General features: G+C 39.1%; 1 protein-coding gene and 1 long non-coding RNA gene across 42 annotated transcripts; one reads left to right on the top strand and one right to left on the bottom strand.

Moving 5' to 3' along the window:
• Window positions 1-13884: 13884 nt before the first annotated feature.
• EMSY (EMSY transcriptional repressor, BRCA2 interacting) lies at window positions 13885-107127 on the bottom strand. 41 transcript variants are annotated; one of them, XM_082749590.1, is made up of 22 exons: window positions 106718-107111; window positions 104887-104995; window positions 99468-99567; window positions 97885-97959; window positions 96507-96548; window positions 93097-93272; window positions 91327-91479; window positions 88713-88972; window positions 79656-79932; window positions 68156-68410; window positions 54687-54836; window positions 51796-51966; window positions 45831-45967; window positions 43236-43409; window positions 41144-41342; window positions 35019-35183; window positions 32928-33083; window positions 31753-31794; window positions 29456-29607; window positions 27019-27582; window positions 25537-26037; window positions 13885-21731 (listed from the first exon to the last, which is right to left on the bottom strand). In XM_082749590.1, exons 2-22 carry the CDS (start codon window positions 104954-104956, stop codon window positions 21537-21539), a joined length of 4014 nt encoding a protein of 1337 aa, XP_082605716.1. In that variant the 5' UTR covers window positions 104957-104995; window positions 106718-107111; the 3' UTR covers window positions 13885-21536. The 41 variants fall into 41 exon arrangements, with proteins under 41 accessions (XP_082605716.1, XP_082605727.1, XP_082605755.1 ...); XM_082749601.1 differs by having other exon boundaries at window positions 91327-91476; window positions 106718-106864; XM_082749629.1 differs by lacking the exon at window positions 91327-91479 and having other exon boundaries at window positions 106718-107109.
• A 62-nt stretch (window positions 107128-107189) lies between these two features.
• Window positions 107190-117520, top strand: LOC309873634. The gene is made up of 3 exons (XR_014316441.1): window positions 107190-107538; window positions 117021-117081; window positions 117201-117520. It is a non-coding gene; the product is annotated as an uncharacterized lncRNA (long non-coding RNA).
• Window positions 117521-144179: the final 26659 nt, after the last annotated feature.

Consider the following 144179-nt stretch of genomic DNA (forward strand, 5'->3'; position numbering starts at 1 on the left):
CATCCCTATTCTACAGATGGGGAAACTGAGGCCTGCCAGGTAGTGGCTTTCCTGAGGCTGCCAGCTCTGGCTGCCTTACACTCCCACCCAGGCGACTCTGAAGTGTGCCCCACGACCAGGCCGTCCTCTGCAATGGTTCTTTCAGCTCCTGTCAGTTACCAGGGCCCCTGGCTCGGCTGACAGCCAGCGTGTCTGCTGCTGCTGCTTGGATGCCCACATTCCTGGGCTGTGACGGGGAGCACACCCAGAGCCCCGGCGAGGGGCACTCGGAGGGGTTCCACTTGGCTGCAAGCCCTGGGGCCTGGCTGTCTGGGGAGTGTCGGGACTCGAAGAAGTTTCTCTCCTTCTCACTGACAGGGAGGCCAGGGATGTCTCTAGAGGTCGACATGGCAGGAGCTGGGTAGGGTGCAGGCCCAGCCTGGCCCCAAGGCAAGGCCTACCCCTGTAAATGCAGGGCAGCAGTGTGAGCACAGTCAGTAGCTGATTGGGGAGAAATGTTTGATCATCAAGATGGAAAGACCTCAGGCTAGAAGGCCAGACCTGGCTGGAGTTTGGTTCAGGCTTTGACATCTTCTAGTTGGGTGCCTGGCAGCATGGCGCCCGTCATCTCTGACCCTCAGTTTCCTCACCAGTAAAGTCCTCGACACAGCCTGGTGCTACATGCTAAGCTTGCAGTGTGAGCCTTACAAGCCTAGAGATACTTACGGCTCAGCCTCTGGGGGCATTGCATTTTAAAGATTTTATTTATTTATTTATTTATTTATTTATTTATTTATTTGTCAGAGAGCGCGAGTGAGCGAGCGCACAGGCAGGCAGAGGGGCAACAGAGGCAGAGGGAGAAGTAGGCTCCCGGCTGAGCAAAGAGCCTGATGCGGGACTCGATCCCAGGACGCTGGGATCATGACCTGAGCCTAAGGCAGCCACTTAACCAACTGAGCCACCCAGGTGTCCTGGCATTGCATTTTTAAAAATCCGCTCCCAGGGGCACCTGGGTGGCTCGGTGGGTTGGGCCGCTGCCTTCGGCTCGGGTCGTGGTCCCGGGGTCCTGGGATCGAGCCCCACATCGGGCTCTCTGCTCAGCAGGGAGCCTGCTTCCCTCTCTCTCTCTGCCTGCCTCTCCATCTACTTGTGATTTCTCTCTGTCAAATAAATAAATAAAATCTTTAAAAAAAAAAAAAAATCCGCTCCCAAAGCACCTGGGTGGCTTGGTTAACGAAGCTGTTTTACTAAGCCACGGACTCTTGATTTCCACTCAGGTACTGATCTCAGGGTCAAGAGATAAAGAGAGCTACATCAGGCTTTCTGCTAGGCGTGGAGGGTGCTTAAGAGTCTCTTTCCCTCTCTCCCTCTGCCCCATTCCCCTTCCCCGCCTCTCGAGCTCACTTTCTCTGTTAAAGAAACAAAAACAAAAACGGCGCTCCTAAACAGATAAAGCCTTTAGAATAACCTAAATAATTATATTATTAAGTAATAATAAATAATCTAAAATAAGTCATTCTTGGGCACCTGAGTGGCTCAGTCATTAAGCATCTGCCTTTGGCTCAGTCCATGATCCCAGGGTCCTGGGATCCAGCCCCATGTTGGGCTCCAAGCTCAGTGGGAAGCCTGCTTCTCCCTCTCCCTTCCTGTTTCTGTTCCCTCTCTCACTGTCTCTCTCTGTCAAATAAAGAATTAAAGTCTTTTAAGAAAATAAAATATAATAAAATAAAATAAGTCACTTGTTTCCTCGATTCCTGCAAAGAGAAAATGAATCTAAAGACGGTGCAAGGCTCTCAGGATGCACTCTTCTGCTCATGTCTATCCTCTGCCTGGTTCGACTTATCTCTCCTCAAACGCTGTGAAAACTTCAACCCCAAACTATCCACCTTTCTTCCTCCTCGCTTCCTCCTCCTTCCTCCTCAACTTGGCCTCTTATCCAGCAATAGGGAAAATAAAGTGGGAAACTGCAGGGTCCCTCCCCGGGCTCCCGTTGGCAGGATGGGAAATTACTATTTCTTTGTTATTAATATTTTATTATTTTATTATTTATACTTTATAACAAAGTATAAATATATATTATATATATATAGTTACATGAATATTTGATTTTATAGTTATTCTTTAAACTGTGTGTATATGTTTTGTACACTCTTCTGCATGTGTTTCTAAACCAAAAAATTTGTTATTTGTTATTAGTATTATTTAAAGCTGCGGCAGGCCAAACAAGACTGACACAGGAATATCAAGGGCTGCCCCTAAACCCTGCCCACTGACAAGTCTCTGCCTTTTCCCTCCAGTTCCTTCCCATCCTTGCCCTGGCAGGGGGGTCTTGCAGCACCAGATAGGGTCTTTTACTTTGGGAATGGAAATGGAGCTGGAATGCAGCCAGCAAAGAGCCAGATCAGAGGGCAGCGGGGAGGGCGAAGGACTCGGTGAAAGAAATGAAGCCTGTTTACTAAGAATACAGGAGGGAGGTTTCACTACTGTCCAAGATGTAGTGAGCTGGAGACTGGCTCTCATCCCCTCTTGCGCTCGCTCTCTCTCTCTCACTCTCTCTCTCTCTCACACACACACACGATAAACTACAAATCAGAACTTTTCTTGAACTCATCACAGATCTGAGGTCAGAGGACAACAAAGTACTCGGACTTGTCCGGAGGGACAGGCACCTCCAAGGAGAGATGAAACCAGGGACCAGCTCACCTGAGACAGAGCGAGACATTATACGGCCCCTATACAGGCAGATAAGCAGACAACAGCTATAAGTTTCATAACTGCTCATGGCCAAGTGTTAGCTAGCATGACATAGCTAGCATCAAGCCCCAGACTCAAGGAGGATTTTAACATATTTCGAGGCTCCTTCCCATGGACCTCTACCAGATACTTATAAGAAATACTTCAGGAGGCCTGAAAGACTGTGGAAAGCCACCTCCAGGACTATAACAAAATATGACTGTAACAAAAATCAGAAGAGTGGTTTTCTTTTGAGAAGAGAGGAGGAATGTGAACAAGAAAGGTCACACAGACTTGTGCGGCTACTGGAGAGTAGTTACATGAATATTTGATTTTATAGTTATTCTTTAAACTGTGTGTATATGCTTTGTACACTCTTCTGCATGTGTTTCTAAACCAAAAAATTATTGAAGAGTATAGAAATATCTATTCCTACAGTACTAGCCTCCTTCCAGACACTTTAGCCTGCTAACCTCCAGAAAGCCATCGATCTGTCTCCTTCCAGCCACACCACTCCTAGAGGCAATGTTGGTGTCATTTAGGCACAACCTTCATCCACTTTTGCGAACTTTCATGCCTTGCTTCCTAGTGCCACTATTTTTACCACCAGCGCAGACTTCTGGCAATTCTCTCTGGCCCAGATAGCTCTTATCCTGTCAACAACTGTGTCCCAGCCATTACTCCATGAACACTGGATACAGCAGGTAGTAAGACAAGAAATCTTTTCCTCAATGAGCTCACACTACATTCTAGTACAAGAAACACATACGTCAATAAACAAAAGGTGGTTTCAGGTACCAAGTTCAGCGAAATAGGTAAAATAGAGTAATGTGAAATAAGAAGTAGGCTTTTTCCAGGATAATCTGGGAAGACCTCTCTGAGGTGATACTTGAGATGAAACACAACTGATGAAAAGGAAGCAGGTTTGTTTGAAGAGTTGGGAGAAAAGCCTTCTAGGCTAGCTCTTTAGCCTTCTAAGAGTTGGGGGAAAAGCCAGTAAGTGTAAAGGTCCTGAGACAGGAATCAGCTTGCCATGTCCAGGGGCAGAGAGAAGGACACTGTGGCTAAAACATGGTGAATGAAGAGAACGGAGGAAGATGAGGTTGGAGAGGCGGGCAAGGATCAGTCACACCAGGAATGGGACTGGAGTGTTATGATAAGGGCAATGAGAAGCCAGCAGGTGTTTGTTTGATACTTAACCCAGGAGATATTTACAAAATTTAGAACTACTTTTTAGTAGCAGCTGAATTGAGCTATAATTCGCAAACCACAAAATTCATATGTCAAGTGCAAAACTAAATTATTTTCACAATCTAATATATATTTACAGTTAGGCAGTCACCTCCACAGTCAATTTTACAACATTTGCACCACACCGAAAGACAGGGAAAGAGAGAGGGAGAGAGAGATAAAGAGAGAAATACCCCCATATCCATGAGTAGTCACTCCTTCCCACTCCTATTCCCAAGCCCTAGACAACCACCAATCTACTTTTCTTTTTTTTTTAAGATTTTATTTATTTGACACACAGAGATCACAAGTAGGCAGAGAGGCAGGCAGAGAGAGAGGGGGAAGCAGGCTCCCTTCTGAGCAGAGAGCCTGATGCAGGGCTCGATCCCAGGACCCTGAGATCATGACCTGAGCTAAAGGCAGAGGCCCAACTCACTGAGCCGCCCAGGCGCCCCACCAATCTACTTTCATTATGGATTTGCCTATTGTGGACATTTCATATGAATGAAATTATACATCTTTTGTGACTGGTTTCTTTCATTAGTATAATGTTTTATTTGTTTGTTTGGGATTGGGTTTTTTGGCTTTCTTAGTGTGAAAGTTTTTTCTTTACTTCTTTTCTTCTTTTTATTCCCCTTTACTTACTTCCTGTTTGTTCTATTAACAGGAAAGGAATGTTGAAGACCCTGGGCATAAATGTGAATTTGTCTATTTCTCCTTGCAATTCTATCAGTTTTCTCCAATACAGTTAGAAATTCTGTTATTAGGTGCATATGATTTTAGGATTATGTCCTCTTGATGAATTAACCTCTTTCTCATTAGGAACTGGTGTCCTTTACCTCTGACAATATTCTTTGCTCCGAAATCTACTTTATCTATTAATATAAACAATCCAAATTTTTTGGTATTCTTTCTTTCTGGGCATATATTTTTCAATCCATTTACTTTTAATCTATTTTTTACTTTAATTTTGAGGTGTGTTTCTTGGAGATAACATATAGATGGGTCTTGATTTTATATTTAATATAATGATCTATGCCTTTTACATTTAGTGTGATTATCTGGTTAGGTTTAAATCTATCATCTTGCTATTTGATCTATCACTTCTTGTTCCCATGTACACTCACCCAGATTCCCTTTATGACAACATCCTATATAACCACAGTGTGTTGTCAAAACCATCACCTTCATTTTTAAAACTTATTTTCAGTGGGTTCCAAATTCTAGGTTGATAGTTATTTTCAGTATATTAAAGATGCTGCTCCTTTCTCTTGCCTAGAAAGTGTTTCTTGCAAAAGAAACTATTACGATCTTTATTTTTGCTCCTTTGTATTGTGTCTTTTCACCTCTGGTTCTTTTAGGGTTTTCCCTTTTCTCTCTTTTCACCGGTTTTGAGCAACTGCCTGTGAGGTGTCTTGGTGTACACTGCCATGCTTCCTGTTCTTGGGAGTTCTTTGAGCTTCTTGCATATGTGAGTTTATAGCTTTTATCAAATTTTGGAAAATGCTGGCCATTATTTTCAGAATTTTTTTTTTTTTTTTTGGCTCCTCCGCCTTTTATTTCCCCAGGATACCAAATTATTCATGTTAGACCACCTGAAGTCGTCTCACAGTTAACAGATGCTCTGCTCATTTTTAAAATGTTTCTTCTTGGGGTGCCTTGGGTGGCTCAGTGGGTTAAAGCCTCTGCCTTCAGCTCACGTCATGATCCCAGGGTCCTGGGATCGAGCCCCACATCTGGATCTCTGCTCAGCAAGGAACCTGCTTTCTCCCTCCCTCTCTCTGCCTGCCTTTCTGCCTACTTGTGATCTGTCAAATAAATAAATAAAATCTTTAAATAAAATAAAATGTTTCTTCTGTTTCATTTGTATTATTTCTATTACTGTCATCAAGTACACTTCTGAAATGTCTAATCTGCTGTTAACCCCTTTTACTCTACATACGTATGTATACGATACATATACAGATATTGAAATTTTTCATCGCTAGAAGTTTGATTTGGATTTTTTTATGTCTTCTGCATCTCCATTTAACATTTGAACACATATATGCTGTTAGAACTTTTTAATGTCTTTGTCTGCTTATTTCTACATCTGTGGTGGTCCCGGGTCTGTTTGATTGCTTGGTTTTTCTTATTGTAGGTTGTATTTTCCTGCTTCTTTGCATTTCTGATCATTTTTATTGATGCTAGTAATAGTGAACATTACCTTGTGGAGTGCTGGATAGTTTTGTATTTCTATAAATATTTCATGAATTTTGTCCCGAGATGTGGTTATAGACATTGGAAATAATTTGACCCTTTAGGGTATTTCTTTTAAGATGTGTGAGGTGTAAGATTAGAGCAGCATTTAGTCTAGGGCCTGCTACTCCTCCCTACTGAGGTGAGACTTTTCCGAGTGCTCTACCTGAAGCCTTGGGAAATACAAAGTTTTGCAGATTGGTTGGTCAATATTACTCCCGGCCCTGTGTGAGTGTCCCCTAGTGTTTCCTCTAATCTGTCCAGGTTGTTCTGTCCCTACTCCTGAATAGTTTCTTCACATGCATATAAACATCAGTACTCTGGTGAATGCTCGAGTCCTCTGCAGATCTGAGGAGGGCTCTCTCTGTGATGCTCTCCCTTTTCCAGTACGTTGTCCTGCACATTTGATCTACCTTAGTCTCTCTGGGCTCTTAGTTCAGTATTCCTCAACTCAGGGAGTCCGTCAGGCTCTGCCTGGGTTCTCCTCCCAAGTGCTGGGGCCTGGAAACTCTCTTGTGCGTTTGTTTCCTATCTCTCAAGAATCACTGTCCTTTGAGGCTTGATGTTCGGTGTCTTGAAAACCATTGTTTCATATATTTTGATTGTTGTTGTTTCGAGCAAAAGAGAAAAATCTTGGTTTCTGTTACTCCATATTTCCAGAAATCAGAAGCATGTGGCCTCAAGGGACATACTGAGGCATGTTTGCAGGTTGGAATGATCTAGGAGAGAAAAACATGAAGGGATGATGCCGCAGAGAAAAGGGATAATTGCAGGAGAGAAAACCTTAAGAAACAGGAGGGAAGTAGTTTAGGTCCCTGGTAGAGGATATGTGACCTTATTAAGGAACTGGAATACTTTCTCCATTACCACTATGGGAAAATCAGGCATGTGGGTCCAGATCTAAGTGGATCAGTAGAAAGAGTGGTTGAAAGAAGTATCTTTTTAAAATATATATATTATTTATTTGAGAGAAAGAGAGAGAGAGAACAAGCAGGGGGAGTGGTAGAGGGAGAGGGAGAAGCAGGCAGGCCCGAGCAGGGAGCCCAACGTGGGGCACCATCCCAGGACCCTGGGATCATGACCTGAGCTGAAGGCAGATGCTTAACAGACTGAGCCACCCAGGCATCCCAAAAGAAGTGTCTTAATGGGGTTCCCCCAATAGACCCTGAGATTAGGGTGTCTGTAAGTCACTTAGAAGACGATCCTAGGAAACATTACTGAAGGATTAGAGTAGCCAGGCAAGGAGAGGAAGGCAGCTGATAAAGGCAACATTATTGAGCAAGTTACCACTATAACTTGCTTATATATAGTTACTGGGGCTTAGTGGGGAGAAAGTGTCCCAGAGTTGCCCTGAATTAAGAGGAGAGAGAGTTGGCTTATTTTTACATCCACTCCTACCAATCCTTGGCTGACTGAGCAGCATGAATTTCCCAGTGCTTCAGTGCCTGCATGGCCAGAGAAAGCCCTCAGGCAGAGAGGCCCATTGCTGGCAGAGGGAGCTGGCCAGTCTGTCCTGAAATGGAAAGGCTCAAAGGGGCAAAGAGTGGGGCACTGACAGCATTTCTGCACGTGCTAAGATGGTCGCTGGGATTCCAGCATTTTGAACACAAGAATCAAGGTCATCATGCAAAGATGGAGATTTCAGGGGAGAGGAAATGTGACTCTCGGTCTGGGTGTCCTACCTGAGACTGCATGGGTCCCATGTGCTACAGCTGTTGATAAGCCTTTTAATACTGGCACACGGGGACATGTGCATGCACTGTTTTCCCCACAGCATTCCCACAGTGTGGGATACAGCATACACATGGTGGAGACAGCAAGAAGTAGTGAAAAAAGCACTAAACATGAAGCCATGAGCCCTGGTTCTGCCAATTACTCAGCTGTACAATGTCAAGTTGGTTTCCCAGCTGGTGAAATGGTGCTGACTTACCTCTCAGGACTATTGTGAGAATGTGAAGAGAAACAGGGAACATGAGACCCCTCTATAAACCTTAGAGCACTGTGCACATGGAGGAATTATTAGCACCACAGGCCACGTGGTGCTTCTAAGATGCCCCAAAGAAAGAGCCGCTAGATAAGCTTCCCAATAAAACCCACTAAAGGTCACAAGAAAAGCTCTAGGGGGTCAAATAAAGACTTGATATTAAAAGTGTGGTCTGTGGTCAGCAGCATTGACATTGCCTGAAATCTTGTTTAAAATGCAGACTTCAGATTCCAGGCTAGAACTGAATCCAAATCTACTGAACTAGGAACTACATTTTAACAAGTTCCTCAAGGAGGCTCAACTGCACACTAAGGCAGAGTCACCGGCCCTATCATTGGGGTCAAGCTCTGCTTCTTCCCCTCACTCAGCCCTCAGGTTTCTGGGGCAGATCAGAGACCTCCACCTCAGATTCTGGACGCTAGTATGGGTCTGTTCCAGGGAGAGACCGAGCCCGAGTTACTCCTCCTCTTATTCCTTTAGCGAGGCTCTGTATTCTTGTAGCTGAGATGGAAAATTATAACGATGTTCATGATAACGATTCTGAAGAAACAAAGAATGTGTAGAATCATGTTCAGAAAAGTATGATAATGCATTTCTTAAGTTTACCATCTAAAATGGTTAAAATTGGGCACCTGGGTGGCTCAGTGGGTTAAGCCGCTGCCTTCGGCTCAGGTCGTGATCTCAGGGTCCTGGGATCGAGTCAGGCATTGGGCTCTCCGCTCAGCGGGGAGCCTGTTTCCCCCTCTCTCTCTCTGCCTGCCTCTCTGCCTACTTGTGATCTTTCTCTGTCAAATAAATAAATTTAAAAAAAAAATCTTTAAAAAAAATAAAAAATAAATAAATAAAATGGTTAAAATTAACAACAACAACAATGTCCTGTTGCTTCATTTATTTTAACTGTGGCAATCCGGAAAAGTCGTCAGTACAAAATGACTCATTCCCTGAGGGTTCTGAGTAAGATTCTAAAATCACCACCCATGGTTTTCCTGTACTTTGAAGTGACAGAACAAATGACAACGGAGATGGGCACTGTCCTCTGTGTCCAAAGTGACTGATACACAAACATTTCACAACAATAACATCCTCATCCCAAAACAACCTGCAATAGGGATGTTATTTCTGGATTTGCTTGTGCATTTTAGTTAACAAGCATCTGCGCACCTGTGGGCAGGGCCTCGGGGCCAGTCTGGGAGTTTTCTACACGGCCAGTCAACAGACCCGACGGTGCCTCCTACACACCAGGTACTTTTTCCTATTGCCACGAAGACGATCCAACTCTCAGAGCAAAACTTCCATGGAACAAGAATTAGGAGCCATAAAGGAGATGTAGAACAGTCATAAAGGAGATAGAGATGAGGAGGCAAAGAAAAAGAGTCAGGGGAAGCATGCCAGGTGACCTTGGGGATGCAAAGAGGAGACTGGTCAATAATCAGAGGTCAGTGCGTTGTGTGTGAGGGAACAGCCTGTGCCAGACACAGTGCGAAAGGACTTGTCAGGGTTCTTCTTCAGCAGGACAACAATCTAACGCTAAGGAAGAAAAACTCAAAATAAATAGCTCTTTAAATCCTGTAACCGCCTCCAAGTGACTGCTCTGAGTACACTGCCATCTGGTCACCAGACACCCCATCTTAGAGTGCTCTGCCTACTTCGTTTTACTTCGCTTTACTCCCTTGCCCATGGAGGAAATCCACCCTTCTTCCAGCCCCAGCTCTGGGGCTGCCTTTTTATTGAGGCCTACACCCCAGCCCAAAAGCTGGCCTTTCTTCTTCTCAGCATGGATTGGGTGCCATGGACAGGTAGTAACACAGCAGGGAGCATGAATCAGAAGATAGTTCATTTGGGACAACGTAAAGTATTTGTAGGAAATCCAGTCAGGGATGTCTCAAGGCAGTAGGCTTTGGCCCAGGGAAGAGATAACAATTATAGATAGGAACTGGGAGTCATTAGAAAATGGAGACAGATGTAGCTACCTGCCTACCCACTTCTGCCCCTGCATATCTTCTCTTCTGTTATAATGGATGAACCCAGAACCTCCACAAATCCCAGCTCCTACCACTATTCTAAGAGTATACCAGCGATTTGACTGTCTTCTGCATTACAAACACTTTCTTCTCTCCATTGGATCAACCTCATCAGAAATCCCATTTCCTTAAATTAAAAAACAGCAGACCTCTTGACCCCATTTGCCTTTCCAGCAATTGCTCCGTATCACTGCTCTTTACAGCAACTCATTGAATTATCTGTATTCTCAGTCTGCAATTCCCTCTTCACAACCTCTTCTACTTTTGTCCCCAACTCTACCAAAACTGCATTATCCAAGGTCACTTATGACTTCACATGGCTCACTCCCAGAGTCCTCACCTTTTTTGATTTAGCAGCTTTATCTGTCCCCAAGATGAACACCTTATGTTTCCAAGACTCAATTTCCAGCTTTACTTTCCATCCTTCTGGCCAGTCCTTCTCAGTCTCTTTTTTGGTTCTCCTTCATCTTCCTGACTGCTATGTGCTGGACCACCTAGGGATCAGCCCTTGGGAGCTCGTTTCTTTTCTACCTACCTACTTGACTTCTCCACTTGATGTCTAATAGGTGTCTTGAATTTAATTTATCCCCAACTGAGCCTTTGATATTCTTCAAAATTAGATCCTCCCACAGTCTTTCCTATCAGTAAATGGCTAGTCTACTCTTCCAAATTACTCAGGACAAAACTGTAGTGTTGAGAGTGATGTCAGCAAAATGGCATAGTAGATAGCTCCAAGCTCACAGAAACTGAAACACAAGCAGAAACTACCCAAACCAGTTTTGTCAGAACTCTGGAAAATAGTCAAAAAGTTTTATATAGCAACACCAAATGCTGAATCAAAAAAAAAAAAAAAAAGCAACTTTGAAAGTATAGGGTGCTTAATAAGGGCTGGGGGAGGTGGGAAGGGGAATTATCATATAATGGCTATAGAGTTTCAGTTTGGGATGATGAAAAAGTTCTGGAAAAGAACAGTGGTGATGATTGAACAATATGAATGTACATAATGCCACTGAACTGTATGCTTACAAATGGTTAAGTTTTATCTCATGTATATCTTGCCACCTAAAAAAATGAGACAGAAACAAAACTATAGGAAAACTCTGTGGCATTTCTACTGGCCTTTACCCTAGCCTCTCCCTGGCTCAGCAATGACCTTAAGGATGCCCATGTTGCCAGGGTGAGGCACTGGTCCTTGCTTTTGAAAGGAACACAGGACACTTTATTTGCAAATTACTGTGTACATTTATTCTAACCTGCCTCGGGGCTATTTGAAGGACTGAAGAAAGGCAATCATTTCTGTTTCACCTAACTCAGAACTCGGTCATGCTGGAAATGCAGAATACATTGTTTGAAAACAAGGCCAACAAACAATCTGCAGACTGCTAAGGCAAAAGATTATAGTTGAGGTATGAAAGAACACCTAAGGCCTGGGAGGAAAAGATCAGGAGAGTTCCTTTGAGAAATTAGGATATTCAAAAGCACTTTATAATAAAGAGGAATTTACAAAGCCACATACAGACAGAAATTTACAAAGCCACATCTGCAGACTGCTAAGGCAAAAGATTATAGTTGAGGTATGAAAGAACACCTAAGGCCTGGGAGGAAAAGATCAGGAGAGTTCCTTTGAGAAATGAGGACATTCAAAAGCACTTTAATAATAAAGAGGAATTTACAAAGCCACATACACGCTTAGAAAAGAACTGAGAAGACCTCAAGCTTTCACTTCAGGTTGGTCCCTAGACTCAGTGGAAGTCTGGGTAAGTGCTGAAGAAGGACCACAGCACAAGGCCAATCTGCAAAGACCAAGAGGTGTGTGTATGTGTGTGTTTGCTTAGCTCCCGGGGTTCAAAGAAATCTGTCAAACACTAGTCGAACACATGCTGTGGAACAAAAACTTCAGTGACCACACATGAAAAGAATATAGTGTCGGGTTGGGGTGGGGGAAGATGTCAGTAGACAAATGAACCACTACAGCCTTTAACAATCAAAAAAAAAAGAAAGAAAAACCCAGCAAATCCGGGGGGGGGGGGGGACTTTGATTTCTAGTTACCACACCACAATATTCAAATGTTCGCTTTTCAACAAAAAAAATCACGAAGTATACCCATAAACAGAAAAATATGACCTATTCAAAGGAACAAAATTACTTGACTGACACAGTTCTCACGAAAACCCAGACACTGGACTTATTATACAAAGACTTTAAAATAACTGTCTTAAATGTGTTCAAAGAGCCAAAGATGAAGAACTAAAGGAAATACAGAAAGTGATTTGAGAACAAAATAAGAATTTCAATAAAGAGAAATTATCAACAGAACGAAATGTAAATTCTGGATAGAAATGTATGATTATTGAAATGAAAACTCCATGGAAAACACTATAGAGGTTCCTCAAAAAAATTAAGAGCTACCATGTGATCCAAAAATACCACTTCTGGATATATATTCACAGGAAATGAAATCAGTATCTGTTCACTGCAGCATTGTTCACAATGGCGACAACCTAAGTGTCCATCAGTGAATGAATGAAGTAAATACAGTATGTGTATATATATATATGTATATATACATACATATATTTATGTATGTGTGTGTGTGTGTATACATACACACACAGTGGAATATTGTTCAACCTTAAAAAAGAAAATCCTGTCATTTGCAACAACATGGATGAACATGGAGGACATTGTGCTAAGTGAAATAAGTTAGAAACAGAAGACAAATACTGCATGATCTCACTTATATGTGAAATCTTAAAAAGTCAAACTCACAGAACAGTGTAGAATGGTGGCTGCCAAGGGCTGCAGAAATGGGGAGATGTTGGTAAATGAATTAAAAAAAAAAAACTTTACTAGAGGGGGTTCAACTTCTAGAAAATTTGAGCATGCAGAAGACAGAATGAGTGAACTTGAAGATAGGACAACTGAAATTATCCAGTTACAAAATTATCCAGGAACAGAACGGGGGAAGAAGAAAAATTAAAAGGAGCTATGAGACCTGTGGGATACTATCAAAAGGCTCAATATATGTATTACGGGAGAAAGCGAGAAAGGGGCAGAAAGAATATTTGAAGAAACAATTGAAAATTTACCAAGTTTGATGGAAGACATGAATCTACACATTCAAGAAGTTGAATGAACTCCAAGTAGGATAAACTTACACAGCTACACTAAGACACGTCAGAGTCAAACTGTCAAAAGACAAAAAGAAGATCTGGAAAGAAATAAGAGGGCAGCAACTTGTCAGGTACAAGGTCTCCTCAGTAAGGTAAACAGCCGATTTCTCACCAGAAACCATGAAGCCTAGGAAGGCAGGAAGTGCTGAAAGAAAAAACATAAAACCCGTCAATCAAGAATTCAATATCCAGTAAAACTGTCATTCAAAAATGAGCGAAAAGTTAGACATTCTCAGATAAACAAAAGCTCAGGGAGCTCATTACCACTAGATCTTCCCATAAAGAAATACTAAAAGGAGTCCTTCAAGGGCTTTTGGGTGGCTCAGTCAGTTGAGCATCTGACATTTGATCTCAGCTCAGGTCTTGATCTCAGGATCCCGAGTTCAAGTCCCATGTTTAATAAATAAGTAAAATAAAAGATTGAAACAAAAGGCCACTTGACAGTAAGTTGAAGCCATATGAAGAAATAATGTCCTCCAGTAAAGGTACCTACACGGGAAAATATAAGAGCCAATATTATTGCAGTTTTGTTTTGTAATTCCACTTTTTATTTCCTACATAATTGAAAAGGCAAATGCATAAAAATAATTATAAATCTGTTATTGGACACACAACATATAAAAATGTAATTTGTGATGATAACAACATAAAGGGGGGAATGAAGCTATAGAGGGGCAAAGTTTTGTATGCCACTAAAGTAAAATTGGTATCAATTCAAACTAGGTATAACTTAAGGATATTAAATGTAATCCCCTTTGTAACCACAAAGGAAATATCTAAATAACTAAAAATTTACACAAAGTAAATGAGAAGGAAATAAAAACATCTCAAAACAAAAAAAAATCAATTAAACATAAAAGAAGGCCATGGGAAATAGGGAATTTTAAAAAGTATTAGACATGGCAAACAAATATTAAATGGCATAAGTAAATCCTTCTTTATTCCTAATTACATTGAAAATAAATGGATTAAACTCTCCCATCAACAGCCAAAACTGGCAGATTAGATTAAAAATGATCCAATATGCTGTCCATAAGAGACTGGCTTTCAACGCAGACATAAATAGGCTGTAAGTTAAAGGATAGAAAAATATATTCCATGCAAATGGTAACTAAAAAAGAGATGAGGTGACTATACTAATATCAGACAGAATACACTTTAAGTAAAAACTGTTACAAGACATAAAGAAGAACTATATACTGATAAAGGGGTTGATTCACCAAGAAATAACAATTATAAACATACATGTACTAAACAGAGCTCCAAAATATATGAGCCAAATATTAACAGAACTGAAGGGAGAAACAGCTCACAATAATGGAGACTTCTGGAGACTTCAGTACACCACTTTCAATCATGGACAGAACATCCACAATGGAACAGAGGTAGAAATCAGTAACAGAAGGAAAACTGCACATTTCACAAATATGTGGAAATTAAACAAACTCTTAAACAACCAGTGATTGAAGAAATCATAAGAGGAACTAGAAAATACCTTGAGATGAGTGAAAAAAAAAGCCCCACAACATACCAAAATTTATAGAATGCAGCACAGTGCTCAGAGAGAAATTTACAGCTGTGTATGCCTACATCAAAAAAGGAAAGATCTCAAATCAATAATTTAACATTACACCTTGAGGAACTAGAAAAAGGGGGAAAAACAAAATAAACAAAGCCCAAAGCTAGCTAAAACAAGAAAATAATAAAAAGATTAGAATGGAGATAAATGAAATAGAGAATAGAAAAACAAAAGAATCAAAGAAACCAAAAGTCAGCTCTTGGAAAAGATCATCAAACTTGACAACCCTTTAGGTAACGACAAAGAAAAAAAGAGAGAAGACATAACTCCTTCCATCCCCATTCACTCTGACCCTAACCCTATCTGGTTTTGTTTTTTTTTTTTTTTTGGTTTTTTTTTTGGCTCTTCTTTGAATATGCCAGGCACAGATCTCAGGGCCTTTGTACTTGCTGTCCCCTTCACGTTGAACACTCTTTCTGCAGACATCAGTCCAGCTGACTTCCTCATGTCCTGGAGGTTTTTTCCAATTTACCTTCTCAGTGAGAACTTCCCTGTCTATTTCATTTAAGATTTAACACCAACAGATCCTAGAGTTTCATATTCCTCTTTCCCACTTTGCTTGTTATAATTATCATAAGATACCATTTATTTTTAATTTACACTTATAACCCATTTAGAATGTAAGCTACATAACACAGATTGCTTTATTTTTCAACTATTTTGTTCACTGCTATATCCCTAGTGGCTAGAATAGTATCTGGGTAACAATAACTGCTCAATATTTATTCAGTGATTTAATTAATTAATCCATATATGGTAGAGGTCAAAGTGATAGCATAGATGATAGACCCTGGTGAACACTGCCATGCAAGGAAATAGCAGTTGATCCTGTGGAGAACCAAACAGGATGCTACTGACTTGAATGAGTGAATCTTAAGATTACCAACGATCTCACTAAACTCTTTCTAACAAACTTGAATATTAAGTCTTGATATTCAAGGGCATCAGAGACCAAAAAAAAAAAAAAAAAAAAAATCCAGAAAGCTCAGCATCTCTTACTTAAGCTAAAAGAATTTAGAATGACTCCTTAGAATACTGCATTTCAAGGGCTCTCCCAGAGGCATACTGTAAAAATTGCAACTAATTCACAGTAAAGAACCAATGGTAAGTGCTACATAAACGTGTATTTCTCCCCAAATGCTAGAGGAACTCAGCAGTCGGGTAGGATTAAGTTCCCCTGCAACACATCTGGGCAGTCTTGGTGAAGGATGTGGTTTCTAATCAGGGCTTTGGGAAATGAGTGAGCCTGTCAATTACAGAGCATAAACTGTATGTGTGATGGGGGAGACAGGCAGTAGGTTGGGGTAGTGAAATGGGTTATGAATCTACAGATGTAGATTGCAGCTCTAAGAACCTTGAATGCCAGACATAAGGAGATGAGACTGGCATTAAAAAAAAAAAAAGTTAAATATATTTTTCTGTACTAATGAACTTAACTCCAAGTAGTGTGTACATATATTAATTCATTTTGCCAGGATCAATGCCTTAAAACTTTTCAGTGACTTCTTGTTCTAAGAATAAAACCTCAAACCTTTATCATAACCTGCAAGATCCACATATAGGTCTGTCTCTACTTTCTGCTCCCACGCTTGTTGCCTTCACTTGCTGCGCTGCTGTCACATTAGCCTACTCAAGTTCCCCTCTCCCCAAGCCCTTCCTACCACAGGCCTTTCATAGCTGCTATCCTTCTGCCCCCACCCCCCATCCTTCTTGTCTAGTTAAATCCCTTCCTTCAAATCACTTTAAGAATCCCTTTCTGGGGGCACCCAGGTGGCTCAGTTGGTTAAGCGGCTGCCTTCAGCTCGGGTCATGATTCCAGAGTCCTGGGATCGAGCCCCACATCAGGCTCCCTGCTCAGCAGAGAGCCTGCTTCTCTCTCTCCCCCTCTCCCTGATGCTCTGCTTACTTGTGCTCTCTCTCTAAAAAAAAGGAAAAAAAAAAAAAAAGAATCCCTTTCTGAGTACAACTCCCCAACCTCCATATTTACACACTATCCTAGCACTACTTATTTTCCACCATAGCACTTAGCAATGAATATATTTAGCTGTAATCTTTGATTCATGTATCCTAAAGGAGATAAAGGCTCAAGTTCCAAGAGGGTAGAGGTGTCTTTCCCTGGCTATTATATCCCCAACGTCTGCACATAAGAAGTGTCCAGTAACTATTTGTTGGAAGGAAAAGAAAAAGTCAGGACATTTAAAAATGGGTATTAGGTGACATAGTATAAACCATTCATTCCATCTTGTGCTAACTGAAGCCTCTCGAGCTTGTCCAGCCACATGGCTTGTCAGGATTCAAACTTAGGCTTGCTTTTTTTTTTTTTTTTTTTCTGAAGTGCCCTGTTTTCAGTTACAGTCTGTGTAAGCAAGGAAGAGGTACGAAAGCAGAGCAAAACTTCTCACAAGTACAAATCTGATTCTATGGTGTTTCAATCCTTTTTTCAATATGTAGGTCATAGGCCTCACTTAAAGGCTTATAAAACCTGTAAGAAGAGGCAGCAGACTGCTTTCTCACTCTTCTTGGAAAGGTCTTGCTTACATGGTGCTTTTTCACTCTACTTCCTCTTATCTGGGATTTGTGACAAATCAAAAAACAAACCTGTGTGTGAGCACCTCTGTGTGAAGGCACCCAAGACAGACAAAGAGATTATGTTACAGGCCAACATCAAGTTCCCCTGTCTTTCCAAAGGCCAATTCTGTGTCTGGTGGCACACATAAACTCCCATATAGAAAGTATCAACTTGGGGATCAGCATGATGCCTATTAGCATATAATCTGTGTGTTTTGGTACTTCATTTGTCTCTGAGCCCTCGTTTTCTATTTATAAAGTGGGACTGTTAATAACTATTAGATTTAAAAAATAGAGCACCTCTGTGCCTGGCATTTTTACATGCACTATTTCATGCACTCTTCACGATAACCCCAAGTGGGTCAGAAACTCACACTTTGTATTACAGGAAATGGGACCTGCTCAAGTTCATATGATCCATTAACACAGGAGCCTGGGACTCAAATCCAGACCACTTGGGTACTATTTCCTTTGTACTATGTCTCCCATCCAAGCAGGTCATTGAGAGAACCTCACAAAGAAATGTATTTAAAAACGTTTTCAATTAGCTCTACACAGTTTTAAGAATGTTAAGCAATTTGTTACATTAGAGAGGAAGTCAAACGTGATTAAGGTTTTAAGGGTGATGAATTAATGACTAGAGAACAGGTTACTTTTAAGAGTGGTATTATTGCCTGTACTTCGAAAGCTCTCAATTTAAATAATAGAAAATCATTCAATTTGAAAATGGGCAAAAGACATTTCTCCAAAGATCAGTGAATGGCCAACAAGCAGATAAAAAGATTCTTACCATTAGCCATCAGGAAAATGTCAATCAGAACCATAATGAGGTACCACTGCACACTCTAAAATGGATATAATTTTGAAAAATAATGAAAACAAAAAACAAATATAGCAAGCATTGGTGAAGATGTAGAAAAGGTCAAACTGTCCTATACTGCTGTAAACTGTGCAGTGTGCAGTCACTGTAGACAAGAGTTTGATAGTTTCTCAAATCATTAAACAGTTACTGTAGGACCTAGCAATTACACTCCTAGAAATGTACCAAAGAGAACAGAAAACATGTAAAAACTATACACAAATGTTCACAGCAGCATTATTCATAAAAGCCAAAAGTAGAAACCCTAATGTCCATCAACCAATGAATGGATAAAGAACATGTGGTTTATCCATGTGGTGGAATATTACTGAGCCATAAAAAGGACTGAAGGACTGAAACCTGTTAGAATTTTGAAAATACTATGCCAAATGAAAGAAGCCAGTCACGGAAGACCACATATTGTATGATTCCATTTATATGAAATGTCCAGAATAGGCAAGTCCATAAAGACAGAAAGTAGTTTAGTGGTTGCCTAGAGCTGGAGTGGCAGGGTGAGTTTCAGGGGTAACAGCTAAGGGGTACAGGATTTCTTTTTAGGGTTATGGAAATGTTCTAAAACTGGCTGTAGTGATGGCTGCCCAACTCAGTAAATCCAGTGAAAACCACTGAACTGTACACTTTAAATGGGTGAATTGTATGGCATGTGAATTAATTTCAATAAAGCATTTTTTTAAGTTCCCTAAGTTCAGCATAAACTGCATTCTGCAATACAAACCATTTACAAAGTTTACTTCAAACCAAATGAATTTTTCTTACCACTGCCTGTAACAGTTGTTAGGACTCTAAGAATTCTGTAATATTTGCAGCATAATCTCTGGATATCTTTCACAAGGACTGATTTAAAATTACATTTAATAATGCTAAGACTTTCAGTAAAAGGATACCTGGAGACCCATATACAGCACCACCATCCATTCACTTAAGCAAGAAACCTAAGGAGGAACTTGAGTTTCCTCCTTCCTTTGGCCCTGGCATCCACTCTTCAGCAGGAAGCTCTGTTTGTAAACTCCATAAGGGTAGGATTTTCTGTTTACTGTGGAATCCCTAGTGCTTAGAACAGTACCCAACACGCCGTAGATGTTCAAATAATATTTGTTGAATAAACAAAAGAATTCATGGTCTCCTTGAAAGTAGTATCTTTGAAGGAAAAAAAAAAATTAAATCCCTCACTTGATAATTTGTTAATATATACATACTAATTTTTAAAAGTGTAGCTTATGGAAGTTTTGTCTGCCATTCCAGTTGCTGAAAACATATTAAGGTTAAATTCTCAAAAGGGACACAGGTATGCTATGCTGCCAGAATATGTAGAAGTAGACATAATAACTTTATTCAAGTTTGCTCTTGTTACCTGACCCATGAATATTTAAAAGATATTTTATTTTATAAAAACTTACATCTGTAAGTAATGGACTGACCATAACAGAGGGCTTAACCTTGAATACATGGTTAGGCTTAGGGGCCCACAAACCCCTAAGATTGTATGTAAAATCTAACATGTATATTGGCATGTGTGTCTTTTTGGGGAGAGTTCATAGTGTAATCAGATTTTCAAAGAAGCCTATGACTGGAGAGGTTAAAAAGTTACTTAACTAGAAACAATCACAAAGTCTTTTAAACATGAATTTGTACAATAAAATAAAATCCAACAGCCCCATCTACGGGTAAGTCGTTAACCACTCAGGAGAAATGATGGCGACTACCAGAGGTCAGTGCATCTTATAAATGCTTGTGTTTAAATCTTCAGTGTCACTCTAGTGGGAATTTATTAACTACAGTATCACAGTTTTTTTTCTAGATATAGATGCAAAAATTAGGAGACTGTTGGTGAAATCTACTTACAGTACTTCAGCACCAAAAAATTGGGCAGTTATGCTGAGATATGTATGTACAGTTCAACATTTGTCAGTCTTAAAATGCTTATTTATAGTGAAATCTATATAAAACCGTTAAAAACTTTTCTATTTACATTTTTTAAAAAATGAAAAGAATTGCTTCCTTTGCCACAACTTGTCAAAACTGACCGTTACCCTCCCACCCTCCTACCCCTCACTCTACTTGTGACAGACCGTGATCACAAGACCCAAACATATTGCTTAAACAAACTGTGTCCTAAAAAGGCAGAATGCTTAAAAACATTACATTTAGAACTGCAAATTAATTTTTATACATTTCAAAGGGGTTTAAACAAAAGTACGTAAAAGTTATCTTCAAAGTCTCAGTCCAATATGAATGTGCAATTTCAATGTTAAGATAGCATCATATGGGTTATTTTTCCTGAACATAGCTGAACATTTCCTTTGGGCTAGAAAATGTTTCTTTTCCTCTCCTTCACAATGAAACATTTTCTCTTTTCTTAAAGGAGCAGGAGGGGTGGGAGGTGGAAAAGGCAGGCAAATCCTGGTTTACAGGAAATCTGTCAGAATATGGCCTGCTTTGAAATGTTTACATTTAAATAAATAGAAGGCAAGTGTGCTGCCTAGAGCACAAAGGAACAACAACACAATAAATTAGCATACAAATGATGAGAATGTACAAGCCACCCAAAAAGCACTTCCCACTGGTTAGGGATCTGATTTCCACCATCTAACAAGGATTCTTTAATGCCAGTATTTTTCTAGTTATTTTATAAACTATAAACTGAGCAAATGTAAAATTTTAACCAATTCAACACTTTCAGAGATTTTCAAAAACATACAAGGTTTTTAAAAAACTGTTCCTGACACACCATTTCAAAATACAAACTATTCACATTCTCCTTTTCTGATGGTGTTTTGCTCAGCAGAAACCAGTTGAACATTCACAGGAAAAGTCTCTTTCCACTGCATGACATACTTTACCATCAGCCGTGGTCCAACAGAGAAAGGATATCGGGTCTTTTGTCACTGCAGATGTGCACGTTTTTCTTTTTTTTTAGCTTTCCTTTTTTTCCTTTTTCTTTCTTTTTTTTTTTTTTAAAGTACATTCCCCTGTGAGTTTTATCTTGTTTTAAAATGCTGCTCCTGCAGCAGCTCTTGTTGAAACACTGTGATTTTGGGGTCCATAGCCTAAGCATGGGCAAAGTGCTATCTTTAGACATCAAAAATCAAGGGCTTCCCTGGACACTTGGTAACCAAGTAGGTTTTAAAGTGCACGCCTGTTTTCAAAAATTTAGGACCGTTCAGCAGAACTCTGAGAGGGGCTGGGCTCGGTTCCATCCTCTGTGCTACTGTCTATGTCTTGCTCCATTGCCGTCTCATCGTCATCCAACTGCTGGCTAGTGAAGTTGTTTAGCTCAAGAAGCCCACTGGGCTCTACAACCACGTTGGAACTGGAGTGACAAGGAATAGCATACTGGGGAATGGCCTGGAAGAGAAGACACAAGAGAGAGGCTTTATGGTAAAAAGAAGAAACAGGAGGATTTCCCCAACACTAAGGAAGGAAACAAGGAAACTGACACTGGACAACTACTACACGCCAGGCACTGTGCTAGGTGCTTTCACACATGATACTCTACTAAATCCCCATAACAACACTGTAAGAAAAATGTTACTCCCATTTTACAAATGAGGAAACTAAGAGGGTAAGTGACTTAATCAAGGTCACACAGTTGGTCAAAGTTAAAGTGCCAGGATTCAAGCTCAAGTCTTCTAACAACTTAAAGTGATCTTTTCACTTCCTGACTGTACCTCGTCCAGTGAAGGAGGCTGAAGTCTGTGCCTAAATCAAGAGAGAGACTTGATCATTTGATCATTAAGCAAATTTTAAATGTAAATGCAGTCAGTTTTCAGTCATTATTATCTGCAAGGTATATGATTAATTTGCTGACACCACAATATATTTTAAACCCTTCAGTAACCCTCTGTAACCCTTTGGTAGTTCAAAGGGGAAGTTATTTATTTGGGTGACATACTAATTCTCTTTCCTAAGAGGACAAAACTGTCTTTTAAAATATGAGTAGACAAACACATATTATGGCCATATCGCCTTGTCAGGTTCTTCTTTCTCATCCTTATCAGGTCTATCAGTTCACATAATACCCCTGCTTAAAGTTCTACAACGGTTTCCTATGGTAACTGCTATAAAATCAAACTTTTTGTCATAACTCTAGGCTTATGCCAAGCACACTCATACCTTGGACCTTTGCACTAGGTTCCTCCCCTCTTTCTGGAATACTTTTTCTCTGAATCTCTGCATGGCTGGTTCCATCCTGTCATCTGCATCTTAGCTCAAATGCTTAGAGTAAAACATTTTGAGAAGCTTTTCTTCTATGACCATGAAACCAGATCACTGGGTAGGTCCCACTCCCACCTCTAGTACATTGTTTTTTTTCTTCATTGTATTTATCATTTTTGTTAAATTTTTTTTTTCTCACCCTTAGAATGTAAGCTCCATGAGAATGTAAGCACAGAACTTGACTACTTTTTTTCATTGCTAGATGCTGAGAGATCTGAACAGGGCCTGTCATGCCTTAGTTGCTCAATAAACACCTGCCAAATGAATTAACCTATCTTTAACATTCAAAGTCCCAGGGCAAAACTGAGTATCAGGAAATATACCTGACCAAAACAGTCTTCTACTGCCAGGGTGGGAACTGATGGGGAGAGGGATATAAATATAATGTTAACACTATAAAGAAAATATTGGAAGATGCCAAGGCACTCAATCTAGATTAGTGGAGTCTTCTGTCACTTGTTTTCCCCCATTCTGTTCCATATAGCTGGTCACTGTGAAGAAGTCTGAGGTGGGGTCAGGAGACCTGGATTCTAATTCAATTCTGGCTCAGATGTGCTATGGACCTCTGAACAAGTCACTTCACCTCACTGAGCTTGAATCTCGTGCAGTAAGATATACTCTAAAGATCTCAGGGCTCTAAAACTATAAGTTCCACATATATAGATCCTTCAGAATAGAAGATATATTTGTTTTGTTTACTTCTTTAGCCTGCACCAAGCACAGCACCTAGAACACAGAGGTTAAGTAATACATGTGGTATGAATGAATGAATGAATGAACGAACAAATGAATGAAATACAGTTGTCTACAAAGAACAATGCTTTTCATTCAAAGTATTTATTATTAAACATGTTGAATTCTTATAAAACATTCTTCAAGGAATCAAAGCACTTCTGTAGACTTCTTTCATTCATCCCCACACTATTTTACTGAATCCATAAAATCAATACTTCCAGTCAAAGCTAAGTGTAACTAGAAGATCTGAAAATATCCCAACAATATATTCCTGATGATTATAGTAACAGGAGCTGTTCCTTTGTATCACACACTTAACTAGCTATATTCCATACAGCTTCCCATGAAATCCTCGAAACAACCTTGTGAGCAACTGTTATGATCTTCATTTCACAGGGAATGAAATGGAGGTACAGAGGTGAACTCTGTTGCTCCAAACTACAATGCTGGTAAGAAGGAGTACAGCTGAGACTCAAACCCAGGTGTTTCTGACTCCAAAAGTTTGGTTCCTAACCACCACACTGTCCTTCCCTCTGATGTGGCCACCTAGCACATGGTATATATACACTGAAAGTTAGTTGTATGTTCTGTAGAGAGCCGATTCATTAGATACTATCCTTGATACACAAAGCAATTTTCAGCCCTGTTCATAAAATACAGAAAATAATTTCCAAATAAGCTATCCCAAATTATTTCCAATATAGTTGGCATACCAATTTAAACTCTTAGGAGCCACAATAAATTTTAGTAAAATAGTTAACAGCTACCATTTATTGGGCAATCACCAAGAGCCAGGTACTATGCTAGGTGCTTCATCTAAATTTTGTACAATCTTCCCATTTATCATGTAAGATAGGCACTCCTTATTTCCATTTTTACTGATGAGGAAACTAACGCAGAGTGGGGTAAAAGAGCCCTGCCTAAAGTCACACAATGAGTGGCAAAGCTAGAAACTTGAAGTCTTTTCCCACATTTTCAGGGGGTGGGGTGGGGGGAGCGACACACCAATGACTCCCCCTGTCAAGAATGACTTAATACGCTAACAACTATTTTTATAGAGGAAGAAATCATTTAATAATTCAATGGCCAGTTCTATTTGCCTTTAAGCATTTTCCCCATACTTATTTATATTAATAAATATAATATTGGTCAATTTGTATTCTCTTATAGCCTGGCATCATGGAAAAGGGAAAGTTTACCATAGAAACTTTCAAGCCACACAACAATGAATCTATGGTAAATCCTAGATTATCCACATTGCAATGAATCCAAATTCTCCATTAAATAAAATGTGCTGTGCTGATAACCTTCCAAGCTTTCTTACACTTTCTTACAAGTGTAGCCAAAAAAATGAAAAGTGACAAGAAAACAATCTGAAACCCTGCAAGGAGAAAGGGAAGTAAAACACAACTTCTAAAGGCTAGTCTGGACTCAGTAATTCTTTAGTCTTGATCTATTATGCATGATGACAGATGAGTTTCAAAATGAAGGGAATGTGAAGCACAGAAGATCTACTGCCAATGAATAATTCATTATGTTCACTTGCCTGTACTTACCAAGGCAGGACAGTAAACATAACAAGATTTTTCAACAATTATTGAAATAAAAAGCAAAGCTTTATGGTTAATCCCAAATTAAATTATGTAGAAACATTTTCTTACAACATGTTTCTGCAGACATTGCAGTTAATTAAGGTTTAACTGTCCTAAAAACCATAAACTTAGATCAAGATAAAGAGCTGTGTATTTCCAAGGAAAGGGTCCCTGAAATTGACTTGAAATAAAAGTGCAATCCAGTTATATCCCAGGAGTTTTTGAGCAAAGACCAGGGAGACTGACCCCATCAAGTTGCTGATTTTCTGGGTTGACTTACTGAGTTAACCCTGGCAAGCATGTCTTATATCTACAAGATATAAGACAAGACTGTCAAGACTGTCAAGCTGACATATGGGCTCAGGGCCCTTGACTACCTCTAAGAGGGGGTGTGATAACATCCACCAATTTTCTAGAATTCTCTTCCAGAAAATAAAAATTTATATATTTATAATAGGTATTAAACCCCAATTTTTCAAATGCCATCTCAAAAATAACTGCTATATCTTTTGCCATCTTGGCATGACTCTTCCTGTGATAGCCCCAATCACAGCAAACCCACAACCCCCAAGATGCCCAATACTTCTCATGTTCCTTCCAATTCTTACCTGGATGATAATTTCTGCTGGGCTCTCTTCAGCTTTCTTTTGGCCTACATTCTGAATACGCATGAACTGGCCTGTCGTAGGCACTCCTGGTGCATCGATTTTCCTTGTCGTTAAGGGAGGGCCAACAGCAGATGGACTTGAACAGGACTCTCTACATTTCTGTTGCTGGGGAGTGGAATTCGCCATCCCTGCCACCACCACATGGGTGGATGGTAATGATCCTGCTTCACCAGTGAGCATACCAGTGGCAAGAACCTTCTTTGGGGGATCCACTACCATATGCTCTACATTTGTATCAATCTGAGCTTCCATCAAAGACATTTTCAAAATGTCTGACACTGCTGTCTTCTCAGAGGCCTGAATGGGAGATATGCTTGTAACTGGTGATGTCAGCTTAGGCACAGAACTGCCACCAGTTATCTTTGTAACTGTGGGAGGCTGGCGCCCCTCAAAAGTTATCTTTGTAACAGAGGATCCTTGGGTTATAATTGGCTGCTCCACCTGAAAACAAATTGGGGTTGTGTGTGTTACAGCTACATCTCTTTGAGAAAACCTATCCAACACCCCAGATAATATGGCAAAAGAAACATTCGTGCGGTATACTAGGAAGACATTCTGAATGAAGCTTGGTGTTTTAAAAGAGGGCTGGATGGGAAAGTATATGGTTATTTTTAAGAAACCTAGGGAATGAGGAGGGGTAAAAAGAACCTTTGTCTAGCCAGCCATTAAGGAAAAAAATAAAGGAAAAAAAAAAGTCACAGCAGCCTTGTTTTCCTTTGTGATTTATATCCCCACACGGTATACCTTCAACCCGTTCTCAAATTATTTGCATTTTCTTCAGTTTTTAAAAATAAAAAGTAGGATTTTCAATTTTTTGCTTCAAAATACACCTATACAAATATATTCTCTATATACGTATTTATAATACACACATACACACATATACATCGCTCTAAAGCCACTGGTTTTCCTTAATAGAATTTTTCTTTTGATTATCCAGATAATTCCTCTATAATCTAGAAGATAAAGCTAGAAGGTAAATTTATTAACTAGATGATAATGATGTAAACTACAAAGGAAGATGTTCAATGAAGCTTCTTAAAAGACTGTAGTTTACTTAGCATTACTGCCACAGATATAAGAGTTTACAGGCAAGGAAAAAAAATATTTTATACCTAAAAAATACAAATAATTTAGGGATCTTGCTTCCATGCACTGCTGACCAATGCTGAAGTGATTTCATTAACTGTCTGGAAAATCAAGTTCTGCATGCTATGCTTTTTTTTTTCTTCCTATTATTAATGCATACATTTCTTCCCTAATATCAACCTTCTGATGGGGTAAAGTAATACCAGCATAAATGAGGCTTTTGAGTTTCCTCTTGCCAGGAGAAAGCACTGCTAATCACGACAGGGTCATGATGTTCTTATTTTTTCCGTGAACAGAGAAGTTTAGCTTTGCATGCTACCAATATTCCGTTACCTGGCTTGCCGGCTGTTTCTCTGATGCAGCTGGGAGCGGCATTTGGCTCTGGGGGGTTTGGGGTTGCACGTAGATTTTTGGTTGGTTCGGAGCCTGCTGCAGTTTAGGGAGCTGCTGCGTGGTTTTCACTGCGAGCACCTGTACTACAGTCTGCGGGGGCTGTGCCATTAAGGTAGGAAGCTGCCTGTCTTTGGCCACCATGGGATGCTGTGTGTGCTGTACATCTGGCTTGGGCTGTGCTTGTTCTTGCTGGAGAGGGGTGAGCTTTTGGTGCCTGATGGAAAGCTGGGGCATTTGCGGGAGTTTGTGCTGGAGCTGGTCTGCCTGCAGGTGGATGGTCTGCTTCTGTTTAGTCTGGAAGCACTGCAGAGTTTTCACTTGCAGCTGAGTCTGTTCCAGCTGGGGCTGGCTAAGTTTCTGCTGCTTAGCTGACTGCGACTGAGTCAGAGCAGATCGGTAAAACAGACCTGTCTGAGGGTCTAAAGTGTCCATCTCTTCAACCTCGCCCTCCTCAGTTCCAAGTTCCTCGCTGTGTTTGGTAAAAGCAGTGTGACTGCTTAATGCCTAAGTAAAAAAGGCACAAAGTAAGAATGAAATAAGAAAAACACCTACATTGCTACATTTTCCTCAAACTGAAGAGACTTGGTTATGAGATTCATTCAAAAATTTTCAGAAGGCCCTAAAAAGACCAAGAAACTCAAGTTTTCTAAACCTAAAGGGGGGTCTTTAGATTGAGACTCTTGTAATTTCAACTCTTAGACATTAAGGACTGCAAAAACTGATCTACTCACTTCTTTAAGAGAAGTCCTTGAGAGCCCAGAATGTATAGGTAGGAGGAGTAAGTTTGCCCTGCAAGCACAGACCAACACAGAAAAGGAGAAGTTCTCTGGCTCAGGACACAGCTCTCTTGCCTGGTCATCAGAGATACTGACCCAAGCAAGAAAAGAATGCAGCAACCCAGGAATGAGGTGTCCAGAGAAAAGCCAAGGTTCAGAGAAGCCCACGTTGGCCGTGTGTATGTCCAACCCTGTCCAGAAGGGAAGAGTCACTGTCTGAGGGACATGCCCATCCGGGTCCCCAAAGAGGGCCTCTCTGCTCAGAGTGGAAATGGGTCCTCAGGCTTCACCAAGGCCTGTGTGAATAACCCTCTGCACTAGTCGTCCTCCCCACTTTGGTCATCTGGGTCCATTGGGCAACAGTTTCCCAGAGACTGGGCTGCCAGGAGGGGAAGAGACCAGGGAGGGGATGGAGAGCACTCCTGTCCGTGGAAAGGGAGATTGTTCTGTGTCAGTTATAACAGTGATGGGAGGAAGCATCGATCTTGAGGGACATAGTTAGGGCCAGCCTGTTTGACCTCTCTGGGGGTCTTGAGAAAGCTCAATGTCAGAACCTGCCAGCAACCAGGCTGAGATCGGATACTCAGCTAAACCTCTGGCCACCTGGCTTTCCTCAGTGACACAACATTCACCCCAACCCTATTCTTCCTGCTTCTTTGTCATGCTATTCCTTTATTCTAAACTTTAAAAACTTTGAGATTCATTTGAAACCCTCCTCTATCTCATAATGACCTTACACATACAGGTTTTTAATGCAACAATTTATTGTCATTCAGGTTAGTTTGCTTACAATTAGGATCAACTGCTACCAGTCAAATGATGGTGCTTTATGTGACAACTAAGCAGAAGTCACACTTAAATCTGGCATCTATGATATCACTTTGTATAGAGGCAGGATGCTTTGGGTTTAAACCCTGGCTCTGCTACCCAGAATAAGTTACTTAACTTCTGTAAGCATGAGTTTCCTCATTTGTAAGAGGGATAATACACCTACCTTGCAGGATCATAGTGGGAATTAAACAAATTAATGTATTTTAAAGCTCAAAGCACAGTATCTGACACAAAATCAGCTTATCAACATATTCTTTTTCCCTGTTACCCTTGATACCAGATTTCCTGTTTTGTATTAACTCATTCTCCTCCCCCATTAAGTCTCTTCCTCAATTGGTCACATATAGTAAAAGAAGTGAGATATTTATACGTACTTATAAATAATGTTTCCTATGAGAATTCATTTTAAAACCAAAACACCTAGCAACAAACAGCTAAACAAGCTAACTTCTATTTCATTTAAAAATCTCACCTCAGTGATAAATGCTTTCGTAACGATGTATACAGAGTGACCAATTCTGAAGTCACAGATTCATCTAGATAATCCCACCCTTTTCAAATGTTCCAATTTTACAGAAGATCCATGAATACTGTTTCTTAATTACTTTCCAGTGTTTTAAGACTCTCAATTCATTTTCTCTACTCAGTCCTCACAGAGGAAAGAACTGCTCTTCAATTCAGTTATTTCTTCTCCTATAATCAATGAAACTGAACCTTATTTCAGGAAGGAGGCAGTAACAGAAGGTAAGAAGAGAAAGAAGAGATACAACCTGCTGCATAATGTGGGTGATTGCTCCAGGGGAAGATGCCGGGATGGACTTCACCACCACTGAAGTCTGTGTTGCAGTCTGTGACTGAGCCACATGCTGGAGCAGGGTCCGCTGGGGCTGGGAGGGCTGTTGGGGCTGGGAGCGATGGCTGACTGAAAATAGAGGAGGTGATGATATTTCTCCAGAAATCACCACAGCATCTGTAACCAGTAGTCATTTTAAACAAATGTCTGTGAGATTGCATCACAGAGAGAATGTGTGGTACTGTGAACTAGGAGGCAGAAGACCAGAGTCTGCCCATCTATGAGATGTGTGACTCTGAGAAAGTCACTTATCTTCTCTGAGACTCTGTGTTCTCATCTGTAAAATGGGAATAACAGAGCCATTATAAGGATGAGATGAGAAATGCGGAAGCACCGTGAAAACTATTATCACAAAGGAGGAACAAACCCCGTAAAGTTACAGCCTCTTGTGAGCTGTACTTAATTTCTCCAACAACCTTCACCCCTTTAAGGTAACAAAACAACAATAAATTTCTGCAATCAAATCCAGGCTATTGTCTTTAAGGATATGAAGATAATACTAAATTTACTAAGATAACACTTTAATTTATTGGTCTCAGTTCTTAATGCAATATAAAACCCAGAAGCATTCAATCTTTTACATGAAGTGACACTGCCTTGCAGCCTTATAGTTCCTAAGGATGTAAGAGGCCAAGATGATACTGCAAAAAGAACTGGACCAAGAGTCACACCTGGATTCTGTCCCACTCTGCCACCAACCCCAGCTATGTGAATTTGAACAGGTCATTAAATTCTATTAGTCTCTAAACTTACAGGTTTTATTTTTGTTTTTTTTAAATAGGAAAATAAAAAAATTTCTTCTACCTAGAAGAGGATCAAATGAAGTAACAGATTGAAAATGATCCTTAAATCGTTAAGTCTTAAAAGTAAACATAGGAATAGAAAAAATCACAAATTTTGTTCATCTGACATAAATGGGTGAGAATATAGTGTAACAGGAAAACAACTCCATTTCTTATTCTCTCACTACATAAGTCCAAAGGAATAAGGTAGGCATTTATATCCATGTAACAGATGTAAAACAAGGTCTACACTGATGCCAAACTATCTCTTACCAGTTTCAACTTCAACTTTTTAAACAGTAAAACATCCACCACTTCTTATTCTACAAAGCCTTAAAAATGCTTATGGTTATTGGGAAATGAACTTTTTGAATCAAGAACAGAGTAAAACAAATCTGTAAGATTAGGTAAGGATTTTGAGAATATCAAAATTCTCTGAATAACCCACGATTCTAATGCTCAAATAACTCAAACTGAAAAAAAGTGATATTAGAACTACTACTGAAATCATTTATAATGTGAGTAAGGGGAAAAAATAAATCATACTAGTATTAAAATTAAACAAATTAGGCGCCTGGGTGGCTCAGTGGGTTAAGCCGCTGCCTTCGGCTCAGGTCATGATCTCAGGGTGCTGGGATCGAGTCCCGCATCGGGCTCTCTGCTCAGCAGGGAGCCTGCTTCCCTTCCTCTCTCTCTGCCTGCCTCTCTGCCTACTTGTGATCTCTCTCTGTCAAATAAATAAATAAAATCTTTAAAAAAAAATTAAATTAAACAAATTAAGTTTTTTAACTGACAGAAGCATCATCAGAAATGAGTGACATCTGAAATATAATAATCTCTTATGAAATTATCAGATTAATATGGAACATTTCTGCTGCCCATAATAATCTTCATGATTATAACATTAAGTTTTTTATTAAGAAAGGAAATGGATTTAATAGAAGATCAACTAAAATCATTTAAGAATAATCCTCATTCAAGATCTATAAACCCCTTCATAGTAATTCCCCAGTGTGCAGGAAAGTCAGAGAAAACTAATGCCTATTATAGGATAATACAAGACATCAGGGCCAGGAACCTGGATCTGAAGTCAAAGAAAATGCTTACTGTGGCTGAGGATACGATGGGGAGGAGATTATGGAAGGAAGTCAGAGAGTGAACATATGGAAAACAGCTGAAAGTGACCTTAACTGGGCGATATCAACAGCATAAAACAGTCACTTATTTCTTTAAATAGCTCTTATTTTTTTCAATGTCAAACTGCTCATTTCTGAGAATCTCACTATCCTGCAAAAAGAAAGTCTCCTTTTTACTGAGTGGAGCTTACCTTTCCTCTACCAGATCAGAGTAGAGCGCATCCATTTAAGTGGTTCCCCCCCAAACAATAATCTTTTACCTTCAGTTATACTACAAATGGATGCACACCACTTACCTAGAAGGGGAAAAGCAACCTCTGTCCCCTCATCAGTGCGTTCTGAAAAGGATAAGTAAGGGAAGAAATCATAGGTCTTTTCCTCCATGTACCATCTGATAATCTAGTCTATCCCCAGAGGTTAATACTCATATTCCCAACATACTGCCCTCTACTTTATTTAGCTTTCTGCTAAATATCTCTAAAGAAAGATGCTAGATGGCTTTCCATAGTCTTTAACTGGATTCTCCCTTCTGGCAATTTTAACTCATTAATCTTTTTTAAAAATTAACGTATAATGTATTATTTGTTTCAGGGGTACAGGTCTGTGATTCATCAGACTTACACAAATCAGAGCACTCACCATAACCCATTAATCTTTAAAAATATCTCTTAAAAATGATACCAAAGAATTCCTTTTCCACTTTAGTATTTTTGACATCCTTTAAATATTTTTAACTTTACATTCTCCTTTGATCACTGCTTAAGAAAACTTAAGACAGGTGTTCTTGACATACTGCTTCATAAGTCATTTCTCCCAACCCCTAATTATTCACATTACTATCCTCTGAACTATTTCAAATCTCTAGGTAATGAAGTGTCCAAACCAGAAAGCAGTATTCTAGGAATGGTCTCACCAGAATATGAGAGAAAGAATCTATGATCCTTCCTGCTCCACTTTTCTATCTATGCTATCTAAAAATCTCATTAGTGTTTTATGGCCAGAGCACATTTTAAAGAAATACCTAATTTGCTTTCCACCAGAACTCCTAAGTATTTACATGGATTTCAAGGTCTCTATTTTTTTCTTTATGCTAAAAAAGCATTGGGTTTTATACCTTCTTTCTCCCTTGACCCACATCCCCTCACCCCAAACTAGAAAATTCAGATGCATCAGAATATCTATCCTTATATAAAAGGTATTTTATCCTCTTTACAGCTGTCACCTTATAACCACAGATTTCATTTACGGCCACCTTCAATTCTTTATTATTTGCAGTTTGCAACAACCAATTGCTTTTTTCCCCCTTGTCATTAATGATAGAGTAAGTCCCAAGGACAATGTGAATGTACTCTCAGACCAAATTGGAAAATATCTAGAAATATAAAAACTATATTCTCCCCCAAACAACCATCCCATAAATCCAGAAAGGTAGCTCTCCTACCTTAATACTACTTTTTACAAGGACACCTACCAGTAGTGATGTATTCAGCAACTAGTTCTGACTCTACCACAGCAATGGATGGACTCTCAGGAGAATGTCTCTTTTCCTGGGTCATCTGAATAGGCACTGCCATCTGACTCAAGTCAATAGTGGGTTGTCTTGGTTTAGATTCCAATTTTTCCTTTACTGCATAAAAAAGTCAGGGGAAAAGTTAACTTTTATTACAAACAAGTATCAAAACCAGAGTTGTCCATGGGAATATGAACCAGACCTCTGGGGTGCTATACTGGCAGTGACTAAGGAAATAGTGAATTGAAAAGAAAAAAAGCAGACTGCTATGTATGGTTGTAGAATGCACAACTTGTACAGCCATACCCAGCAGCCTGGCAAGAACTCATATGCATTCAGACTAAAATTCCACCCTACTATGACTAGGCCAAATAATCTGTGTCTCTTATACACAGTTCTCTTAGAACATTTCCTTTACCCTTCTTCAAGGTAGTCCCTGGTTTTCTTGAATTCACCAACCTGAAAACAAAGGGTGAATAAGCAGTATACACCATGATTTGCTCTAGGGCAGACCTACCCAGAATAGCACAATACAATGACCGGTTTAATCTGATCTATTAAAAATTCATGATAATCTTCAAAGAAATTTACTAAGTCTTCAACGACTCTTAAAGAATAAAAATTTTCAGTGTTTCTCTGTTCCTACAAAAATGTTTTATGGAATGGCCTGGAAACAAGAATGGGTTCCATGGGGGCGCCTGGGTGGCTCAGTGGGTTAAGCCGCTGCCTTCAGCTCAGGTCATGATCTCAGAGTCCTGGGATCAAGTCCCGCATCGGGCTCTCTGCTCAGCGGGGAGCCTGCTTCCTCCTCTCTGTCTGTCTGCCTCTCTGCCTGCTTGTGATCTCTGTCAAATAAATAAATAAAAAAAATCTTAAAAAAAAAAAAAAAAAAAAAAAAAGAATGGGTTCCATGAATAAATTTACTTTCTATCTTAACACTTTTTCTATAAAATCTACTCATTCGGTTTCTACCCTTACAAGACATTAATGCAAATGGCTGAGTATGTCAAAGACAAGAAGCTGAAGAAGTACCTAAGGCCAAAAATAACACCAATAGAAAGATTAAACAAAGATACTAAATGCTAGTATTCTTTGGCTAGTGTAAAGTGGGTGTTATGGCAAATAGTTACCAGTAACTAAGTCCACTGAATGATCATTCAGATCATTCCCATGAAGTTTAATGTGACAAAATCAAGCTAATCATTTAAACAAAGAAAGCAAAACAAAACCAAAATAATATCACAGTCACCCCAAAAGTAGAGTAGATACTGAATTAGGAATCAAAAGACATGGAGTCTCGCTCTGCCACTAGCCTACTAGGTAACATGTTTGGATCTCAGTTTATTTACGCATAAAATGAAGGTTGGATGAGATCATTGCTAAGGTCCCTTTAGTAACCTAATAATCTTTGACTTACTGTAACAGGTAAGTCAGTATAACTGATAGAGGTTTTGCCTGGAGTTTATTGAAGATATTTAAATAACCAGAAATACTGATAGGATCTTGTTAAATAAGGATGGCTTTGCATGGAAGCTCAAGTGGTTAAATTATACAATGAACTAGAAAGATAAAACCAATTAGAATGCTAGCAAGGTCTATTAATGGTGTTTTATGTCCACAAAACTGCCCAACCTGTATTGAGGAGGATGGCAGGGGCTCTTCAATCTGCTTCCTACTATTATTCTTACATAGAACTAACAGCTATACTGAATCTACCCTTGTGCTAAGAAATGATAGAAACTACTGACTTCTGGTGACAAGAGGCTACAAGGACTGCCCTTTTAAGCAGGAGACAGAAATGAAAGAGTTCTGCCCTTTTTTTCTCCCTGACTAGCCTATCCTTCAGTATTCCTGGGCAGTATTCTTACTGAACTGAATTAAGTATTCTTACTGAACTGACAAGCAAACAGATTGCAGCAATGACTATAGACCAGTCCAGAGGGGGGAAATGTGCTCAAATAATAACAAAGAAAATATAACAGTGGTAGTATTTTAGCACAACCCATCTCTAGAGAAAACATGCTTCATTCAATCGAGCATGTGAATTCATACCTGTTGTCTGTTGGAGTTCTAATAGAGCTTTGATTGTTGAAGTAGCTGATTGTGATTCACTGGATACATCCTGATAAATTATGGTGGGACTAGTCTCCATTGCAATCTCATGTTCTGACCAATCCTGACGCCGGGAAGCAATTACATGAACTACAGGCTGGGAATCTGTTTTATATTAGTTAAAAAAAAAAAACCCTATAAACAAAGTTTCTCTTAAAAAAAAAAAAAACCAAAATCTTTGTATTTACTGTAAACTTCATGCTTTATCTCCCCAAGAAGACTGTAAGCCCCCAGAGGGCATAATATCTTTCATGTCTGTATTCACTCACTCATTCACTCCTATACACTGATTCAACAAACTAGGCACCTATAAGCAGGAGTCTATATTGGCACTGAGGATATAAAGGAGCTTACAGAATAATCAGAGGATGCTCAAGAAGCACATAATCTGGCTGGAGAGACAGACATGTAAAAAGACAAATTACAATTTAATGTGATAATTGCTATAATATATAGGTATGCATTTGTGTAAGTAGAGGCATGTTTGTGTATAATAAGAGCAAAATACTGTAGGAGTCTTATTTTCCCCAGTACACCTGAAAATGTGTTCTGTATTACAACCTGAGCATCCAGTCAACATTTACTGGATGGCTGAATTGCTGGAAAGAAATCCTGTCCACCAACAATAAGAATGGATAAATGATCTAGGAACAGGATGATTTAATAGGACACATATAACATCTGGAGTTCAATGTCTTAGGTTACAGCCCCAGCTCTAGCAATTCTTCACAAGTTGAGCCTTTAGGTTTTAGTGCCATTATTTCTAAAATGACAATGATAAAATTACCTCTCTGCCTCACAGGAATTCTGAGGATATAATGAAATAATACATGTAAAAGAGCTCCATAAACTACGAAGGACAGTAGAAATGTTATTGTTGTTGTTTCCTAAAAGTTCTTGATTCTGAGACTCTTAGTCAGTTTCAAAATAAATTAGAGCCCTAACTCCAAGGTTTATTATATTTATACAATGAAAGTAGGCATGTGAATACTAAATGCGCATTAAAACAAGCAAAAAATTACTGAGTTTTCCACCTACAGAATAAGCAGGTTGGACTAGACTATTGCTCCTTTGTCAGGATTCCACAGAGGACAAAAATTATTTTGGATCCCACTCCCAAGTTTAAATTACAATGGACGAGAATAAAATAAACACACATATAGCTTTGTATTCTTGGGTAAAATCAAATGACTAGGGCAAACAAGACAAATACATGGAAAGAAAAAGACTGCTTTGATTTGGATTAGTCAGTGAAAGCATTGTAGAAGAATGAAAAGAATTCATGTAGCCCCCCTCCAAAAAAAAGAAACAAGTATAAATTCAATGTAAGTTCACCTTCTTCGAACCTTTTATTTTTGAACACCACAAAGTTGACGAAAAAGGTTGGGGAGGTGAAATGACTCTTAAAAAACAAAACAAACTAAAAAACAGCCTTCCCAAAGAAAAATCAATATATAATAGACATGGAATTTTTAATTACCATTAACAAACTGCATCCCCAGTTACCCAAATACCAGGCAGAATATACGACACACGAGGGGTGTATAATTTCCATTAAACTTCTCCTCAAATTCTAGATAGCTATGGGACACTATCCTTCAATACCAAATGTCATGTGATGCATACTACCCTTACTCGTTTTAAGTAGACAAATAGAACTTACCCTTAAGAAAAGTAATTTTATTAGGAAATAATTCTTTTTATAAAACCAAGTTCTCACATTTACGAAATTCTCACAATGATGTAAGCACCCATTTGGGTAGGTGAGAGGACCCATGGCAAAGAATGTTTGCAACTCAATTCTGTATATTCATTAAATATACAGAATAAAGCAAGGATAACATTTGCAGAGAGATAAGGTAGAAAGAGATTTAAAAAAGAAAACAAATCTCTGCAAGGGAGCACCTATCACCCCAAATAACATTATCCTGTAGGAGCTAGAGATTCTTCACTCTTTCTGCCCATACTCAAAAAGTAGCTGATCATTGCACAGTATCACTGCGGCAACCCCAAGAGCTGTGACAAAGTTTCTCAATGTAGAAACCAATCCTTAAGTGATTTTCCTCTTTACTTTGGCTTTTATTCTTAGACTAGATAAATCTATTGCCTATTAAGTCTGAGAATGAGGTCAGAATGCAATGACAGAGACATCAAGAACATGATCTCACAGCAGCATCATAGACTTCCCCTGTCTTGAGAATGATGGTCTGCTAACCCTCAGGTATCTTTCCCCCCCAGGTCACTTAGCAAATATTTACTGGATGTCTATTACATGTTAGGTACCAGAAATACACACTGTACTGTTATATGCAAGGACAGATCAGGCATCTCTATGAAAGAATGTCTCCTGTAACTTTACCATAAAAGGCCCATATCACATTTTCATGGAAAAGTTCAGACCTCTCAGCTAGCAGGATCTAAAAGTACATTTCACGCTATCAGCAATCCTATACAAAAATCTTCACAGTATCCCAATCCAGGAACTGCAACACCAGAGAGCTCACTACTTTCTAAGATAGCTTCCTCCCATTTCTGCAGTTATGACAATTAGAAAATTTTCTTAAATGGGCAGGGTTTCCTGTGACTTCTACCCAATGGTTCTAGTTTCCACCCATGTAGCCACAAAGGCCAACTCTTTTCCCTCTTGCATGTCACAGTCAAGAAAACTGACAGCTCCCAGTATGCCCAAACCAATCCTCATCTTCTCTTCTCCATAATAAATGTCCTGTTTCCAACAACACTTTCTCAAATAAAATGATTCCCAGATGCCTTACTCATCTAAAACACCCCTTCTAAACTAAACCCAGGGGATGCCTGGGTGGCACAGTTGGTTAAGCGGTTGCCTTCAGCTCAGGTCATGATCCCAGGGTCCTGGGATGTTCCCACATTGGGTTCCTTGCTTAGCAGGAGCCTGCTTCTGTCTCTGCCTCTGCCTGCCACTCTGCTTGCTTGTGCTCTCTCTCTCTGGCAAAAAACAAATGAACAAGCAAACAAACAAACAAAAACACAACACTAAACCCAAAATGTCTATGTCCCTTCTATGATGTAATAAGTATTTTTCCACTGAAGTACTGTCACAAAGCCCTAGTCCTTCGTTGTATTAAACTGCCTAGACAGCATCACTCAAAATGTTTCAGAGAACATTAGTTCCTAAAGATGTTCTGTAAAAGAAGGGTTCTAAGGTCAAAAAAGTTGGGGAGCAGTTTACATTATATACTCTTCTATTCATCTTTCACAATATATATTAACACATAATAGCTCTGGAAAATTTTGCAATAAGTATGTTTTGCTTAACCTGGATTTGCTTAACCTGGATAACCCACCCTCACCATGATCTACCAAGATCATAAAGCTTCTGGAAAAATCATCCTAGAAACCAATTTGTGGCCTCCTTAAAGCAATGTCTTTATACGATGCATTTCTGTATCTGCCTCATACCTTGTTCCATCTTAAATCCCTACCCTTGGTTTTCTCTCCTTGCTCCCTTCCATTTCACTTCACATAATCTTATATTCTACCTAATCCACCTTAAACCTACTGGAAATAAACAAAATTTAAATAAAGAAATCTTTAGGGGGTGCCTGAGTGGCTCAGTGGGTTAAAGCCTCTGCCTTTGGCTCAGGTCATGATCCCGGGGTCCTGGGATTGAGCCCCGCATTGGGCTCTCTGCTCAGTCGGGAAGCCTACTTCCCTTCCTCTCTCTCTCTCTACCTGCCTGTCTGTGATCTCTGTCAAATAACTAAATAAATAAAATCTTAAAAAAAAAATCTTTAATATTTCTCTCTTTTTAATTTAATTCTTCTTGCAAGTTTCTTGAAAGTTTGAAATTACATTAAAAGAAGAAGTTACCAAAGGTGAGGGAGTGGCAAAAACTACAAAAAAATATAAAGGAAAAAATGAACTGCTATGTAGTGTTACATTCCCAACAGGTACAACCCTCATATACTTTGAATGCCAGCATGATCTTAGACTAACCAAAATCTATCCCTTTCTCTTTAAATCACAGCATATAGATCATTAGTCATTGTGAGAATGCACTAAGGAGCTATACAAAGATATGAGTGGGATAAGGATGATAAAAACTGGCTTTATAATCTAGATATATGTACTCCGAATTGTTAACTTTTTCTGTATTACAGAATATTTTAAAAATAATATGTAATGATACATGACAAATAAATAAAAACAGATGAAACAGATGTATAATAAGAGATTGAAAAGCAGAAAACCTTCCACTCAATCACTTCCAAAAATATCCAAACTTCTGTCCCATTCTTAGAATGAACACTTAAGACTGCCTAATGAAATGGCATGTTTGGGAAGTAAAGACTGGCTTACAGCTCCCTTAGGAAAAGACTTGAAATTTCGTAAGATAACCCGAGATTATGGATATAAAAACATCTACTGTTCATGCCCCCCTTTTAGGACCAACTCTTAAGCTAAACATTTTACCTGTCCTCTATAAAAATATTTCTCAAGGGAAAAAAAATGACATGTATTATTCAAGGAACCAGAGATTTAAAAGTAAAAGAGAAAAATACAGCTGATGTGTGGAAGAAAGAATGGAATCTTTAAATAGCAAATCATTATGAAATAAAGATCAAATGAAACAGAAGAGGCATCACTCCATTGTAACTTGTACAAAGACTGATTCATAATCAATACAGAATGATAAACTGAATCTTCTCAGTAAACTGATCCAGAAAATATTACTAACATTGATAATATGCTGAAGAAAACTATCCACTCTCTAAAATGAGTGTCATATTGTTTGTTAAAATCAACAGTTTTATTTATTTTTAATTAAGGAGTTTTCAAAGACCACTTCAAATGCTATGTCCTCATGAAGCTTTCTTATTCTCTCCTCACTGGAGTGTGAATTTTTAGCCTTTGGCATTTTTATTTGTTACTAATGAACTTACTATACTCATACTGAAGTTGTACGTGTATTTTTAAATCTCCTATTCTAGATTTTAACAAGAATTACATTTTACTCAACATTTATAGGGCCTAGCATAATACTTAATACATAGTATAAAAGACATATATATAAATGTCAAATTCTATTAATGGACTAATCAGGAATTTGAATCCTGTAAGCAATCTGAACTTCCCATTAATCTGGAAAGACTCTGCTAAACAATTAGAATAATAAAAGTGCATAAGATGAAGAATTTGCATTAGAAAAGTGAAATGTTCAGAAAGTACTCCAGAAAAAATAATAGGGGGGTAAGGAGAGGGAATGGAGTGAGTGAGGAATGATCAAGGGAAGATAAACAGCTTTGCTTAGTAGATGCATTGGAGCATATAAGCAAGCATAGGCATAAATATACCTACCATCTGACAATAAGGGCGCGGTCAAGGTAACTGACAGACATTAGTACTAGATTTGTAGGTCTCAGAGCTTATGATTAAGAATTTATTTCAAGAGATATCCTAGACAAACTACATAATTAAAACAACAATGAGGATAAAGAGCTTCCCTACTGTAGAGTCTGGCTTCATAGCTCCTTCCTTATAATTAGGACAACCATACAGTATCATGCAAATTGGGATACCTTTGAGAGTGAAAAGGAATGCTATTAATAGTTATGCTGGAACAGATATAAACCAGGACTTGTTCTCTGCAAACTGCAATGTATGGTCACTCTACTTATAGCTCAGTTATGGCCCACCTCTGGCCACCCTGATTCTTTCTCAAGGTTCAACAGTCACCATTCAAAAGATACATTTGCTTTCTTGCCCACTTACTTCTCTTACTACCCAAAAGGAAACAAGAAGAACCACAGCATTATTCAAGTTCAGTTAACACCTACCTGCCAAAATCACCATCTAAACTTTATCAATTATTTGATGAACATAAGCTACACAGGAAAGAATGGTAAAATCTTATCAAAAACAAAACTTCAGCTCACTGATTACATATCAAACAAAGGAAAATAAAATCAAAAGAATCAACAAAGCAAACCATACATGTTTGTTTGAAACCCCTAGATTCAACTATTTTGGAACTGGGACACTATGTCAGAAGCAATTACATAAATCAGAAGTAAAATGGATCTTACCTTGGGAACTTTGGGAGGACTCTGTAGAAGAGGAACTACTATCTGTATAACTCTGTGGGTCTTCTTTTCCCTCTTGAATAGATGAATTACCAGCTTCTGCCACCCTAGATGCTTGCTGTAATGTTTCTGTGACCAGCTGCCTTGTCTGTTCACTAACAACTGTGGCTTGAAATGTCACTGGTTTGGGTTTAATTAGAACCTAGAAGAAAATCAAAAATACACCCAGCTTAAATTTTAGAGCACTATTTAAAATGCCAAACTTCAAGTCATGAAGAATTTTTCCTGACATGGGAAGCTGCATTCTGTATATTTATTATGCTTTGGGCACAACACTGTCCATCAAAGACTAATTCAATCTATGAACAAATCAGAGTCAGGCCACATACAAGATTTTAAGTGGTACATGCCAGACTGCAACAGCCACAATTTTGACAAGAGGCTCTCCCCTGTTTTTTCTTGCCTATGATGACCTCAGAAGTCATTTTACAATCTGTGTGGGCTATATAGTAGAAAGACAGCCACACACTATGGACAGCAGAAGAGAAAGACACAAGGAGCCTGGATTCCCAATGCCACAAGAATAGTCTAGAATTTTCTCCATCTGAACATTTAACATCATAAAATAATTAAAACACTATTATTAACATAATAAAAATAAAACTTTATTTGTATAAGCCACTTTTCTTCAGGTTTCTTTTCATTAACAACCAAATGAAATTCCTAATGGAGACAACTGCACAAAAATGGTGGGGATCTAAGTCATCTTCGAAAGATCCCCAGAACACTATTGACTTAGACAACTGTTATTAGAAGCAATTATGACACATGTGGTAGATCAATTCCTGGCAAAGGTCAAAACCAAAGACATTAAAATAAGTGAAATGGGAGAAAGATTTCAAACTGAACCATTCCACTTCAAAATCTGAACTCTAGGAGCTGACTTCAATTGGGTGCCTAGAATAAAAATGGTTGACTGAGCACATTTAGTTTTTATTTCTCCAATATGTAAGATTCGAAACCTATTTTGACACCACTAATTCACCCATTTCCAAGAATTCAAGAATGAAAACACGGGTTATTCTATGATGCAAATGATGGAGCAAATGAGGATTATTACCAGTTAAAACTTAAAGGCAATTTGGACTTATCTCTAATCACAAAACTTGTTTGTTTAAATGTGTATACTATTTCACTATCATTCTAAGGGAATTGATCCTAAGGGCAAATTACTAAAGTAAAATAAAACCTTTTACAAGAATTCTAGGATAACATTTCTCAACCAAAGTTGACATTACTTCCTTTGCTGTTCTCATAAAGCATTTAAAGTAGGAACTTTATAAAATAAATAGTAGTCTAGCAACATAAGATTAAATCCTTAGCCTCAATTTTCTAGGCAAATTTCCAGGAAAAATTGCCTTATCTTCTATTGCTTGAAAAATGAACAGATCTCTAGCTACTCTATCACTTAGGTTTCAAGTAAAACAAATTTTATAAGTATTTAAAGTGCTTTCAAAAGCCATACCAGCTTATAAAAAATACTTGTTTCTGAGAGATTCCAAATAACTACCACTCTGCCTAAAGCATCTACTTCTCAAATAACAATATATCCCTTCAGCAGATTTTATTCCAAGGGTGTTCATTTCCCCAAACTTTGCTCATGACATGGCACAAATATTTAGATACCCCCCTCCCAAAAAAAAGTACTGAAGAGAGAAACACAGGTTTTGAAAACAGATGATTATGCACATTTGGTCATAACTTAACAATCGGATCTTTTAAAAGATTATATTGATCTTCTCATTCAAATTTCTAGCGTGGAATTTTAGGAATTTGAAATATGCCAGAGCCAAGAAAAACCAATGTATCTTTTTTTTTTTTTTTAAGATTTTATTTATTTATTTGACAGACCGAGATCACAAGTAGGCAGAGAGGCAGGCGTCGGGATGGGGGTGAAGCAGGCTCCCTACTGAGCAGAGAGCCCGATGTGGGGCTCGATCCCAGGACCCTGGGATCATGACCTGAGCCAAAGGCAGAGGCTTTAACCAACTGAGCCACCCAGGGGCCCCAAAAGCCACCATTTCTTATAGCATACCTGTGTTTTCCCTTGCTGCCCATAAACAATTTTTGTCGGGATGATTTTAGCTGCTGGTTGAACTGTGGAACCTATTCCTTTTGGTTGAGTTACAATCATTTTGGTGATGGGTCTTGTAGCAGTGATAATAGCTGGCTTTGCTCCTGTTGGCACCGTCTGAATAGTTTTTTCTCCCTAAATTAAAGTCAGTGAATATATGAGATTTATATGTATTTAAATGACAAAAACTAAAAAAATCCTTTTATTGAAAAATCACACAGCAAGGTTTTACCAGCATGATCAGGAGAGGACTGTAAATTAAAAAGCAAAGTACAATGTTTTCAGGTGACCAAAAATCCTAGACATATTTGAGACAGTCCTAAAAGTCATCTGCCCAACTTTTGGTCCAAAGAAAGCACAACTTATTTCTTGACAAGTGTATTTTAAAAATTATCTCACATAAGAATATTTACTACCATGTCACATTCATAAAATACATACATTAAAATAGTCAGGAAATTATGTAAGAATACATACTAAAATGTTAACAACAGCTATCTCTAAGAGTTGGGATTATAAGTCTCCCCCTTTATTTGCTAATTTACCCAAATTTTATTTTGGGTAAAATAAACATTACCTTTATTTTCTAATTTAGCCAAAATAGACATTAATACAATAAGAAATTATTATGCATTATACCAATAGCTAAATGGATACCTACAAATAAAATAAGCTCCCCAAATACAAAGTTATAAGGACACACAGCAATCTCTATGCAAAAAAGCATGGGCAAGAGATGAAATCAGATATTAACAAATGTTCTGAGGTCATACAGGAAAATACAGAAAACAAACTTAGGTCATTTCCTACGTTTTATTAATATCACTTTAGTCTATTAACTAAAGAGCTTAAGCCCATTAACTTTTCACCATTTTTTCACTTTTGTCTGCTCTATTCTTAAGTACCTTCTGTCATTTATAGAGTCAACACTTGAGTTAAAATTCAAAAATGGTGATTTTACTAAATAATTCATTCTTAAAGTTAAAATCCATAAAACTGAAAAGAAAAATTTTTACCTTATTGGTTTTTAACTTTTAGTCATCATCATCTGAAGGTGTGGCCATCTAAATTTAGCAGCCAGTAAGAACAAAGTACCCAGCTGAGCTGGCAGAAGGTAATTACTCTGAATTTAGAGCTAAATAGGATTATAAAAATCACAAGTTTAACTATTTGCTGTAAGGGAGATAGTTATCTTAGAGAGATATGAAGTGTTTATCACTGCTGTTATTACTTATTTTAATACAAACACACCGTTCACAGCAGCAGCTTTGGAAGGAGCTCTAGTTCATAAGCCAAGAGCCATTAGTTTGCAAGTGGGCATGCCTACCTATCAAATAGCTTAATGGGCCCTGTCCAAGTATAATGACTCATTCAAAGCTTATCAAAACCAACTAGCAGGCTATTTGAAGAGGCTCTTTTGATGTGTGTAGACATGCCCACGTAAACAAGCTGTTGAGTACAAATGCATATACATATGTGTAGTCTTACACTCTGCTCTATTTTACTAGTATTTCCTGAGTCAAACTCCTGCTGTTAGATATACCTAGCAGCTAGGATTCAGACACAACTCTTTGCTGTATATGACCACAGGACTTTGGGTACATGGCATCCCCTCTTACATATCAAATTCTATGAAACTGTAAACCAGACTATAAAAGGGTTCTGAAAATAGGAATTCTAATCCAGGCTTTTTTGGCTTCCGTGTAAACTCAGGCTATGTTTTCCCACATGATGAAAAGATCTAATGCCAACATTATAAAGATTGTGATGCCTACTCAAGATCTACTCGAGATAGATACTCAAAATCTACTAAAATGAAGTACAGCATTTTTTTTTTTCTAGCAAAGTCAGGACATTACCAAGCCTAAATAGTTAAGTACCAAGAATAACAACAGTAAGAAAAAAAACTACTTATTCAGGACTTCCTACGCACAAGGCACTGTTCTAAGCATTTTCAAAACAGCTACCAGTTACTGAACAAACTCAGAGGTAAAGATCATCATCCCCAAATTATAAATGAGGAAATTAAGGATGACAGAAGTTGAGTAAATTTGCCAAGGTCAAACAACTATGATACTAAGAGACAAAGCCCAGGTTTGTCTAACTCCAAACTTCTGCACAACTGCCTTCACAACTACAAATGAAGCAGTTAATTATGAAAGTAAATTCCTATAAATTAATTTTCTTCATTCCAAATATTTCACTTTGCCCAGCGTGGGCCAATACTAGGCTTGTGTCTACTGGCCAGAGGCAGGAATAAAACTGTCCTCTAACAGAGGTCTCCCTGTAGTTAAGCCAGTGAAATCCTCCATCTAGACTAAGCTAAGCATCTAAATCATGGTCATAAGCAATGTAGCTATGAGCAACATGTTTTAGAAATTACTGTGAAAAATGGCATCAGCTGGTGGTATTTTAACAGTTATTACATCACAGTAGTGGTAAATCAAACCATACAGGCCATTGTGGGGTTCTGAAGTCCTTAGGCAAATATTTATATAGCTGGTCTTTAAAATCCTCAGTGGACTCGCTCAGTCTGCAGTACAAGCTCTTACTTACTCCAGCATTTAGCAATGTTGTGACAACGTTTTTGCCTGGGAGGCCTTGAATAGTCGTTCCTTTTCCTGTAGTCTTTTGCACAACAATCACATTAGGCTTGGAAGTCATTGGGATTGTAGTGATTTTGGTAGTCGTTCCTTAGAGAAGGGGGGAGAAAAGGAGGCCTGAGTTAAGGACTAGTGATATTTGGTTATTTCTGTTTATGCAGTATATAATTAATACATATATTAATGTCATTCTCAGATGACACAAAAGTTGTCATGAGGATGAAAATGAAGGCTTGGAAAAGTAAGCAGAAGTTGCCCAGAATGAGAGAATATTAAGAATTAACTTTTACAGCAATCATCTTTTTGGAATTTGAAAACCTGTACACCAAAATCAAAATCTAAAATATCACTATCAGTTTCCCCGTCAATATTCCTCCCCTGACTAGTTAATTGGAACAAATAAAAATCTGCCTTCCACGACAAAAGTTTCCCCAAACCCAGTATTATATTTATTTGACTAGTGTGATGCAAAAACTCTTCAAAAAAGAACATTAAAAAGAGGTAAATACTTAACAAAATCACATAACTTTAGACTGTATAGAAAATTTATGAAAGTAAGCCATTTATGTTTATGTGATTTAAAAAAAACCAAACACTCATAGGCCAAGGCACAAATTAAACACATGCTCTTGTGATCTGTAGCACTCTGAAGAGTATGAGTATGAAACTCCAATTTATATATTTATATGAATGGATCTATATTTTCAACCATTAATATCTATTCAGTAGATCTACATCTACTGATCCAAACATATTACTGTGCTCTCTTCCTTACATCCTTCCACAACCTACTTCTCTTATACCTATCAAATTTGTACCCCATATTCTTCTGATTGTCACAGTTAGAAATCCTGGTGCAAATCTTGCTTTGTGAAAGCCCCTGGAGCTCCAAACTCTATCTTTTTGCATCCCTAATTCCTCAGGGTTTATCACAGACTGTATAGGAATTACTCAGTAACAGTTGTTCAATGAGTATGTGAACAAACTCGATTTGTCATCAACTTATGTCTTCTTTCAAAATGTTATCAATGTCAACAGATCCTCTTCTCTTTTGGCTTCCCATATTTTCTCCCTATTTCAAGTTTCTGTATCATACAAACAGCTCTCATGCTCCTGCTACATCAAACATTCTTTTTATTTTTATTTTTTTTAAAGATTTTATTTATTTGAGAGAGAGAGAGAGCATGAGAGTAGAGAGGTCAGCAGGAGAAGCAGACTCCCCGCCGAGCAAGGACCCGGATGTGGGACTCGATCCCGGGACTCCAGGATCATGACCTGAGCCAAAGGCAGTTGCTTAACCAACTGAGCCACCCAGGCACCCCCCAAACATTCTTTTTAAAAAACCAGTTTGATCATGTCAAGAACCCAATGTAAAACTGGTCAAAAACCTGCCCAGGGCTACAGGTTGACTCAGTTAGTACAGCATACGACTCTTGGCGTTATAAATTTGAGCCCTATTCTGGATAGAGATTACTTTAAAACAAAACAAACTTTCCCAATCCCTATTTTATCTAGATCTAACTTTCCCTCTTAGATTTCACAATCCTACATGACCCGATCCTTAAATCTACCTACTTGATCTTATTTGTTCCTATTCCATAATATACAACACAAACTCTCGTCTAGTAAGTAACTTCTTCACTATGGTTTCCTAGTACCTGTCACATAGAGCCCAAATTCCTCTTAGGTTTCCAGGTTTTGCCAGACTTTAATTTTCAGGACTATCCTATCTATCTATCTCCTTGAGTATGTTATTTTCCACATTGGTCCTCGAGCATATGTTATAATGCTACTTCTATGCCTATGATTTCCTCTGCCCATGAAGACAAGTCATACTTTTCTTTTCTAGGCTTGCATATCATTTATCAAATGACTAAGCACAGAACAGGTACCATTTAAAAACATGATGGATTAATAAGTTCCCAAGAAGAAAAATTAAACAAAATTATATTCTTTTCTACAAGAAAGACAGCATTCATGATGAGAGTTTTAGACATAAGGTTACACTAAAAACAAGAATATTCTAGTCAGTTCTTGGCAATCTTATTGCTTATTACTTTATATATCTTTATAATACACTTGCCATCATCTAATGTCTTGTCTGTCCAAGATAACACCATCAGGTTACATAAAAACACACTTTTATCCAAACACCAGCTTCACAAATGATTTTCCATCTATCTGTAGTTTTTGAATAGTAAGCTGTTAAGAGCCACAAAGACCACACTGCCCATTATTCATATGTATCAACTTCAACTCTTAATTAATCTCAATCCTTCATACATGACTGATTACTATGACTCCTTCAACAATTCAGCCTCACTAAATATTTGGTTTATAAAAATGTTTTTAGAAAGTAAGCATTAAAAATTATCTCGAGGAAATATAAACTAAGCTTTCACCAAAGTACAAGGACCATTTTTTTGAAAAGCTTGCTAAACAAGTACCTTATATTTGTATCTAAGTCACTGTCTAAAACTTTCCATTACAGGGATTTGTCAATTTATTGAACAGTTGTAAATTAAGTTCACCAGCTTAACAAAATGAAGGGTGGGGGGAGAAGGTAGAAAACAGAAGAAAAAGGCATAACGTAAGGAAAAGTACAGTGTCATATTAAAACATAGAATTATCAAGTTATTAAAGTGTGAAATTCCAGTGAGCATGTTTCTTTCAGTTGATAACTATGTTGTATGGATGAAACAAGTGTTATTCATTTTTTTAAAAAAAGATCTTCCTCTAGGGGTGCCTAGGTGGCTCAGTTTGAGCATCAGAATACTGCTTGGTTTCAGAGCATCAGTCTATTGGTTTTGGTTAGATCATGATCTCAGAGTGGTGAGATCAAGCCCCTACTTGAGCCCCGCCTCATAGGGCTCTGCACTCTAGGGGAGTCTGCTGGAGATTCTCTCTCCCTCCCTCTCCTGCTGCTCCTCTGCCCACCTGTACAGGCAACCACTCTCTCTAAAATAATTGAATCTAAAAAAATTAAAATAAAGGTCTACCTCTACACTTTCATTGTAGTCAGTCTACAGTTCTCATGCTACAACAGAGCTTATAAAAGTTCATTTGTTAAAGAGTTCATCTCTGAAGGATGCAACAATCTTCTGTATAAAATAGCCATGGTTCCTTAACCAACCCTCAGCAAAGGTCACCAAAAAACTTACATATCTGATAGGCCTCTCTACATATATACATAGAAGTAAATAGCTGATTCTGAGGAGTTAAATAACTACAAAAATAGTCATGCCTTCCATTTAGTTTATTCTAATGAAAGGAAAAACCTGACCTTTCTAGAAAGCACTTTGGAAGCATGACCTTGCTTTCTAGAGAAAAGGAAGTAAGAACATCACGTAATTGATTTATAATAACCAAAAAAATTGGAAGAAACCTAAAACACTCAATAATGAGAAAATGGCTAAACTATGGTGCATCATATAAGGAAACATTGTGTAGCCCTTAAATGGGGGCAGAGGAGTTCTCAAGATACATTTAAAAGAAAAGGAAAATAAGATTATTCTATGAAAAAAGGGTAAAAGCTGATTATAATAGATTTCAATGTAATTTTAAAAATATACATACATTCACTTATAACCAAAAAAAAAGAACAGAAAATGGAACCAAGAGAAATACATACACTTGAATTTCACCATAGTTCTCTGGATGGTAAAAATCATGTTTTTAATTTTCGTTGTATCTTTCTGTATTTTCCAAATTACCCATGATAAGGGGGAAAGTACCATTTTCCTTCTTAAAGCCTTCTATTCTTACAGCTAGCTGTCTGGGTATCTTTATTTTTTTTAATTTTTTTGGAAGATTTTATTTATTTATTTGAGAGAGACAGTAAGAGAGAGAGCATGAGCAGGGGGGAGAGAGGGAGAGGGAGAAGCAGACTCCCCACTGAGCTGGGAGCCCAAAGTGGGGCTTGATCCCAGGACCCTGAGATTATGACCTGAGCCAAGGGCAGCTGCTTAACCGATTGAGCCACCCAGGCACCCCAGATGTCTGGGTGTCTTTTAAGAAAAGTGTTTCATTTTTGTTTGGGGATAAGGGAGTAGGGTAGGCACAAACTCTAGAATTCAGCATCTAATTATGGATTACCCAAATTCATCCAACTAGGCTTACCAGTTCTATATGAATAGATAACCAGGGTCTGAAAACTGCTAATAAACTAAACTGTGATCCCACTATCACGAAATAACAAAAACATTACAAAATAAGAGAACTGTCTTCATAAGGGATATTGATATGCAATAAGGATCAGCTTAGAGCAGTCAGAAATAAGAGATTCCTTAAAATAAAAGTTTCAGTGAGGTGGGAGTAGGCACAAAATGAGCTCCACACAACAAATAGCACCATTTCAACTTTGTGCCAAGTATATCCTATAGCTAGAAAAGTTTAAGAACTCTTCTCATGTATACCATATGTACTTGAAATAGCAGCTAACCATGAGTTGTTTTATATTTACATACAAAGGTAGATAAAATGTTTACATGTGTAGGATACAGATCTCTGGCTTCCAGAAAAAATATGTTTGCTTACTGTACCGCTCTAACCTGGTACAAAGCAGCTAAATCATAAAGAAGGTCTAACAACAGTGACCTCATGACATCTAGACATTCCTTCAAGCTGTAAAGTTATTATGAATTCATATGTAAGTAAAGAAAAACTATTATAGTGATAAAAAGCTACATACCAATGAAGAATGATCACTTTTTGAAAAATGTTTTAGACTGTGCTCTATACCATTAAGATACTGTCAGGTAATAAATCATAATTTGAGTTTTCACTGTGTTATTTTAAAAAATCCTCTTAAAGCTGGAGTATGATGATTCTTTCCCTACTGGTTTCACCTTCCTCAGTTTGGCAAACATCAGATTTTCTCACTTACACTTAAAAATAGAGCCAATATTAGCAGCTTTAAATACTGTGCTTTATGCCAATATCATGCCCTGCTTTGTTGTTTTTTTTTAATTTCAGTCCTTGAGATATCAGCAACATCATATATTACCAGGTACTTCAATCCCTTCACAGAACAACTCACCAGGGGCATAAAAAATATGGCTAGTCCACAAAAATGGTAGACAGTTGAAGTTCACAGGGCTTGCTTGATGAGAGATTATTTACATAATTTTAATTAAAAACTAATGAAGAAAATAGATGCTATGTTAACATTCCACTTCAGAGTCCATAGTCCAATACTGCAGGAATTAATGAGCTGATAAAAACCAGGTAAAGTCCCAGAATACCAGTAAAGTATTAGCTTTCACTATCTGAGTAAAATATTTCTTAAAAGTAAACAATCAATATAATGGTGAAAAGAAAATAAAAAGATATTCAAATAATCTTTATTTTTAACAAGCTAAAGTGACATTAGTAAATGAAATTATGAGATATAGTCCTTCAAACATGTTTAGATGAATAGCCATTAAGTGGGGGCAGAGTTCTCAAGACATTTAAAAGAATAGGAAAATAAGATTATTCTATGAAAAAAGGGTCTTCCTCTATCTAGCTTGTGTGGTCTTGGATAGGTCAATCTCATCTCTCTAAACTTCAATCTCTAAACTTAAATCTGTCTGTACCTGTCAACTGGGGGTGATGCCAACTATTTGGATTTATCAGTTCTGAAAGGACTGACAAATGGGAGAATACTTAGTAAAAGAAAAATCTCCATACAAATGTAAATCAAAGTATTTCCATTCTGATGAAAAACAACTAAATGTTCTATTTTAAAATCAAAAACTTAATGTGTGAAAACTCAATACTAGAAATAAAAAACTAGATTAAAATCACTAAACATCAGGACTAAAAATAAAGCTCCAGAATAGTAAGCAGAAAACAGATCAAAAAGAATCCTTCAACAGTGAAAAGCTTTTTCCTCTTACAAGTTACCTATAGATTTAACATATTTCAGATATACCTACCAGAAACTATATTACTGCTAATTATCTTGCCCCCCAAGGTGGCTAATGACTTGGGTACAACTGTAATGATGCTACCACTGGTAGTTTTCACGTAAGTTGCAGCTCCAGGGGTTGCAGCCATCCGACCTATGGACGGGCTCACTGTCGGCCGGGTATAGGTTGCCTGTGTGCCTATAAAAAGGGAAAAGCCGAAGAAAAACTTGTCATTACTTATAGAAGAATGACAATTTATACAGTTTAGCTATAATTCAATGTAATCTATATTGCTTTAACTTGAAAATGGAATTTCAAGGTGTCAAGACATTAAGTAACAATTTATAGCCAGTTTTCAATGCACATAGCAAGAACTAAGGCCAAGTCAATTTGAATTAATTTTACACATAAAATTTTGTGATGTGTTGCATCAAATTACTAACCTCAAGAAAAAGTACAAGTAGCTATGTTCCTTTCTTCCACTACCCTTCTTCCACTAGTTCTATGCCAAAAGAAACAAGTTTAATCATATTCCCTGCCAGAGCATTTTAGATATTTCTGTTATAGACTTTAAGGTTTCTGCATCTATTTTATGCTGTCTCAGTGCCAAACCCAATGTCAGCACTCAGCAAATAAGGCAGTATTGTTTGCTTAAAATTTTATAAACTTTTACTATTTTGTACTCTGCTACTCTCTAAATATATTTCCATCTTTTAAAGAATTATTCCATCATTTTACTAGAGATTAAAGTTGAAGCTGCCAAGAGTTGCCAGAAATATTTCTTCTAGCCAAAAAAGTTCACTATTTACATATTTCCTCAACTCTAACTGACCTGTTAGAGTATTTTTCTTCATGTCTCTCAAAGGATTTGGCACTCTTGCCCACTACCCTAAGGACTTCTTTCTTTTCCCAAACAGGAATTAAAAACTAATCAGATGAGCCTGTCATAGTTTCCTAAAAGTCCAGTAACTCAGAAATACTATTCTTGCACTAAGAACTATTAGTCTGGGGGCACCTGGGTGGCTCAGTGGGTTAAAGCCTCTGCCTTCAGCTCAGGTCATGATCCCAGGGTCCTGGGGTCAAGCCCTGCATCAGGCTCTCTGCTCAGCAGGGAGTCTGCTTCCCCCTCTGGCTCTCTGCCTATTTGTGATCTCTGTCAAATAAATAAATAAAATCTTAAAAAAAAAAAAAAAGAACTATTAGTCTGGGGAAGAATGAATATACCTTCTTTGATAGGAAAGCATTTTTTCATGCTTTCTCATGGTCATCGTAATAACCGTTTTCAATGGTTATCCTGCAAAAATGCTTTTAGCAAGATATTTAAAAATTTTTTAATACAATCACAACTCAAACAAAGAACATTAGGTTGAATTAATTTAAACTGGTTACAAACATACATATGAATCCCCCTCAAAAAAATCTAGTGCAAAGTAAACATGCTACAAACATAACGTGAATCAGCTGAATTTTAACAAAACATTTTCCACTTAAGCTTTTGTTTTAAAAATAGAAACACCATGTCTAACATAGATACAAAGGCACAGACACATTATTATTTTTACTACCTTTCGCTAAGGTAAAGAATCATATATAGATAACACTATTATCTTTGTACCAAATGGAAAAAAGTTTGGGGCAGGGGGCGAGGAGGGTGGAATATGATAAATTTAATGCAAGAATACCATGTTTTTAAGCACAGGCTTTGAAGAGACAGAAAGTAGAATGCTGGCTGGCAGGGACTAGGGGAAGGTGGTAATGGAGAGTTACTGTTTAATGTGTAGAGTTTCAGTTTGGGAAGATGAAAAAGTTCTGAAGCCTAATGGTGATTGATAGGTATAAAATAATATGAACGACACTGAATGTCAATGAACTACACCCTTAAAATGGTAAATTTCATGTTCTATTTTTGTCACAATTTAAAAGAAAAAAAGGGAGTCAAACAGATTGGGGTTCAAATACCAGATCTTGCTTTTATTGGCTGCATGACTTTGGGCAAGGTGCTTTACATCAGTCTCTGTTTTGCCGCTAAAAGTGGAGATATCAGCCTAAGGGAGATTAAGTGTATGTCTGCATAGAACTTTACATACTGGCCAATAAATGATAGCTTTATAAACTTGAGATGGGTATCATTTTACATTATTTAGATTCTATCATCTACGTACTGGCCCTTCTCAAAAAAATCTGGTAAGAGTTACACAAATTTAAAATAATAGTAATAGCTAATTCTTATGTTAATTAATAATAACAGCTATTACTCTGCTGGGGACTTTACATACCTGATTTCCTCTAATACTTACAATAACCTTATGGTACAGGTATTGTTAGCCCATTTAATAGACAAGAGAAAAGACTTAGAGGGATTAGTAAACTGCTCAAGGATACAAAGGGTGGTACTATTTAAAATGTTCTACACTGTCACTTCCTTGGACATAGCCTGGGTGCTCTCATATCTGGGCAAAAAGGCATCTTGTGCTTCTCTCAGTCAGAGTAATGCTTACTACACCACAATGTAATATAGACTTTCAACCTCCTAAGATTACAATCTTTCTGGGCTGAGAGAGTATGTTTTCAGTCCCTCAACAAATCCTGAATAAACACCTACTTTCAGACCAGCTCAACATATATATGGTGAATAAAACAAAGACTGTCCCTTTTCATGGAGCTTATGGTATAACAAGGTGAACTACAGTAAATCAACAAATAATCAAAGAAATGAGAAACTGTAGTATGTGCTATAAAGTAAAAAAACAGAAGACCATGACAATAATAAAAGAAAGCTAATTTTAGTTGGAGGGAAAGCCTCTTAAAGAACTGTCTGATTTATCCCTACATTCCCAGTGTCAAGCACTATGTTGATACAAAGAAACTAGTCAATGAAAAAATGATGAATGAATGGACTGACGCTCAAGAAAACTTACCAGTGGGAGTGGTTACCAGTTTAGTTGTCATAATTGCACCATTACTGCTAACCACCATAATAGGGGAATTGCTACTGGTGGGCAGAGTTGCTGTCACTGGTTTGGGTAAGATTTTACTTGGTTGAACTTGTTGTGTGATAATTTTAACACCTTTAAAAGAAGAAAGAGAAATCTCAACACAGATTATTTTGAAAAACATGTTCCTTATACCAACCCAAGAGGGCAGTAGTTACACGTATTTACTCAGTCTTGCCTAAACAGGAAGTTTTTTTTTTCCAAAATGATGACACTCAATTTTTATTCCTTAAATTCCTATCTTTCCTAACTTCTCTCATTCAAGAATATAATTAAGATATTACAGAAACTATTAACAATTTCTTTAAAAAATTTTTTGTATATGATCATGTCAAATAAGAGTTTTCAAACCAAATTAGTGTAATAATGTGGATTTTTTTACATTTTTCACAATTTTTATTTAAGTGTTTTGTTACACTGACTCTCCAAATGTAAAATATCCATTTAAAAGAAAGCTCTCCAAAAAAGTAAAATAAAAAATAAAACGAATCCCTCATGCTAACTACAAATTTAAGTACTAATTGTTAATTGAGGAAGGAAAATTTGGTAACCCTTTTCACCCCACTAACTTCATTGAAAAAATCCATGGGATGGAGTATATTGTCATAGACAACTAAAAATTATATTAATTTTTGGATAGTGATTTAGATTGAGACATTAGGAAGTAAATACATCTATTTATTTAACAACCTTAAATAATTTTAAATTTCTGTAGGCCAACTAAGAAGTTAAAACTATGATCATCACCTAGGCATAACTGGGCAAATTATTTTCTCTATAGCTCAATTTTCTCATCCATAAAATAAAGATACTATGAGTATAGACATTCTTGGATTGTTATAAAGATTAAATAAATCAAAATTGTAAAGTGCCTAATACACAGCAAGAATTCAATAAAGCACTATTATTGTAGAAATAAAGAAATCCTGATTATAATAAATCATAACCAAATTGTAGAGAAAAAATTTTTTTCCAGTATTACCTCATTAGTGAATTATAATAATGCTTAAGACATATAAAAATAACTACATCTACCCCCCCAATAACCATAGTCAGAAAAAACTTAATGGAATCATAAGAGATTACTTTACTCAGTCCTATGTAAATAGATTGAAAATTTAGATCAAACAGATAATTATTTAGAAAAATATTAGTTATCAAAACGGACTTCAGAAAAGACAGGGATCTAAATAGACAAATTTCTTTAAAATAAATTTTAAGGAACTCCTCCCCCTTCACCAATAAATAGCAGGCCCAGATAGTTTCACAGAACAATTCCACAGCTTTGTAAAAAAAAGATAATTACAATGTATTTAAAACCATTCCTCTTTAAAGTTCCCATCATCAGGAAAAAAAAAAATTTGTTAATGTGCAGTGATAAATGTTAACTAAACTTGTTGGGGTGAGTATTTAATAATACATATATATATATCAATCAAATCATTATGTTATACACTGAAAACTAATAGTGCTATATGCCAATTATATCTCAATTAAAAACAAAAACCATTCAGAGATCAATTTCTGACAAGAGAGCATGAGGAGCTCTGCTAATCTGCTAACCCAATGGAACTAGTAAAATGATACCAATGAGAAGCTCAGGGAATAGTCCCAAGGACAAATGAGGAAAAATTTATTCAAGAATATGCAGAAAAATTCAGTAAGAAAGGAGAGATCTGGGAGCCTGGGTGGCTCAGTGGTTAAGCCTCTGCCTTTGGCTCAGGTCATGATCCCAGGGTTCTGGGATGGAGTCCTCATCAGGCTCTCTGCTCAGCAGGAAGCCTGCTTCCTTCCTCTCTCTCTGCCTGCCTCTCTGCCTACTTGTGATCTCTGACTGTCAAATAAATAAATAAAATCTTTAAAAAAAAAAAAAAAAAGGAAAGAAAGAAAGAAAGGAGAGATCTGTGGTATTTAAACTAAGACCTGTCCCTCCCTACCCACTACGAATGAGGCAAACTCCTCTCCAGACTGCTGTAGTCAAGAACACAAGGTTTCCGCTTATTGAGCTCCTTGTTGGAGGGTTTACTTCTGAGGAGCCCCAAGACTTCAGTTTACCTCATCCTGCCCCCAGGTAGGTACTGCTAAGCCCCAGGCAAGTGATGTCAAGAAGTGAGCATTCCCTTCTTTGGCCAAGCCCCCAACTTATGGAACAAAGGCTAGACTTTGGGCACAACGCTACTGAGAAACTGGAATCCTAATCACCACTGCCCTGGCTTGTGAGGTGGTGGCTCTAGAGAAGCAAGCCAAGAGGGTATATCAGGTTGCTGCCCACACTCCAACCCTTGCCTTCACTGAATGCTCAAGCCTCTAGAGCAGCAGTGTCATTCAGAGAAGAGCTCCAGAGCTGCCTGAGAGTAGAAATAGATAGTAAAACAGATAGTCTGTAATCTCTTCCCAAAGGAACTGACTTCATTTGTAATACCACATGAAGAAGTTCAACCTCTCAAGAACAGCTAAGGATGTGGCAACTGGAAGAAAATTTATGGATTTAAGAAAAAAACATTCGAGGCACCTGGGTGGCTCAGTTGGCTAAGCATCTGCCTTTCATGCAGATCATAATCTCAGGGCCCTGGAATTGAGGCCCAAGTAGGGCTCCCTGCTGAGAGGGGAATCTACTTGTCCCTCTTCCTTTGCCCTTCACCCTGCTCATGTCCTCTCTCATTCTGCTCTCTCTCTCAAATAAATAAAATCTTAAAAAAAAAAAACACCACCAACATTCAAGACAATAGGCCAGATAGCTTGCAGGAGAGAACTGAGGTATAATGAAGCTGGAAGGAACCTTCTTGTGGTAGGAACAAATACACCTCTGAAACTATTCCTTCAAAGAAGCCACAATTTAAACTAGTTCGTAAAGCAACTTAAGACTCCAAGACACTTTTGAAAACAATAGAGCAGTTAATGTAGTTTGACAGCTGGGTGTGGTCAGAGAACGAGCAGGAGAGAATCACTGTCATCTCAGAACAACTGTGGGCATACCGAGAGCTGTGATTCCCTGAGCAACACCATCAGAAGATTACTTCACTAAAATAAGTGACCTAATTACTAAACAACATTTAATGAAGTAAATAACAACAACAAAATTACAGATTGAGAAGGTACAAGACCAGTGTCAACCTACAATATATAATGTCTATAGCTACAATGTCTAATATCTAAAATATCAAGGGGTTGTTGGCTGGCTTAGTTTGGTAGAACATGTGACAATCTCAGGCTAAGTTCAAGGCCCATGTTGGACAAGGAATCTACTTTTTTAAAAAATAATTAAGTAAAATAAATTCAATTAGCAATATAAATATCTAGAATGTTAAGTTCCAACAAACTACAAGGAGATGTATAAAGAAACAGGAAAATATGACTCATACACTGGGGGGAAAAAGCAGGCAACAGAAATTCCCTATGAGAGCATCATATGTCAGATTTAACAACAAAAGACTTGAAAGTAGCCGTTGTAAACATGTTCACAGAAGTATAGGAAAGCATGATTATAGAAAAGTAAAAGAGGGTATGACAACAAAGTTGCATCAAACAGAGAATATTAATAAAACAGAAGAAATTAGAAAAAAAGAACCAAAGGGAAAATTTGGGATTAAAAAGTATATAATAACGGAAATAAAAAATTCACTAGAGGGGCTTAAGAGTACATCTGAACTGGCAGGAAAAAAATTAAAAATCAAATGTGGGGCGCCTGGTGGCTCAGTTGGTTAAGTGACTGCCTTCAGTTCAGGTCATGATCCTGGACTCCCTGGATCCCTGCTTGGCAGGGAGTCTGCTTCTCCCTCTGACTCTCCCCCTTCTCACGCGCACTCCCTCTCTCTATCTCTCCCTCTCTCTCTCATTCTCTCCAACAAAGAAAAAATATTAAAAAAATAAAAAAGAGCAAATGTGAAAAGAGCAACTGAGATTATGAAAGCTGAAAAATGTCAAAGAAAAAAGAATGAAGAAAAATGAACAGAACCTCAGAGAAATGTAGAACACCAAAAAGTGCTCAAACCTATAGTAAGAGAACTACCAAAAGAAAAGAACAGCAAGAAAAGAGAAGAAATATTCAAAGAAATAGCAGAAAATGTCCTAAATTTATTGAAAAGCAGTAACTTAAACATCCAGGAAGCTCTTCAAACACCAAACAGAATAAACACAGAGAGATCTACAAACAGACACATCATACTAAAAATGGTGAAAGTCAAAAACAACAGAAAAATCTTGAAAGTAATGAAAAAAAAAGCATCACTTATAAAGGAACCGCATTAAGGTTAATAACTGACCTCTCAGCAGTTATTAAGAAATAACTATTCCAAGTATTCAAAGAAACTGCCAATGCAGAATCCAATATCCAGCAAAGCTATCTTTCAGAAATATAGGGAAGATGAAGGCTTTACCAGGTAAATGAAAATGGAGTTTGTTGCTAGTAACAATGTGTTGCCTTACAAAAGACATTAAAAGAAGTTCTATGAAAAGAAGGAACAAGGAACAAAACAATGATGCGCACTCTTAAAAGTTATACTCAACATTTTACTAGAGACTCTTGTCAGGGAAATTAGGCAAAATAACAACAACAACAACAATAAACCCCCCCCCCTCCAAAAAACAAAAAAACAAAAAACAAGGCATCCAGACTATAACAGCAGAAATCATCTCCATTTGTAGATCACATGATCTTTTACGAGGAAATCCTAAGAAATTCACCTAAAACTATTAGAACTAAAAATGACTTCAGCAAAGGTACAGGGTATCAAACAACACAAAAATCAGTTTTATTTGTATAAATCAGCAATGAACAATCCAAAATATGAAATTAACAATTTCATTCATGGTAGCTTCAAAAAAATACTTAGGAATAAATTCAACAAAACAAGTGTAAAACTTATACTCTAGGCACCACACAACATTGTTGATATAAATTAAAGAAGATCTAAATAAATGGGAAAACATCTCATGTTCATGGGTCAAAAAACATTATTAAGATGGTAATACTCCTAAACTGACCCACAGATGCAATGCAATCCCTATCAGAATCTCAGCTGACTTCTTTACAGAAACTAATAAGCTGATTCCAAAATACATATGGAATTTCAAGGAACCCAAACAGTCAAAACAATCTTTAAAAATAGAACAAGATAATAGCAATTACATTTCCTGGTTTCAAAACATACTACAAATCAATGGTAACCAAAACAATGTGGCACTGGCATATGGATACACATACAAATTAATGGAATAGAATTCAAAGCACAGAAATAAACCGAATGATTTTTCAACAAGATGCCAAGACCATTCAACGGAGCAGGCAGCGGGGTGGGGTGGGATAGTTTTTTTAATAAATGGTACTAGAACAAATGGATAGACATATGCAAAAAAACAAAATGGGAGGCTTACTTCACACATAACAAAATTAACTCAAAATGGATCAAAGACCTAAATTTAAGAGATAAAACTACCGAACACTTAGAAAAAGACAGAATAAATCTTTATGATTAGGAATTTGGTAAGAGTCTTAAACATGATACCAAAAGCATAAGGAACATTAGAAAAAATAAACTGGACATCACTAAAATTAAAAACTTCTGTAGGGGCGCCTGGGTGGTCAAGCGGGTTAAGCCATTGCCTTTGGCTCAGGTCATGATCTCAGGGTCCTGGGATCGAGTCCCGCATCAGGCTCTCTGCTCAGCGGGGAGCCTGCTTCCCTCTCTCTCTCTGCCTGCCTCTCTGCCTACTTGTGATCTCTCTCTGTCAAATAAATAAATAAAATCTTTAAAAAAAAAAAAAAAACTTCTGTAATAGGACATCACCAAGAAAGTGAAAAGACAACCAACAGAATGGCAGGAAATATTTGTAAATCATGTATCTAATAACAAGGATTTAATATAAAAAATATATAAACTAAAAAAAAAAAAAAAACAACAAACAAATCTTTACAACTCACTGATAAAAAGACAACCCAATTTAAAAGTAGACAAAGGATATAAATAAATATTTCTCCAAGGAGGATATAAAAAGGGCCAATAAGCAGAGGAAAAGATGTTTGACATCATTAGTCATCAGAGAAATATAAATCAAAACTACAATGAAATACCACTTCACAGAAACCTGGAGGGGTAAAATCAAAAAGTCAGAGAATATCAAGTGTTGGAAAGGAGGCAGAGAAACTGGAACCCTCATACACAAATGCAGATGTAAAATGGTACAGTCATTATGGAAAACAGTCTAGTAGTTTCTCAAACAATTATAGAGTTACCATAAACTGAGCATGTCCACCCCAAAATATATACACAAGAGAACTGAATACCCAAAACTTACACATGAATACTTTCCAGAGAATATACTCATAACAGCCAACAGGTGGAAAAAATCCAAATGTATTATCAGTGGACAAATGGATAAACAAAATGTGAAGTATTATTTGGCCACAAAAACAAATTAAATACCAATATATGTATGAACCTTGAAAACACTGGTAAGTGAAAGAAACTGGTCACAAAAGACCACATATTACATGAGACCATTCATATAAAAATCCAAAAACAGAAAGTAGATTAGTGGTTGCTTAGGGCTGGAGAGGCTGTCATAGGGAGTAGAGAATGATAACTAAAGGTTACAGGGTTTCTTTCTGAAGTGATGAAAATGTTCTAAAATTAACTGTGGTGATGGTCACACATATCTGTGAATATACTAACTACTACTAAACTGTCATTTGAATGGTTATTTGAATGGCATATAAATTAAAACTCAATAAGCTTTTTTTTAATTCCAAGCATTTTTAAGAAAGAAAACACTGCAATTCTTTCTCAAAAGCACATAATATTAAACTAAAGCCTAACAAAGACTGTACACAAAAAGAAAACTACAGACCAACTTCCCAAGACTGCAATACGTAATCAATTCCTCATACTGGGATAAATTGGAAAAATATTTAAATGTAGAAAATGTGAATCATAACTAAAAATCTAGAAGCATTAAAGACTACACTGATAAATTCAACTATATAAAAACAAAAAAAGATCTATACAGCATAAGTCCTCATAAATAAAGTTAACAGACAAGCAAACTGGGAGGAAAATCCCTGTAAATCATGAAACACACACAGGGTTTGCTAATTATCCTGATATAGTAAAATTCCCAGAAATTGATGAGAAAAATACCACAGCAGAAGTATGGACAATGAATACAGATTGTACACAAAAAAATGAAATACAAAGGGCTCTCAAACATAAAGTTTTTTTCAAACTCACTCTCAATATGAGAAATGAAAATAAAACAACACAGAGAAAATGAAATATGTTAAGTATAAATGTAACAAAACTTGTACAGGATTTGCATACTGAGAACTGTGAAACACTGATGAAAGAAGTGAAAGAAGACCTAAATAAATGGAATGCCACACTCTGTTCATGAACTGGATAACTCAACACGATGTCAATTCTTTCTAAACTCATCCAGAAGTTTAATGTAATTCCTAGGAAATCCCAGTAAGGTATTACTGTACACAGATACATTTAAGCTTAAATTAGAAAGGCAACAAAACTAGAATAGCTAAAATAATTTTGAAATAGAAAAATAAAGTGGAAGGAGTCACTCTATCTACATTAAAGCTTACTATATAGCTATAGTAATCAAGACAGTATGGTCCTAACAAAGAGAGAGATACAAAGATCAATGAAACAAATGGAGTACCTAGAAATAAACCCACACAAATATGCCCAACTGATTTCTGACAAAGGTGTCAAAGCAATTCAGTAGAGTATGACAGCCTTTTCAACAATGGGCACAGAAGCAACTATATCCACAGGCAAAAAAATTAACCTTGACTTAAACCTCACATACTTTATATGAAAATTAACTCAAGGGGCACCTGGGTGGCTCAGTGGGTTAAAGCCTCTGCCTTTGGCTCAGGTCATGATCTCGGGGTCATGGGATCGAGCCCCGCATCGGGCTCTCTGCTCAGTGGGGAGCCTGCTTCCCTTCCTCTCTCTCTGCCTGCCTCTCTACCTACTTGTGGTCTCTGTCAAATGAGTGAATAAAATCTTTAAAAAAAAAAAGTTAACTCAAAATAAACTATGGCTTAGATACTAAAAAAAAAAAACTGTAACAAACCATAAGAGACTCTTAATCTCACAAAACAAACTGAGGGTTGCTGGGGGGTGGGGGGTAGGGACAGCTGGGTTATGGACATTGGGGAGGGTATGTGCTATGGTGAGTGCTGTGAAATATGTAAGCCTGACAATTCACAGACCTATACCCCTGGGGCAAATATTACATTAGGTTAATAAAAATAATTAAAAATATATAAAACTTTTAGAGAAAAATGCTAAAATCTAGAGCTATGCAAAGTATTTTGAGTTGATACCCAAGACATGATCCATAAAAGGAAAAACTGATAAACCAGACAGAATCAAAATCTAGCATGAATGAACAACTCAGAGCTATTAGTGGAATTTTATTAATAACATATTCCTTGTATACCTATGATGGTTAGACTTCCTAAAGAATCATGGCATAAGACTCCACAGTTGAGGCTTAAGGCATATGGGGAAAACAGGGTTAGCAGACAGATTTTTGAGTCAATCTAGAAAAGCTTTTATAAGCATTTCACATAGAGTAAAAGTAAATCCAGACAACATAATAAGTATATAATATCATACAGCTTTTATGAGCTATACTAGAATTTGTGTGATTAATTACATCTTGCTCACTAGAAATTTTTTAATATATCCTACCCCTGCTGTTCAAAAGAGATAATTAAAAATTAATTTTTGGAATAAGACAAGCATCACCTTGACACCAAAACCAGAAAAGGATACCAGGAGGGAAAAAAAAAGAACTACAGGCCAATATTTCTGATGAACAAAGACACAAAAATCCTCAACAAAATACTAGCAAACTAAATCCAACAATACATTTAAAAAAATCATTCACCACAATCAAGTGGGATTTATCCTTGGTTTGCAAGGGTGATTCAATATTCACAAATCAATCAACATGATACATCACATCAATAAAAGAAAGGATAAGAACCATATTATCATTTCAGTAGACAAAGCAAGAGCATTTGACAAAGTATAATGTCTATTCATTGTAAAAGCTTTCAATAAAGCAGGTTTAGAGCGAAGTTCAACATTATAAAGACCAACTATGAAAAACCCACAGCAAAAATGATACTCAATGGGGAAAAACTGAGAGCTTTCCCCCTAAGGTCAGGAACAAAACAATGTTGTCTACTCTCACCACTTTTATTCAACATAGAACTGGAAGTCCTAGCCACAGCAATCAGACAACAAAAAGAAAAGGCATCTAAATCGGTAAGGAAGAAGTCAAACTTTCACTATTTGCAGATGACATGACACTGTATAGAAAACCTAAAAGACTCCAAAAAAAAACCCTGCTAGAACTAATACATGAAGTTAGAAAATTCACAGGATACAAAATCAATGTACGGAAATCTGCTTTATTCCTATATGCCAATAACGAAGCTGCAAAAAAGAAAGAAAGAAACGATCCCATTTGTAACTGCACCAAAAACAATAAAATACCTACGAATTAAACTAACCAAAGAGGCAAAAGAGTTATATTTTGAAAATGTAAAACACTGATGAAAGAAATTGAAGATGACACAAAGAAATGGAAAGACATTTCCATGTTCCTGGACTAAGAGCCCAAATATTGTTAAAATGTCTATACTACCCAAAGCAACACATTTAATGCAATCCCTATCAAAATACCACCAGCATTTTTCACAGAGCTAGAACAATCCTAAAATTTGTATGGAACCACAAAATCCCCAAATAGCCAGAGCAATCTTGAAAAAGAAAAGCAAAGCTGGAGGCATCACAATTCCAGATTTCAAGTTATAATACAAAGCTGTAGTCATCAAAGCAGTGTGGTACTGGCACATAAGGACACCTGGGTGGCTCAGTGGGTTAAGCCTCTGTCTTCGGCTCAGATCATGATCTCAGGGTCCTGGGATAGAGCCCCCTTCGGGCTCTCTGCTCAGCAGAGAGCCTGCTTCCCCTCTCTCTCTGCCTGCCTCTCTGCCTACTTGTGATCTCAGTCTGTCAAATAAATAAATAAAATATTAAAAAAACAAAACAAAACAAAAAAAGACACAAAGATCACTGGAACAGAACAGAAAACCCAGAAATAAACCCCTTAAACAAATGGTCAATCAATCTTTGACAAAGCAGGAAAGAACATCCAATGGGAAAAAGACAGTATCTTGAACAAATGGTATTGGGAAAACTGGGCAGCAACACACAAAAGAATGAAACTGGACCACTTTTGGGGCACCTGGGTGGCTCAGTCGGTTAAGTATTTGCCTTGGGCTCAGGTCATGATTCTGGGTCATGGGAATGATCCCTACATCAAGCTCCCTGCTCAGCGGGAGCCTGCTTCTCCCTCTGTTCCCCCACTGGTGCTTGCTTTCTCTCTCTCTCTCCCGTTCTCTATCTCAAATAAATAAATAAAATTAAAAAAAAAAAATGAAAGAAAGAAAAAGAAACTGGACCATATTCTTACACCATACACAAAAATAAATTAAAATGGATTACAGACCTAAATGTGAGACCTAAAACCATAAAAATCCTAGAAGGGAACACAGGTAGTAACTTCTCTGATATTGGCTGTAGCAATTTTTTTCTAGATAAGTCTCCTAAGGCAAGGGAAACAAAAGCAAAAATAACTTGGGGACTTCATCAAAATAGCAAGCTTCTGTATAGTGACAGTGAAGGAAACATCAACAAAACTAAAACCTATGGAACGGGAGAAAATATAATGATATCTGATAAAGGGTTAATAGCCAAAATATATAAAGAGCTTATAAAACTCAACACCTAAATACCAAATAATTCAACTAAAAAATGGACAGAAAACATAAACAGACATTTCTCCAAAAAAGACATCTAAATGGCCAAAAGACACATGAAAAAATGCTCATCATCACTTATCCTCAGGGAAATGCAAATCCAAACTACAATGAGATAACACCTCACACCCACCAAAATGGCTAACATCAAAAATACAACAAACAACAGGTGTTGGCAAGGATGTGAAGAAAAAGGAACCCTTGTGCACTCCTGTTGGGAATGCAAACTGATGCAACCACTGTGGAAGACAGTATGGAGGTTTCTCAAAAAGTTAAAATAGAACTACCTTATGGTGTAACAATTGCACTATTGGGTATTTACCCAAAGAATACAAAAACACTAATTTGAAGAGATACATATACCCCTGTGTTTGAAGGGATACATATACCCCTGTGTTTACTGCAGCATTATTTTCAATAGCTAAACTATGGAAGTAGCCAAAGTGTCCACTGATAGATGAATGGAGAAGGAAGACATTATGTGTGTGTATACGTGTGTTTGTGTGTGATGGAATATTATTCAGCCATAAAGAAGAAGAATGAAATCTGGCCATTTACAACAACACAAATGGAGCTAGAGAACATAATGCTAAAAAAGTCAGTCAGCTGGACAAAGACAAATATTGCAGGATTTCCCTGAAATGTGGAATTTAAGAAACAAAGCAAATGAGCAAAAGGAAAGAGAAAGTAGAGGGGGAGAAAGAAACTAAGAAACAGACTCAACTACAGAGAACTGATGGTTGCCAGAAGGGAGGTGAGTGGGGGAATGAGTGAAATAGGTGATGGAGATTAAGGAGTGCACTTGTGATGAGCACCAGGTGATATATGGAACTGTAGAACCACTATATTGTACACTTGAAACTAATACAATGTATGTTAACTAATGAGTTAAAATAAAAACTAAAAAAGAAAGAAAGAAATTCTGCCATTTGCAACAACGTGGATGGGCATTGAGGGCATTATGTTAAGTGAAATAAGACAGAGAAAGACACATACTGAACGATTTCACTTACATGTAGAATCTTAAAAAAACAAACAGAAAAAGACTCACAGATACAAAGAATATTGGTGGTTGCCAGAGGCAGGGATGGAGGGCTGGCCAAAATAGGTAAAGGTGGTCAGAAGGTATAAACTTCCAGTTATAAGATAAATAAATCCTAAGCATGTAACCTATAGTATGGTGGCTATAGTTAACAATACTTTACTATATTTGAAATTTGCTTAGAGAATAAATCTTTTTTTTTTTTTAAGATTTTATTTATTTATTTGTCAAGAGCGAGTGAGCACAGGCAGAGTGGCAGACAGAGGCAGAAGGAGAAGCAGGCTCCCCACCAAGCAAGGAGCCCGATGTGGGACTCGATCCCAGGATGCTGGGATCATGACCTGAGCCGAAGGCAGGCACTGAGCCACCCAGGCGTCCCGCTTAGAGAATAAATCTTAAAAGTTCTCATCACAAGAAAAAAAATATGATTATGTATAATAATGAATGTTGACTAAACTTGCTGTTATCATTTTGAAATATATACATAGATCACTATGTTGTACATCTATAATACAATGTTTGAGATATGTCAGTCATATATCAAAAACTAATAACAAAATGTTCCTATCAAAAAATAAAACAAATGAAACTGAAAATGCTGGCATCTTCAAACACTTCTTTTACCACCAAATAAAGTCCAGATTCATTGGAGGAAGAAAAAAGGCCATTTCTATTTCTTAAAGATATAAAGTATATTAAGAGTCTTTCTAATTTAATTTCCCTGTGTTTGAATCCCCATCCTACCTGCTTTTCTATTCAATACTTTTTTTAAAAAAAGATTTTATTTATTTATTTGACAGAGAGAGAGACACACAACAAGAGAGGGAAGACACAGGGGGAGTGGGAGAGGGTGAAGCAGACTTTCAGCAAGGAGCAGGCTTCCAGCAAGGAGCCTGACACGGGGCTCGATCCCAGGACCCTGAGATCATGACCTGAGCTGAAGGCAAAACGCTTAACAACTGAGCCACCCAGTTCACCTCTATTCAATACTTTATGATTCAATTACTTAAACTAACTGACTCCTACTCCTGAGTTCCCACTGTCCTAGAGATGCTTTCAATAAACTCCCAAATTATTATTCCACAAACTTTATTGTACACAGTGTCTTATAATCCTAGCGCTTCTGCTCATACCATTTTATGCCAAATTCATAATACAGCATTCTAACACAAAACTCCAGACTAATTTTTCAACTGCCTACATTCTATAACCCCAATGCATCCAGAATATAATTCTAAAATCTGGGTTTGCTTCCTCAGCTTCCTTACCTCCCTGGAGAGTTCAATAAAAATAACTTCCTGCTGAGCAAATTGCTTTTTTTCTCATTTCTATGCCCAAGCTCTACTTCTTTATATAAGTATTTGCAACAGGAGGCTCTCAAAACATATTTTGGAATTTAAATTCTGGTGCTTGAGGAAACTATATATCCATATATACTCACAGTCTTCAGAGAAGCAGTGACTAGGGAAGAATTATATCTTATAAACATTTTCCAGTTACCTGACTCCTGTTTGATTTGAATAGTTGGCTTGATACCCGGTGGCAAAGGAGACTGCTGAGGTTGCTGCTGATGAGATACTGGCGCAGGCTGGCCCACATTTTGCTGTGTCTGCTGCTGCACTTGATGTAACTGCTGCTTAGGAGATTGTTGATGCTGTTTAGGAAACTGTGCAAGAATCTGAGTTGGGGTGCCCACTAAACTTTTGGGGGAAGGAAGCCTGGTTGATGCCATTTTGATCGCTGATGTAGACACGCCTGCAAAAGAGTAGGGAGCAAAGAACTTATTTAATAGCAAAGCATACTTAAAGCTACTTCTTGTAGTAGATAATAAAGACTAGGTAAATCAATAAAAACAATGATCAAGCACCTGTTAAGTGTCATACATAATATGTGGTGTTTTACATATTTGATACACAGTCCTCAAACTTGGCAAGGAAGGTGTCATTGCTCTCACACTTGAAAATACTGATGTCCCCTTGGTGAACAGTAGAGTAAAAGAGAGAAAATAACAGGAGGAATACTCACATGTCTCGCAATAAATTTTCTTTTGAAAAACACAAGTTCTTAGTGTGAATAATATAAGAACACAGCAAACTAAGTTTTGAATCTTATTTGTGATACATTTTTAAAATACTACTTTTCAGGTTCTAGCAAGTCAATTTAAAGAAGGCCAGAGAAAATATTTCACACTGAAACATTCATCTTTTGAACCACTCAGCATAGCAAAGCAGTTTTCCTATATCTCATTTCTGATGATCTATAAATTAAAGTCATTGCTTGAGAACTCTAACTGCGTCATTAAGTAATCTGTGAAAAATTACAAGCGGGTATACTTAATATATCCATAGCAAAACAATTCTGATGACATAAGGTATTAAGACACTGCTTCTCAGTCAATGCTAATATTAGTAGCATGCATAGATAAGTACCAGTAACGTACACTAACGATGTACGAGTTTGAGAGAAATCCTTCCCTCTCCCAGATACTTCTCAAGTAATTCTCTTAAAATTCCTCAACTACATAACAGGATAATTATCTGTAAATGATTTAATCTTCCTAACAACCTGGAATATAACTCATCAACTTTTTGAGCATTGCTGAAATGAAATGAAACTCATAAATTTATTAGCCCAATTGCCAAATTCTTGGGCTATTTCATACTTTCTTCTCCCACACCTCCCATTATGACAATTACATTGCATTATAGAAAAAATGTTAAATACTATCATGTTCCTATGTAAAATGTTTCTGGAGAATGATAACGATGGAAAAGAAACCTCAGGAAGTCATTCTAATTCCTGGGGCCTCAGCTCCTGCATCTGATGATTTTCCTTACTCTGCAAGTCTCTAAGGGTTGCTGTGTGGATCAAGTGAAATCACAGACTAATAACTATTTTAAGAGACTAAGAGTGTAATCAGAATCACCTGGAGGGCTTATCCACATTACCTACACATTCTCCCACCTCACCCAAACCCATCCCTCCCCAAATACTAGTATTTGACAAGTTTGTGTTACATTGCTTAGCTGTGCTGAACGAGATTATCTCTGGAGCCCCATTCAGCACCAACATTTTATGACTCCATGAATATAAAATTTTATATTAGTGAATGATATTATTTCTAAACTATTTAAAAGCTCTAACCTTTATATTGAATCTATAATGAACTCTTATACTGAGATAAATTGTGTACATGGGAAACTCCCTCTGTTCTCCATAGTTTTTTATAGTGTAAGTATGTGATATAAAAGCAGTTAGGATAACTTTAGAATCAGAGAACTATGTCCAAATCGTGCCTTCAACACATAAACACATTAACAGCTGTATGACCTGACTGAAGTACTTAATCTGAGAATGTTCATTCAGTAAAAATTTACTGAGCACATACTTCATGCTAGTATTCATAAAACAGTCCTTACCTTCAGAAAGGTTACAAGAGAAGATGATCAAATGACTATACAAATCTATTACCATAAACTGTAATGAAGACTATTTTTGTTTTAAATACGTGAAATGTCCTCTTCCTTCGGCCCTTTGTTTCCCAAACAATTCAGCACTAAAGCTATCAGCTGGTGCAAAGCAAGATGAACAACTAGGCAACTAAAGAGAAGAGTAGCTTAGCATGAAATGTCAGAGCTCACTGCAGAAATGGGGCTAGCATGGGAATCAGGAGAGGATGAGGAGGGTGTCAATGCTGGGGAAGTTCAGGAGACAGCACACATGTAGAGCAAGAGCCCAAGCAAGTGAGTGTGAGCCACCTAACAAACAGACCCAAAGCTTTAGCAGAATGTCCACTGAAAGGGGTAGCTAAGGTAGTATCAGAATCCAAACTAAATGAAAAGGCCTTCTGGGTGGGAGGAAAGCCAGTCATAGGTATTAGAGCTGAGAAGGATGAGACTGGCATCCATGCAAAAGGGTGATATGTGGGGAGTGTCAGAAATAGGTGGGGTGATGCAGGAGTCTACAGGATGTCAGAGCCTGAGTGGAGTGAGAGGTACTGCATGGTGGTGGGGCAACAGCAACAACAGACTGGTTGCATACTGGGAACTGACAAAGTCAATATATGGAAGAAAATGGAAGTCAGGTTTTTCACTATCACAGAAGGGAAAAGAAAAAACTAGAGCTGAAATTAGATTTATCAGTATGAACCCACAGTTTTCAATATACAGAAATAAATATAGATATAAATATGTGTACATATAAATGTACACACATAATATATCAGTAGCATATCTAGTACTCAGATTCTTACTTTCCACTAATGGAATCAGGGTTCCTTGGAAAAATGGCTGACCCCAGGGCTAGAGGAGGAAAAGTACAAAATGAGCTTGGTAAATATAAGACTTTTTACTCCTCTTTTGTTATATCTTTAACAGAAAACTGTCTAAAGCAAAAATAATAACAATGCAATGTGGGGTTTGTAATGTAGAGAATTAAGATGCAGGACAACCATAGCACAGGATGAGATATAAAATAGAAGTGTACTATTCTAAGATTCTAACGCAATATGGGAAGTGGCATATTCCTTCAAGACAGACTGTTACAAATTAAAAATGCAAAATGTAAGCTCTAGAGCTCAGTTCTCAACCAAGAGCAGCTTGCCTCCTCCTACTTCCACAGGTGGCAATCTGGAGACATTTTTCATTGTCATGACGGGTTACAACTACTGCTATTTAGTAGGCAGAGGTCAGAAATGCTATAGAACATCCCATAATACACAGGTTAGCCCCTCACAGTAAAGAATTATTCGGCCCAGAATGTCCATATGTGGCAGTTGAGACCCCAACTCTACTACTATTTAAAAAGTATCTATAAAAAAAGTACACATACATACACACACACACACACACACACACACACAGAGCTAAGAAACCAATGGAAGAGATAAAATAAAATCTTTTTTTAGAAAAAAAAATCAATAAATCCAAAAGATGAGAAAAGAGGGAAAAGGAAAAAAAGAACAGAAAGGATGAATAAAAACAATTCTCAAGATAGAAGAACTTGAACTCAATCATATTGATAATTACATTAAATATAAACAGACTCAGTAATTCAATTAAAAGGCAGAGGTGGTCATGGATTTAAAAAACTAAGCCTTAGCTCTATAATGTTCATAAGAGATACATTTTATTTATTTACTTAATTTTTATTTTTTTTTTTTTTAAAGATTTTATTTATTTATCAGAGAGAGAGAGGGAGAGCGAGCGAGCACAGGCAGACAGAATGGCATGCAGAGGCAGAGGGAGGAGCAGGCTCCCTGCTGAGCAAGGAGCCCGATGTGGGACTCGATCCCAGGACGCCGGGATCATGACCTGAGCCGAAGGCAGCTGCTTAACCAACTGAGCCACCCAGGCGTCCCTTTACTTAATTTTTAAAGAGATTTTATTTTTAAGTAACCTCTATACCCAGCGTAGGGCTCAACCTTACAACTCCAAGATCAAGAGTCACATGCTCTGACTGAGCCAGCCAGGCGCCCCAAGAGATGCATCTTAAACACAAAGGACAGATGGGTTAAAAGTAAAAGGATGAAAAAAGATATATCATGCAAACACTACTTACAAGAAAGTTGCATGGCTACATTAATATCAGGAAAGGTAGACATTAAAACAAGAAATATCATCAGAGAAAAAAGGCAACATTTTATAAAAAGGGGGTGATTTCATCAAGAAACAAGTCAAGGGGCGCCTGGGTGGCTCAGTGGGTTAAAGCCTCTGCTCTCAGCTCAGGTCATGATCCCAGGGTCCTGGGATTGAGCCCTGCATTGGACTCTCTGCTCAGCAGGGAGCCTGCTTCCTCCTCTCTCTGCCTGCCTCTCTGCCAATTTGTAATCTTTATCTGTCAAATAAACAAATAAAATCTTAAAAAATAAAAAAAGAAAGAAACATTAAAAAAAAAAAAAAAAGACAAAGGGGCGCCAGGGTGGCTCAGTGGGTTAAAGCCTCTGCCTTCAGCTCAGGTCATGGTCCCAGGGTCTGGGATTGAGCCCCGCATCGGGCTCTCTGCTCAGTGGGGAGCCTGCTTCCTCATCTCTCTCTCTGCCTGCCTCTCTGCCTACTTGTAATCTCTGTCAAATAAATAAAATCTTAAAAAAAAAAAAAAAGAAAGAAAGAAAGAAACAAGTCAAATACACTTCACTAATAAAAAGGCAGAAATCCTAAATGTGCATGGACCTAATAAAAGAGATCAAAATACAGGAGATGAAACTGATAGTGCTGTAAAGAGAAATGCACAAGGCCACAGTTACAGCTGAAGTTATTTACACTCCTCTCTCAGTAACTGATATTACAAGTAGACCAAAAAAAAAAGATTAAAAAAAGGGTATCTGAACAATTCTTTTAACCAATTTAACCTCACTGACATGTAAAAGACCAAATAAAAAGTCAATTCTTCTAAAACCATTTACAAATAATCTAATGCAGTATATACTTCTAGTTGCCCGGTTAATATTCTTTCTCCTCTGCCTTTTGTCCTTTCTAACAAAAACCCATTTTCTCTCCTCAAAAGGATCCACCTTCCTGGGTACTGACATTTATTTTATGGAGGACCCCAAACCAGCCCTAAAGGGCAATTTCTAACTGATCTAAGCCAGTCATGATGGCTCCATTACTCTTGCCAGGAAGTAATTTAGGGTAGGGTGCATGACACAGTTGTGGCCAATAAGATGTAAGTTCCTTCTCCTGGGAACTTCTGGGAAAGGTATTCTCTTTCCTAAGACAGATTCACAAAAGGGTACTACTGATTGTCTCTTCTTTCTGTGCCTGCTGTCATATCTGGATGCGATACATGAAATTGCTGCACTCATTCTGCATGATGTGAGCTACCTGAAAAAAAAGCTGACATACAAGGAAAGCCTAGAAAAAACTTCTTGATGGCTTCAGTGAGCTATTTAACTTAACTGGGGGCACCTGGGTGGCAACTATCTTCGGCTCAGGTCATGATCCTGGAGTCCCAGCCCTGACTCCTGTATCAGGCTCTCAGTCCATAGGGAGTCTGCTTCTCCATCTGACCCTCTCCCCTCTCATGCTCTCACTCTCCCTCTTTCAAATAAATAAAGAAAATTAAAAAAAAATAATAACTTAATTGGAACTTCTCTGCTTCTGAACTTTTGGTTTTATGAGATAATAATAAGATAAAAAATTTATTATTAAAAACCAATTGCTGGGGTGCCTGGGTGGCTTAGTCAGTTAAGCAGCTGCCTTCGGCTCAGGTCATGACCCCAAGCTCCTAGGATCGAGCCCAGCATTGGGCTCCCTGTTCAGTGGAGAGCCTGCTTCTCTCTCTCCCTGCCTGCCGCTCTGCCTACTCATGCTCTCTATCTCTCTGTCAAATAAATAAACAAAATCTTTAAGGAAAAAAAAAATTGCTCAGATTTATATGAAGTCATTCAATTGCTTATCAAATTTTGCAATTCAGTTTATGTATTAATAACCCAGAGCTCCAAAACAATCAAACATCTGAATGCCAAAAGAATACAGGCAACAGTGAATAGCACTGAAGCAAACATAATAGGCCATATTTGAAGACATTAAATACAGTTCAGGCTACACAGGTATCTGAATAAACACGAACTGCTTGGAGTTTTAACATGAGCCCCAAAGAAAGAATGAAGCCAAAAACACACTAAAAAAAAAAAAAAAAGTCATTTAAGTGGAGGGGAAAGAAGGTATATAGCTTTAAAAATCTTATCTGTGTTTTGTTGTATAGAGATTAAAGGAAAAAAAACTAGTATTAAACAACTGACTGATTAAACAGTATGCCGTTCAAAAATTTTTTTAATCCTAGAAATTACACTCCTTCCCAACTTTTGTGAATAGGAGGAACAAAGACTTAACAGTGGAAACGTACTAGTAAAATATTCTAAGATAATATAGTTCGGGGAACTAAAATATAATATTTAGCAACCTCTCCCCCAAAATTCCATCCCTCAGGGAGCTTGGGTGGCTGAGCTGGTTAAGTGTCTGGCTTGGGTCACGATCCCACAGGTCTGGGATCAAGCCCTGAGTGGGGTTCCTGGCCAGTGGGGACTCTGCTTCTCCCTCTCATTCCCCCTTTGTGCTCTCTGTCAAATAAATAAATAAAATCTTTAAAAAAAAAAAAAAGAAAGAAAGAAAAACTCACACAATACTTATAAAAAATAATTTCCAACCCTCTGATTTGGTAATCCTGCTCCTGAAAACTGGTTTTAAGAGAGGCCTCAATTAAATTCACAAAGATATTTGCTATAGGTAAATCTATAATATCAAAATCTAGAAATACTCTAAATACCCAACATTGAGAGAATTTAATAAACTACAATAGAAAGAGAAATATTAAATAGCATTGAAAATAATTAGGGTATTTAGAAAAATAGAAGAATGTTTAAGAAAGTATAATACCAAAGGGAGTATGAGCTTTTAATACTAAATAAATAAATAATTTATTCACATGGGTAAAAATGCATTAATACATAAAATGGAAAGTTCTATTGTGATACAGTGGTAGGATTACTGATGGGCTTTTATTCTCTGAAATTATTTAATCCATTAATACTTTGAGGTTTTAAAAAACTTAGGTGCTAAATGAGGATCATTTTGAAATGACAGCGTTGGGGGATTTCATAAGGGAAAGGATTTCATGAAACAGAAATGTTAAAATGGGAACTCCATTCAGGGAGACCCTAAAGAGAATCAATATAGTGAAGAAAACAGGAGTTTTCAGTGGAAACAATTGAAAGCAATATGTTACTCAGGTTGAGGTGGGGTCAAGGACATAAAATAAAAGGTCAGTGGAAGACAGATTCAGTATTAGGTAAATAATTCATGAAGTCCACAAAAGAATATAAGTTGAAGAATGACATGAAAGAAAATTTCTCTCACCAAAATATGAGAAAAGACAATAGCATCAGGATTTATCTGAGAAGCAGGTAGAATAAAAAGTAGAAAGGTCACGGTAATCAACCTGTGTGGCTTATGAGGAACAAGAAGGGACACACATAACAGAAAAAGCTATGCAATCTACAGGGGAAAAAAGAAGAGGAATCAAATATGAAGCAGTCATCTAATAAACTTCTTTCTATGCACATAAAGCACATTTCAACTTATCACCATCATTTTGTATTACCAGCACCAGACTTAAAACCACCAAATTAAAAATTATCTCTTTCAACACTGAAGTGCACAGTATGTATTTGTATTTTACTTTCCATTAAACAGAAAGAGAAAATATAATTACGTACATACATACTTACATATTTAAAAAACATAAAAACAAATAAAAAACGAATTAAAGGGGGAAAAAAGGTTATTAAAAATGTTCAAATGTTCAATCAGTTAAGTGTTGGACTTCAGCTCAGGTCATGATCTCCGGGTCCTGAGATCAAGCCCCACTTAGGGGACAGTCTGTTTGTCCCTCTTCCACTCTGCCCCTCTCCCCCACTCGTGTTCTCTCTCTCTCAAATAAATAAATCTTTTAAAAAAAATATTCAATCCCACATCTCCCCAAAACAATCAGATTTAAATCTGATCAAGCTTCTTGATTTAACTACCAGTTTTATGGAAGGAAATACATGGAACAGGAGCACTTGTTAAACCACACCATGCAAATAAAAATCAATAAAATCTAGACTATGAGAAACTCTCATGAAAAATGACAGATTTCTTCAACAAATAAACTGCAAAGGGGGGGAAAAAAAGGAAGATAGACTTATAAAGTTTAAAAAGACATAACCATATCAATCAATGTATGGACTTTGGATCCCAATTTAAAAAAATTTTTTTACGCATGATCCAGGATACTTGGATAGGAACTGAATATTTTATTATATCAAGAAATTATTGTTAAAAATCCTAGGTGATAGTGGCATTGTGAGTTGTGATCTTTTTTTCAGGGATACATACTGAAGTATTTATAGTTGAAATTATATAATGTCTGGGATCTGCTTCCAAACATCCAGGTCAACGGTGTGTGGAGGGAAATAACAGGTATAGATGAAATAAGACTGACCATATATTGTCCATCTCTGAAGCTGGGCAATGGGCCCATGGGGGTTCATTCTACTGGTCTCTCTACTTATATGTGATTGGAATTTTCCATAATAAAATATGTTTTTAAGTCATCCTTCAAACTTTTATTTATTTATTTTTTTAAGATTTTATTCATTTATTTGAGAGAGAGAGAGCACAACCAAGAGAGCACAAGCAGGGGAAGCAGCAGAGGAGAGGAAGAAGGAAACTCCCCGCTGAGCAGGAAGCCTGATATGGGGCTTGATCCCAGGACCTTGAGATCACAACCTGAGCCAAAGGCAGCCATTTAACTGACTAAGCCACCGAGGCACTCCTAAATCATCCTCTAAACTTTCAGATGACAAACCCCAAATAACCACTCTCATTGGCAAAATTTTAAGAATTCCCGTATTTGAAATATAAGGGGTTCCTTTCCATCCCCTTGGCATAAACCAACCATAAGAACATACCCCCTACCTTTGGAACCATCTCTACACTTTTAAACATGAAATCACCTAACAAGTTGCCGCCATTAAGACTCTTCCCCCCTTTACCACCAGCTGCCCTTATAAGAATAACCAGAGACAGATACATCAACTCTGAAATAGCCTGTTTCTAGTCTGCCAACAAAAGTAGACACTGAATACCCTTGTCCCCCAGTCAGCCACACAGAAGCTGCTACATTAGCCCTACAGTCAGAATGACAGCTCTGGTCTGTATATTACCACTTCCACTATTTACCTTTTTTAAAAGGAATTGCTTTAATTTTTTAGTAATATTTTAGTAATAGCTAAATTAAATATCTCAAAGACTCAAAAGAATCATAGTTTCCCAGAGTATCTGCATTCATGAGTTTATTTTTATAGCTCTCATGTTCTATCAAATTCCAGTGAATTTCCAAGAAACCTCTGAGATATTTTGTTCAATTCCCCAATAACTACCTGAAGCTCAAAAAGATACAGAATACTATAAGAAGCAAAGGAGAAAACAGGGAAGTCCTAAATTCCCAAGAGTTTCAGAGGATACCTAGAAAAAATAGTGTGAGAAATAGAAGAATGGAATATTCAATTTGCCTAATGATACTTCATTAGTAATGGGATTCCTGGGTGACTCAGTCTATAAGTGTCTGCCTTTGGCTCAGGTCATGATCCCAGGGTCCTGGGGCATGGGGTGGTCTGCTTCTCCCTCTGCTCCTCCCTCTGCTAGGGCACACTCTCTCTCTCTCTCAAATAAATAAATTAAATTTAAAAAAAAAAGATATTTCATTAGTGGCCAAGGGAACCCCCCTTTTATCTCAAGTAATAACATCTTCCTTTGGAAAAACAGTAATTCTTCTAATAGTTCAATAAAACTTCAACAAACTGTGTGATGAGTACTAGAAGGAAAAACTAATTATCAGTGGATGATAGTTTTGATACAAGGGTCACTCAGGTAAGGATAGAGGTGGCTGCCCCTTCTCTCACCTTCAGATTTTAAAATGATGAATTTGGATCATGTTTGTAACTAACATTTTCAACAAACTTTCTGTATAAAAATTATTATAGTTTACTGCTATGCAAATAGAAAAGTTGGAATTTTTTTTAATTACTTAAAATAACAAATAAAAGAAAATTTCAAGACTACTATTTTCCCGTCCTTGATGGAGACATTAAATAGGTGTAAGAGCCAGGAAATAATGACAGCTGCTTTCACATCCTAGCACTGGAGCTATAAAGTAAAGGAATACTGATGGCGTCACATCTATATAGCTTCTTCCTTGCCTACGCAGCTGCAGAGAACACACTAAACATTACTATAACAATGATGAAAAATACTTCTGTTTTCCTATGCTAGTGCTTGCATTCACTACTAGCTCATAAACTAGGACACTTTCTTTAGCTATGTATTGTTCAAGTAAAATTCAATGAAAACTAAAACTAAGTTGTATTCCATATTGTCTCTATGCTCCCTTTGATAGACCACAACCATGAGTGTGATTTCTGTACAGTACTTCTCTCCCATCCCCATCTTAAGACTCACTAGCACTATGAAAAAGATTACTGAAAGTGTGCTATCTGGCTTTCATAGGGAGGAAGACAAGGATATGGAAGAGAGCAAAACTTATTTAGACTAATATGGAACTAAGATTTCCACATTTCCTTTCCTCTGGAATTATTAAGAAGCAATTGTTCTTCAGTTCAGCCTTAGCTCCTTTTAATATCTCCCATCATCTACCATAGAGAAAAACTTAGGAAGACTGAAGAAAAGGTGAATGACATGTCCTTGAACTCATCCTCTTCCTCCTGCTTCTTATCAGTGGGTTACTTACTCTGAAAAAGTTGTATACTTAATGTTTCCCCTAAGAATCTTTTTTCTTTTTTTTTTTTTAAATTTGGCAGACAGAGATCACAAGTAGGCAGAGTGGCAGGCAGAGAGAGGGAGGGGGAAGCAGGCTCCCCACTGAGCAGAGAGCCCGATGCGGGGCTCAATCCCAGGACCCTGAGATCATGACCTGAGCAGAAGGCAGAGGCTTTAACCCATTGAGCCACCCGGGCGCCCCCGCCTAAGAATCTTGAGTAAGACTGACTCGAAGAACACAGGTTTGAACTGTATGGGTCCACTCGTACACAGATTTATTCAATAAATACAGTACAGTATGAAAAATGTATTTTCTCTTCCTTATGATTTTAATAACATTCCCTTTCTCTAGCTTAACTGACTGTAAGAATACAGTATTTGATGGCTACAACATATGAAATATATTGATTGTTAATCAATAAGGGTTCTGGTCAAAGGAGGCTATTAGTAGTTAAATTCTGGGGGAGTCAAAGTTATACATGGATTTTCAACTGTGCCAGGGGTCAGTGTTCTCACCCCCGTGTTGCTCAAAAGTCCATTGTAATTTCAAGTTCCTCATTTAAGAGCTGCTGATATAAAATGCAGGGATCCTCATACCCAAAGCAGAAAAATATACCCAGCTGGTTGTCTTCAAAATCCCCATACACCACAGGTACAGAATTACACGGCAGGTCACCACTCACCTTGTGCTACTGTTGACATGACCACGGATGGTGTGGAAGATACCACAGCTGTCACTGCAACTGTGTTAGGAATAGGTGATGGTGTAGAACTGCTGCTGCCACTGCTGCTACTACTGACCAGGGAGGACTGTGAAGCAGTTATAACCACTGGTGGCTTCTGGGTTGTGGAAGCAATGACTGATGTTGGTACAAGCTTAGTGACTGCTGCATAGTTATGGGATTTGGAGAGAATGTTGGGCACGAAGGTTGAGCTTGGTGATGTGGTCACTATAATAACCTAAGGAAGGAAAAATAAGTTATTTTTATGAACACACTATATTACTAATGTATCTAGACTCATAGTTACATATAATCTAAAAATAGCTTATGAAATATGAAGAAACAATTCACCAAAGAGAAATACACAACTAAAAATATGTGTAAGCTTTCCTCTACTAGTAACCATCAAAATATGTTTAAAAGAAACAATTTTTACCAAGTATTTTTAAAAATAATGTTCAATGCTATGTAAGATACCATGAAATAAGCATTTCAATATACTGCTTAGGGAGTATAATGGGCACAATCTTTCTAGAAAGTAATTTGGATAATCATTCATTTATAAATATTTGTTGAGCATCTACTATGTGCCAGGCATGGTTCTAGATGCTGGGGATAGTGGAATGAACAAAGCAGACAAAGTTCATACTTTCATGGAGCTAAATTCTTATAGGCGGGGAAGAAAACAATAAACAAATTAGAAAATATATGTCACATATAGGTCATATAGAGATAAATGGAACAGACACTAAGTAGGGTAGGAAATAAAGAATACTGGGAGTACTGTATTATTGTTTATACAGGAGTCCATGAAAATCTCTCTGGTAAGGTAACATTTGAGCAGAAGCTAGAAGCAGGCGTGTGAACCATGTTGCCACCTTGAAGAAGTGCTCCAATGGCACAGAAAACAGCAAATAAAAAGGCCCTGAGGCAGAAGCAAGTTTGGTATCTTCAATAAATTTCAAGGACTTAATGAATGGGACCGGAATTTAGGACACAGAGAGTAGTAGGAGATAGAATCAGGGATGTAATGGGAGACCAGATGATAAAAAATCATGTTGATGCTATATATCCTTGATATGATAAATGAAAATGGCACTTTATCAAGGTGGTCTGCCTTCCAAAAACCCCAAGCCCTAGTCTAATGATGAGAAAATATCAGACAAATTCCAATAGTGGAGCCTCCTACAAAATATCTGACCAGTACTCTTTAAAATACTGGTCAAACGAAGTCTTGAGAAGCTGTCACAGACAAGCGAAGTCTTGAGAAACTTTCACAGCCAAGAGGAACCTAAGAAGACATGACATGTAAATGTAATGTGGTATCCTGTAAGAGAGAAATCTGAACAAACCATGGACTTTGGTTAATCTTAATGCATCAATACCAGTTCATTAATTACAAAAAAGTACCACAGTAATATAAAATGTTAAGAACAGTGGAAACTGAGTATAGGGTATATGAGAACTCTCTGCACTATCTCCTCAATTTTTCTGTAAATCTAAAACTATTCCAAAAAATATTTTTTAAAAAGCATTACTGTCTACTAGATGAAGAGTACAGTAGGGCAGAGGTAGTAGAAAGAGGGAGACAATTAGGATGCTCCTGGAATAAAGCAAACAGAGATGGTCGTGACCAAAGTGTTTGTAGCAGAAGTGATGAAAAGTAAACAGATTCTGAATATACTTAAAGATAAAATCAACAGGATTTGCTCATAGCTTGATACAGGGAATGGAGGGGGGAAAAAGAAGCAGGAAAGAGACTTCAAAGTTAGCCTGTGTGGCTAGAAAAGTGTATAAGACATAGGGAGGCAAAAAATTTCAGATGAAAAAAACACAACAGAGCAAAGGACCTATAGCTGGAATCAGCTTGATGTATTTAAAAACAAAGAAAGTCAGTGTAGCAAAAACTATATAAAGCAAGGAGAGGTTGGTAAAGTAAGGAGAGGCCAGGTTATACTTATAAGCCAGAGTAAAGAATTTAAATTTTATACTAAGTACAACAGGAAGCCATAGGGGGATTTTTAAGTGAGGAAACAGCAAAATTTGATTTATATTTTAAAAGATGATTCTAGCTGCTATGTGGTGAGTGCCAAAAATGGAAGCAGTGAGACTAGTAAATAAACTGTTGCAGTAGAGCAGGCAGGAAATGATAGAGGCTGCCTGGACTAGGGTATTAATAGTGGAAATAAAGAGAAGTGATCACATGCAGATTCTTTTAAGAGGTAGAGTCAATAGGACTTGATATAGAGAAACTGTAGGCCTAAGGAAAATAACATAAACAAGATGAACTCCTAGAGCTAATGTGCATTAGCTAAATTTCAATCTCCCTAAAATTCTGTAACACAGACACTATTATTATCCCCATTTTACAGCTGAGAACACAAAAATCATTTACAAACCTACAGTATCACGGTTTTATTCTGAGTGGGCATAATGGTGGTATGGTGATTCCCAAAACAGAGCAGAGTTTCTTTTTGTTCTTTCACCAAAATTCCCTCTACCTATCTAGGGCAGAAAACTGTTTTGAAAAATCCGAAGAAATTAAGGGAGAAATTCTCTTTCATTTTCACATTAGTCCTAAAGAAGGCCTGATATTACATCAGTTGGTCAAAATTTACTGAGTATGTCTGCACTCAATACTGACACCTCAAAGATGACTATATCATCACTATGTTGTCTATATCATCATTATTATACATTTGCAGTATCATGGAGAATTATTAGACGTAACTACATATCCACTACTTTAAGCAGTTTGTCAATTATTTGATGAGTTTAGACAGATATCTAAGTCTTGACCAGCAAACATCTATATAGAGTTGACCAGTATACTTCTAGATAGACTTGGTCAGCAAATATCTATATAGCATTATTACAAAAACAATCAAAAGCTATCGTATAAACTGAGAAGAAATAGACCAAAATGGTAAAAAGACCAGAAGTTTAAGAGTCAAATGAACCTGAGCTTAATTCTGCTTTGGCCACTGACAAATGGCAGATCCCGGGACAGGTTAAAATCTCTGGACTCCTATTTTCATCTATAAAATAGGGATAATAATACCTACACCTTGCAAATCATTACAAGGACTAAATGAGATAACGATGTGAAGCATCTAACATAGTGCTAGGCACATAGCAGGTGGTCAATATTTGGCAGTCAATAAACAGCAGTTACTAGATTACTACTACTATTCAGTAAAGGTGTAATGGATCAATTCAATCTGGAGATATATTTTATGTAGTCTTTTTTTGTTCCACTAAAAAATGTTATATATCTTTTATATATATACATATAAAATACTATATATCTTTTACCCAAATTCTGATACCCCTGAGAATCCAAAGAACTCATAGCTACTACCACAGTCAAACCAATTATAGTGGTAATGGTAATTAGGTTTCACATCTTCACATCTGCCAACTCTGAACTCATGGTAGTAGCTTCCTGGAGCAGTGTTTATAAGGACTCTGTGACACAGGTAAGGATTCACCAAGGCTTGGCAGGAAAGTATGCCACAGTCAATTAATAATGTCTGTCATGGGCAAGGAAGGGGAAGCATTCACACTTGTGTCAAATAATTCCAATGTTTAAAAACTAGAGTATCCATGTAGGCTTCTAACATGACAAAATTTCAGCAAAATAAATCTAGAAGTCCTTAAGAGCATTTTTTAGGCTATAGACAAATGATAAAATATATTTTAAGATTTCAGTCTGCATGTTGATTTCTGATCTGAAAGGGGGTTATCCAAAATTAGAGATCCACCTTAAAGAAAATGCACTTGTACTTTAAAGTTATGAATTACAACAGGGGAAATAAAGGGATTTTGAAACCAAGTGAACCAAACAGTGTTTATTCAGGCCATAATTCAAATTACTGACCTTCTAGCACTCACAAAAACTCCTTAAGAGTGCTGGGACTTGCACCCTAAGGATAAAATGAAAAATATCAATCAAGCACGTGAAAGCATAAAGCTATATTTTGTTGCTTTTTTCATATAAGTGCTGTACCAATGTTATACTTAAAATGAAGGCACCATATTAACATAGGTGGAAATATGTCTACCCTGAAAATATATGACCTATTTGAATTTGAATCAAGTCCACAAATTCATAAATAATTACACTTAATGTAAAGTCACTTTACCTAAAATAATTCCTAAGTTGACTTACATAGGATTTGTGAGAAATCAAAGGTGAATGCAATAATGAAAACAGCCTTACAGAGATTTTAAGAAAGTCCAATTACCCAGCAGAAGGAAAACAACAAACAAACAAAAATCCCAAAGAAGATCTATTAGTGCTACCATACTCAGCCTGTCCAAGACCTAACAAAACCAATGGCACTGGGTACAAATGAAATCAAAGAGTATAGTTTTGCCTCTGGAACATAGTAGATACTCAGTAAATATTTGTGGAATGAATGAGTCTTATTTTTAATTTAATTTGTTTTAAATGTTTATTTTTTAAGTACAGTAGGACAATCTAAGGTTTTGAGCTTGGAATCTCCTGGTATGGTTCATATGACCATGGAGATAAATAGGCTTATAAGCATCCTATGTCGACAACTCGACTACCCATTCTCAATTGGCAATTCCGAAGAAAAAGCAAAAATAAAGATATGATAAAGTCATTGAATCAAAACAAAACAAAAAATGCCAACTTTACTTACAGGTGAACCTTCCATCTTTTACAAATATTTTTATCTATGTCTATCTTCCGAAGAAGATTTGAAATATAAAAATGTTAAGGTGACATTTACTAAGCATTCATCGTATGTGCTATGTTAAGTCTCCATGAATCATCTTGTGTAATATTCCTGATAACTCTAGAAGTAAGTACTATGATCTTTGTTTTATATAGAAACTGAGGCTCAAGAGAGCTGGCAGAATCAGAACTAGGAATCAGATCTATTTATTCATTTTTTCATTCATTCATTCAACAAACATTAATAAACACCTTCTACAAGCTATTCTAAATACTAGGGAATACAGTGATGAATAAGATAAAGTTTCTACCCTCAGCAACATATGCTCTATGGGAGAAACAGGAAATGAATAAAAATATAATAGGTTACTAACTGGTTAGAAGTATAATAAATAAAAATAAAACGAGTAAAGAAATAGAAAGACATAATGGGAGATGGGTGCTCTTTCAGATATACTGGGATGCCTGGGTGGCTCAGTTGGTTAAGCGTCTGTCTTCAGCTCAGGTCATGAGCTGGGATCCAGTCCCGCATCAGGCTCCCTGCTCAGCAGGGAGCCTGCTTCTCCCTCTATCTGCTGCTCTGCCTACCTGTGCTCTATCTCTCTGTCATAAATAAAAAAAACATCTTTAAAAAAAAAAACAAAAACCTTGCTACACTATTTCTTAAATACCAAATTAAAAGAGTAGTTAAGAAGGGGGAAGATAGAAGAATTACAGACAAGTTAAGTCCCAGCAAAAAAAGGGGGGGCAGTAAAAAATTACAGTAAGCAGACTTAAAAACTCATAGAGGAGGCTGATAACACTTAATATAGGGTTAGTCCAGAAAGCATTAACTGTATTATATTATATGAAAAGTGATATTCAGAAGGATTACCTTGGAGTCATCAAAAACAAATGCAAAAATCATGTTCAGTTTAACATTTAAAAAGTTATCAAAAATAGTCAATTTCTACATATTAAGGGGTAAGCTTCAGTTAATTGATGAATTCATTTAGAAGAGCTCATTCTCAATAGTGCAAATAAATAAAACATTGCCTTACATAAAATACTGGCAAGGAAAGAGAACTAACATTTTTTTGAGTATATAGCTATCGTTGTACTTTAAAATACCCAATCTCATTTAATCCTCACAGTAACTTTTTAAGACTGGCATTATTCTCATCTCACTAATGGGAAAACAGATTCAGAAAGACATACTAGAAGAGCTGGGGTTCCAACTCAGGCCTCCCTGACTACAAAAATTCTTGCTTGATTTTAACACTGTACCATAATGCCTCATCCTGAAACTGAAAACAGAATTACATTCCACAGATCAGCTCATTATCGCTTACAGTTTACTAAGAAAATAATTTCTCGGGGCGCCTGGGTGGCTCAGTGGTTTGGGCTGCTGCCTTTGGCTCAGGTCATGATCTCAGGGTCCTGGGATCGAGCCCCGCATCGGGCTCCCTGCTCCGCGGGAAGCCTGCTTCCCTCTCTCTCTCTCTCTGCCTGCCTCTCTGCCTACTTGTGATCTCCGTCTTTCAAATAAATAAATAAAATCTTTAAAAAAAAAAAAAAAAAAAAAAAAGAAAATAATTTCTCATGTATTATGTAATGATATCTTTCCAGGAAACTCAAGGGGGTTCTTTAAATGAAAGTTATTGTGTGTCTGAGGGTTCAAAGGTAGGAAAAGATCATCTGCCGAAGATAAGAATATACCTCTCCCTTCCTTCCCCCAAATCCCTCTAAAATGGTATGAAGGAATGTTTTTTTAAAGGGGAAGAGGCATGTAAATCCCTAAGGTCAAAATGGAAAGAAGATAACAGCTGTGAAGTTTTGTAAAGTAGACAACAGATAAGTAGTAATCAATCAAGCATAACCTCAAAGTGGAAACAGAAAACCCCAGAAAGACTCAGGACTTGAGAGCAGGAGATATGTCTTAAGTGGGAGTAAAAGTAGCACAAGAGAGGGGAAAATTAGTTGAAAATATATTTAAGCAGCATATATATCTACAGCTATCCTCCCCACCCTAAAGGAAGTTTAGGAATTTAGTCTCTTGAGGGAGAGACTGAATCCAAGAGAATTTGCTAACACTGGGCTAAGGGAGCTGAGTACTGTGCTACAGAGGGGTTAAGTGAAGTCTATATACTGAATGGTCAGACTACCCAGCCCTTCCCTCCATTTGCTCCCGAAACACTAGCAGACTGGCTAACTATTCTAAGCAGGAGACTGGAAAATTCTTCTCTGGGGAAATCTGACCAGTCCATAATAAAGCCATAACGAGACTGGTAACTGATAGAGGTAAAGGGGTAGTAAGTTTTTCTCAACAGAACAGTCTAGGTAGGTCTACAATGAAAGTCACCAGCCAACATGCCCCACCCTATACACACAGCTTTCTGTCAGTTTTTAGTGCCCATATTCATATATAATGGACAGCTAGCCAGCATTTAAGGAAACTCTAAAATGAAACAGAGATCAAAACAAACAGATACAAGGAACTTACAGGTAAGAGAGAAAACATAAAAGAATAAAACATCAAAAAAAAAAAAAAATCACGGGGGCACCTGGGTGGCTCAGTGGGTTAAGCCGCTGCCTTCGGCTCAGGTCACGATCTCAGAGTCCTGGGATCGAGTCCCACATCGGGCTCTCTGCTCAACAGAGAGCCTGCTTCCCTCTCTCTCTCTCTGCCTGCCTCTCCATCTACTTGTGATTTCTCTCTGTCAAATAAATAAATAAAAATCTTTAAAAAAAAAAAATCACAGTATCATCAGGATACAGTGATTTTACTAACGAACAGGATGCTATTTTTTAAAAAAGGAACTTTTAGAGATCAAGAAAGAGTTACCAGAAGTTTAAAGTATGATAGCTAAAAGGACAAATCCAGAAAAGTAGTGAAGAATAACATTAAAGGATAAAGAAAATAATACTTAAAGAGCATTTACTACGTGCTAGGCTCTATTCTAACAGTTTTATATTTATTATCTCATTTATTTACACCCCAAAATCTTATAGGTTGTCTTCCTTGTTTTCAAATGAGAATACTTAATTCCAGAATTTAGTTTCCCCACAGTCAAAAAACTGGTTAAGTGGCAAAAACTGAGATTGAAATTCAGAAGTCTAGTTCCAAAAATCCAGGCTTTTAACCACTATTATAGTAGAAAGAAAAAGCAAACAAATAGAAAATGGGAACAAGAAACGAAAAGCAAAAGGATCGATCCAGGCAGTTCAACATTCTAAATAGTTGATCCAAAAAGAGAGAACAGAGAAAGACCTAGGAAATAATTCAAGAAATTTCCCAGAACTGAAGGATCCAAGTGTCTAAAGTAAAAGGGACCACTGAGTATGCACCAATTGATAAAATAAAGACCCACACCAAGAAAAATTACCTTGAAATTTCAGAACTCTAAAAGTTACCAAGAGTTTTCAAAGAGAAAAGCGGAAATTAAAACAGCATTGGGCTTCTCAAAAGCAATACTGAAGGCAACTGCCAATGGAGCACTAGCTTCAAAGTTCTCAGGGAAAAGTACCTCCAACCTAAAAAATACTTTATCTAAACTATCAAGAAAGTGGGAGACTAAAATAAAGACATTTTCAGTCCACCATACAAGGTCTCCAAAACTGTACCTTCCATCCACCCATACACCAAGAAGCTACCAGAGGATGTTCCAGCAAATGACTAAATAAACGAAAGAGGGGAGGCATATCAGCATGCTAGTGAAGGTAGACTCCAGAAATATAGGTGTGCAACAAGCCTAGGGTGCCATCAGCATCCAGATTAGTGTGGAAAGTTAGTGTTCTAATAACATATAACTGACAGAATACTGATGATTTGAACATACTAAGAGGAGTTTCAGAAAAGAACTATGGATACCATACAAAGAATAAAACAAAGAAGGCAACAATAATTATTCACTTAATCATATCCTTCCTTTCTTCTATAAAACACCCACTTCTGACAACTTTGTTACTCTGGCAAAGTAAAAACTGAGTTCCTAAAGGTAAAGTTATCCATATACAGGTTAAAAAAATCTACATTTTCATTTTTTTCCCAAATGGCATTACAGTAATAAAACAGAACAAGTCTTAGAAGTATGACATCTGCTGGCTGTGTGACATTAGACAAGTCATTTGTCATCTCTGAGCCTTGTTTACAAAAAGTGAATTAGTAATATCTATCCCAAAGCTTTCTGTGGAGAAATAAAGAAACCTGATCATTCCCAGCATAATGCCAAGCACATAGTAAGCACTCGGTGCACGTTTGTTCAATCTGAATCATACTGACTGAAAGAGATGGAAACAGCAATTGGCAGACAGAGACTCCCTCCTTCACATACCTTCTGTGTTGTTGTGTTTGTCGTCTGTGTTGATGGTTTGGTGAAGGTTATTTTCACAGGAGACATGTGGGGTGGTAAGGAGTTGGCAATGCTCTGCATGATGTTGCTCATCTTGGGACTGCCACTCACAGGCACAGTGATAGTCTTTGAGACCGGAACAACAGCCTTTGGAACGTCCTTTAGGACAACGGGGGAGGAGCTAGAAGAATTTGTTCGCCTTCGTTTTCTGGGTTTTTCATCTTCATCTGAACAGCTAACACCTGAAAGGAAATGACAGTTTTGTTGTACTTATCACTATCTAACGCTGCATTTTATACTTCATTTTAAGTCTTTGTGTCATCAGCTGTCCTTGACCTCTCTCCCTTTGCCTCAAGCCCAACCAAACAGTAAGTTCTATCAATCCTCCCTCAGAATTTTTCTCTGAATCCCTTTCCTTCTTTCTCTAACACTATGGCTATGTCAGGCCTTCTTATCCCCAGCCTGTATTTTAGCAACCTCCTAAAAGGTGTCCATGCTTCCAACCCTCCATCCTGCTGTCAGTTATAGAATCTTATATCTAATGGTGTCAATGCTTTGCTTTAAATCCTTAAGTAGTTTTTATCTCCCTACAAGAAGAGGCACTTAAATCATTACTACATCATTCAAGGTTCTATAGCTTTCCAAGAATACAAACACAAGTCTTAACTGCAGAGGTCCACTAATATGTGCTTTTTTTTTGAGAAATATAGTACATTACTGTAAATGTTTCTCTTTCTCGTATGATTTTCTTAGTAACATTTTCTTTTCTCTAGCTTACTTTATTGTAAGAATACTGTACATAACACATATACGAAATACATACTAGTCAACTGTTTATGTTACCAGTAAGACTTCTGGCCCACTGTTGACTATTAGTAATTAAGTTTTTGCAGAGTCAAGTTATATGCAGATTTTTGACTGTACAGGGAGTCAGCGTTCCTTAGTCCCACATTGCTCTAGGGCCAACTATACCCTATTCTACCCAACCCTGTGCACCCCTGTAATCCCGATACACTGAACTGCTCACGATTCCCCAAAGCCACCTTACCACATTCTACCCAACCAGACTCTCCAAACACTATTGTTCTTTGGGGAATACTACCTACCAACAATGAACTCTTCATCATCCTGCAAATCATCGCCTCAGTGATGTTCTCCCTTACTCCTCTAAGCAAAACTAATCCACATCTCCTCTGAGCTTAAGCACTTTGTATATTCTCTTCTGTATCACTTACCCCATGGCACTGTAGCTGTTGGTCTGCATATTTCCCATTATTAAGGGGCTCCCAGATGGCAATGACTAAGACTTATTGGTTTGTTTCCCTGGCAAGTGCCTTGTACATATGAAGTTAGATTAATGAATGATTATATCTCCAACTAATGTTGCCTGTGTGACTTCTGAGAATAAAGCAATCAACTTCCCATTACTTTAAACAACATTTTAAGTTTAAAGGTTTCCTTGGGTTTGGGATTCACTCTCAATGTTTTAAAAAATGGTTAAAAAGAAAAAAAAAAAGTAGATTGTGGGGCACCTGACTGGCTCAGTCAGAAGAGCATACAATGATCTCAGGGTTGTGAGTTCGAGCCCCATGTTGGGTATAGAGATTACCAAAACAAACAAACAAAAAAACAGATCTCTTCCAATCACCTTGGCTCAATCTACAGAAATCAGAAACTTAACAGTTCCAGATTCTTAGTTTTCTTCGTTATGAACTAAAGCCTCAACTATTTTTGCAGACTTTAAAAAAAAAAAAAAATCAAGTGAGAAACATAAAACCTTGCAACATACACAGGAAATCTCTACAGACAAAAACAAGTATACAGCAGGACTTATGGAATTGCTAATAAAATGTAACTCCTTACAAACTTATACCTTCATTTTTAGACTTTAATTTGAATAAGGCTGACAAAGACCTAAAATCATTCCTAAAACAGCAACTCTACCTCTAAAAGTTACAAAGAAATCAGGTTTATCGCCATATTGAGAAAAATGAAACTCAAATGTTAGTAATCTCCAGCTGATAACAAAAGTAAAGCAATACTGACATAACAGACACTAAAACCAAAACATGATCTGGTCTCTACACTGTTTCACAGGAGAGAATCAAGGGGTTAAAAACTGTAAAATAAACTTCAAAAGCTTACAGTCAACTAGAAATATAAAAGATGGACTCTCTAGAACGTAGCACTGAATGTAACAGTTGGATGATATGCTATATAAATAATTTTTTAAAGAACATTACAGAGATTACAATTATAGGAGTAAATGCTGAATAAATCACATAAGCACATTTCTTCAGTTTCCATTCACATTTCTATTCCATGACAACAAAAATAAGTGAATATTTGGAGGATAGCACTGTTCAAGACAGATTTCCCATGAAGAACAAAAAAAGTCATTTCTCAACCCCCAGAACTGATTAAAAAGCAATATATACCTAGTCACATGTAAAGAAAGGAATTTACAACCTTCAAAAACTAACCACTGCTAATAGCCAGTGGACCGATGATTTAATCCAGGAAGGCAGATCTAATTGGAGCCTATATTGCAGCATTTAGCCAAGATGGCCCTGATAACACTGAGAATATCACTTACTTTTGACATAAACAGTACTTCCACTTGGCAAGACAACTACATTGGAGGCAGGACTGGCAGGTCTTGGAGACTTAACCGTTGCTATGCTGCCACTTGGAACAGGGGTAGAGGTTGGGGTTGACGTGGTACTTGTGTAGGAATAGCAAACCACTACTGAAGGAACGATAAGAAAGTTTGCTGTTAACTTTCACCAAAACTGTCCACGCATATACAGAAAAGTAATTTTTTTTTTTTTACTGCAGGCCAATTTTAACATTTTCATGTGATCAGAAGTTAGAGGCCATTACGAGGTATTAGGTCCACTAAGTTAAAAGGTATTAATAACCCTTCCTGAAAATCATCACTTCACTGGGTTTTACTCAAGTATTTAACAGCTGGTCTACAGGTGACATCGCCAATGGAAAAGAGCACAATTATAAAGAAATCAAGTTTAAAACTATACTGAGAAAAATAAAAATAATTTTTCATTCACGGCAAGAGTTAGACAAAAGGCAAGTACTTGTACTCCCTTTTTCATACTGACAGCAGCACAAATGATGGAGTGATGCGTAATTTTTCCCTAACCATGGCAATTTCCAAGTTGGCTACTGGGGGGAACCACAGCAAGGTTACTTTATTATAAAACAACTTATAGTCACTTGCCATCCGAGCAGTACCACAATAACTCAACTAAATCACAACATCATATGTCAATTTCTTGAATGACAACAAGAAGGAAGAATAGTTCGTAAGACACCATTTACTGATAACATGCATTACACTAAATCCTTCTCCAAATATTAGCACGAATTCTCATACCACCACATCCTCATTTTAAAGATGAGGAATCTAGGGTTCACAGAAACTTAAGTTGCTGGAGGTTATATAGCTAAGAAATGGCTAACTAGGACTCAGAGGCAGATGTGACTACTGGAAATCCTATATTCTTTTCACTTTACCAGATAGCTGGTGGATAGAAAAGGTAAAAGAAAGAAGAGAGAAAGGTAACTCTCCTACAACAAAGAAAACAGGATTTTGTATATTGGTACCTGTCTCTCTCTAAATATAGCTTCCTGTAGTAGAAAACAGAGCCTGGCATGCATGAAGTGTCTCCTTTTGCTCCACAATCCACCGCTAGTCAAGAAACGACAATTCCCTAAAGTAATCTGACAACTTCATTATTTTCAGGGTTACTTTCAAGCAATACCAAACTAAGCTACTAGAATCAATCTGAATACAAGCTCTCGAATTTAATATTAGTCTTGGAGATCTCAAGAGAATTCAAGTAAAGCACATACCAATTACTAGATTAAATAACAATAAAAAAAGCCTTCTCCTCTGCCAGGTAATCCCTAATAGCTTCAGAACACTGACTAGAACAGAGAAACACCATATACCACTTACTCCAGAAGATAAAATAGAGATTTATTGTCTAAGTAATCAGTTAGGCATCTTTCCCCAGCAGGTAAGTGATTTCCATCCTTTTTTTTCTATATCACCCATTAAGACCTTTTCTGTACTTCTCACAAAATACGCTGATATCAAAAATTCTCTCCAAAAAGGCTTTTGCAATTTTCTGATTAATAGAATTCACACTTTGAATAAAAGGGAGATTTAGTTTTGGCTGAGACTAAAAACTTAGCAGTTTCTAGTTTCAGAGTAAGAGCTGCTTACTGTGTTTTTGTAACCTTCATACACTGGAATTTAAAAACAGATGAAAAACAGGATACCTTTCCTTGAAGAATCTGAGAAAAGTCATCTCTACATATAGAAGTACAGTTTTCTACTCACCTTCCTTGCTTCCGGTTTCTGCAGGCACTGGAAGAGATGCATTGTGCTGGATAGCTGCATTGGCAACAGCGTTAGCTGTTACCGTGAAGGCGGTTTGGGGAACCAACCGGGGCATCAGTGGAACCAAGCGACGACCCTCAATGGACCATTCTGAAGAGCTATTAGGTCCAGACATACTAAACAAAAAAGAAAATGCTGCTACAAGGGTTCTCAATCACTAAAAATGAATCAACTATTTTCTCAAGCAAATATAACTTTTTAAATTATAAAAACTATCCTGAGTGAATAGGAGAGACTTTATTTTAAGCAAGCAAAATCAAAATTATGAATAATTATCAGAATTCAAGGGATTTCACACACAAAGTTCTTACACATTTTATTCTAGAATCTAAATCTTATAATTAACACAACTGAAACTACCAAAGAATGTTTTATGCCTTCTAAATATTGAACTTGTTTTCATTACTTTAAATCTGGCATTGCTAATGAAAACTAGTACTCAACTACTTTTAGACTTAATTTTGTAATTCAACTAAAAAGATAAAAGGTATTTATAATTTTTAAGATTAGATTTCAATAATTGAGGATAGAATTCACTGAATCTTTGCAAAAATGATCTAACTGCCTGCATGGCCAGAGGTTCTAAGGCTTTCAAACAAGGGAAACTGAGGCAGTAAACGAGGGAGACCAAGTATGGAGGGAGAAAAGAGGGCTGTATATATAACTGCATGTGTCATTGATGGTGTGTTATATTAGTATCCTTCCTATTAAAAAATAAACTAGATCACTACTTTAATTTTACTTATACCACTCTTAAGAAATATTTGAGACCACTGAACTATCCCCGTAAGTAGACACTATTCTGTTTCTCTCCTCTAAAAACTGGAGTGAATTTTATCCCAGGAATCCAACTGAAATATGGTTGAAATATGAAAAGACAATTGTGTCACTTCTCTTGATTTGGCTTCACAAAAGGCAGTTGCATCACTTCTCCTAATGATTAGTGTGTCAAGGTGTAAAATATACCCAGAATCAGTTAATCAATCTCTTTACTACATCAGAAATATTTCTGTACCTTTTCCAAACCAAGGATTCTACAACCCAATCTAAGGCCGAAGAGCTGAAATGTCCACTGATTCTTCATATTTAGAGAGCATACACAAAAGCCCTTGTTAGTGGATAATGGAATAATGATAATGACGATGATGATGATTATGGTAGTTAACATCAACTAAGCACTATTTTAAACATTTTCTATGTATTAACTCATAATTCTCTCAATAATCCTATGAAATTGGTAATATTATTATCTCCATTTTGTGGATGGAAAAACTAAATCACTGGAAGGTTAAATAACTTCCTAAGTTCATACACTTTTGCTGAATGGAACAAATAAATTACTTTACAACTTAAGATTTACTTTCAGTTCAGAAAGGAATTTCTAGTTGATGAATCTAGTTGGGTTACTATAAGAAATCTGTAAACTATTTAACCAGTCCTACCTAAAACGAGGGAAAGAAGAGTTCCTAAAACCCCAATTAACTCCATAAATTTATCATCACATAATCTCCAATTTGACACTAGTTATGAAATAGAGAATGGTATAAATAAGAGAAACAGAAATGGGCTTTGGTTAACTGTCAAAGGAAAAAATTCTAAAAGCTATTTAGTGTTTTCTGACTCCTGTTTTGCTATCATTTTATTAGAACATCACTAGTAAATTTGCTAGGTGATTGTTTACACACAAATAAAGTGATGTCTACACTTACCTGGTGCATTGCTTAAATGGTGGCAGAAATTATGGAAGATTGAAACACATGAATATTTGCTATTGAAAAGACAGAATTTGCAGTGCAAAAGACAGAACTGCAACTTTTTAAAAAATCTGCAAATCTTCCAAATTTCTACTCATGCAAACATGCTCAAACTTTTTTTAAGTGAGTGAAAAATTATGTTAGATTAAGAAATTCCTATTTGCTTAGTAATGAGGGTGTAAATATGCATTAGTTGCACAAATCATCTTAACTGAATTTTACATCTTACTCGGGGGCTTCCCTGGAGCCCCTAAGTTTCAATATAAAGATCGCTTCCCTATTTAGATTAAGAATGGCAAGGGAGGGTAGAAACCTTGCTCCAGACCCTTCCCTGAGAAATCTAACAAGATACTAATGAAACTACCTTGGCCCTCATATCCTTTGCAGTGCACCAGCAAAAAAAAAATCTTTACCCTCACACAGAAACTCACACACAGTAGCCTATGAATGTCCAGCTTATGGGGAAGGAGTTTAAAAGAACAGTAATTCCAGATAGCCACTTTCTTTGAATGTTAGAGACAGTACTGGCAGGGGGGTGGGGGCACAATTAAAAACTCTGAAGCCCCTTTGGCATTCCAGGCTTTTAATATTATAATATTCTGACATGTTTCAAACTGAATTCGAGTATCAAACTTAAAAAATGGTCTGGTGCCAAATAATAAACACGTGTTATGTTTCCAGCCATAAGCAAGGCTTTTCTTTGATCCCAGAAACCCAGCTCCTTTTGTTTCCACCTCCTTTGTGCTCAATCTTCTCGGCTTTCTCTTCACCTTTCAACCACATTCCTTCTGGCCTAAGCTGCGATTTTGAGTGGGGGAGGGAAGGGCGAGGGGAAGAGAATGTAGTCAGCTCACATGCATTCCCCTTGGCTCCGGTCGCTTTTTTCAGGCTCAGAGTATGAGGCCATCCTATAGATAATCTTTGGATTTAGATTCTGTTACTACTTCTGAAGGAAAGAAGGCAGAGGAGGTATAGAGAATAAGGGATCTATGCCTTCCTCACCACTCCACACTCACCAACCCCTGGGCTCAACAAGTAAAATACGACACCTAGTCAAACTAAAACCACAGCATAAAATATTAAAACAGGAGTACAGAAAGACCTAAGAATCTTTTAAAATTATATGCTGAAGTAAACTCTTCAGAAAATTAAATTCATGTATTAAAGAAATCAGAAAGGAGAGAAAAAAGGAAACACAGGCAGATAAAAGCCAACTCTCAATTATCCATGCTAATAGAGAGAGGAGGGAAAGGGAGAGGTCAAACAGATTAAAGAAATCCATATATTATCCAAAAATACTTTGGTAAATACTTGTAAATTCTTCCACCAAGCCATTTCCAGGTCAACTAACAAGTAGTAAAATGACTAATTAAAATTTTCACCTCCTCTCCCTTCCCACCCTCTGACTAGAGGTACTCCCAAGCAGCAAAATGGCTAAAGGGTGGGCAGTATTAGGAGGGGGAGGAGGGGAAGAGAAGGAAAAGCAGAGGGCACGGTTAATTCGTAAATGGGAATATGTGCCCCTGAATAATTGAGAGCTTCAATTTTGAAATAATACAAGAAAAAGCCTGAAATAATAATAACCTATTTGCATACCTGTAACTTGGTCTTTCACCCAAATATAAGGATAAATTCATTCTTTAAAGGGGAAAAAAGGAAAAGGAGACTAAATAAATGTTATCCTTTAAGTATGAAACTGATGCATCAACTTACAACTAATTGCCCCACAACATTTCTCCAGTGCTTTTACGGTACTAACTGTCTCTAAGTGCCTCTGAATGTTAAGCTATTGTTTACTACGTTATTATCTAGCACATAAGTTTCCTATTACCATCTCAAATTAGAATCTAGGTTCAGTCATTATTTTTAGAGCAACCCAATTCAAAAGTTTAGAGCAAATTAAAGAAGGAACACATTAATATTTGAATGGTTCAACCATGTTGGCCTGACAACTAAATACTTAATGTCTCTACTGGAAAAATTCCAAACTTCTACAGTGCATACATACCCACCACTGAAAAACCTCAAAATCCAGATACCTAAGCTTTCTAACTACACAGTTAAAAAGGTAGCACCCCATTTTATAAGTTAAGTAAAATGAGGAACAACGAAGCACAACATGAAGCTAATGAATCTGCAGTGTCAATTCAAACACTGCCAACTGGTTTAAACACACTATTGATCACATTATGGAAATGCACTGAATTTTTTCCTTTAGTTTTATTTCACATTAAAACATAAAAATTTAAAAAAATGAATTATACTGTAATAAATCTTATTTTTAATGAAATGTTCCTGTCATCTTGCATTAACATTTAAGGATAATTTGTTTCTTTCTATTCTTTAGGAGGCACTATCTCCATACAATGTTTGATCCTTGCCCATAGTCCTCCACCCCACTTCACCCCCCCATCTATCACATAGTTATAATGATCTGAAAATAATTTGATAAGAATCCTTCATAATTTTATTTTGTTGGCTTTTTTAAAGTAAATTAAGATATATTCATATTTCTTAAAAGTAGACCATATATTCTTACAATCTTTTTTCTGACTCTCAAAATACATGAAATATTAGTTATAAAGAAAATATATAATACCTCTTTATAAAGCAATATGTATACCACATACCATTACAAAAGAACCTCTAAGGGGCTGTCAAATGAGGGGAGCATACTACTTTATTACTGAACTTTGCTTTAAGTAAGCAAATCATCTGCTAAACTGTGGTGGTCTTTTATCCAGAGATCACATTATAACTGGATTTGACCTGAGTACTTAAAGCTTGCCTAACCAAATGCAAAAACATAACCAACTGAATAAACAGTTAACACCTCTATGGTCAGGATCCCTGAGTAAAGAAATATTACTATTAAGATAAAGGACTCAGGAATCTGCTATACAACAGGAAGACTGCTTCAAAACTATGTTATACTACGTCATAAAAATCAGGGGTTGTATGACTAATGGCTTACTTATGTGCAATTGTTGTTAACCGTTCATCGTTTACTGCTCTCCGAACTTCAGCACGGTGGCGCTCTGTTGAGATGCTATGAAAAAAAATAGCCATTATAGAACTCTGCCAAGCAGGCAGCTCTTTTCTATATTTTTATTAATGTTTAAGTCAACATTTTGTTTGGGGAAGAGGGGAGACAAGATTGATTTGTGAAAAGATATAGACGGGGCCTAATATATGTCTTCAGATGCTTTAATTCAGATCATAGGAAAGGGTTCAAAGTGATTCTGTGTAACTGCAGAAAGAATTAGTTGCAAATTAGAAATCACAGGAAGACAAATCAGCTTGGTAGCAAGTCATTACTTCCAAAACGCAGCAGAAATGTCAGACCATGTTCAAGATTAGCAGAGGTTCCTGTTATCTAAATATGCAAACAGCCACTGAATGACCCGTAATTGTGGTTACTGAGATGTTGGCACTTAGAGGCAAGTCTTCTAAAGTTCTTTCTAAAGCTTAAGAATCTATAATTTTATGTTCAGTGAATATAATAAAGAAACAAAAGTGGCAAGATAATCTGTTTCCTGTGGTTATATGCTATGAAATTTGACACCAAGACATTACTCCCCTACTCAACACTTCAGCTGTATGTCTTCTACATTACACTGTTACCATTCCAGTCAAAATGTGCAGATATTGATCCTGACTAAATGAACGTAAAGTTAATACTAAAAAAGTGAAAAGAGGCTACACCCATTCCACTAGTAAATATTCAGTAAAATGAATAACCACTCTTCAAATTGTAATCTTTACTGCTTAAGCTAAATCTGTATCATGGACTAAAATATAAAATAGGTAAGGGGCTGAAAAGCAGATTTATGGGGAACCAGAAACAACAAACAAAAAATTATATATAAACCATTAAAAATGAAGACAATAAGATTAAGGATTTAACTTAATAATATCCCTATATTAATATTATCCCTATATTAATGTTTCCATAGATAGGAAACAACTTCTTTCTCTATTTTCATTAAAAAAAAAAAGAACGGGACAAAATGGTTTTAAATGTAGATAGGAAACTTCAGTTAAAACAGTATTTTCGGAGAAAGCTCAAGATGTCAGAATGGATCAAGACAGGTATCAAAGAATTCCACTCACTAGAATTTTTTAATGGATTCAAGTGCCACTCTAGCAGGAAAATGAGGTATAAACTATCTGTAGGGCTATGACTATTTCAAAACCACCCATTTCTATAAATTAAGATAATAACTTCCTAGTATGTCCTTCTTCCCTCCCAACAAATGACAATGGGCCACTCCAAGTCTTCAGATCTTGTTGCTACCAGGTCTTCTTCCCTTCACCCATGTCAAAAATACCTCCCCTTCCCAGGTGACCAAAACCTAAGATAACCTGCTTTAAACCCTTTCTGGTTACAGAATAAATGATAAATTACATAACTTTCTGTAAAAAGCACACAATTAGGATGAACTAAAGTACCAACAACCTGAACAACTCTGTCTTCAACTTGAGAATGAAAAGTATTAAAACTCCTCAAAATGAAATTTCTAGAGTCACATCTCACAAACTTTTATGATAATTTACCTAAGAACTTTTGAGAGTTCTCCAAGAAGATCTTTCTTTTCCTTGGTGAGATCCCCCTGTGCCCGAAGTGCACTGATAACTCCAGCATATGCCTCCAATTCTAGAAGAAGAAAATTATTTTATCAAGATAGGCCTTCAATATTTTAATAGTGTGGCTACATATAGTGAAACTTCAGGGCAAAAAAACCTAGAAATCAATAAAAAAAAATCAACACAAAATTTTTAAAGTTCCTCTCAAAAATGTTATCTAAGAGCACTGATTAAAATGTGGCTTTTATAATTGTATATCTTTTTTTTATTGTGTCACAGAAGTCATGTGTACAAAATGTTTAGGTAGAAAAATCTAATGGTAAGTATTTTATCTCACACATTATCACTGAAGAACATGTAATTCTGATGCTACCAACAATTGGGAACAGGCTCCAAGTGATACAAGGCTGTTAAGAGAAATTTTTAGCTTTACTGACAGGTTACCTACAATGACCAATCCTTGAAATAATTCCTTAGTCCTGCCTAGAATTCAAACTACGTTCTACCTCCCTCCTGGGGTTGAGAATACCATGAGTACAGCACAGTAGAAAACTCCTAGAACAAGAGTCAAATGACCAGATTCTGGCTCCAGCATTCCCACTTACTAGTTGTGTGACCTTGGGCAAGTTCTTTCTCACTCTTGAACCTCAATTTCTTTATCTAGAAGGGACATCCACGGTATCTTCCAGATCTAAGATCCTCTGCATCTACGATCGAAATGACTGAGACCAGTTAGGAAACATGAGTTGCTCTTATAGCAGCCAACATATAATATACTGAACCCTAATGCCAGACAGTTTCATTTCACTATCTTTCCACAGCAATAACCATTATGAAATGAAACTGCCAGTCTCCAATACTGGTTAAAATATAAAAGCAAAAAGTCCTCACTGGCTCCCAATGAACCATGCCTGCCTCCCAGCACACTCCTTGGGAACTGTACTACTTTTGAATACTCCCTTCCCACACTGACTCTGGGCTTGGCATGTGACTTGCCCTGGCCAGTGGAACATCAGCATACATAATGCAAACATTATGTATGAAGCTCACTAACATTTGCCTGCAGGGCCTTGCTCTCTCTTTTGAGATCTCTCTTGAGATAACCCAAGCTGCAAAGAAGCCCCGGATAAAAGCCACATGGAGAGAGGCCCAGCCATCTGAGCTAAGCCCAGCAAACCAGCTAACATACCAGCTGAATACGCCACATGAGAGAGCTCGGGCAAAACCAGTAACCACAGAATCAAAAGAAATAATAAAATAGTCATTTTAAGCCACTAACACTATGAGACAGGTAAATCTAAGCAAACTAGAATGATGGGAATAAGTGTCCAAACTACAGTTATCTTCTTAGTCAATTCAAGCTGCTACTAGTATTTGGTATTTCCCAAGGCCTGATGCACAAATAATGAAGGTATACATATGTGCATCCTAGGTACTGCACCAATAATAAACAAGTATAGTTCATGTTATTCACAGTTCTGAGAGCCAAAAAAGAGTGAGCTGACTATATTAAACAGAAATGTCGATCCATGGGGTGTCTGGGTGGCTCAGTCAGTTGGGTGTCTGCCTTCAGCTCAGGTCGTGATCCCAGGTTCCTGGGATTGAGGCCCCACATCAGGTTCCCTGAGCAATAGGGAGTCTTGCTTATCCCTCTCCCCCTGCTCCTCCTCCCTGCTGGAAAGAAATGTCTGATCCAACTGAATTATCCCATGTGTAAACATTTTGCATATTCAATCTATGATGAATACTAGATGTTTCATGGAGTAGCTCTGGAAGAACAAAGCTTTCCTGCTCTTAGCATAGTGAAGAAAATACTTAGTACCAAGAAACATTTATTTCAGCTTTTATCAGGACCCAAAGTAAAGTTCAGAAAGACACTGGGAATAACCAACTAAGAAATCGCTATGCTAAAAGTTTACACCTCATTTATGGAATATTTTACTCAACAGGTCAGTACTGAGTCCCTTTATATATACCAGATAGTATGATAAATCCTGCCTTCAAGAAGTTAACTCCAGAATAAAGCTACAGTGAAACAAGTCATCAGACAATGATGATACAGTTTATAATACAGTGGTAAAAGCAAAGAGAAGAAACACACCACCCAGTCTAGAAGTATAAGCTTTCATCAGAAAGAGAAATGTGCTCTAAGCAATTAGAAAAAAAAATGCAAATATGCAGAAGGAATACATTAAAAGAGCAAATAATGTCTCATACAGACATCAAACTTCCTGGAACAGTCAGTGAATATTTTTGGAGTTCTACTTCAGTATAAGTAAAAATATGCCTGAACTTGGATAGTCACTAACTCAAACCAAACTTAACTGCACCTTACTACTACTACAAGGTACCATGGAGAATATCTACATGAATAAGACAAAGTCCCTATCCTCAAGGTCATTAAAATCAAAGAGACCTGTACATAGAAATAAAGAAGGAAAAAATGGAAAAGTAGTTTGGGACCAGACTAAGCCTCTAGTTCCAGGCTAAAAAGCTCTTATTTGTAGGACCCAGAGGTTGACTGAATGTGGAAGAACAGCAGAATGAAAGGAAACAGATTTTGTAGTCCGCAAGATATTTAGGTGAAGGGCAATACCATAAAAAGAAATGGAGAGGTCAGAGAGAGGAAATGGTATGAGAAAAAGAAAAAGAAGTTCACTTTTGGCCTATGCAATTTATGGTGATCAAGATACTACTTCAAAAAGAGTGAAATTAATCAGAGAAATGCAGCAAAGGTTTTTGACATTTCAAGTCTCAATCCAAGTCTAACTAAAAGGTCATGGACAAAAGTTAAGAGGTGGTAACCTCAGTTACCTCAGACCACAGTTATAGTCACACAATCTGAGGCACTTCCTCCATTCTCCAGAAATTCACTCATTGTAAAGAACATTTACTGACTTCCCAACTTCCCTGACATATGATTTCCATTTTGATGGGTATCCTCAGATTCTGACAAATATCAAACTTAATTGAATTTCTCATAGTTTTGGTGCCATTCTAATGGCACATAAATATAAGAGATACATGCAAACACCACGGAAAACAAAAAGATTCGCCAAATCACTCTATAAAGTACTCAACGTTCCACTTAAACAAATCAGCCATTCAATTATACTACAGTCCATGAAGCCCCAAGTAGGTGTTGTAACTGAGGAATGTTTTTTTTAAAATAAGGCATGGGAAAGGCAGGATAGAAAGAGGGAAGCATTTATCTATCACTGGCATGTTCAGTATAGTATTAAAAAAATTCTTGGGGTGCCTGGGTGGCTCAGTTATTAAGCATCTGCCTTCGACTCAGGTCATGTGGGATCGAGCCCCAAAAGGGCTCCCGGCTCAGCAGGGGGCCTGCTTCTCCCTCTCCCACCTCCCCTGCTGTTTTCCCTCTCTCCCCGTATCTCTCTGCCAAATAAATAAATAAAATCTTAAAAAAAAAATTCTTGATCTCAGTGTTTTTTATCTAAGTAAAATTTAAATGTTTAGCATTTTATGTTAAATGATTCATAACTATTTTTAAAAGAACAAAATTAACTGTTAAAATATTTTAAGTTAATTCTTAAGTACAGTACTTTCTCTTAACTTTGGAACGAGCGCTAGTGTTTGAAGGCAATTCAAAAGTTTCATTGTTATGATAATGAGCCAACGGGTGGGGAGGAAGTCTTTCTGCAAATCACTATCAGGACTCACCTCCCAAAGTGAAGGGTCATTGAAGATGACATTACCCTGTAGGAAGGCTGTTTTCTTTTGTATAGAAACAGCTCTCCCGCAATATTACCCACACAGCTCTGGCTAAAGTTAAGGATAAATTTAGACTTAAAGGTTACCATTTTTATATTTAAACATAATCTCTTGACTCAGGCCCCAAAAGCCCAGAAACTCTAATCCAATCTACTGTAGTTGGGATCTGTTCATCTGCAATTATTTTAGTTATGGAGTAAATAGCAGTCCAACTCGATAAATGGTAGATAGCAAGCAATAGCAATTGCATGCAAGTGTGTAGAAAATCATCCTCGAATTAGTACTAAAAGTTTGGATATAAGGTTAAAGGAAAAAAATGATAATGGATGACTGCCCAAAAAAGCTCTCTAAACATGCTAAAATACAATGCTAAGAAATAGTTTAAAATAAGAGAAATCCTCCCAGTGGCCTGATGGGAAATAAAAAAGAATGTTACTAGCAGACAGCACCAGGGCAGCTATGATTCAGATTTACACAAAAGAATTCCCAAGCAAGATTTCCTCTGAAGATTCTCCTGCAAATAATGTCTGAAAGCAACTGCTCTAAAACACTATACCCTCAGATGTCAAGCACTACGGTAGGACCCTTTTATATACAATGAATCCACATAACAAACTTATGAGGCAGATATTATGCTTTTTTTACAAAAATGTCAACACATTTAAGGAGATTAAATAAACTGTCCTTGATCCTGTGGGTCATTAGTGACAAGACCAAGACCCCAGGTCCCTCTGAATTCAAGGCCCACACTTTCCCCTTTAAAATTATAAACAAATAATTCATATCCACTTCCAAAACATTTAATGTTCTTTTTCAAATTATTTTTTCATTTACTGAGCACTCACTATGTGCTAGCCTGGGACTACAGTGGTAAAGAAGACACAAGGTCATTCTTGGACCTTAGAGTCTAAAGCATTCGTTCTCAAACAAGGATCTTCATTTGAGCCACAGAATATAAAAAATGATTTGAGTAATTTTCTCAAGAATAGTACAAAACTACAAAACTATTACCATTCTAAATGCATAAAAAGAAGTTACATACAATTCATTACATACAATGAATTAGGCTTGGGATTAGTGCTTAATTCTCTCCCTAAATGCTAGTTGAGAAAGAAACATAGAGAGTGTTTTATTACTGACTGTAAACATAATTTAGGAAAGTCAGCATAGTTAACATTTACTTAGAATTCAGAAACAGTCTATAATTCACACATACATTCATGAAGATTAAAATAATGCTAAAGACTGGAATCATATTCCCTGGGTTACAGTCCTGACTCCCTGACTTATTATCAGCATCATGTTGAATTCTAAACTTCAGTTTTATCATCTGTAATATGGAAACACACACATACACAAATACCCACCTTTCCCATTTAAGTGAGGATTAAATAAGATACTGAATGTAAAGAACTCTGAATAGCCCAGTACCCCTCAAGAACTCTGAGCTACTATTTTTATTATTATGGTCCATGCATCTACTACGTAAAAAAAGCACTATGCTAGGCAGTGAGGAAATAATGAGAAGATGAAAAGTACACCTCTAAAGAATTTCTAATGCAGCATGAGATAACATCCAGGCAAACAGCCATGACAAAAACAGAAAGGGAAAAGTATCATAGAAAGGTATAAACATCAAAAACGAAAATCGTACCCAATTTTCTAAGAATCCTTTTGCATTCATCCCTGCTGAGATCCAAAAGGGTTGGCCACACAACAGGCATTGCTGCTTCTTTTTGGTAGCCCCAAAGAGCTTGTCTTCCCTACCAAAACAAATGAAACAAAAATCAAATTACCAAAGTACATTCAAAGGCCACTTACCTGGAGATCCACACACTAAGAAGTAAAACCAGTAAGAACATCTCACAATCCTATTTCACTACCACACTTTCCAACTTCTGATAAATGAAGATCTAAGCAACCATTCCGCAGCTTATTATTCCAGCACAGGGCAATGGAAAGAGCACAGGCTTTAGGGTCAGACATCTCTAGTTTCTAGTTCCAGCTTTCAACTCACTGGCTGAGTGATCCTGGTAAAGTGGACTATCTGAAAAAAAGTTTTTCACATCTGTAAAACAGAAGTACTATCATCCAATCTGTTTAAGGATTAAAGAACAGTATGTGAAGTTCTTATGATAGTGGCTGGCATGCTGTTTAATAAATAGGTGCTACTACTCGTGTAACCTTGCCCAAGTTACCTGATTTGTGTCTGGTTTCTCACTTGCGAGTTACAAGAGATAAAACACATATACCTCCTACCACGTTACATGGGCTAATGGAACTTAACTAAAAACTTTCTTCTCAAGTCTTAACAATGAGCGATTAATTTACACTCTGTAGTCATTAAAGAATCATTTACCAAAAGTTTAGATGTCAGGAACTTACTTCATACTGGGAATTGCCTGGTCTAGAGGATAAAAAGACAAGAGCGCTGGGCGCTTGCACAATACCTGCTTTGCACCCGGTAGACCCAGTGTAAATATTTGTTAAGTAGATGAATGAAGATAGAGAAGAGTGGGTAAAATGAATGAGTAAGCGAGTGAGTGAGTGAGTGAAGGAGCCAGCTCAATGTCTAGTCGAGGAAACAGGCACCGAACCCTAATAACTGCTACATCCCATTCCAGGCACTGGGGCTCCTAACTCCAGCTCTGCGCCCGGAGTTGATCCCCACCCTCCCCCGACTTCCCATAGTCCTCTCAGCTACAAACCAAGCCAGAGCAAGGAGAACCGGACTGCGCGCCCCAGCCGGGAGGATGACATAAAGAAAAGGGGTGGGGAGGAGGAAGAAGGGGCAGAGCCAAAGGAATCCGCTCCCTCCACAGGCCAGTCCCCGCCCCCCGACAGGATCTTGGAGGCGGCCGGCGACCGCCCGAATCAAGCACCACGTCACGGCATCCCGACGCGTCCCCGCCAGCGCACCCCGCCGCGGGGCCGCAGCGCACTGGAAATCTGGGCAGCAGTAGCAGGAGCTCGCTCCGGAGCCGGGATCTCGAGTAATCCTTCCCCCACTCAAGTGTCAAGGAGGCGAGCCCGCCCCGCCCCCTCCCCAAACACGCACTCTCTCGCAGCACCACAACAAGAGCAGCCCGCCCACCCTCCTCACCGGTGCCGCTCAGCGCCAACCCCAATGTCAATCCCACTACCCAAACCCTTCAGGACCAGTAGCCGGTGTCAGGGGCCCCGGCCGGCATCAGCACCTCGCTCGCTCCCTCAGCGGAGAGGACAACGGAGAGAGTAGGCGCGCGGACAGCCAGACGGACGACCGAGACTCACCGGGAGGCTCCCAAAGCTGGACCCCGAGGATCCCAGCACCAGGCCTGCCAAAGTCCCCCTCAGCCCACCTCGGGGAGCCCCACGATCCCGTTAGGAGACAACGGAGGATGGGGCTGGGCGCCCCAAGCCGGGGACCAAATGGCTGGCCCGGCGCTCCTCCAGCCTGGCTAACCTGCCAGCTCTTCCCAGCACCCTATCTGAGAATCACGCACCTGCCCGGCCTTTCGGGGCTCATCTAAAAGGCTCCTCCGCCAAGACTAGGGAACACCAGGAATTGGGTTTGTTTGCGGTGCCTCAGAAGGGGCAAGATGGCGACAGGCATCAGGGCGCAAGCGCAGCCGCGCGCTGCCAGTCGGGAGGTGTAGTTCGCCTTTCCCGCCTTTCGGAGAGCGGACTCCAGAAGGCCTCCGTTCTCCCAGTCCCTCTTTTCCTCCGCGTTTTGAAAGGAAAGAGGAGACATCGCGGGAGGTTCTGGGAATTGTGGTCCGAAACCAAGCTCCCTTCTCTTTCGCTCTTGGTATGCTGTCATAGGCGCAAGGAAGGCCGGGATTGTAGTTTCCTTGGCTTCTCCTCCATACCCTCCTCGCGGGGTTCGCGCGCCTCTCCTCCGGCTGCTGTCTCCCAACCAATCAACTGCATTCTTTGCTACGTGTGGCGTCACACGTAGAGGCCAAAATGGCGTCGGTAGCTGGAGCAGAGAGTTTATCGCGACCTTTACTCTAGGCGAGGTTAGGGACCGTAGAAAAGAAGCTTTGTCCCTGAACCGCGGTTCAGGATTAGTATCGGATTCCTCAGAGTCATGGGAGCAATTACCAGCGGCCTCCAGCCCCCACCAGACGCAACTCAAGGAGAGAATCCACGCTACAGGAACCGACATAGCGGACGTCTCAATTGCCCAAACCCAATCTGGGGGTTGCGGAGTTGCCAGTGGATAAGGAGAACCCGAGCGTTCTCCACTTCGGGTTTCCCCGCGTGTGAAGTGGGAATGATACTGATATCTCGTGCTTTAGCTGTCAAAGGGAAGAAGGAGAAGGTATTTATTAGAGGCCTTACGGCGTGGTAGGTTCACCCTTCTAGCCTTTGTTCTAATTTAATCACAGAACAATTGTGCGAAGAAGGTATTGTTGCCCCTATTTTACGTATGTAGTTATTCGTGGCCATAAAATCGAAGCCAGTGCTTGGTATTGTAGAAGATTCAATCCCAAGTTTTGTGATTGTTCTTCCGCTTAAATTTTGTTTTTTGGGGAATGTAGGATCTGGTTAAAATGCCTAAGTCAAATGGAGTTCTTTTTTTTTTTTTAGATTTTTTATTTATTGACAGATCACAAGTAGGTAGAGAGGCAGGCAGAGAGAGAGAGAGGAGGAAGCAGGCTTCCCGCTGAGCAGAGAGCCCGATGCGAGACTCGATCCCAGGACCCTGAGATCATGACCTGAGCCGAAGGCAGAGGCTCAACCCACTGAGCCACCCAGGCGCCCCTCAAATGGGGTTCTTAATACACTTTCTTATAATAACAGTTTTCATGTAAATGGGGTTAATCGTACCCTATGGGGATGTTGGTGATACACAACATAGAAGAAAGTTATTTGTAAAATGTAGACCCCTGCAAACATGTGAGACTGGTGATAGTCTGAATGGAGCTATAGCTTAAAAAGAGAAAATAAATAGCATCTAAGTTTCTTATTTCTATTTACCCATTAGCTAAAAATAGTCTCTGAGGTCCCAGAAAATTGTTACTGTTGAAACCCAAACCTGCCCCTTCAGAAAGTCATGAATTGGGACATAATACCCAGGCCCTTCTCTCCCTCCTTGATCTTAAAATGCATTCTGTTCCATCTATTTCCCACCTGTTTTCAGGTCGGTTACTTAACTTTAGGAAAGATGGTAAAAGAAATTTCAGTTTTGAGGCACCTGGGTGGCTCAGTGGGTTAAACCTCTGCCTTCAGCCCCTGTAGTGATCTCAGGGTCCTGGTGATCTCAGTTTTCTGGGATCCAGCCCCACATCAGGCTCACTGCTCAGCAGGGAGCCTGCTTCCTCCTCTCTCTCTGCCTGCTGCTCTGCCTACTTATGATCTCTGTCAAATAAATAAATAAAATCTTTAAAAAAAGAAAAAAAAAGAAACTTCAGTTTTTAGTTTAACATACATTCTTTGAGCCTCACAGCATCTCAGGTAGGCATAATTTAGATCCTCCTTCCACCCCCACAAACACGTTTGAATGAGGAAAACACAGAAATTGAAGAACTCACCCAATTTCACAAAGCTAGGAATTGAAGTGGACTTTATAACCCCACATTTTCTGACTTCAAGTGTCTTCCTCTACATCAGATGTCAAGGAAACAGTAATGGAGTAGAAATGGAAAGACAAGCTGCTTATAAAACTGACTCTGACCATAATACGTAGCATATAAGTCAAGAATTATAGCTTACTCTTGTGCTTACCTGGTGCCAAGTATTATTATAAGCATCTCACATATAAATCATTTAGTCCTTAAAATTTTATGAGGTAGAAACTATTATTTCTAATTACAAATGAGAAAACCGAGGCACAGGAAGGTCATTAAATAACTTGCCTAGAGTCATGCATTTGTAAGTAAATAGTAAAGCCAGGAATTAAGCAGCTTGACTCCAGTGTCTGCTCTAGACCAGTGGTTCTCGAACTTGCCTGTTCAGTAGGAACTACCTGAGGATCCTGTCAAAAATTCCCATTTGACTTAGTTATGTCTAGGTAAGGCCTAAGATTCTATGTTTGTTTCTTCCTTTAAAAAAAAAAAAAAAAAGGGCGCCTGGGTGGCTCAGTGGGTTAAGCCGCTGCCTTCGGCTCAGGTCATGATCTCAGGGTCCTGGGATCGAGTCCCGCATCGGGCTCTCTGCTCAGCAGGGAGCCTGCTTCCCTCTCTCTCTCTCTCTGCCTGCCTCTCCATCTACTTGTGATTTCTCTCTGTCAAATAAATAAATAAAATCTAAAAAAAAAAAAAAAAAAAAGATTTTATTTATTTATTTGAGAGACAGAGACAGAGTGAGAGGAAGCATAAGAGGGGAGAAGATCAGAGGGAGAAGCAGACTCCCTGTAGCTGAGAGCCTGATATAGGACTCAATCCCAGGACTCTGGGATCATTACATTACCTGAGCCGAAGGCAGCTTCTTAACCAACTGAGCCACCCAAGCATCCTAAGATTATTTCTTTTTCCTTTTTTTAAAATATTTTATTTATTTATTTGACAGACAGAGATCACAAGTAGGCAGAGAGGCAGGTAGAGAGAGAGGAAGGGAAGCAGGCCCCCTCCGGAGCAGAGAGCCCGACTTGGGGCTCGATCCCAGACTCTGGGATCTTGACCTGAGCTGAAGGCAGAGGCTTTAACCTACTGAGCCATCCAGGCGCCCCATATTCTGTATTTCTAACAAAGTCCCAATTTATCATATATCCTTCCTTTCCTCCTAACTATATATGTTTGAATCTGCCTTCCCCATTCTGCCTCTGATTGCTCCATGTTCCCAAACATTCCCAATATTAACTTCTCTTCCTTAAGGTTCAGAGTCAAACTTTACCCTCAAGAAACGTATCCTGGGGTGCCTGGGTGGCTCAGTGGGCTAAAGCCTCTGCCTTCAGCTCAGGTCATGATTACCAGGTCCTGGGATCAAGTCCCACATAGGGCTCTCAGCTCAGAAGGGAGCCTGCTTCCTCCTCTCTCTCTGCCTACTTCTCTGCCTACTTGTGATCTCTGTCAAATAAATAAAATCTAAAAAAAAGAAAAAAGAAAAAAAACTTATCCTGTCCCTAACTTTCCGTCTAGGATAAGATAGGCATTTCTGCCTCTGCTTCTACATACCTTGTTACAGAATCCAGAACATTTAAGTTATGGTCATTTGTTCAGAAATCTTCCTGACAATGAGCTCTTTAAGGAGAGGTCTTTGCACTTCAGTGTCTTAACCAACCAGGTTAAGCAGGTTTCTTGAAACAGACTTTTTCAAGAAGCCTACCATCCACTACTCTAATTTTGTAGTGCTATATTGGAGAAGTTGGATTTCACAATTATCATGAAAATATCTGTTAAGTTCCCTGTAATATTATACAGGTAGGCAAGTCGAAATGGATAAGACTTTAGAGATTCATTTTCAGAATGAAAAAAAAAAGTCCAAAAACATCAAATGAGTTAACCAGAGTCATACAGGAACTTTATGGCAGGACTGGGACTGGAAACCAACCCTTTTGACTTAAAGTCTGCTTGTCTTTCCATTGTACCACACTGCCTTTAGATTCTTACCTTCGGAAAGATTTTTTACCACAGTGGTATAAGCCAAGGTGCATACTAAAAACGAGAAGAGCAAAAGCAAAAAATTAAATTAGTAATATTTAAAAATAACTTGGCAATAAACTATATTAGTAGCATATAAAAATAGTAGATCAAGATAAGTAGATTTGGGAGACAGAAAAGAAAAGGTAAGTAAGGGGAGATGGCAATTATATACCTGGCTTTCTTGGAAGATCAAAAATGCACTGAACAGGGGTGCCTGGGTGGCTCAGTGGGTTAAGCCGCTGCCTTCGGCTCAGGTCATGATCCCAGGGTCCTGGGATCGAGCCCCGCATCAGGCTCTCTGCTCAGCCGGGAGCCTGCTTCCTTCTCTCTCTCTCTGCCTGCCTCTCTGTCTGCTTGTGATCTCTCTCTGTCAAATAAATAAATAAAATCTTTAAAAAAAAAAAAAAAATGCACTGAACAATCTAGAACAGCTTCAGAAACAAGGTGAAAGATCTGGACCCTGCCTTGTCAACTGCCTTATCTCCTCTCCCTTACTGCCCACTAAACTCTGTAGTCTGTACTTCACAAATAGCTGGCCCCAGTGTTTCAGTGAGCTGATAATGAGGCCTCATCACACCACCTGTGTGGAGACCTTTTTCCCAACCCTTTTCCTCTAAAAGAACCTCTCTACACTCCTTCCCCAGTACATCCACCATACTGTCACTGCTGTCAGGGTGACCTTTCTGAAATTCAAAGCTCACCACGTCAGCCACCTGTGTAAAACTTTCCAGTGGTTTCCAGTGGCCAACAGAATAAAGTTCCAGCTTTTTTACAAAGAAAATTCCTTGTATATCTAACATTTTCCTAGAGCACTGCCATCACTTCTTTATCTTGCCTAAAATCTGATATTGTCCTAGAGTTAACTGCTGCTCTTAACGCCCTTTCAAATGGAATTCTGTCCCCATCTTTAGTATCTTGAACCAGAAGTAAAGGCTGGTATTCTCCTCACCTTGTAACCACATTTCTAGATGAGCTACTCCTGCACTGAGGCTTTTTCTATCAAGCCATGCAACCTCATTCCATCTACATTCCATCTCTCAAGGAATGATGGGATCTTATAAACTTTTTAACAGCCTGCTATCATTAGTTTATGTTGCCCCTGTTGTCCCCTCTGCCTTTGTCCTCACCAGAAAGATTTTTTAAAAAACAAAAAACCTTCCCCCAGCACTGCCTTTCAACCACCCATTTCTTTGATCATATCTGTACTTTGTTCTCCAGAACTCTTCCACCTCTGAAATCAGTAACCAAGGGGTTCTACCTTCTAAACAAGACCTTCTTTTATCCAGACTTTTTATACTCCTTTACCCTCACCAAACCTGTTCTTCAACTTTAGTGAAATCTGTAGTTTACAGTCTATGGGTTCCAAGTTTGTTCCCCTCCTCCAACTTTACTTTATTCCCTTTCTAAGCTGGGACCTAGGATCATGTGTTTCAAACTTGGTCTCATTGGCACTTTCAACTTCATTCAGCCATTTCTGTCCTTCCATATAAACCCTAAACAGCCCTCCTTCAATCAGTTCCTCCCTTACACATTCCTTCCCATGTTGATGTAGCTATTAGTTAATTATTGGGGCATAATAAGTAATCCCAAACCTTGATTTAAAACAAAAATAAGATTTTGGTTTTCAGTTGTTTTTTGTTTGTTTGTTTGTTTGTTTGTTTTCATTTCATATGGGTTTTGCAGTTACTATGGGAATTAAATTAGCGGACTGATTCTGGCTTGGAATCTCTAAGTGGTTACAGTCATGATGTCCGCTGGGGCAGCTGTCATCTGAAGACTGAGTGGGGCTAAAAGATCAGCTCCCCAGGTAGTTCCTTTAGGTGGTTGACACTTTAGCCAGGGAAGAGATCTGTATCTCAACTCTGTGACCTCCCTATAAGGCTGCTTGAGCATCCTAGCAACATGATAGCTGGCTCCCCCTAGAGCAAGTGAGGGGTTAGAGCAGTGTGGAAGCTACAACGTTGCAATGTACATGCCCATTTGCGTGTACATGCCCATTTGCGTGTGGACAAAATCTGGCTTTAGGAATTTGTACAAAGCAACAAATCTAGAACAACTTTATGTAAGTTAAGTAGCATTTATTGAAGTCCAATTATAAAAAGAGCACCATGTGTACATCACTTCATTTAAACCTCACAACAACATTCCCATGACAGTAATCATTGTCCATTTCATAGCTGAGGAAACCAGGACCTAGAGAGAAAAGTAATTTGTGCAATGTCAGGTATCACCAAAAGACTCTTTCCCAAGAACAAACAGATATTACAGAATCCTGGTTATCTGTGGTTTCATAACAAACCATTGCTGTAGCTTGAACAATTTATTTTGCTCCCAAATCTTCATTTTGGTAGGGCTTAGTGGAGACAGTTTATCTCTTTTCCTCTGGGGTCCACTGGGGAAGCTTGGCACCTAAGATCTAGAGTCATCTGAGGTCTCATTCATTCATATGACCAGCAATTGATGTTGCCTGGAATCTATGTTGGGATTATCAGCAGAGACATCCATATGTAGCATCTCCATGTGGCCTTCGCTTCCTTGCAACATGTGGCGAAATTCCAAGGGCAAGTGACTGCAGAGAGAGAAACAAAACTGGAAGTTTTTATGATCAAACAATGGAAGTCATGTTATCATTTGTGCCATACTCTTGGTTGGAACAGTCAGGCCCACCCAGGTTCAAAGTGAAGGGAAAAAGACTCCACTTCCTAATGAAAGAGCAGTAGAGTTCTGAAAGAACACACAGAACCAGAAATACTGCTGTGGCCATTTTTGAAAAACATCATCTGTTGTAATCAACCTTCTGTTCACAATATACCCTCATATGCAAAACATACTCATTCCTTCCCCCACCGCTCCCATCCCTAGCCCCCAAGTCTTTTCTCATTGTGAAGGAAAGAATGGGCTGTTAAGAGGCTAAGAGGTTGCAGTCACACTGTGAGATTCCATTTATATAAAGTTCAGAAGCAGCAAAAAAAAAAAAAAAAAAATTTGTGAAAGAAGCCCGAATAGTAAATAACTTTAGAGGAGCAACTACTTGGATGGAGCACATGGGAGCCATGATCTAGATCTCGATCTGGGTAGGGGTTATATGAATCAAGCTATACATGTAAGATTATATCCTTTATGTAGTTTATACTTAAATAAAAAGTAAAATCACTGTAATGATAGATAATGTCATTACACGACTGTCAAAACCTATAGAATGTACACTAAGAGTGAACACTTAGGTAACCAATGGACTTTGGGTGGTAATGACACTTCAGTGTAGGTTCATCAATTGTAACAAACATACTACTCTGGCATGGGATATTAATAGGGAGATTATATGTTGAGGGAGGCAGGTGGAAGGCCTGGGTAGGACTGGAGGTATGTGGGAACTTTTTATACTGTGAAACTATAAGTGCTCTAAAACTAAAGTTTATTACTTAAAAAAAAAATAAGTAAAAAGGATTTCTTTTAAAAAGCTCTATTTGTACCAGTTAGGAGTGTGTCTGTGTGTCAAATGAAAGAATGGATGGATGGATGGAGGGAGGGAGGAGGAAATGATTTAAGGGATAGTGAAAATTTTGGTCCACTTAAAAGTAAGTCCTAGAATAGTTCTGGCTACAGACATTACTGAATGTAGAGTATCCCCATCCCCCACCTTGTCCTGCTGTGTTGGCTTCATTTCAGGTTCCACATGTTGACTCCCGGCAATTCCAGGCTGCTGTCATCCTCCCTGCTTACAGCCTCAGCAGAAAAGCACATGCCATCGCTTCCAACAATCTTATCAAAAGTCTTCCTCTGTTGTTGTTGGCGCCATCTGGGTCATATGCCTATACCTAAACTGGCCAGGGGAATGTAATACTCTGATTTGTTAGGCCTTATCCACATGTTACTCTCTGGAAAGGAGGAAGCTGAGTGGCAAAGTCAGTTATTCCAAAGTACGTGGAGTAGGGTGGGGGTGGGCTTGGCTTCCCTTAGGAAAAATAGGGTACTACCCAGCAAAATCACAGATGCTTGTTAAAATAAGACAGGACACTGTGTGAGTCAAAAATGTTCATACCTTTGATACATGATTCCCATTTGTGAGAATAATCCAAAATGTGGATTATTATGATTATCCAAAATAATCCAAAAAGTTATGTTTACAGTGATTCCAGTTTCAATGCTATCAAAAAATTGACAACATAATTATCTTACAGTAGAAGAGTATTTGCATATCCCACATATCTACTCAGTATGTAGTCATTTAAAATGAAAATTACAAATAGTTAACATCAAGGAATATGCTTAAGGGGAAAAGCATGTACTTACATGTATATACATATATTAAAGGACACATGTAAATATGAGAAAAATGAAAGAAAACATGCCCAAACAATAACTTATTGTTATTGCACTATGGATGATTGTTTTTCCTTTATTTTTCAAGTTTCCTCTTAGGTATTTATGTCATTGTTATGATTTAATAATGGATTTTGTAAAACTCCTTAGCATCTCTTTTTTTTTTTTTTTTAGATTTTTATTTATTTATGACAGAGAGAGATAGCGAGAGAGGAAACACAAATACAGGGGAGCTGGAGAGGAAGAAGCAAGCTCCCCACTGAGCTGGGAGCCCAGTATGGGGCTCAGTCCTAAGATGCTGGGATCATGACCTGAGCTGAAGGCAGATGCCTAACCACTGAGCCACCCAGGTGCCCCACTCCTTAGCATCTCAGTAAGAATACTCCAGTCTCCTCTAAGTACTTTGGAGTAGAACCAAAATAAACTGCTACCTCGGTTTACTAAGGGTCCTGGTTAAGGTCACAGAACCTTAGAGTTAGCAGAAACCTCAGAGATATTCAGTGTAATGCCCCATTTTACAGAAGTATCTGAGACCCAGAGAGAAGTAATTTGCATAAAGTCACACAGGAACCAAGGGCAGGTCTTATGATTTTCAGGCTAACATTTTCTACGTTGATTGAACCAACCAATGAAGATTTGGATTCTTGAGAGACTGTTTTCCTGAAAACAATCCTCAAGTTCACGTTGCTATCCAGCCTTTCATTACTAATTCACATTAAAGGAGCTATTATCACTTTCATTGGGTAAGTATTGTTTTTAAAAGGTTATTAAAAACTAATATCATGCCCCTTTAAAAGTTCCTTACCTTACATCTTTGCACATCTTTTTTTTGTAAGCAACTCAGTCAAGAAATACTGAGTAAGCTCAGATCTGACTAACTTAAATGGACCAATGAACGGTCTACTTTTGGGTATCAACCTCCTTGTTCATTCATTGAGTGAATGTTTGGCCCCATGCCAGGCCTTGGAGATAAAAGATGAATAAGTTACCACCGTTATTCTGAAGCCCATGGTTGAGTGGGGAGGTTAGGCACATATAGATAGCTCTATATAACCTAGGAGAGAACACGATAACACAGAATGTTCATAAAGGTGTTTAAGAAGTGCTATAGGAGGGGCACCTGGGTGGCTCAGTGGGTTAGGGCCTCTGCCTTTGGCTCAGGTCGTGATCCAGGGTTCTGGGATGGAGCCCCGCATTGGGCTCTCTGCTCAGCAGTGAGCCTGCTTCTCTGCCTGCCTCTCTGCCTACCTGTGATCTCTGTCTGTCAAATAAATACATCTTAAAAAAAAAAAAGTGCTATAGGATCAGGAAGAAAAAGATTTTCATCACAGAAGTCTTCATAGCAGAGGTAGTATTTGGGTTGGGCCTCTTGAGTGAACAGGATTTTACCAGGCAGAGAAGTGGAGGAGGGGGTATCAAGGGTAACACAGTGGAGGCAATAATCAAAGGCTGGGAGTATAAAGGGACATGTAGAATGGCAACGTCAAAGAGTGAAATGAAGGATGCTGGACTCTTAGAGATCTTCAACTGGGAGTACTCATTGGACTAACTTAGGGAGCTCCATCAAATTTCAGAAGATTGTAATGTACACCTTTGGCTAAAAACCTTAGATGGCTGCCGAGATCTCATGAATACTCTCAAGGTTTTTTGAGTCTGTGATTACCACAGGAATGAGAGAGCACCAGACTGAAGAACACAAGTTATTGCCATTTAATCCACATTGGAACCCAAGTGGCAAAAATACTGTCTGTGCTCTGGATAGTGATTTGACACTGATTAATGACTTAATCATTAGAAAACCAAAGGGAATTGCTAATGAAAATAGAAATAAAGACATAATCTCACACATTGAGTTTTCCCTAGTACATATTTCTGAAAAAAAAAATTTTTTTTTCAGGTTCACCCAAATGCTAAAGCGCCTCAGGTGAGGAGTTGATGATAATCAGCAATTATCCAAGGTGAGATCCAAGATATTTCATAAAGATGGAAATAATAACCCTGTCGGAAATGGAAGTCAGCTATCTTGGGGGAGGGGGCTATAATTCCAAACATAATATCCAACTTGTCTTCACCTCAGAGAGTTTCCAGCTGTTAATGACGTTTTGCTGTGATTTGCCAGAGATGAAATCCATTTTCTTAAATTGCTCCAGCAAGCTGAGCAAAAGGCTCGGGAACCATATTCTCTTTCAAGAAGTGTTGAGCACTTGTGAAGCCTGCAGAGAAACTGTACAAGGTATCTGCTTTCTTGTCAGTTCCAATGAAGATCTTTTCCTCGCAACCCTAGGAGTGATCATTATTTTCTAGGTGAGCTCATGGAAGACCAGACCAGGTCTCTCTTGGATTGAAAGGGCATTTGCTGAGATGCTATGAGCTTTAAACTTATCACGTCAAGGCCAGCAGTTCAAATCCAAGCCTTGCTAAAAGCAAAGGTAATAAAGGAATGCATGCTTATGGAGGGCCTGGGGAATGTATTTGTTGAGGAATGATTGTGGGAAGGAAATGGTCCAAATAATGGGTGTATGAGTATGTTCACCCCCCCCCGCCCCCACCACAAACACACAACCTGTGCTGAAGGGTAAAAGGCAGTCTGTGGAGATAGCAGTTAATCTCACCAGACTGATTAGAGATTTTTTTTTTAAGATTTTATTTTATTTATTTGCCAGAGAGAGAAAGCACAAGAGAGCACATAAGCAGGGGGAGCAGCAGACAGAAGGAGAAGCAGACTCCCTGCTCAGTAGGGGGATGTGGGACTCAACATGGGACTCGATCCCAGGATGCTGGGATCATGACCTGAGCCGAAGGCAGACGCTTAACTCACTGAGCTGCCCAGGTGACCCTGATTACAGACTTTTAAGAACTGAAGTTGGGTTCTGAATGTCCAGCACTGTTGAGTAAATTACTGAATGACATGTGGAACCTGAGAAGACAGTGGTAGGGGCACATGGCAGTGTCTTCCCACAGTCACTCCAGACTGCCTAAGCTTCTCCACACAAACCTTGCACCTTCATGTCATGCCCTGGGGCTGATCTCCTCCCATCCTTCCCCTGGAATGCTTTTATGCCATCCCTCTTACACCCTCTGGCCTTTTGAAGCCTATTAAAATCTTCATTCTTTATAGTCCATTGCGAATATCTTTTGAAAATAATTCTCCATGCACAGATGGAAGCAGGGAATGTTCTTGGAAGTCCAACAGAAACGGGTTTGAATCCCAGTTCTACCTCTTTCAAGTTCTTGAGCAAGTTACCTCTGTTCTTTGTACCTCAGTTTCTTCCAGATGGGTTTTGGGAAAAGTTAATGTGATAGCATAAGTACCGTCTTAGCTCAGTGAGCAGCATGGGGTAGATAATCAGTGACTGTTAGCCTTCTCCCCTTGTTTAGCATCCTCTGTGAAACCCAGGTCCATGCTTAAAAAATACTGCCTCCCAGGACATCTGGGTGATTCAGTTGGTTGGGCGGCTGACTCTTGGGTTTGGCTCAGGTCATGATCTCAGGGTTGTGGGATCCAGCCCCAGCCCCATGTGGGGAGCGCTGGGCATGGAGTCTGCTTATCCTTCTCCCTTGCCCTCTGCCCCTCTCCACACACACTCTCTCTCACTCCCTCTTTCTCTCTCTAAAACAAATAAAATCTCTAAAAAAAAATGTTGCCTCCCTCTGCCTATAATTCCTCAACACTTCTTTCCCCTTCCCCACTGCCAATTATATCCTCAGATGTAATTGCTCTCTCCTCTGTTCCATAGTGTTTGGCTTATGCCTCTCTTCTAGCACTTATTATAGGCTGTCTTGAACTATGTAACTCGCCGTGTTTCCCTCCCACTCTGGCTGAAAACACCTTAAGAGCAGTATCTCCAACAACTAGTGTAGGGACTAGTTTAGGACAGACATTCCATAAATGGTTGTCTAATTGAAACAACATTTAACCCAGCTTTCCAGGAGGCAAAGTGAGTGCGTAACATGTCTTCTCACAAGTGCTGAATGGTCTAAGTAGCAAGGGGGAAATTCCCATGCAATTAAGTGGTTCAAAGTTGATTGCTGTCTGTCTTCCACTTCCAGATGTCTTTGTTTCTCCCACTTCCAACTCAGCCAGGCCAGAAGAGCATTCCCATAAGGGTAACCCAATATATCTTTTTGGCTGATTTGATTAGAGTGTGAAATACTTTCTTTGGAGAAAATACACAAGAGTAAGGTTTTTCTCTGTTTTTGCAAGGGACAGAAGATGAGGGGGAGAGAGGGAAATTGAAGCCAGAGGAAAATCTATTGCACCCCAGGAGATGAAGAACACATATAGTCAATACAACAGATACTGTCCTGGGTCAGAATTTCAGAGCCTGAGCCATAAATGACTCCAAAGTTTCACATTAATCTTAGGGAATTAAAAAAAGAAAAAACAAAACAACAACAACAAAATCTCTTCCCCAGAAACTATTCTGCACCATGATATTTTTACCAGTGAAGAACCAGAAGCAACATAAAATTCAATTCAACAAATACTGAACTATGAAATGCAGGGGCATTGAAGTTATGGAGATACTGGTGAAGTTAGGGCTTCTAAACTTCGTCTGTTCATCTTTCTGCTCAATTATTTTCATCTTCGCGGAAAGCACAGTATTTCAGTCAGCATTCAGCTAAGGAAGTAGAATCACTCTTTGTTGTGGGATAAGGGATTTATTATAGGCATTAGACTTAAACAATCATGGGAGGGGCTGGGGCAATGCACCTCTGAAAGGAGGGCGATTGCGGGGTCACCAACCAGTCAGTCCCAGAAGTCAAGTACATCCAGGTGACGGGGGCTGTGAAGGGGAAGCTGACAGAGAAGTCTACAAGAGAAGGCTGCAGGTCCACAGCCAGGGGTTTGGTGGTGGGCTTGGAGCTTCTATTGACCAACAAAGTCAGCAGTTAGATAGAGCTAGGTGTAGAGTGGAGGAGAGTGAGGAGCTGGAACCTTCTGGAATCTTCACATCTGTCCATGACTTTAGTGATCAATGGCTGCTGATTCACTTCTGCTTTCCGAATCTCAAACAACTATCTTTTTTAAAAAAAGATTTTATTTATTTGAGAGAGAGGGAGCAAGAGAGAGCGAGCGAGCATGAGCAGTGGGGAGAGGCAAAGGGAGAGGGAGAAGCAGACTCCCCACCAAGCAGGGAGCCTGACACAGGGCTCAATCCCAGGATCCTGAGATCATGACCTGAGCTAAAGGCAGCTGCTTAACCAACCAAGCCACCCAGGAACCCCTCAAACAACTATCTTTTTAAACCAGCATTAACTTAGAACCATGGGGTTTGCCACTTAACCAAGCCGGCGCACATAAATTTCCCCCAATGCCTTAAAGTCATTTCTGTCTTCTCCCAATTTCTACCTAATCCTGGGTCTGTGCCGCCCCCAGCCCCCACCAACCAGCCATATGACCTCAGGTAAATTACCATTTCCAGACCTTAATGGATTGGGAATCCTTCCTCTGTGCTACTGTAGCTCCCTCAGCTGTAGCATTTACTTCATTTTCTTGTCATTATCTATTTATGTGTCCATTTCCTGCACCAGACCACAAGCTTGAGCACAGGGATCAGATCCGATTTTGCACTATAGTTATAGTGCCTAAGAGAGCCTAACACAGGATAAAATGCTCAGTATATGCTGGCTGAGGATGAATCCTTGGAATGGAGAAGAGAAACTCACCAGACTATTACACTAATAACAGTGGAGCCCCAAACTAAGACATTAAGGCAGTGAGACCCACCTCTGTCCCTATCACATCCAGTACCCTGTAAAAACAGGCTCCAGACACCCTTATCTCATCCACAGCTTCTATCTTAAACCATCTCACTTCCCAACCTGTTTTAATTATCCCGATTCCTGGCTCTTGGGCTTGTCTTCTATTTAGCACCTCCTACACCTCTTGGACGTATTACTTTAAATGTTCAAGCCCCTGACTCTCTAACTTGTTTGAATTTTTCTTTTTCCCCTTTGAGTAAACTATTTTCCCTTTCTTGGCATATTTCCCACTGTCCTACCGGAAGTTTTCAGGTCAGAGACCATGAAAGTCCCTGCCCTTGGGGAGTTCTCAGGCTGGTGAAAAACAGACAAGGGAACCAGCAATTCCAGGACCGTGTGAAATGAGGTCTATTGAGGTACATTCAGGGTATGGTGGGAGCATAGAAGGAATGAAGAGCACCTAATCTTACAAGAAGAAAGTAAACATTGATCTGAGTCTTGAGAAATTGCTTAAGAGATTCCCAGGCAGAGAAAGGGAGAACGTGTGCTGCAGATAGAGCCCAACAATACAGAGCTGCGAAGATGGGAGAGACAAGGCCTGGGAAGCTGCGGGTGCATTGGTGTGGTGGCAAGAGCCTGCAAGAGCCTGCAAGCGCAGCTGGGAAGTGGAGGGAAATGAGCCAACATTGTAAAATTGGGGGATTTCACATAAAATTCTGGGATCTCCGGTTTCTGTTGAAAAATCAGATCTGGACTTACTGGGCTTTCACTCTCATATGGGCTGAGTTACACATCCTTGCTAGATGCCATATGTGCTTTTGTTGTTTGTTGTTGCTGTTTTTAGAGTGGATCTTTTAGGGGCACCTGGTTGGCTCAGTTGGTGGAATGTATGATTTTTGACCTTGGGGTTGTAGGTTTCGAGCCCCACGTTGAGTATAGAGATTGCTTTAAAAAAAAAAAATCTTTTTTAAAAAGTGGATTTTTTTTGGTCTTTATTTATTTATTTTTAAAATGAGCTCTAGGCCCAATGTGGGTCATGAACTCACAACCCTGAGATCAAGAGTAACACATGTTACCAACTCAGCTAACCGGGTACCCCACTGTATGTGCTCAGTAATTTGCTTGTCTCTGCCACACTATTTGGTCATCATACTTGCACTCTTGTTTTTCTTTAAGGAGAGAAATATTTCCTAATACCAGGGTTTGTTTCTTTCATTCTTTCTTTCTTCCTTCCTTCCTTCCTTTCTTTCTTTCTCTTTTTAAGATTTTATTTATTTATTTGACACAGAGAGAGAGAGATCACAAGTAGGCAGAGAGGCAGGCAGAGAGAGGGGGTAAGCAGGCTCCCTGCTGAGCAGAGAGCCTGTTGTGGTGCTTGATCCCAGGACCCTGGGATCACGACCCGAGCAGAAGGCAGTGGCTTAACCGACAGAGCGACCCAGGCATCCCTGGGTTCTGTGAAAAGTCGGGAAGTGGAGTTTAGACACAAGAGCCAGGCATTCCAAAAACTGGGAACAGTATGTGTCTTCTGGAAGTGAAGAAACAAATACATCCACTGGAGGACTGCAACTTTCATTTCAACTCCATCCCCTTCCCTCATTTATGTTACCTGCAAGGTTTGTTACCTAAAGTGGCAACTTCATGGGGCCGCTATACTCATCAGAAAGCTTTGCAGTGTTCACAGACCATCAAAAAAGAATGCGCCAAGAGTGTTAGTCTTAATGAAGGTGTAGGAGACATGTATATGTCTGCCTAGAGCTTGTCAAAGAGACACCAGTATTGGCTCTCAGAGCCTCAAATAGGTGGTGAATCAAGTTGGAAGAAATTGACGGGACTCAGGAAAGGGTTTGTCTGTGGTACCAAAGCAGCTAATGGCAGGAGTTCTCCGCAGCCAGTGACAACACAGGGAGATGCAGTGTAACCCTCACTTCCAGATCCACAGCCAGAAGACTAAGGTGCTCCCAATAATCCAATAATCATACAGAACTGGCCCAGCCTCTTAGTAAGAGGATGACTTTAAAACCCCCCTTGGTCCTCCCATCCTACGTAGGCACACCGCACTCCCATGCAGCTAAGACCTCCAACCTTCCCAGAGCCTGGGAACTCCTACCCCGAGCTCTGAGCTCCTTGCAGCCAGCTGAGTGAGAAGAGACTGCCTTGGGCTCCTTTGGGGATTCTTGTTTTCAGTGATGATTCTCTGCAGCTCTGCTCTGGCAGTTTTCCCTCCTGCCCCTACGTAACTGATCCCAGTCCTCTGGGTCTGTCAGCACTTCTGCTGTATGTACCGTGACATGTGTGAGCCTTGAGCCAGGCAGGAACCCTCAAAGAGAGGTGTGAGTTTCTTTGCAAGCCACTGAATCTGCCTTTCTGTGGTATGCCAAACATTTGGACTCTCCTAGTCGGCAAGCAGTGCCTTCATGACCTGGTCGGGGGAAGGGATCCCCAAAGTTTTAAAATTGAACTGCCCACTCCCCATCTTTTCCCACACCAGTTCTGCTTATACCTGCTGAATTAACATACATTAAAGCATAAGGCTAAATATGCTACACTTCTGATGAAAAGCTTTTGGCGCCTCATTTTCCACCAAATTAAAAAAACAAGTCACCTGCCCCAGTATTTTGGGCCTTTCCTGGGAAGAGCCCCAAATGCTTTTTCTAGGCCTGTCCCCTATGATGAACACCAAATACTCCAGTCAGAATGATACTCTCCTGGGCTGGCTTTCCTTATGGTCATAAGATGACTGCCACAGTTCCAGGCATCACATCCAAACACTACAATATGCAACAGAAAGGAGTAATTTCTTCCGTGTGTGTGTGTGTGTGTGTGTGTTTAAGTGGGCTCCACACTAGAGCTTGAACTCACAATTCTGACTGCGACCTGAGCTGATATCAAGAGTTGGTCATTTAACTGACTGAGCCATCCAGGTGTACCTCTTTTGTATTTTTGAAGAGTGAGAAAACATTTTGCTCTATCTCCCCTCCAAGTTCTTACATATGCTACTTCCTCACTGATGGCCCTCCTGTATTTTTGGCTGGAGCTGGGTCTCAAGGGATTTAATCCAATCACAGACAAAAGGGAATAGATCACAACGATTGGCTTGGGCAGTCATATTGGAGATAGAGTCCCTTTTCCTGAGGGATGGATATCTGAATAGAATTAGGATTCTGGGATCATAAAGATGGGATGATTGCAGGTGAGTAACCAACATGGTCTGCTGCAGCTTGGAATCTGGCAGGTGGTAAGTATACGTTAGCTATTGTTATGAACTCTTACTGGCTGTGTGAACTTACTCAAATCACATAACTCCTAGAGCCCTAATTTCCTCATCTGTAAAATGGGAATAGGATTACGCAATCTGCTGGATGGTTATATGATTAAATGAGATGACAGTTTTAAGTACTTAGTAAATGAAGACTATTTATTATAATTGTATACAATTACTGCCAGAGTACTGGGCAGCAGGCTGAGGTCTCCAACAAAGACCAGAAGTTCCAGGGTTAACCTCAGCCTACACAAGTCAAAAGCATGAGTACTAGAAACAGTTCATACTTCATGTTCTATAGTTGTGGTTGAGTTGTGAGTATCAATTTACCAGACCCTAATCTGTCAGGAATGGTTGCCCCTGCCCAATAGTTCCTTGGTTTCAGGAGACCCAGTAAGACAAGGATTCCTCCTAGAGGGCCCCACTCTTCTGGTGCTCTTGCCCCTAGAGGGCACTAGACCCCAATCCTGCCTCCCTGACAGCAGGGATTTGAAGGCCTAAGACCAACAACTCATGCAAAAGTAGATGTCACTTCTTGGCCTTTGAGTCTTCAACTTAGGATGGGAATTGATGGAACCATCTATAGTCTCCTTCGCATCTCCACAGCACCTAGGACCATAGCACTGTCAGATCCACGTTCTCATCCTAGCCCTACAATTTACTAGCACTGTGACCTTAGGTGAAGCTCTTTATCTCTCTTTGAATTCATTTTCCTCACCTGTAAAATAGGGATGATAATATCTATGTCATAGAGCTTTGGTAAGGATGCCCAAATGCTTACAACTCTTACACATTAAGTTTTCCCAGTAGAGGTAGAAATTAGCCTTAGATTAATTTTTATACATGATGATACTGAGGTTCAGAGAATAACAACTTGGTCCAATTCACACAGCAAAGTTCGTGACAGAGCAGGGATCTCAGCCCAGGTATCTCTGGTTCCAAAGCCCCATGCTTTTCTACTGCCCCATCTTTCTCTCTTAATCTACTCATGTAATCTTCTCTCTGAAGTCAGAGGCCCCCCACCCATCACACCTCCCACATTCCTTCCCACAGTGGTCTCTCTATCCTCTGAGATCCTAAAGCACTTGCTTGAACCTCCCATTGGTTCACACTTAGGAGTACATCCAGCTAGCCAGGCCATAAACCTGAGCTCCCCCTTGACTCTGCCCTCTCCCTTACTCCTTATATCCAATAGGTTAATAAGGTCTGTCAATTCTACCTTTTAAATAACCCTGAAATTGTTACATACTCCTTTCTTCCTACTATCACCACTGTTGTAGACCCCCCAGCATCTCTTGGAGTAATGCAGCAGCCTCCTGACTAGTCTTTGTGTCCTAAGTCACCCTTCAGAATGATATTTCTTTTTCTTTTTTTTAAGATTTTATTTATTTATTTGACAGACAGAGATCACAAGTAGGCAGAGAGGCAGGCAGAGGGAGAAGAGGAAGAAGGCTCCCCACGGAGCAGAGAGGCCGATGCGGGGCTCGATCCCAGGACCCTGGGATCATGACCTGAGCCGAAGGCAGAGGCTTTAACCCACTGAGCCACCCAGGCGCCCCCAGAATGACATTTCTGATAGAGAAAGCTGACCATGTCACTCATGCACTTAAAACTTTCAGAACAGGTGGTCCTATTCTCCTAGGTATCCTCATCTTTCATCACTTTCCCTTCAGATTCTGTTCACTGGTCACTTGGAATGACCTGCTGCTCCTAGAAGGACCACACTCTCTGTCCTCCACAAGCCTTTGATCTTGCTACTTCCTCTGCCAGGATCGATGCCAGCCCACTCCTATCCTTGCCTGGAAACCCCTCCTCATCCTTCAGGATGGGATTCAGGAAAACACCTCTTTCTCCACCTCCTACCCACAGCTCAAATGATCTTGAAGCATTTGATACTTATTTCTTCCATTGCATTTCTATCACTGCTGGATCATAACTGTCTTTTACTTTATATTTACCACTAGATTATAAAACCATGAGTAGAGGGCAGGGTCCCCCAACTTATTCATTTCTCTACCTTCAGATGAGCAGAGTGTTAAAAGTGTTACCACTTTATTGATAAGTCTTATCAACGAAGTCTTATCAAGGAAGGGGAGTTCTGCAATGTCCAGTGAAGTTGCCATTGGTGGTGTGTGGAGCCCCAATAGCACTACAGAATCATTCACCCTCCCTCTGCACCCCCAGAATCCCAATCACAATAAAATAGCATGATGATTTACTTCCTTGGGAGACTTCCAGCAAGTGGAACATTTCAATAAACAAACAATAAAAGTGTGGGATAAATGGGAGAGGGGAAATGTAGGCTCCCAAGAGGAATATTGGACTTGGACTTGGCAAGAGGCTATGAATGCTCCTAAAGCTGACAGATTTATGATTGGGAATTTTGTGTTTCCACATGGGCCTTCTTTGCCTTTAGTATACTCACAGGCAGGGCTGAACATAGAGTCAAAGTGATTTGAAGGACAGAGGAGCCCTAGGTTCATCTGACTTGGAAAGAGCTTTGGATTTTTATATTCTGTCTTCAAACACAAGGGTGCTGAATGGGCTTAGTGGGGTATGTACAAGTGTGCTCTCTGCTCTCCCTCTCTTTCTCTCTCACCACACACACACTCACACATATACTTCCATATGTAAGGATGTTTCCAAAAAATTGATCAGTATATACTTCCATGCTTCCCCAAGAAATTAGATAGACAGAAAAAAGACCCATGAACTTCTTTTCTATTTCCCTGGAGCCCAATGATTTAGGTATTCAGATTCTCCTATTTTCTGCATCAAACCAAATGTCTCCATTCCAGATCCCAGGGTTCCATTCCTCCCCATTCATGCCTTAACTTCATCCAAGAACCTTGGAAACTGGTGAATTCTAACATTGTAATTCTATACCCACAGTATCAAAGCTTGGGTGTGATTTTCAATTATATTAGTCCTGAAGCTATAATACATTAAAAAATTATCTTAGAGCCATAGTAGAAGCTCATATGTTCTCAGAATGTGCATAGAACTGAGTTTGTAATTTTCTTCCAGTGCAGTCAGAAGCAGCCAACCCATCTCAAAATACTTGTAGTCACAATTCCTACCATAACAGTTCATTTCAGCAGCAACTTGATCTACGAAAGACTTGTTTTTCCATAGGCTTATCATCCCAGGAATTCCCAGGTATAGTTTATAAACAAATCTTGTGCCACTGCATGCCACCGATTACTAGTTATTGAAGGAGGCAGTCCACCAGGGATCCCAAGTGTCCCTGTACATCTTTGTTGAGTGTGCCAAACTGTAAGACCTAACCACATTCTGTCTCTGAGTCATTTCTGTAACTAGTCTCAAAGGCAATTAAGTAGGTCAAGGTGATCATAACATGACTACTGTACAACTCTTCACTCCCCAGGGGAAGGACACTGCTTGTTGGCTGCTTGTTATAAAAGGTTCTGAGCCCTCGGCCCAGGGTTCCTCAGCTATGGTGCAACTGCATTGTATTGCTATCTGCCATCTGGGCCCATTGCATTGCCCTATGGGACTTGAGGGTAAGGAGATGAGCCACACTGTTGCCCCTGCTGTTGGCAGTGTTATGAAATAAGCTGCCTCCAATCTGCTGCATCTAGTTTTCTTACCCTCAACACCTATTGAGTATGGCAAGCCAACCTAGAGTCCTGTTATTCCTTGCCATCTTCCATGAGGTGGGGGGCTCTTCCCTGACACAATATCCTATTCTCTCTCTTTTTTTTTTTTAAGACTTTATTTATTTATTTATTTATTTATTTGATAACGAGAAATAGATCACAAGTAGGCAGAGCAGCAGGCAGAGGCAGAGGGAGAAGCAGGCTCCATGCTAAGCAGAGAGCCCGACACAGGGCTCGATCCCAGGACACTGAAATCATCACCAGAGCCGAAGGCAGACACTTACCCGACTGAGCCACCCATGCACCCGCAGTATCCTGTTTTCCACTGGCAATGAAGTCATTGCTGAATTCAAGCCCAATCAGATCATACAACAATCCCAGGGTTCTCTCTTTGAGGGTCAGTTTCCCACAACCACTTTCCATAGCAACTACATATCAGCTAGTGTCCCAAGAATTAAATTAATTTGTGCTATCCAGTATGGTAGCCATTAGTCATATGTGACTATTTACATTAAATTATTAAAATTAAATGTAATTAAAAAGTCAATTCCTCAGTCACACTACCCACATATGGTTAGTAGAAACTGTCTTGGCCAGCACATTAGGACATTTCTGTCATCACAGAACATTCTATAGGACAGTACTACTCTAGATTATTTGAAGAAGAAAGGGATTTAAACCAGGCAATTGTTTTCAGAGATGGACCACATGGGAGTGGTCCAAGGAAGGAAGGACTTAAAAGAGTTAGAAGAGAAAAAGAGATTACGAAGGTGCTGCTACCCTGGGTAAGGGCTGGCTCACAGCTGGTACTGATCTGTTAGGGGTGCTGCTACGGAGAAGGAACCCAAGAGCCTGTGTTTGTTGTTGCTGCTGCTGCTGCTGCTGGAGACACCGTAAAAAAGCGGACAAAGCAATGGCTTCTTCCTTCCACACACCCTTTAATCTCCTGCCAATGCCTTCCATCTGCCAAGAGAGTCTAAAAAAAGTAATTTGCAAGTGTCCATATGTGTTATAATACTACAGAGAGCAAAGGGGGTGGGAATATATCTTAAGACAGACAAATAACTGCATTGAAGGGATTTTTATCAATAATGATATTATTCAAGGTGGCAGGGCTCCTTCCCTATAAATTAGATCCATTCACTTATATCTAGCAACTTCCCCCTGTCTTGTATGTCGCAGCCATATGGAACTACTTTCAATTCTGTTACGAAACCCTATGCACTTGCTCTTCCTCCAATCTTGAAGATACTGTTCCCTCTGTCTAGAACATGCCTTTCCTTACTCTTCATACAGTTGCCTATTCTCATCCTTCAAACATCAGGTCAGTTGTTACCTCCTTAGAAAGACTTTCCATGATCTTGCCAGTATGCCCAAAATAGCTTAATCTTCCTGATGTCCTGCCATAGTCATTCCCATTCAAGCCACCCTATTTATTTTATAGTCCTTGTTTCTATTAAAAATTATTTTCTATGTTTATTATCTCTCTTATCTCATAGAATGTAAGCTCAAGGAAGGCAGGGGCCTTGTGTGTTGTTTGATGCTGTGTTCTCAGCATTTAGAACACATCCTGTCATGTAAGAGAAATTCAGTAAATGTATGCTGTCTGAATGAATAGTTTCTATCCATTTTTCTGATATGTGTTCCCATAGAACCCATTCTTCTCCCATTGTGACACTTAAAAAAAAAGTATAATTATTTATATCTGATCCCTTGCTAGACTATAAACTCAGTGAAAGTAGGGACCATGTCTGTCTTGTTCCCAGTTGAATCCCCAGTGCTTAGCACAGTGACTGGGATAAAGCTGGAAGCAAGAAATTACTCGATGGCTTGGTCATCATATTATTCTACCAAAGAGTTTGGGAGATGATTTAGCAATGAGTACAGTGAAACTAAGCAAAAGAAAACAGCAAGGCAATTATTAACTCTAGAGAAAACTAAAGTTTAACAAAAATGGAAATATAATCACAAAGCCTTACATGGCTTGGCTGTGAATAATATTTACATAGCCATAATCAGGATCAAGAGAGTATATTAGGTATTTTAGACTTTATGAATTATTGACATTTTTCTATACTGGTTAGTAAATAATAACTACCCCATGCTTCCTGAATACCCCATTGCTAGAGCTCCAATTGCCCTAACTCTCTATCTTAGAATTCCCTGAACCTTTCCAGGATCCAGCAACTAAAGAGACAATACCTGACATAGCAGGGGCTCCCGAAACCTGCTAGAAAGGCCAGCCTCTCTTTGTATCAGTCAGTGCTTGTTCTGGTAAGCACTCCAGCCCCTCCTGGGCACTCCCTTTATTTCTTCAGAAAGTTTACCTCAACCCTGCTTGCTATACCTCCCTAGGCCCAGGGAACCAGCCCTATGTGGGAACTTTCCAGAGATATCAGTCTGCTAGCCAGTGGCTGGCCTGCCCCACCTCCCACACATCAGTCCTTCCCTCAACAGGTTCTGACCCCATTAGGAGAGATAACAGGCCTGGAGGGAATACTGGCATCTCAGAGGGCAAATATTTTTAATGATACTTCTGGTCACAATAGGTAAGGACCATCTGATGATTTAACCAAAAATGGCGATACAGTTATATCAGAAGATGGGACAGGGAAGTGGTGTTAGAGAAATCTTCCATTGCTCAAAGTCAGTAGGTAATATCTGAACTTAAAAATCACAAAGCAACAGTCAAGGTATATTATTTGGAGTATGAAAGTAAATACAAAAGGCTGGAAGAAGTAAAAGTGGCTAGTTGACTCTGAGGTGCAGGGCTTGGTGTGGGGAGGCATAGGACAGGAATCTACTGTTTTTTATTATAAGCCTTAGAGAAAATAGAACTTTTGAACCATGTACATAGTACTCTTTTTTTTTTTTTTTTAGGAGACTGATGCAGGAATCCTTATCAGCTGTTAATGCCAATGGTGATGGCAATGAGAGATGTATGGCTCCAACATCACGATTAGGTGATGATTGGCATAACTTGGCAACTGCTGGTGCAGAGAGTGAGAGAGGTGGAGAGAGAGGAGAATCACGCAGAGCTGAACATAGAGCTAGGATCAGAGAAGGACTGCTTCTTGGGGAGCACTTGGATGTCAAAGGTCCCTCCAGGCACCACATATTATAAGAGTGACTAGCTCTGCTTGGGAGAATTGCAACTAGTTCAGAGAGAAAGGGGTATTTAAGCTGATATTATTGTGCAGATAGTGTGAAAGCTTCCAGTTCCATAAAGGGTGAGCCGAATGGTGAGAAGGCATATTAAGGAAAGGATATTCTTGAGCAAGGGTGATGGAGGATAATAAGAAGTACAAAGGCACAAAAGCTTGGCAGAATCATTTGGGGGAGGGATGTGAGTCATCCTGTGTGGCTGCAGTATAGGAGGCAGGTTGGGGGAGAAAATATGGAAAATAAAGCAAGACCAACAGTTTATGAAGAGCCCAAGAGCTTCTGTAGTCCATCTGGTCCTCTCCCTCGAGGTGGTGACAGAGTAAAAGGCGCAAACCTTCTGAACAGTAATTTGGAAATATATATATCAGAAGCCATTAAAATGATTCTATTTTCTACCCTCGTGAGGTCCTGGAGATTGTTCCTAAGGGACTACTTTTTAAAGGAGGAAGGATAAAGGATGAAGAGACCAATATTCAGTATTGGTCTCATTAGATATCAATACCATTACGATATCTATTTGGATATAGTGAAAACTGGGAAAGCAATCAATGTTTCTCTCAAAGGAAAATACTTAGGTAAAAGATGGTACATTCACCAGAAAATAAGAAACAGGCAGACTTAGGCAGACTTGAGGCAGGCCGGATGAGGGCCCCGGATGACGGCAGAAACTGGTCTCCTAAAACACCTAGGACAAAAAGGATAGTCCTGCAGACAGACCCTGTTTGGATCAAACAGGCCATTTCTTTGAACCTGAACACCGACTGAGTCAGGCATACCCAGGAGATGGAAGGCATAGTGATAGTGAAAGTGGAGGAAGATAAAGATGAAGAAGACCATTTCCAAAGGGAAAGAAATGGCATAGAATCATCCCCACCATTTCTTAGTTGGTCCACAACCATCAATGAGAGGGCCTTGTTATCATCATATTTGATTGCCTATTGGGTAGCAAAAGAAAAAATGACTCACACAGCTGCTGAAAAAATTATTCTTCCAGCATGTATGGTATGGTACGGACAATTTTTTATGATAAATCAGCTAATAATTAAGAACCATAGCTCTTAGTGACAATACGATATCTCATCGATATCTCATCGAAACACTTGGAGGCGATGCTTATTGCGTGCCTGCAGACTGGGATCGATTTTTTAATCCAGCTTGTCCAGAGCAACGATATCACAAGTTGTCCAATACTCCTGGTTTACGTCAGATACATGTGAGACGATTTTATAGAGGATCTGTTGTGTAAGTTTAAATTCACACATATACGGATTAGATTTATTTAGTGAATTAGAGAAGTGCATTGTTGGTCAATATAAACTGAACTGGAAAAACTGTAAAGGAATTCCAAGTGATGGAACAGCAAATATGACTGGAAAACATGGCAGGATTATTGAAAAATTGTTAGAAGTAACACATAACAGGGCTCTTTAGAATTACTGTTTTATTCATCAAGAAGCTTTGGTGTCCAAGAAAATTCCACCAAGTCTAATGGGTGTATTGAAAAATTCAGTGAAAATTGTTAATTTTATTAAAGGAGGCTCCCTGAACAGTCGACTTCTTGAAATATTCTGTTCAGAGATTGGAATTAACCATACCCACTTACTGTTTCATACAGAAGTTCGTTGGTTGTCTCAAGGAAAAGTATTGAGCAAAGTATATGAAATCAGGGATGAGATTTACATTTTTCTCATTGAAAAGCAATCTCATTTGGCAAATATTTTTGAAGATGACATTTGGGTAACAAAACTGGCCTATTTAAGTGATGTTTTTGGCATTCTTAATGAGTTAAATTTGAAAGTACAGGGGGAAAACGATGTATTTCAATATCTTGAATGTATTCTAGGATTGCAAAAGACATTACTGTTGTGGCAAGCAAGACTTAAAAGTAATTGTCCTAGCTACTATACGTTCCCAACTTTGTTGCAACACATTAAAGGGAAGGTCATTAATGAAGATTGCTTAAAAGAAATAAAATTAGAGATACTGATACATCTCACTTCTTTGTCTCAAACCATTCATCGTTACTTTCCAGAAGAGAAATTTAAATCATTAAAGGAAAATATTTGGATAAAAGCTCCATTTGTTTTAGACCCCGGAATCAATCAGTGAGTTAAACTTGGAGCCAGAAGAAGAGAATGAATTACTGAAGCTCAGTTCATCATTCACACTAAGGAATTATTATAAGACATTGAGTTTGTCAGCATTTTGGATTAAGATTAAAGATGAATTTCCATTGCTAAGTAGAAAGAGCATATTGTTGTTATTACCATTCATAGCTACTTATTTGTAACTAGGATTTTCAATCTTGACACGATTAAAAACGAAGAAAAGAAACAGGCTCAATAGTGCACCTGACATGCGGGTAGCCGTATCCTCCTGTGTTCCTGACTGGAAGAAGCTTATGAACAGGCAAAAACACCCCTCACATTAAATCCAATCTCTGTGAAATTTGGTTTTGTACTTTTTAAGGTCTTTTTTTTTTTAGTAGATTGTATGTAAAGTATTAATAAAAGTATATTTGGAATTTAAAAAAATAGGCAGACTTGGTGTATCTGAATTTAGATAGACTAGCCCAGGAGGCCCAGGGGAGGCACGAAGGTCCAATGTAGGCAAGAGAGGAAGGGTGGAAGCAGAGTGGACCCTAGGTCAGCCCCAGCAAGGGAAAGGGGAAGCGAGCTACCATTCACTGGGCATTTCCCTTTTGGTATTTCATTACATCCTCATGGCAGTCCTGTAAGGTGGTACTAAATACCATTCCCGTTTTGCAGACAAGGACCGGAAGCTCCAAGAGAGGCAGTGATCTGCTCAGTCCTTTAGGCTTTGAGGTAAGGGGCTGAGATTCTAATCTAGGTCTATGTGATGACAGAGCAGTTTATGTTTTTCCTCTGCACCTTGATGCCCATTGTCAATGATGACGATGTTATCAACAGAGCATTCCTTCTACACACCCCGGGTATCTGTCTTTAGTCTTGGGGAAACTGGACCAAGCTTGTGAGGACACCAGGCGTTGGCAGTAAGTAGCAAAATGGAAAAAGCTGTATGTATGATACTATGCTGAGCAGTAAAAATAGAATATGTAATTGTATCAATGATGAAAGCAGCCAAAAAAAAAAAAATTACACTACCGACACCTGCAGGAAAAGGCAAAGAGAAATGGAAACAGATAACATGTGAGTGGGCGCTCTTCCCGCTTTCTCCTATTTTTGGGGTTTCTGTTGTTATTATATTGTTTGCACAATAAAACCCAATTTAAAATGAAAGAGAAGATGCAAAGACCGAGAAAATATGAGCCCCTGGGGTGGGCCCACGGCTATACCACGCCTTCTAAGCCATTTTTCTGGCAGCACTCCTAAAAGAAGGAGCTGGCTTCTTTTGGACAAAGGAGAGAAGGAGAGCAACTTAGTGTGTGACTCATGGCAAGGGGCTTTGGGTATTTGCCATCACGCTCTAGATGTTGGTGTCATTGCTACATCTCAGGTGGAGCTTTCCCCTGAGCTGGGAAGGGTAGCTGTGACCAGTACTCTCCAGCCCCAGCCTCTTTGCCTCTGATGGTTGTTGCGGTTCCTGGTTCCTTTGGAGTGGGCTCTCCTGCTTGGGGGTTAGGTTCCACCTTGCTGGAGGAAGGGCTAGCATGAGATTTTCCTGATGGAGGGACAGAGGCCAAGGTGTCCCCAGCCAGCAAAAAGAGCAGTTGAGGTAGCAACATCCATGACTGGGTTTCAGAGCTGGGGCCCAGTGATTTTTCTTTTGTTCCTGCTCACACCCCATACCTCACTTGATTTCACTGTGACCTCTAGACCACCAATCCTTTGATAATTTTGTGCATTTGCCCGTGCTGTGCTCTTAGTCTGGAGTGCCCTTTCTTATGCTTCCTGCCAGAGCCAAACAGTGCCCATCCTTTCATACCACTTCCTTGATGAAACTTTCCCCAATTTCCTTTTGGGGAATGAATTGTTCCCTCTCTGGCTCCCACAGAGCTTGATTTGTATCTTTCCTATGGCAATTGTATTTTTCTGTAGTGTGTCATACTTAATCATGTCCATGTCTGTTTCTCCCGCTAAATGGTGAGCTCTGAAGATGGCCAAGGAACTTGTCTTATCCAACTCTGACTGCTTACACACTGTGACCAACCTCTGGCATATGGTAAGTACTCAGTCGATGTGTGGAATGATATTAAATGACAATGGCTGAGTTCTACTTTCCATGCCATGGGCTCTCTGGGAAAGCGGTTGAGATGGCAGACAGATGACCAGTTTTTTTTTGTTTTTTGTTTTTTAAGATTTTATTTGACAGAAATCACAAGTAGGCAGGAGAGAGGGAGAAGCAGACTCCCTGCTGAGCAGAGATCCCCGATGCAGGGCTCAATCCCACGACCCTGAGATCATGACCTGAGCCGAAGGCAGAGGCTTAACCCTCTGAGCCATCCAGGCGCCCCGACCAGTTGGTTTTATATCCATTTCTCTCCTGTGCATTTTGAAAGGGGCAGGAAGAGGAAGAGAATTAAAGCTATCTGTGGATCCATATTCCAGAGATTTCGGCCAGGGATCCTGAGAGGGGGTGATAATATGTATAATAGCTAACATGTGCAGAGACACTTACTTATGTATACTTTCACATCCATTAGCTCTGCTGGGTCTCACCAGGACTCTAGGAAGTAGGCTGGGTGGCAGCATTTGGCTTGTCCCAATGCTACAGTCGCGAAAACCAAACTCAGAAAAACAAAGTGATTTGCTCAAGATTCCATCAACTCAAAGTTGAGCTGGGACTCAAACCCAGATCTGTTGACTCCATATCACACTCTTGATATTGTAGAAGTAACAAGGACAGAGGCTCTCCTCCTCCTGATAAACATTTGCAGAAGGAAATCCATGGCTTAAGCATTAGTAAAGTGCATGTTTATCTGCTTATCTAGGGGTTTAGTTCCTCAAGGGTAAGGACCACACCTACTCCTTTATTCCCAACTCCCACTCCCCTGCAAAGACTCAGGTCTTTGGCAAAACCCACACTTTTTTTTTTTTTTAAAGATCTTATTTATTTATTTGACAGAGAGAGAGAGAGAGAGAGATCACAACTAGGCAGGTGGGGGATTGGTGGGGGCGTGGGGGAGCAGGCTCCCTGCTGAGCAGAGAGCCTGATGCTGGGCTCAATCCCATGACTCTGAGATCATGACCTGAGCCAAAGGCAGAGGCTTAACCCACTGAGACACCCAGGTGCCCCAAACCCCACACTTTGCTGAGTCTTGGCTCCCACGTCTGTCCAACAAAGACGCTGAGCTCGAAATTTAAATCGGGTCACACTCCCACCAGTGCCCAGTGCAGAGCCTGGCTCACAGCGCCCACCCCTTTCCCCACGGACGACTCCCAGCTCCAACACTAGAGGCCTCCAGGACTCCAGCTGACATGATGGCGTGTGTACCCAGCATGTTGCAGCCTCTTCCCAGGCTGGCTGCGGAAACGGCGCCTCCTCCAGACAGCGGGGCTGCTGCACTCACACGGATCAAGTTGGGAGCCTCGTTAGTCATGTCAGATGACACAGTTAACACTTGGGGCCAGCACAGCCAGTTCATCAAAAGCTCCTCTGTGCCTGGCTCCATCGCTGCGGCGGAGGAACTACTGTATGTGCCGCAGGCAGCACATCAGAAGGGCAGCGCCAGAAGGCTTCCAAATTGGTCTTGATTAATTGCATAGACATGTCTTTAATTGGTGCCAGGGTAGCAGCCAGAGAACTTATGGGAAAGCAGGATGTTATGCTTTCGTTCCCTGAAGTCCCATAAAGCCGTGAAAGATGAGGAACAGAATCACTGCTCGTTGAAAATTTATTGACCGTGCAGACCCAGAAAACACAAATAACTATCTGAATCGAAACCTAACCTCATTTTCCCAACTCAGTGGAAGCCAGGCATGTTCCTCTCTGCACCCCAGCCTGCCTGCTGAGATGTATAACTGAGCAAAAGGTGTGATTTCTAAGAAATGAGTGCTTGAGTACAGAGACAGCACTCTTGGCTCTCCCAGATGGGCGCAGAGGCATCTGGAAGGGCCCCTCCCCTCGGAAATGTCACTCTCTCCAGCTCATTATGGTCCTGTAAATTGATATTAGAGGCTGGTTCACTTTGGGTGAAACATTCATTCATACATTCATTATTTTCCACCTCTTGGAGATTTAAGATACACGGACTGAGTAGGTCCTAAATACAAAACACTGTGTTGTTATCAGGAGGAATGTACAAGGGAGTGAAATACAGACCCTTGTGTCAAGGAAATGGTTATCTAGAAGAAGAGAGGGCAGGTCCACAGATGAACTAATACATGGTAAGACCATCACATAGAAGGTGAAGCTTTGGGATTTGGCACCAAGAGGACTTGGGTTTGACTTCTAGCTCTGATTCTTATTACTGAGCCACCTCAGAAGTCACTTGGGGGGGGGGGTGCCTGGATGGCTCCGTTAGTTAAGTGTCTGCTTTGACTCAGGTCGAGATCTCAGAGTCCTGGGATTGAGCCCCATGTCAAGCTCCCTGCTTGGTGGGGAGCCTGCTTCTCCCTCTGCCTCTGCCTGTGGCTTCCCCTGCTTGTGTTCTCTCTCAAATAAACAAAATTAAAAAAAAAAAGTCACTTTCATTTTCTGAGTTTTACTACAAAATAGGATAATAACACTTATTGCCTGTTGTAGTCACGAGCCTTGTAAAAGCAGAGATGAAAGTCCCCAGCACAGGGCCTGGCACTGATCGATAAGTGGTTGTTAATTCTGAGTGTTGCCAGAGAGGTTCTGATAGAGAACCGTGTGAGAGCTCATTTATTCGAGGAACAAATGAATGTTTCCTGATCATAGACTCTGTGCCAGGCTCCATGCTGGGCATTAGGAGTTTAGATAGGAATTTCTGCCCTTGATAAGACTGAGGTCCACGGGGGAGTAGCAATGCTGTAGTATGGAAGGAATGGCAAATTGTTACAGGTAGGCTGACAGACGCGTACTCACTGACAATTGGAAGAAAGGGAGACAGTTACTCTGACCTGGGGAAGTCAGGATATGTTTGCCTAAACAAGTGATGCTTGAGCCAAGTCCTAAAAGATAAAAGATTTTCATTTGCAGATGAAGCAAGAGAAAGCATTTTATACACAATGCCAGTTTCTCTCTTTTTATTCCTAGAGTAAGCAAAGGTTTCCCCCTTTGCTGTTAGATCAGCACCTTCCTTCCTTCCTTCCTTCCTTCCTTTCTTTCTTTCTTTTCTTCCTCTTCTTCTTTCTTTTTCTTTCTTTCTTTTTGAAAGATTTTATTTATTTGACAGAGAGAGACAGCCAGAGAGGGAACATAAGCAGAGGGAGTGGGAGAGGGAGAAGCAGGCTTCCCACAGAGCAGGGAGCCTGATACCAGGCTAGAACCCACCACCCTGGGATCATGACCTGAGCCCAAGGCAGACACTTAACGACTAAGCCACCCAGGCACCCAGAGCTGCTTTCTTTGTATGGAAAGTTCTTCCCTTAGATATTCCCAAAGCTGCCTCCTTCTTGACCTGATATTTTCTTATTTGTTCCTTTGTTTATTTTATGTCTCCCCCACTAGAATGACAGGTCCATGAGAACAGGAGATCTTGGCTGTCTTTTTCTCCACTCTATTGCAACATCTAGAACATTGACTGGCACAATGTAGGTGTTGAATATATGTTAGTTGCACGAATAAACAAACAAAAGGAAACACAGGAGGGCATATATTGCAATCGAGGAACTAGAAGCACCATGTAGGGTGAACAGCGGGCACTGACTTTTTCTTCTCATAAAGCTCAACAATCAGTTACACCTGAAGCACAGCCCAGAGGAACTCAGGTGGGAAGTGATAGAAGGAGGTGGCCCCTGAGCTGGGCCCTGAAGGCAGAGAGGGATGACAACAGTAGGGAATGTTGGGAAAGGGATTGGCAGGATTAAATGAGATAATTTACAAATCCTTTCCAAACTTGGAGCTTCTAAGGATTTCTTACCAACATATCCTCTCTTGCCACCCTTCCTGGTCCCTTCACCTTCATCCCCCCCTTTCCACTCCACCCTGTCTGGAGGCTTTAAGGGCACCTGACACACCATTTCCTGCCAATGTAAATCACAGGCTGATGTGTGATGCTCATTCTCGGTTTTTACCATCCCCCAGGTGGAGATGGTCCCATAACTCAGGGTGGAGGCCACAAGCAGAGCCAGCCTTTCCATGGGGTGGCAAACAAGGGGGAACTGTTTACCCACCAGCACCTTCCTGGCCCTGCTCCCAGATAATTTTATGTCCTCTGGTCCTGGATCTGTTCCTTACTTGGATGCACCTCAGTTCACTTGCTCGAGCACTGATGTGTGACTATTTAACTGCTGTTGCTTCCTGTCTCAGGGATCCTGGGCTTCAGGGAGCATGGGAAAGAGACAAGAAAGAGAGCTTTATACAAGGTAAGCTTTGACCATAATAATAACGGCCAAAAACTAGCTGACACAGAGTGCTTAACAATTTACAAAGCCCTAGAGAACTCCTATTCATCCTTCAAGACCCTGTACAAATGTTACCTCTTTTCACCAACCTTCAACTCTCCCAGGCCGAGCTAATCCTTCCCTCCACACTTTGTAAAACCTCCATTATACCCCTAGCTACCTTGTAATAAATTTATTTGTGTACATGTCTCATTTCCTCCATTAAACCATCAGCTCCTCAGGGGCAGATCTCTTCTCTCCTAGTAAAACCCATTTCTTTTCTTTCTTAAAAAGTAATTTTCATTATACATATTGTTCTAATTATAAAATTAGTACTTGTAGTTACAGTGATCAAAAATTATATATAATGAAGAAAATTTAAGGGTACCTGGGTAGCCCAGTTGGTTGGGTGCCCGATCCTGGTCTCGGCTCAGGTCTTAATCTCAGGGTTGGGAGTTCAAGCCCCATGTTGAGCTCCACACTGGGTATGTAATCTACTTAAAAAAAAAAAAAGTTATCAGTGCTTTTATCTGGGTGATGAAATTATAGGTGACTTCGATTTTTTTTTTTTTAAGGAGGTTCCACACCCAGTGGAACCAATGTGGGGCTTGAGCCCACGATCCTGACATCAAGACCTGAGCTGAGATCAAGAGTTGGACACCCAAGGACTGAGCCACCCAGGTGCTCCAGCACTGGTAACATTTTGAGTGTATCTTAGGTATACCTTGAGCCTTCTTTTTCTTTTTTCTTTTTTAGCATATAGAAAGTAAAAAATGGGTCTAGTCTATATAATGCACATAGTTTTAGTCCTATTTTATCACCCTATTCTATTGTGGACATACTTTGACTACACCATTGACTACTCTTCAAAAATATCACTTTAAATGACTGCTTATTTCATTTAATGAATATACCACAATTTACCTGACCATTTCCCCATTGTGGGACATTTGGGTTAGTTGCTTCTTTTTACTATTTTGGAAATAAAATGAATAGCTATAATATGTAAATCTTTGTCTGTTTCTTCGACTATTTTCCTAAGAAGGATTCCTAGAAAGGGAATTTCTAGGTCAACTCTCTCGATGCTTCACGCCAAATTGCTCTGAAAAAGTGATACCATTTATAATTTCACCAGTACATGAGTGGGCCCATGTCCCAGTGTCCTGACCTGCATTAAGTATTATCCCACTGGTATCTTTACCAAGTTCAGTGGTCTTCTCACAATGCCCTCAAAATGAGTAATTTTTCTTTTTCTTTGGATTAATTAATTTAAAAAATATTTTATTTATTTATTTGACAGAGACAGAGCCCAACCAGGGAGAGCAGCAGGCAGAGGGAGAAGCAGTCTCCCCACTGAGCAAGGAGCTCTATGTGAGACTCGATCCCAGGACCCTGGGATCATGACCTGAACCAAAGGTGGACCTCATGAGCCACCCGGGCTCCCGTGAGTAATTTTTCTTAAACACAGCAGAAAGTACACAGCCAAACTCAGAGTTGTCTTCTTCTGAGATATCAACCCGGGAGGGTATTTTTATTGCAACAGTGCTTCAGCTACTGTAAACATTTCTGTAATTCGATTTGAAAATTTGCCTGGGAAGCAGATCACTTGGACTTTTGTATCTAAATTGTACAATTCTGTCGTTGGAGAATGATTTTTTACTTTTTGGTAATACTCATAAATCATTTGGAGCTTCTGCTAAATGAGATGAGGAGCTGCAGCTGGACTTAGGGTAGGAAACTAGGTATAATTGACAGTAATGATGAAGGTCTTTTCATGACTTGCAAAGAGGCGTCCCACAGGAATGCTGGGCAGTGGGGGCATCATTGGCTCCAGTGCTGAGCCTCCCAGTGTGACTGTTCCAAAGTGGCTGCACGTAGGGGAGGCATGGGGTAGCACGTGCAATTATGGAACCCTTCTTGTGACTTCATGGTTACTCTGTGTACAGCCCCGGGGTTAGGCACCAACTTATTTTGGAGCCGATCCCTTTCCGCCTTTTCTTTTCATCAAGCCCACTTGGGCCTGATAGGTCTCCAACACCAAGAGTTTAACGGCCAGGTTAGTGAGAGGGAGCACACGGCATGGCAATGGAAAGAGCCCTCAGAATGAGGTCAGAAAGAACTGGGTCGGAGGCCTGGCTCTGCCCATTACCAGCCGTGTTAGCTCTCATTGTAACAGAACTTACTTCACAGGATTGTTAGGAGAAATGGAGAACACATAAAACCACATAGAGACAGAGACGCAGATAGGAAGACAGATGGACAGGCATACACAGAGGTGTATAAAACATGTATTGAGCACTTTTCCTCTGCCAAGTACTGTGTTTTATTTTTTTTAAGATTTTATTTTATTTATTTGAGAGAGAGTGAGAGAGAGAGAAAAGGAGCAAGAGGAGGGGCAAAAGGAGAGGAAAAAAACAGAGTCCCCGCTGAGCAGGGAGCCCGGTGGATGGTAGAGTTAGATCCCAGGATTCCAGGGTCATGGCCCTAGTGGAAGGCAGACTCTGACCTGACTAAGCCACCCAGGCACCAAGTATTGTGTTCTATATGCAGGCAGCACATCCTGTCATTGGCCATCCAGAAACCATTTCTCATATACTACCTCCCACTTGCTATTAGGGGTGGTCGTGAGGCCTGGTTCTGGCCAATGAGATTTAGGTAGCACTCGGCTGGGAGTTATTGGGGGAGCTTTTGCTTTCCTGATGAAACAGGACTGCTGAGTCTGAACTGTCCACTCACCCTCATTGTGAGTGGCTTCCTGCCTTGAACTTGGAGGTGAAGGCTATGCACTGAAGTCATCTTGTAATCAAGATGGAAAGTACAAAAGAGCACCTCTGGAATTCTTTTTTTTTTTTTAAAGATTTTATTTATTTATTTGACAGTAGATGGAGAGGCAGGCAGAGAGAGAGAGAGAGAGAGGGAAGCAGGCTCCTTGCTGAGCGGAGAGCCCGATGCAGGACTCGATCCCAAGACCCTGAGATCATGACCTGAGCTGAAGGCAGTGGCTTAACCCACTGAGCCACCCAGGAGCTCCTGGAATTCTTGATAGGTCAGAAAATACCTCTTTGTTCAAGTCATTGCTCATTATCATGACTTGCAGCTGGAAATACTCAATGCACATCCACAAAAAGTGTCCATACATAATAGATGCTCAGTAAAGGGTTTCTATTTACACTATTATTTACATACAGTTCCTCCCTCTAAAGAACTAATGATATTAATGATGATTATTGCATATGTATGCAGTACTTGGCTATTTTCAGAAGATTTTCACATCCATTTTTTTTAAAAGATTTTATTTATTTATTTGACAGAGAGAGATCACAAATAGGCAGAGAGGCAGGCAGAGAGAGAGAGGGAAGCAGGCTCCCTGCTGAGCAGAGAGCCCGATGTGGGACTCCATCCCAGGACCCTGAGATCATGACCTGAGCCGAAGGCAGTGGCTTAACCCACTGAGCCACCCAGGTGCCCTCACATCCATATTTTAAAAAAGATTTTATTTATTTGACAGACAGAGATCACAAGTAGGCAGAGAGGCAGGCAGAGAGAGAGGTGGAGGAAGCAGGCTCCCGGCTGAGCAGAGAGCCCGATATAGGGCCCAATCCCAGGACCCTGGGATCACGACCTGAGCCGAAAGCAAAGGCTTTAACCCACTGAGCCACCTGGGTGCCCCATCACATCCATTTTTTTTTTTTTAACTAATCCTCACAATCTGCAAGGAAGGCAAATTTTTATCCTAAAGACTCTTTTCAATTGCAAAAGGATATATCAAATTATTCTAGTATGGCTTATATGTTACATATTGACTTTTCTCTCCTCTCCTTTTCTTCTTCCTTCTTTGCTCCCTTCCTCCCTTCCTCCCTTTCCCCCCTTCTCCCTCCCTACTTTCTTTCCTTTCTTCCTTCCTCCCTCTCTCCTTTTCTTCCTTCCTTCCTGCCTGCCTACCTGCCAGTCCTGGGCCTGTTTTTCTCAGACCTATTCCCTAGCCATCTCCTGCTCTTTCTGTTCTGTGACACAGCAAGGTAGAGCCACTTAGCCTGTGAATCCAGGCTCCAGAACATCTGGTTTCCAGCTGTTTGGCCAAAGAGAGGTACTACCCAGAGACTGGGAGTAGGTTTATGAGGATGTTTCTTCTCTTCCCCATCTGCCTCAGGTAGCATCTCTGGCTCCTCATCATCCATGTCTCCTGCTACCACAAATAGGCCTGCTAGCATTCACGTTTCTTATCACCTGGCTCCTGGGCCCTGATGTCACTGCTCCCCACCCTGCTCCTTTGCCTTATGGGGGGGCAGTGGTTTCCCGCTCTTGCTAATTTCTGGATGCCTCTCTGTCTCCTATCCCCTCACCTGTGCAACCAGTCTCTTTGAGGCCACTCTACTCTACAGACTTGAAGTACCTCCTTTCTCTTCAGACCTGAACCGATCTCCATCAATCCACCACAGCTTTGCAGTGCACCCACTCAGGGCCTCAGTGCCAGAAGCACAGGGAAAGAGGGGCTCCCAGGCAAGGCAGCTAAGTGAAAAGTCTCACAGTATGCCAGCCTCTGCTGAGACATCCCCCAAACCCAGCAGAACTTACAGGTAAGTCCTGCCATGACCTGGGCTTCCTCCTGCCTCCAGAATCAAGCCAAAAACAATGTGCAGGAGCCTTGTATGTCCCCTTCGCTGTCTATTGCATAAGCACACTTGAGGATGCTTCTGGATGGTGTGGAAGATATTTTACCCCCTCCCAGCCAAATGCTCCTACCAGTGGCTCTCAGGTTTAAGACAGCCCAGCTTCCACAGCTTGCTTTTGACTTCCTCCTCTTCTCTCCCAAACAGCCTTACCTAGGAAGCAGGAGGAATCTTATCCAGAGTATTTGCTTCAGCAAATAC

Source organism: Mustela nivalis (assembly GCF_964662115.1).
Source record: "Mustela nivalis genome assembly, chromosome: 9".
NCBI lineage: Eukaryota > Metazoa > Chordata > Mammalia > Carnivora > Mustelidae > Mustela > Mustela nivalis.

What these genes read in the sequence shown, in the direction of transcription:
- EMSY (XM_082749590.1), bottom strand. Translation starts at nt 104,956, where the DNA reads ATGCCTGTTGTGTGGCCAACCCTTTTGGATCTCAGCAGGGATGAATGC. An exon ending in GGCAGCAAGGGAAAACACAG is followed by an intron (nt 41,343 to 43,235) that starts GTATGCTATAAG and finishes ATTTTCTTCTAG; the next exon opens with GTTCTAATTAAACCCAAACC. An exon ending in CAGCAGAAATTATCATCCAG is followed by an intron (nt 21,732 to 25,536) that starts GTAAGAATTGGA and finishes CTTCTCTTCCAG; the next exon opens with GCCATTCCCCAGTATGCTAT.